At 38.0% G+C, this 144,179-nt stretch overlaps 3 protein-coding genes across 11 annotated transcripts; all 3 read right to left on the bottom strand.

The window, feature by feature from the left end:
- Window positions 1-43,682: 43,682 nt before the first annotated feature.
- Casp12 (caspase 12) lies at window positions 43,683-71,275 on the bottom strand. 2 transcript variants are annotated; one of them, NM_009808.4, is made up of 11 exons: window positions 71,192-71,241; window positions 69,984-70,235; window positions 67,759-67,818; window positions 66,240-66,317; window positions 64,426-64,520; window positions 63,872-64,045; window positions 62,849-63,083; window positions 62,034-62,183; window positions 58,362-58,471; window positions 57,874-57,992; window positions 43,683-44,964 (listed from the first exon to the last, which is right to left on the bottom strand). In NM_009808.4, exons 1-10 carry the CDS (start codon window positions 71,196-71,198, stop codon window positions 57,894-57,896), a joined length of 1,260 nt encoding a protein of 419 aa, NP_033938.3. In that variant the 5' UTR covers window positions 71,199-71,241; the 3' UTR covers window positions 43,683-44,964; window positions 57,874-57,893. The 2 variants fall into 2 exon arrangements, with proteins under 2 accessions (NP_033938.3, XP_006509903.1); XM_006509840.2 differs by having other exon boundaries at window positions 44,066-44,964; window positions 70,194-70,235; window positions 71,192-71,275.
- Window positions 71,276-79,925: 8,650 nt separating this feature from the next.
- On the bottom strand, window positions 79,926-107,868 carry Casp4 (caspase 4, apoptosis-related cysteine peptidase). Of its 8 annotated transcripts, none has more exons than NM_007609.3 (9): window positions 107,803-107,868; window positions 95,205-95,459; window positions 93,800-93,897; window positions 92,919-93,092; window positions 91,759-91,993; window positions 89,398-89,541; window positions 88,175-88,284; window positions 80,618-80,721; window positions 79,926-80,182 (listed from the first exon to the last, which is right to left on the bottom strand). In NM_007609.3, exons 1-8 carry the CDS (start codon window positions 107,807-107,809, stop codon window positions 80,623-80,625), a joined length of 1,122 nt encoding a protein of 373 aa, NP_031635.2. In that variant the 5' UTR covers window positions 107,810-107,868; the 3' UTR covers window positions 79,926-80,182; window positions 80,618-80,622. The 8 variants fall into 8 exon arrangements, with proteins under 8 accessions (NP_031635.2, XP_006509902.1, NP_001366249.1 ...); NM_001379320.1 differs by having other exon boundaries at window positions 79,979-80,182; window positions 91,762-91,993; window positions 107,803-107,857; NM_001379323.1 differs by having other exon boundaries at window positions 79,979-80,182; window positions 95,192-95,291; window positions 107,803-107,857.
- Window positions 107,869-109,435: 1,567 nt separating this feature from the next.
- Casp1 (caspase 1) lies at window positions 109,436-118,200 on the bottom strand. Its single transcript, NM_009807.2, has 10 exons — window positions 117,994-118,200; window positions 117,171-117,437; window positions 116,852-116,914; window positions 114,188-114,300; window positions 113,546-113,719; window positions 112,943-113,177; window positions 112,390-112,530; window positions 110,491-110,600; window positions 109,944-110,047; window positions 109,436-109,534 (listed from the first exon to the last, which is right to left on the bottom strand). The coding sequence occupies exons 1-9, from the start codon at window positions 117,998-118,000 to the stop codon at window positions 109,949-109,951; spliced, it is 1,209 nt and encodes a 402-aa protein (NP_033937.2). The 5' UTR covers window positions 118,001-118,200; the 3' UTR covers window positions 109,436-109,534; window positions 109,944-109,948.
- Window positions 118,201-144,179: the final 25,979 nt, after the last annotated feature.

The raw sequence follows: 144,179 nt of genomic DNA, 5'->3' as shown, positions 1-144,179 counted from the left end.
GCTAAGCTTAAGGCTAGTGTTGCCTTTTATCAATACTCCTTAAGCAATGGCAGATAGAAGTTGCTTTTAATCACAGAAAAAATTACTTCCTTGTCATGTGGGTATCAAATATCAATAAATCCTGATGATAGATACATCCCTGATTTCATTAAAATTCATGGATACTGCTTAAGCAATTATGTTTAGAAAGATTAGCCTAGAAGCAATTAAAATCTTCTCTTTTATCTTCATTTGTAGGTAAGTCTGAGGAACCATGTCAGGTGAGGTGGTAGAGGAATTTTCTTGTCATCCACATCTCTCTGCTTTTCTAGCAAACAGTTCCAGGTGGCTATTAATTATTCGGAATCCATTAGTTTAATTTTGTTAACTCAGGATAATCATGGAAAGGCACTCACAAAGTTGAATGGGTTATTATGCTTATCAACTTCAACATCTATGTTGGCCTTTGAAAAGTTTTGTCATCATTTGAAACCTTGCTTAATGATCCTTTCCTTTTCACTTTGTGAATGAGAGCCGGAAATGGATCCCTATACAAATGGTTCTCAACCTTGCTAATGCTGTGACCCTTTACTACAACTCCAAAAGTTGTGGTGACTTCCAATCATAAAATAGTTTTTCTTCATACTTCCTAACTGTACTTTTATTACTGTTATGAACTGTTTATCTGCGATTTTTGATTTTCTAAAGTGACCATTGAACAATGGTCTTTTTACACGCCCTCAAAGGGATCACAGGCCATAGCTTGAGATCTGCTGATCTACACTTTTTCCATTGCTTCGTGCACTTGCCCCCATTTACCCCCATGTAAAGAGCCTTGTTGTGTCAGTTCAACATGGTACATGATGTTATGTTAAATTCAGTCCAGACATCTCATGAAAATCAAAACAAGAGATATAGTTTTGGCAAATGAAATCACTTCGATATGAAGTTATTTGACTCAAAGAACTATATAATTAGCATAGATAAGACTCATTTTTACCTCAGATTCTTATCTAATAATTTATTAGCTGGCCTTAAATGATGCTCAATCTTACACTGAAATTATCCAGTCAGTATCTTTTTTTACACAGATTATGTCCAAAATAACTGTAAAATATTGAAATTTAGGTTCACATTTGATGTGAAATGACAAAGAAAAATAATAGCCAGACACATAATATATTTTAGCTCCAAATAGATGACAACAATTCAGTTCAACATAGTTAGAATAACTGAGCACACCAGAAGCCTCTAGTCTACATGAGTCAGGATTTACCCAGAAGAAATGTGGTGGCCTAGATAGTGCAAATGCCATCCTTGGCCTGAGGAAAACAGGCAGCATACTGTTAAGTTTTATCAAAGAAGACAACAGGATTGCCTGCTTTTTAGCACTTTCCTAAAATCTGCTCATGCTCTTCTAGGATGCTCTGACTCCTCGAAGGGACATACATTCTGATAGCTGTAGAAAGATTGACATATTTTGGATTTGCAAACATAGAAAATGGAAAAACAGAAGAGATAGTTTTAAATAATGACTTACATTTTTACCCCATCAAAACTGTAGGCAACAAAATCACTAATAGTGACAATAGCCAGCGCGTGTTTTATATTAGTATATAAACGTTACTAGAAATGGCCTATAGTTTGCTATAAAATGTGATAATTGTATGTCTAAAAATTTACTCACAGTTGAAATGATGAAGTAGAGCACACATATACTCATAAGTGTTAGTCACAGGATCCTAAATGAAATTTGCCTTTTATTTCCTTTGTATATGTTAAAGGGTTTATTTTATTATATTAATTCTTTGCATACACATTAAAAACACGAACTTGTGGTTTTATCTGCTAACACTTGAAACAACTGGATTAATAGCAATTAAGAAGACAGTTGGCCTTCTGGTTTCTGTCTGTGCTAGGAGATGATCCTGTGCCACAGCACACCATACTCAAATACCTTAAAGAATTACAGGAAAACACAACCAAACAGGTGAAGGAACTGAACAAAATTGTCCAGGATCTAATAATGGAAGTAGAAGCAATAAAGAAATCACAGAGGGAGACAACACTAGAAATAGAAAACCTAGGAAAGAGACCAGGAATCATAGATGCAAACATCACCAACAGAATACAAGAGATGGAAGAGAGAATCTTAGGTGCAGAAGATACCATAGAAAACATGGACACAACAGTCAAAGAAAATGCAAAATGTAAAAAGCTCCTAAGCCAAAATATTCAGAAAATATGGAACTCACTGAGAAGAACAAACCTAAGGATAGTAGGTATAGCAGAGAGTGAAGATTCCCAATTAAAAGGACTAATAATATCTTCAACAAAATTATAGAAGAAAACTAACCTACCCTAAAGAAAGAGATGCCCATGAACATACAAGAAGCCTAGAGAACTCCAAGTAGATTGTACCTGAAAAGAAATTATTCCTGTCCCATGATATTCAAAATAACAAATGCACAAAACAAAGAGAATATTAAAGGCAGTAAGGGAAAAACGTCAAGTGACATATGAAGGTAGACCTATCAGAATTACACAAGACTTCTCACAAAAGACTATGAAAGTTAGAAGATCCTGGGCAAATGGCATACAGACCCTAAGAGAACACCAACCCAAAATGCCAACCGAGACTACTGTATCTAGCAAAACTCTCAATTACCATAAATGGAGACACCAAGATATTCCATGACAAAAACACAATATCTTTCCACAAATCCAGCTCTACAAAGGATAATAGATAGAAAATGCTAACACAAGGAGGGTAACTACACCCTAAAGAATTTTCTTTCAATAAACCCTAAAGAAGATAAACACATAAACAAAAAAATAACATAAAAAATAACAGGGAGAAACAATAACTATAACTATTCATTAATACCACTTAACATCAATGGACTCAATTCCCCAATAAAAAGACATAGACTAACATACTGGACATGTAAACAGGACCCAGCATTTTGCTGCATACAGGGAATACACCTCAGTGTCTAAGACAAACACTACCTCAGAGTAAAGGGCTGGAAAACAATTTTGTAAGCAAATGTTCCCAAATAAACAATTGGGAGTAGCCATTCTAATATTGGATAAAATAGACTTTCAACCAAAAGTCATCAAAAAAGATTAGGAAAGACACTCCATACTCATCAAAGAAAAAAATCTACTGTGAGGAACTCAATTCTGAACATCTCTGCTCCAAATGCAAGGGCACCCACATTCATAAAATAAATTTTACTAAAGCTAAAAGCACACATTGTACCTCATACGATTGTTGTAGGGTACTTCACTGCCCACTCTCGTGAATGGACAGATCAGAGAAACACAAAGTAAACAGAGAAACACTGAAACTAACAGAAGTTTGGGACCAAATGGATTTAACAGTTATCTATAGAACATTTCATCCAAAATCAAAAGAATATACCTTCTTCTCAGTATGTCATGCTACCTTCTCCAAAATTAACCATATAATTGTGCTACGCACACTCCGGTAAAGTCTGCTTGACAGGCTGAGAAGCCTGGGAGCACTCAGGAGGCATAGAGTTTCAAAAGGAACTCACCTCCTGGAGCTTTGGCGTTCTCATTAACGGTTTACTCATACCCTATCCCAGTGTTAGTCTGGTGTATGGATCCACGTGCTCTCTTTTAGTATTATTTTATTTTAAGTGTTTTTAAGATTGAATTCTGACATAGCTAAGCCTTCACCAGTATTCCAACGTCCTAGAAAAATGCTTGAAGCCAAGGAGGTTGGTAGAGACAGTGAAACTAATTAAGCATTACAAAAGATGCAGCCAGCAGCTCAGGGCTGGTCTGCAGAGTGTTTACTAGGGACAGCAGCCAGCCTCATGAAAACAAAGGAGTACACAATTAGCCTAATAGGTGGGTTTACCATGAAAGAGCTAGGGAATACCACTGAGATAGAAATCTTCAGTACAGGCTACATTGCATATTAGAAGCAAGTTGATGAATTCTTCTGACAAATGGAGATTCTCCAGTTAAAAGTTACACTCATATAAGAATTTATCAAGGCCTAGGAAATAGGGAGGTGGTGGTATTGCATTATTCATGAGAAGGTCTGCTAGAGGAGAACCCCCTGGTGATAGTATTCACAAGGCTCAAAGGCGTAGCCAAAATTCTGACTAGAGTGTGAAATCCTTAGCTGTCATTAGCTAACCCTAGTTAGGACTGCTTTATCATTACTGTAAACAATTACCTGGTTCCTGTTAGTCCCTTTGAAGTCATTCCTTTGTTTTGTGTCAGGTAACTTCAATGTACTTTGCGTGCTGTGACTTCCCACCCCTTTTATTTTCTGTACTATATAAGACTGGTGTTCACTTTGTGATGGTACATTCAGATTCTACACAATCTCCTCTGTGCATCTGTCTGTCATTTCTGCCAACTCCTTGCCCATCTGCACCCAGAGACCCATCCACACAGACAAAGGGGCCTGGAGGGTCAGCGGCATAATTGGTAACAAAACAGACCTTAACAGATATAAACAGATTGAAATAATCCCATGCCTCCTATCAGATCACTATGGATTAAGGTTGTTCTTTAATAGCAACACAAACAATAGAAACCTCATACACACATGGAAGCTGAACAACACCCTACTTAATGATAACTTGGTTAAGGAAGAAATAAAAGAAGAAATTACAGTCTTTAGAATTTAATGAAAATGAAGGTAGAACCTACTCAAACTTATAGGACACAATGGAAGCAGTGCTAAGAGGAATACTCATAGCTCTGAGTGCCCCCAAAATAAAACTGGAGGGAGCATACACTAGCAGTTTAACAGCACACCTGAAAGCACTAGAACAAAAAGAAGAAAATATACGCAAAATGAGTAGATGACAGGATATAGTCAAACTCAGGACTGAAATCAACCAAGTAGAATCAAAAAACTATACAAGGAATCATCAAAATCAGAAGCTAGTTCTTTGAGAAAATCAACAAGAAAGATAAATGCTTAGCTAGACTAACCAGAGAGCAGAGACAGTATTCAAATTAACAAAATCAAAAATGAAAAGGGATATATAACAACAGAAACTGAGGAAATTCAAAATGAAAAGGGATATATAACAACAGAAACTGAGGAAATTCAAAAAATCATCAGATCCTACTAAAAAAGCCTATATTCTGTTATGCCCCAATTCTGTGGGGAAAACCAGGAGTGCTCAAAAACTTTGAAGTGTGCTGAAATTTGCATAAGAGTTCTTTAATTTGAGTCTTGACTGGGATCGAAAACCTCCCCACACCTTAGGTCTGGAGTGTGGCCCCAAACCCAGGTGTTTTAGCACTTATATACAGAGTAGTGAGAAATTCCTTGAATGCTTAGGGTTAAGGGGAGGGAAGGTGGGTGAGCTAAGTCATAACTCAGACAGGACACCATTTAGTAGGGTGGTAGGCTGAGAGGGGGATTAAAGATGTCTTTTGTGGAGCTATCAGGAACTAGTTTTATGGCCTGTCATTACTGTCTGTGACCTCTGATTACCTCTTTTCTATGATTTAAGCACAGGACCCTAATCTCCTTTCTTCAAGGATAGGCACCAGCTGTACCTGACTATCTGGGAGTGTGCTAACCTTGGCACCACTAAAGCTGAGGAGATTTGTCATTTGTCTTACTGAGGCTGGCACCTGTAGTTCCTTGGTTCCTCTTGGAGTGGCCAGGGAGGTGGAAAGAAGCACCATGTTTGCTGCAAGGAGGAAGGGGAATGAAGGGGTTGGGAAAATCAGAGCTTCTGAGGGAAAATACAGAGGCAAGCAGGGGAAGCAAGCCTCACCTCACTTGCTGTGAGAGAGAGCTAAGGGGAAAGGGGGACTTCTGCAGGAGAGTACAGATACAAGCCACCTGTGCACCTCATTTCAACAAAACTGTAAAATTTGTAAGAAATCAACAATTTTCTAGACAGATACCAAATACCTAAGTTATATCAGAATCAGATAAACCATCTAAAGAGTCCTGTAACCCCTAAAGAAAAAGAAGCAGTCATTGAAAGTCTCCCAATGAAAAAAAGCCCAGGACAAGACAGATTTAGTTCAGAATTCTATCAGACTTTAAAGAAGACCTAATAACAATACTCTTCAAACTATTCCACAAAATATAAACAGAAGGAACACTATCTAATTCATCTATGAAGCCACAGTTACACTGCATATTCTTCCTTGAAGATGGAATGGTTTCTGTCTAATCAGGAACTTGTCAAAATTTCCTTTCATAGAGGGTTTCATAAGAGATTTTTTTCTATTTCTATCATTTTTAATATGTCAAATAGATTTTTAAAACTGGTTGAATGTATATTACTTTTAGCTCCAGAAGATATCATGTATATTTAAGAAACATTTAACTATTATAAATTATTTTGATGACAAAAAAGGAAGGCATATGGAACAAAAGCATTCTAAGTGATCATTTAGAATTTGTTTAACTTTGGACTAGTTTTATAACAAAAAGATTTGTACTTAGACTGCATTTTTATTAATCAGGTATGTGGAATAACATCTTAATTTTATCATATACATTATCAAGGTGCACTTGTTTGCTTGGATTGTCAAGTAAACTCCCAGACATCTATCATTGTTTTGATTATCTACATATGGACTAGCAAAATGGAGCTAATCCATTACCTCACTTTTTTCTTTTTCTTTTTTTTAAAATTATTCTTTAATATCCTTATTCCATTCCTCCTCCCCACCCATCTCCAAGAGGATGTCCCACCCCGACCCCACCTCACCAGACCTCTCCACTCCCTGGAGCCTCTAGTCTCTTGTGGGTTAGGTGCATCTTCAGACCAGGCAGGCATCGTTTTATATGGGTTAGTTGCCTCAAATGAGATAGGCTATGCTGCCTGCTTGGAGGCTCAGAGTCTGAGAGATCTCAGGGGTTCAGGTTACTTTAGACTGCTGGTCTTCCTATGGGGTCCTGTCCTCCTCAGCTTCTTCCATCTTTTCCCTAAGTCAACCACAGGAGTCCCCAGCTTCTGTCCACTGGTTGTGTGTAAGTATTGTATCTGACTCTTTCAGCTGCTTGTTGGGCCTCTTGGAGGACAGCCATGCTAGGCTCCTATCAGTAAGTACACCATAGTATCATTAATAATGTCAGGCTTTAGAGCCTCCCCTTGACTTGGATCCCAATTTGAACTAGTCACTGAACTTCCTTTCCTTCAGGGTTTTTTTTGTTTGTTTGTTTTGTTTGTTTGTTTGTTTGTTTGTTTTTGAGAAGAACTACCAATATCTTTTCTTCTTCTTCTTCTTCTTCTTCTTCTTCTTCTTCTTCTTCTTCTTCTTCTTCTTCTTCTTCTTCTTCTTCTTCTTCTTCTTCTTCTTCTTCTTCTTCTTCTTCTTCTCCTTCTTCTTCTTCTTGTCAGTTTCACAAATAAACTGAAGGTAATAATCAGTAGTATAATATGTTAATCTCTTGAAATTATTCCTTCTGTGTGACTGAAGAGTGTTACACTTTGTCTAAGACCTTCCTAATATCCCCCTGCCTTTTGATGACTCTTCTTCTATTCTTTAAATTGAGTTTGACATCTTTAGATTCTTATATAAGGAAACTTATAATATATTTGTTTTACTAAACTGCCTTATATTTGTGTTTCCTAGTTCAAAAAAATACTTTTTACATCTGTAAAAGTGATAAATTTGTACTGTCAAAGGATAACAAGAGACTGTGAGAAATGTATACAAGCGTTACCTGCAAATTGACAAAGACTGAACACACTTCCACATGTTCCCCCATATAAACTCATTTGAAAATAATGGAAGCTCAACCTAACCACAAAACATCATTAAGTAAAGAGCATTCCTTGAGGAGGATTGAGAATTGAACCAGGGACCTAAACATATTTTGCAGACATCTACAGTATTGACAATCTACCACTCAGGTCTTTTAATTTTCTGTTTTCACTTCATAGTCAACTTTTACAGCTAACACTTAATGATTTTAATTCCTTACTGAATAAAAGAAAATTCTTTTGGTAAAAACATATCACAGCACAGGTATTTTGAACCCACTTGTATATTTCTTTAATTTGTATGTCACTTATATCTGTGTAATATTTTATAATCTATAGTTTCTCTGTGTATTTTATTTTTTTCCTTAAAATCTGTTCAGTTCTCTGTGTAAGAATTCAGTTAATAAACAGAAACTAAATGTTAATATCTCAAAAAATTAAGTTTGGTTCAAGTCATCTCTTCAAAAGATGCATGAAATATCAGGAAAACTAAAGGTGAATAAGAAATGGCATGCTCCAAGCTGGGCGTGGTCGTGGAACTAGCCTTTCTTTAATCCCAGCACTCGGGAGGCAGAGGCAGGCAGATTTCTGAGTTCCAGGCCAGCCTGGTCTTCAAAGTGAGTTCCAGGACAGCCAGAGGTATACAGAGAAACCCTGTAAAAAAAAAAAAAAAAGAAAAAGAAAGAAAGACAAAAGAAATGGCATGCTTGCTTCTCTTTTTGACATACAATTTACTGGCAGAGAAAGGCATACACAGAAGTGCAAAGGAATATCACCGAAAGGTCCTTTAGGACTGTCCTGAACACAGTAGAAGAGCAGCTTTCCTTTGTGTAACCTCCTCCAGCCTAAAGCAGGCTGGTTCAGACCTTAAGCCACTGAGGCAGGGCCACCTGAAGGGCAGCTCTTCCTACTCAGCTGGTTTCCTTTAATGTGACACTGCCTACCACCTGCAGAGAGGCTGAACCATCCTCTGAGATTTTCCTGAGTTAACTGCAATCTGTGAATTTGGCGACTTACTGCTAAAAGGCTGTGCTGACAACTTGACATCAAGACATCAACAAACTTGGTGTGGCAGGGGATGGGTTTGCCCCCTTTATAAGCGCAGATTTTTATTAAACATTTGAGCTTTGATCAGGAATTTTGACTTAGCTCCATTTTTCTCTCCACTGCCTAGTTTCTGTCTTGTCATGTCAGCCCCAGTTTGCCTCCCAGGAGTAACCCCGGTCCATGTGAGCTGCGGGAAGGCTGGCTTCCAACACCTTTGATTGATAGCAGGATATACATGCAGATCAATATGGGATAATAATGAGGAGGAATAATGGGAGGAAAAGGCAAGGCACAGTTTTAAATAGATTTAGTGGAAATGAGGTAATATTTTCTTCAGAGACTTTTGTCTAGGATGCGTGCTTATTTAAAAAGAAATAAAACTGATTCCAAGCTATTGCTAAATTTTAGTGTCTAAGTTCATGAGTTTATGAATGGTTTTCAAAGTAAACATTTCCCACAAATACAATGAAGATAAGGTACAGGGATTTTACAAAACTATATAAAGTGTGTTCTTTAATCTTAAAAATTCAAACTATCTAGGTTTTCCCAGAAAAAAAAAATCAAGCCGGGCATGGTGGTGCACACCTTTAATCCCAGCACTCGGGAGGCAGAGGCAGGCAGATTTCTGAGTTCGAGGCCAGCCTGGTCTACAAAGTGAGTTCCAGGACAGCCAGAGGTATACAGAGAAACCTTTTTTAAAAAAAAATCATACTATCATTAAAGAAAGAAAGATAGCATAGATCTTTGAAATTCTGTATATATTTTTTGACATTTTGTACATATATGAAATGCAGCGTGGTCATAGTCAGCATTCTCTCTCATATTTAACTGACCCCTTGTGCTTCCCAGTAGACGTCATACTTTTCTGTCTTTTGTTTGTAAAGGTCATGTACATGTAGCCATAGCTAGTGCATATTCATGATTGCAACAACAACAACAACAACAAATCAAAATAAAAGACAAGTTTTTCCTGATCTCTTTATTATTCTGATATTAAATTTTATATACCTTAATGTGCATATGGACAATTAAACTACAAGTAAGATTTCTCTCAAAGTTTAGTACAGTTCTATGAATAAATGGAAGTGATATAATACTAGTCCAGTTATTCCTGCATGCACATTTGTGAAAACACTAACCAAGAAATGATTAATGATTTAAAATATGAAATAGTGGATTGACACTGAATTTGAGATAGTCATATTATATGGCTGAGTTTTATATAAGTAGGAATGGCTAACTCAAGATAAGGGGAAAATTCTAATGGAAATCACAATATTCTTTACAGTTCACAGCTCCATTTAAATTATTTCATAAATAATATCTCCATATTACTAGAACATTTCAATGGCAGTGATGGATATTGCTCATTTCTCTTCCTAGTTCTGGCTGCTGTCATAAACTTCAACCATAAACAACTTAGAGGAAAAAAGGATTTGATTGGCAGATACTTCTCCGTCACAGCCCATCACTGAGGGAAGTCAAGATAAGAACTCATGACAGGAACCTGAAGCGCAAACCCTGGAGGAGTTTTTCTAGCCCATCCTCAGGCTTTTCCTTTTCTTCCCAGGATTATCTTCCTAGGGATGGAATTCCTCACAGCAGATCTCCCTAAAGCAGTTACCCTTCCAGATATCCCTTCACACACATGCACACAGGCCTTTCAGACCTTGGCCATCTCATTATAGAGCCTATGTTCTCAGATGAGTCTAGGCTGTGTTGATAGTTAACAATGGCTAGAAAAGTCTTTCTAATTTGTTTTGTATTTAAACAAGTGATAGGTAGATACTCATCAGTATCATTTCTTCTCATGTGTTTCTCCAAAAATTTATTCATAAGCTAACGGCAAACATTACATTTCATACCCAGCTTACCATTTTATAATAGTGAAAATAGAATTGGGTTTATAAAGTAAAACTGAAAATCTCGTGCAAAGTGCATATCTCTTCATAAAACAAGTACTGGGATTTAGTTTTTAAGTGTGTATTTTAAATTCATACTTAAACAGGAATTACATTTTGTTTGTTTGCTTCCATATTTGTATTGGAACAAAACTAAGTACTAAAGGTAACCTTCACATAACTCTCAAGAGAACAAATGTGTTATTGTTAGATAACCATCACATGATTCCTGTTAACTAGAGTGTGAGAACAATTTGAGACTGAAGATTCCCCCACGCCTGTATTTCAAGCAGTTGTGCAACCTTCGATATCAACAGTTTAAATATAATCATATACAGTTGATTCATCGGTTAAATTTGTGGTGTAAAAGAGAAAGGAATACAAAATATTTAAGGATTTAAACACATCAGAAATGTTTGAAATTCTTTAATTAGTAATAATTATGTAATCAGCATTTACCTGATACAATTGTCTTTTTAAAGAAACTATGGTGTGTAGTTCACACATGAATAGAATAACAGCACCATTTGGAAAAGAAACAACAATAAAAACATCTGAATAGTGTGCTAAACTCATTGCTGTATTCAAATGGTCCCTTCTTTTTACCTTTAAAACTGTGTGCCCTACTATTTTATTCCTGCTCCACGAGATAAGACTTGTGCTTTGTGCTGCAGAAGTCAAGGCCATATGCATTCATCTATTTTGATTGTTGGAATTTATACTTTATGACTCGTATTAGTGAGACATGCACATTAAATTAACCATGACTATGAAAAATAATGAATTATACCATTTTAAGGAAAGTAAAAAATATTTCCAATTTCTCATTTTAAAGGATTCAAGGAAGAGTAAGTTAAAAACATTTCTTAGGTATGAATATCTTTGTCTTATTATTGTCTGTTAATTCAATACTTCAACAAATCTATCAGTGTCCTCTGCCTAATTCACTAAAATTATTTTTGAACCTTATATTCAGTTAACCTGAGATTTTCTACTTTATATCATTTAGAGCTATTAATGACCTGAGGATTAATAAATAAGATAAGAACAAAGGGTCCATGTTTGATCACTATGGCTTCCAGTTAAAATCAGTATTAATTAGTGAGCCAGTTAAAATCAGTATTAATTAGTGAGCCAAAGCAATGAGGGTGGCAGCTTGTGAATGTACTGTTATTTAATAAATTCTGGTATTGTAGAAAGACATGAAAATGTTCATTTATATTTTGGATAGAGCTTACTCATAACATCAAGGATTAGGAGAAGGAGAACCTACTTTATATGGTTTCTCCATAGGTAAGGGATTTGCTTTTAGGATACAAATATCATGAATCCCACTATTAGGTAATGGTTGTAAAAATTGTGATTATATTAAAATCTATTGAATTTTAGCTATAACATAGGTAAAAAGAGACCTTTATTCTGTGTTTAACAAAATTCACAAGCACATGCACAAACATGGCTCTAGGTCATGAATGGAAGATAGGGCTGCTCAAATGCCACTATCTTTTTCTCTATTCCATTGCCAGTAGTGACACAGGGACTAATAGGAAAGTCTAAGTTCCTGTCAATTTGCAAAAGTCCTTCCTCATAACTTGTCCTTACTCTTCTCATTACTTATTTTCTCAGTCAAATTCTGTGACTTTTAAAATCTTTGCTCAAATAGAGTTTGATTAATCCAAAGTTATTGATTAGGTTCTATTGGAATGTGTTTCAGAAAATCAGAAACTTTAGAAATTACAATGTTATTCCTGCATAGACTTAGCTTCTTAAATTCCCCTCTCACTTTCTGGCACAAGATTGGGCTATAACAACTTACCTTTGTGTTAGTTCAGTCTATTGATTGCATTATAATGTTATTTGCTTATTTCATCTCAACAGTTTAATTTTTTATGTTGATCTCCACCTTCTGACAAGATCTAAATACAAACACAAACAGAAAAATAGCTTGATAAGGGTGCAATTTCAATTATAACCACTTAGGAAATTAGGAAGGGCAATCCAGAGACTGCCCCACCTATGGATCCATTCCATCTACAGACAGCAAACCCAGACACTATTGCTGATGCCAAGAAGTAGTTGCTGATAGGAGCCTGGTATAGCTGTCCTCTAAGAGCCTCTGCCAGAGTATGACCAATACAGATGCTGTTGCTCACAGCTAACCATCCACCTGAGCACAGGGACTCCAAGGGAAGGACTGAAGGAGCTGAAGGGGATTGCAACCACATAGGAAGAATAACAATTTCAATGAACAGGATGCCCCCAGAGCTCCCAGGGACTAAAGCACCAGCTAAAGGGTATATGTGGAGGGACCTATGGCTCCAGATGCATATGTAGCCAAAGATTGCCTTATGTGGGATTAATGAAATGGGGGTCCTTGGTCCTGTGGAGACTTGACTACCCGGCATAGGGGGATGCTAAGGTGTAGAGGTGGGAGTGAGTAGGTGGGTGAGGAAGCACTATCAGAGACAGGGGAGAGTGGGATGGGATAAAGTATTTGTGGAGGGGAGACCTGGAAGGGAGATAACATTTTAAATGTTAATAAATAAATGACTAATAAAAAAGTATAAGAAATTTATTTTTTAAAATGTCCTTGGACATTGAAAAATAAAGTTCAAAAGGTTTTTCCAGATTGAAAAAAAAAATCAAATTAATATCTCAGACTAAGAAAAAAAATTAATCATTATAATTTAGGTATCATTATGTCAAAAGAATAAATGGTTACCTGTCTATGTGTCTGTGCCTATGGTTGTGCATGTGCACTTTTGTGAGGATGCCATGGAGGCCAGAAGAAAGTGTCAGTCAGTCCCCTGGGGCTGGAGTAGCAAGTGGTTGTGAACCACCAAGCATGGGTACTGGGGTTGAAAGCAGGCCCTCTACCAGAGGATTACACTTGTACTATGAAGCCATCTCTGCGGTCTGCCCATTTCCGTTTCTTCGTATAAATGGAGATCAGTGGATCTTTCTCCGTATTTACATTTTTCTTATATCTAAAATAAACCCTTGCATTTTATAGTAGCTTCTTAATATTTTTCTTTAATAGTATTTAATATTTAATAATATTTAATATTATCAAACACTTAAATGCCACAAATTAAGCAACTTCATTCTCTGTGAAGGATTCATTATATTATTTTTCTTTATCAAAAATTTATTATCATTTATTTTCCAAACTTTATTTTTACATTTACTTTTTACTGGCAGCAGGGAGTGAGGCATGGATTTAGTCTTCCAAATCTCCATATTTATTGAATCTTCTAGTCAGAATTGTTTAAAATGTAAGCTAAGGAGCCAGAGAGATCTGGGCAAAGGAACAGACACTTTTGACAAGAACTATGATTCAGTTGTTTTTGATGGTCTGATTTAACCTATAACAGGAAGCTCTCCTCCACTAACCAGAAGGAAGAACACAAAACTGGGGCATCCTGTCCTTTCTCCTATCCTTCTGTTCATCCCTAACCATGGGAAGCAAGGAAATCCATTTAATTTAGAAGTGTGTAACATATTGCAGTTAATTGTCTTGGATTTTCCATCAACTCCTTTCAGAGTTGCATAGTCATAAGAATATGTTTATTGTCTCATCTCTAGTGAAATAATTCTCCTGCTATAGATTTACTGGTTGTAGCTAAAAGGACATACCATTCGGTGCAGATGACTTACTTTCAGCAAAGGGTATTTAGAAATACAACTTGGAAACATTTCATCACTACTAAAGCAAACAGAAAAAAATATCATAGTTATTAAGCATAAATTTTAATAGTAGTGAAAATGCCCAATGAAAATTCACCATTTAAATATAGCTACACCCTGATAGTAGATAAACAGGAACTAAAACCCCTAAATGTATTAAATTGTTTTGAGAATTCTGTGTGTGTGTGTGTGTGTGTGTGTAAGCATGTAACATGTGTGGATGCTCAAGCAGACCAAAAGAAGACATAATATCCCAGGGTCTTGAAATCATACTCTGGTCCTCCAGGAGAGAAGAACATGCCTATAACTTCTAAGCCACCACTCTAGTACCATAGGACTATATTTTTAGTTTTGAGTTTGACCAGAAATTAATTCTAGCTAAATGATAAAAAAATATTTCTGCTTTGTTTCTTCAATTCCTTCTTTCTTATCTACTCCCCACTCTCTGCACTTGCCTCCTTCCCCTTTGTCTTACTGCAGGTGGGCTATAGAATGATATAATGAGTATTTTGTTAATTCCTAATCAGCTTTAAAAATAAATGAGGAACTGACTAAGCCTGAATTCAGTTCTAATAGAAATGGAAATTTAAATATTTCTGTGTCTTTCGTGAGGTTTAATACTTCTCATGTTCATAATAATGTATTTTCATTTATTTAAAGGTAAGTGTGACTACTATTATGTCATTGATTAAGTCAAGAATGGGGGAAACCATTTACCCCAGATCAGTTTTTGACCCGTCCATCAGGTCCAGTTATTCGAGGTTCTTGAGGGGACCTTCTCCTAAGAACCAAATGGGGGGAGGGAGAGACGGACACCAAGTGCGAGAAACGACACATAAACAATCTGATTAGCATCAAGGTGTCACTGTATTAGCAAGGATCAAGGCTTAAATGCGCAAGCAAAAGGGGAAGTACTTCTCAGCAGGAGGGATGGGGCAGCAGAAATTTTTCTTTTGGTGACTACATGGGGAAGCAGGAACTTGGTGGTATCAGGGTACATCTTGTGGTCAGGACATCCTTCGCTGACTTAGGGCTGGAACAATCTGTGGTTGTTCTTGGAGTGGTGAGTCAGTGGCCCACTTTTGACCCCCTTTTCTTCTTGGGGGGGAGAGGCCCAATTCAGAGATCAAGACAATAGAGTTGTCTTAACAGCTCCCAAAATCTCCCCCGTTTTAATATTTTTATAAAGGCATATTGTATGATAAATTTGTAGCCACGTTTTTAACGGCCACCTAAACGTCTGTTTGCTCACCAGGTAATTCTTTAAAACCACGAAGGACACAAGGACAAGTCATCTATGAGGCTTGAATTAACGGTTCCAGTCTGTTGGGAATAACCTGAGCTAGGCAAGGGATTTAGGAATGAAACAAACTCCATGGGTAGAGGTAGAGGTCTGATCCCCAGTGTGCAATGTTAGGGGCCATGTACAGGATTGACTCTCAGGCCCACAGATTTTTACCCAGAGTAACCCTGACCTGCTCCCATGCCGTTTTTCCTGGGGGAAGGACCCTAGGGCACTCAACCTTCATGCAATTAGACATGCCTCTCAGAGACTGTCTAACAGCTTCCAGACTAATCTCTGTGCAGTGCTTACAACTCTCACAGGCGATGGCTTCAAGTTCCAATTTTTCAATGTGTCTAGCCTGGGATGACTGTTTAGTTTCCAACATGGCAAGTATGTATATTACCATGGTGGAAGCACAGGCTACGGCAATCTATAAATGATTCGTGGCATGAGACAGATGGCCGAATTTAGGGGGAGTGGAATGATCTTACTTAAGCATTTTATGGAAATTGAGTCTCTCTCCCCAAGACGAAGGTGATGAAGTGGCATCCATGTCTGACTCTTCTCCAGTAACCTGCTTGTTATTGCCAACGTCCAGCCAATGGTAATGAACTGAAACAGATGCGCTTGAAAGAGACGAATCAATTTGAGATTTAACAAACCGGGTCAATTTCTGAAATGCCCAAGGACCGAAGGAAATCAATAATAGTAGTCCCAATAGGGGCCCCAAAAGGGAGGGCAACAAGGTCGAAAGCCAAGGGGAGGTTGAAAACCAATTTTGATACCATGACTCTTGTTGTTCTCTCTCTCTTTTTCTTTTTCTAAACTGGCAGTAACCTTGGCAATGCTATCTTTAACTAATCCAGTTTTATCAACATATACGCAGCATTCTTCCTTAAGTGCAGCAAATAAGCCTCCTTGTTGAGAAAGAGCAAATCTAATCCCCTTCTATTTTGAAGGGTGACTTCTGAAAGGGAGACCAAGGAATCAGTAAGATCACCTAGGCCCCTTTTTATATTCTCTATATCTTGGCTAATAGCCTCATTGAGCAGATGGTAATTGCGCACATTCTGTTGAGATGACACAAGGGCTGCAATTCTGGTCCTGGTCTCCTCCTGGTTCCAGTCCCAGCAGCACCCAGGCCAAGAAGGACCACACGGGTCACCGCCGAGATAGGCTCCCTTTTATGGAGGGATGGCAAGGAGGCACCTCAATCCCCAAAACTTCAGTAAGTCATCTGACTCATGAATACTAAAATTTGGAAAAAGTTGAACCAAGACACAATAATCTCTATTATTTATAAAATCTTGTATAATAATGTACCATGTAAGGCCCGTGGAACATGCCAAAAAAGGATCATTTGGGGCAAGAAGATGAGAAAACCCATTTTTATTTACTCTAAACATGTTATTGCAAATCACTAGCAAGGGCTGCAGCAGAAGCATATTTGGGCCCAACATACAACTTCCTACCCCAGAGAGTTCTGTCAAGGTAAACTGAACTGACTCAAAGGGAAGCTGCCTAGCATCTGAAAGCAGGGTAAAATTTCCAAATAAGGCTATGCCCTCATAAAAGGGCAGGGAAGCAGAAAAGCACATCCAACAATCTTCAAATTCTGAAACATTATCTCTTTGTGTCTTATCCAACAAGGCTAAAGCAGAAGCATTCAATATAGACCACAGTAAATCAGTAGAAGAGGGGGGCCCCCACAGGGAGAGTGGGCTGAAATAGGGTCATAGCACGCCCTGGAGCAGGATCAGTGGGGCGGGTACCTGGGAGTTGAGGATTGCTTGGGGATATAGGGTGGTGTAATTGGGGATTAGGTCCTATGGATGCTTTATGATTGTTAGGGATGGTTTTAAGAAGCTGAACCTTAAAGGTCAGGCCATTATCATAGTTATCTTGATACAATCTTAGGCCCCAGTCGAGAGGGCAAGAACTTTTTCCAAGCCTCTAAGTTCCTCCCCTTAGCAGTAAATTTTAGGATCAGTGGATTACACCATCCCTAGTGGGCTGTAAGGGCCAGGCTGCAGGCCAATCTGTTGAGGAAATTACTGTCGAATCTGCCCCGTATCCAGGAGCCCTTGAAACTGTTTGCCCTCTAGAAACAAAGTCAGCATGGGCCATGAATCTGTGATTTTCTGTGCCCAGTAGACTTCTGAGGATTCCGGGGAGGATGGTCCTTGCTCCTCTTTCATATAATGGAAATGGCCGAATAGTGGGAGTGGTAAGGCTTGGTCTATGCGCTCTCCAGCCCTAAGGGTAAGTGGTCCCTGTGTGGCGGTGACTAAGATTTTTATCTCCCCATGGCAGTCGGTTTCAACCACTGTAGGAGTCACCTTTAGGCCTTGTAAAGGTCTGGACACTCAGCCGATGATGAGAAAAAATGTCTTTTGGGGAGGGGGCCCAAATTCACCTGTTTCGATGACCACTGTTCCCTCCTCAGGAGTTATAATCCTGGTGGTGGAAGAACACAGGTCCAAACCTGCGATCCTTGCCGTGGCCCTGAACAATCTCCCGTGGGGGCTATGGGGTTGTTTGCAGTTGTCATCAGGGGAGACGGACCCCGCAGTGGAGGCCCTCTGGCCGTTTCCCTGGACCGCAGGGAGTGGGTGGCCATTGATGTCAGTCTTAGATCGGCAATCTCGTGCCCAATAGGGGTCTCTCTTGCACTTAGGGCAAAGACCAGGGGGAATTTTTGTTGGGTAGTAGACATGGTTGATACTAGGGTGCTCTGTCTTTGTGTAGGGCATCCTCTAGCAAAATGTCCAGGTTGGTTGCATCTATAGCAAGTTTTTTCTCCTGTATTTAGTTGTAAGTCAGCCCCAATAGCCACGTTGATAGACTTAGAAGCTTGTCGGGAAAACACATCTACCTCATTACAAAGCTTGATCATACCATTTATATCTAAACTCTTGGTTTTACCACTCAGGGCAGCCCTACATGCCGAATTGGCGTTTTCAAGAGCAAGTTGTCCAACTAACAGACCCTCACTTTCCTCAGGTCCCAAAATTCTCTCAGCTGCTTCCTGCAATCTGGCAACAAACTGCGCATAGGACTCTTGGGGCCCTTGTATAATCTTGGTTAGGGGCGTAGTCAGTGCCCCTGCAGCAGGGACAGCTCGCCAAGCTCCCAGGGCCGCCTGTGCCATCTGGGCAAGGACACCAGGGGAGAGTCCTAATTGTTTTATGTCTGCAGCAAAATTGCCTTTACCGAAGATTTTATCAGCAGTCCAGGAGGCTGTTTTACTAGTCGGATTCTTTCTATTATTTGCAGTCAAATTTTCTCCTCTGTCCACAAACTCTGACTTCCAAGTTAAATATTGGCCTCTAGTGAGGACAGACTGAACAACTTTATTCCATTCATTGGGTATCAAGTAGCCTTCTCCTGCTAAAACTTCTAATATAGATACTGTGAACGGGGCATTAACCCCATAATTTTTGACTGCTGAGTGAAGATCTTTTACATGTCTCAGTTTTAGCTTTTTGTAGACTGGTTGGCTGTTGGTGTCCAACCCTTCATTGGGGGACATGCCACCCTCATCGGAATTAGAGTTTGCTTGATCCTCCTCCTCATCATTCTCTGGTTCCCCCTGATCTTTATCGGAGGAGCCATTGGGGGGTCCTCATGACCTGGAGCAGCCTGAAGGGCTTGAGCTCGAGTGAGGACAGGAAAAGCCAATTTTTTATTCCCTTGTTTCTGAGAGGGACCTTTGCGGCCAGTTTGAGGATTTTTCGAGATGGGACCTTGAAGGTTCCCCATGATGGCTCTTTGTAGACTCTGGGTCTCTAGACTGAGGTCTTGTAGCTCTTTTTGAAGCCCTAGAACATCTTTAAGATTGGTAATCTGTGTCTGAAGCTCTCTCTTAGTTTGAAGTAATCGCTGAACTGACGAGGGTGCCAGCGATACAGGATGAGGATTAGGCTAAGGATTAGGGGAAAAAGGGGGCAAATAAGGAGGAGGGTGGAAATTGAAGGTCTCGATGGTAAGATAGGCACCGGGCCCGGGACCATAGTGGTCTTGTTCATATTTAAAGGCTTCCTCATCCAATTCTGCCTCCGAGGCAGGATCAAGGGGTTTATCTGACAACTCCTTATACAAAATGGAGTAAATTCCTTTTGGTCTAACAGCGGGTCGAGCAGTAGCCCCTTTTCTAGAATCTAATGTAATTTGGGGAGGAAGAAGGGAAGGCAGGGAGTCCTTAGGGACCGGGGTATCGATAATCGATGATGGCCGAGACTGACAATTTGCCAGCGGCTTAGTTTCGCTTTTGCAAGATGGCAATCGGGAGTTTTCTAAAAAATCTTCAGTAAGGGCTAGGAGGCGAGCGCCTTCTCTGCCCTCTTCTGCTTGTTTAAGGAGATCGCTGACGATTCCCCAATAGCTAAAAAATGACTCAGGGACATATTCTCCTTGTTTTATTAAAGCATTGATATCTTTGCCTACTTTATTCCAAGCTAAAGGGTGTATTTCAGGACCATTCAATACCAGCCATGGACATCTCTCCTTCACAAAACAAAAAAAAAATTATTAAATCCTTTTTCTTAACTCTTATCCCTCTCTCCTTAAGAGACCCTTTCATCTCTTGAATAAAAATTGTCTCTTTGGACAGAACATTCCCACGGTTAATGGGACAACAACTGAATGCCCAGGCTTACCTCTCGTCCATGACACTCGAGCGAAGTGGTGGGGAACTGTCTCACTGTCTGCGTGGTACTTCTCGATCCATTGTCCAGAGGGTGGTCGCACCTCGTGCCCTACGTCTGGCGCCACTTGACCTGTCCAGCAAGTCTAGTTATTCGAGGGTCTCAAGGGGACCTTCTCCTAAGAACCAAATTGGGGGAGGGAGAGATAAACAGTCTGATTAGCATCAAGGTGTCACTGTATTAGCAAGGCTCAAGGCTTAAATGCACAAGCAAAGTAGGAAGCACTTCTCAGCAGGAGGGACGGGGCAGTGGAAATTTTTCTTTTGGCGACTACATGGGGAAGCAGGAACTTGGTGGTATCAGGGTACATCTTGTGGTCAGTACATCTGGCGCTGACTTAGGGCTGGAACATTCTGTGGTTTTTCTTGGAGCAGTGAGTCGGTGGCCCACTTTTGACCCCCTTTTCCTCTCGGGGTGGGGGGAGGCCCAATTCAGAGATCAAGACAATAGAGTTGTCTTAATAGCTCCCAACAAGTTTTCATTCCTAGCAGTGCAGTCCTGAGTCAAAGAATCACTACAGGTCAAATTCAAATGATGTTTTAAGCTTTGATTTTCACTCTTAAAAATTGATTTTAGTGGTGCAATGTCAAGAAAATATTCTGGTGTTCAAATAGACTTAAAGAGAAGTAAACAAGGCTTCAGATCACTGTTCTTTTTGTTCTTCTGGATGTCCTGACCAATGTTTTACCAGCCCTGAAAGCCCACATATCTGAAGCCCACATATCTAATGTTTTCTTGTTAGGATAAAACAGGTTGAGTTGAGTAATACAAAGATATTCAAATTCTTACCTGTAAATTTTTAATATTTTACATAACACATTTTTCAATTTGTAATTTTTTCCATTTCATAAATAGTTTCTCTGTACCACTTCTGTTGTGTGAGGTTTGAGAAGTTCTGTGACTGAAGGGAAAAAGAGTCATGATCTGTAATTAAACTCAAGGTGTTGTTAGGTGAGAGCAGACAGGAAATCATGCAGATAAATCTACATTATAAATCATGACATCTGCTTTGAAAAAGAAAAAAAATTCTGTTGTCATTTTTTTTTCTAGACAATAAAAGGCCATCCAGTTTAAACTGAGGGCAGGTAAATATTCTATAATGACAGTGGGGCTAAGAAGAAGGAAGCAGTTTTCTTATCCCCCAGGGGCAATGAAGAAGAGAGTATTTCAAACATAAATGTTTCCAACATATATGTAAGAAGGCTCTGGAGTTAGAAATGTCTGGCTAAGGATTATTCAGAGAATACAATGTACAAACTGAATTGTACATATTAGAAGGTCCTATTATGGAATTCATATTTAGTTTCAGGTCATTCAGCCAACTGTTAGATAAACTAATTACAGATAAGTACAAATATGGACACGAAAGAAGAGATTAAGCTATTCAATAATTTTAGTGTGCTATGTTTATTGCTGTTCTATAAAGACATCACCTAACACCTAGTGAGGAAATGTCAGGGAAATTGGCATCATGGATTCTTTTTCTCAGGTGACACTCTATATTTCATTCCTCAGAGAGCAAAAAAAGTCTATGGAATAGTAAGTAGTATATGTGTTTATCTCTTCTCTGTTTTTCGTGTACCAAGCTCCTTAAAGCCTTAAAAGTTCTGAGTGATGAGTGCTAGGGAGACTATTCCCACTCTGCTTACCTTTGCCCTGTTTTCTGTTTGCCCTGTTATCCTGCACAAAACCCTAATACAATCTAATTACTCTTTGAAGAGCTTATGGAGTTAGTCATAATTTGCAAGTGTTAGGTGAGTGACACAATCTAAGTCCATACATATGGTAGAAGTTCCAGTGTTCAATAACCTTCCAAACATTGCCTTGCCTAGCTACCTCTCTTGATGTTCATTTGTAGTTATTATTAATGCCCTTGTGTTATTTTGTCTTCCATTAGGTCTGTAAGACATTTAGCAATTTAACTGAGCAGAAGGAGGTAGAAAGGAAGAAAAAAACTTGGAAGTCATAGGAAGTGGGAAAACATACGGATAAACCTTCTTGCCAGCTGAAAATCAAGGATTCTAGCATAATTAGCAAAATGTGCCATAAAAATTGCAAATATTTCCACTAAGGATATTGAAATAATATAAAACTGGTTTAATACCCGAATGTCTCACATCTTACAAAGGATCTCACTGCTTTCTCTGGTATTTTCTGAGATTCTCACAAAGATACTGTTAACTTTGTCAGCAATGTAGACACATTAATTTCCTGCACCAAGCATCCCCAAACTCTTGGTGTGACAGTAGTAAAGAGTTGAAGAGTCAATTTGTGAGAAGCCCTCAACCATTGTCTTTCTGAATACCAGTATTTCTCCTAACCCTCCAACATAAAATCTGTATTAAAAGGTCTTCTAATAAACACAAACTCTGTTTCATAGTATATCATTCTAAAATTCATTCCTACAATGAAGTAAAGAATCCATATTTATGCACTGAGGAGCACACAGGACTCCCTCAGAAGCAGCAGAGCAGCTGGGAGAGGGTCCTACAGGCTTATATCTATACCCAGGAAGTGGGACTGTTACACAAGAGGAGGGCTTGCTTCCAGGGAGTGCTCTGACCCCAAGACTCAGGGAAGATTGCCATTTTCTCTACTATAACTCATTAAGTTGGGTCCAATAGGAATGCACAGGCCACAAAAGTGACAGAACAGCTGGGACAGGACCTACATCTACAGCCAGGAGGTAGGGTTCTTTCCAAGCCCTCTGTGCACTGGCCTTACCATGAGAGAGCTGGTCTCCAAGGATTACTGAAACAGGCTTACAGACTCACAGGAGCAAAAAGCTCTAGCCAGAGACAGCAAAAACATCTAAAACCGGAGATTACCAGATGGTGAAAGGCAAATGCAAGAATCTTAGCAACAGAAACCAAGACAGCTTGGCATCATCAGAACCCAGTACTTCTACCACAGCAAGTCTTGGATACCCCAACACACCAGAAAAGCAAGATTCAGATTTAAAATGTTATCTCATGATACTGGTAGAGGATTTTAAAAGGGACATTAATAACTACCTTAAAGAAAAAAAAAAAAAAAGGAGAAAACAGCTAAACAGGTAAAAGTCCTTAAAGAGGAAACACACGAATCCCTTAAAGAAAACAGAACATAGGTAAACCTGTAGAAGTGATTAAAGAGGAAACACAAAAATCTCTTATAGAATTACAGGAAACCACAAACAAAAGGGTGAAGGAATTGAACAAAACCATCCAGGATCTAAAAATGGAAGTGGAAACAATAAAGAAATTACAAAGGAAGACAAAGCTGGAGATACCAATCCTAGGAGAGAAATCAGGATCCATAGATGTGAGCATTAGCACCAGAATACAAGAGATGGAAGAGAGAATCTCAGGTGCAGAATATTCCATAAAGAACATGGACACAACAATCAACGAAAATGCAAAATGCAAGAAAAAAATGCTAACACAAAATATCCAGGAAATCCAGGACACAATGAGAAGACCAAACCTAAGTATAATAGGCATAAATGTGAATGAAGATTTTCAAATTAAAGGGACAGTAAATATCTTCGACAAAACTATATTAGAAAACTTCCCTAACCTAAAGAAAGAGATGCCCATAAAAATACAAGAAGTCTATAGAACTCCAAAAAAATTGGACCAGAAAGAAATTCCTCCCAACACTAGAAGAACCTGGACAGATGTCTTACAGATCCTAAGAGAACACAAATGCCAGGCCAGGCTACTATACCCAGGAAAACTCTCAATTACCATAGATGGAGAAACCAAAGTATTCCATGACAAAACCAAATTTATACAATACCTATCCACGAGTCCAGCCCTTCAAAGGATAATAAAGGGAAAACTCCAACACAATGAGAGAAACTATGCCCTAGAAAAAGCAAGAAAGTAATACTTCAACAAAACTAAAAGAAGATAGCCACAAAACAAATCCCAACTATAATAACAAAAATTGTAGGAAGCAAGAATTACTTTTCCTTAATATCTCTCAATATCAATGAACTCAATTCTCCAATAAAAAGACATATACTAACAGATTGTCAATGTAAACAGAACCTAACATTATGCTGCATACAGGAAACCCACCTCAAGGACAAAGACAGACACCACCTCAGAGTAAAAGGCTGGAAAACATTTTTTCCAAGCGAATTGTCCCAAGAAACAAGCTGAATTAGCCATTCAAATATCCAATAAAATCGACTTTCAATCTAAACTATTGAATAAAGACAAGTAAGGGAAACTTTTTATACATCGAAGGTAAAATCTACAAAGATGAACTCTCAATTTTTAACATCTATCCTTCAAATACATGGGCATCCACATTCATTAAAGAAACTTTGCAAAAACTCAAAGCACACATTACACCTCATACAATAATAAAGGGAGACTTCAACACCCCACTCTCATCAATGGAGAGATCCTGGAAACAGAAACTAAACAGAGACACATTGAAACTAACAGAAGTTATGAAAGAAATGTACCTACAGAATATTTATCTACAGATAAACATTTATCTTAACAGATATCTACAGAACATTTTATCCTAAAACAAAAGGATATACCTTCTCAGCACTTCATGGTACCTTCTTCAAAATTGACCATAAAATTGATCACCAACCAGGCCTCAAGAAATAGAAAAATATTGAAATTATCCCATGCATCCTATCAGATTACCACAGACTAAGGCTGATCTTCAATAACAACATAAATAATAGAAAGCTAACATTCACCTGGAAACTGAACAACACTCTACTCAATGATTTCTTGGTCAAGGATGAAATAAAGAAAGAAATTGAAGACTTTTTAGAGTTTAATGAAAATGAAGTCACAACATACCCAAACTTATGGGACACAATGAAAATTCTGGCAAACGGAATCTAACAACATATCAAAACGATCATCCTTCATGATCAAGTAGGCTTCATCCCAGGGATGTAGGGATTGCTCAATAAATGGAAATCCATCAACATAATTCACTACATAAACTAACTCAAAGAAAAAATCTACATGATGATCTCATTACATGTTCAGAAAGCATTTGACAAAAAACAGTACCCATTCATGATAAAAGTATTGGAAAGTTCAGGAAGATCAAGGCCCATGCCTAAACAAAGTAAAAGCGGTATACAGCAAACCAGTAACCAACATTAAACTAAATGGAAAGAAATTTGAAGCAATTCTACTAAAACCAGGGACTAGAAAAGGCTGCCTACTCTCTCACTTAGTATTCAATATAGTATTTGAAATCCTAGCCAGAGCAATTAGACAACAAAAGAATATTAAGAGGATACAAATTGGAAAGGAAGAAGTCAAAATATCACTATTTGCAGATGATATGATAGTATATATAGGTGACCCCAAAATTCCACAAGAGAACTCCTAAACCTGGTAAAATAACTTCAGTGGATATAAAATTAACTCAAAAAAAAAATCAGTGGCCTTTCTCTATATAAAGAATAAACAAGCTGAGAAAGAAATTAGGGAAACAACACCCATCACAATAAACAAAAATAATATAAAATACCTTGTTGTGACTCTAATTAAGGAAGTGAAAGATCTGTATAATAAGAACTTCAAGTCTCTGAAGAAAGAAATTGAAGAATATCTCAGAAGATGAAAAGATTTCCCATACTCATGGATTGGCAGTGTTAATATAGTAAAAACGACTAATTTGCTGAAAGCAATCTACAGATTCAATGCAGTTTCCATCAAAATTCCAACTCAATTCTTTACAGAGTTAGAAAGGGCAATTTACAAATTCATCTGGAATAACAAAAACTAGGATAGCAAAAACTATTCTCAACAAACCTCTGGTGGAATCACTATCCCTGACCTCAAGCTATGCTACAGAGCAATTGTGATAAAAAAAAATGCATGGTACTTGTATGGTGATACATAGATAGATCAATGGAATAAAATTGAACACCCAGAAATGAAACTATATACTTATGGTCACTTGATCTCTGAAAAAGGAGCCAAAACCATCCAGTGGAAAAACAAAGACAACATTTTCAACAAATGCTGTCTGTCTCAACTGCAGGTTAGTATGTAGAAGAATACAAATTGATCCATTCTATTTTTTTTTTTAGCAATGATAGTCTCAATATTTATTTATACATTCATAGGAGGGAGGAGGGAGACTGTCTATTTGAAACTTCCTAAATACCCAGAGCAGAAGGAATGTGGTTGGTGGCAGTACCATGAGACATTACTTTGTCTTTAGCAATTCAGGTATTATCCCATAATGAAAAGTAGAATTTATTAGATACTTCTCCTGCTCCTAAAATTCCTATCTTAAGAAAAGCAAAAACAACATCATCACTAACAAGAAGGAATCACTCCATTCTTCTTTTATAGAACTTGCTCCCTTTTCTGAATATGGACAACTTTCCAGGACTGTCTCCCCTTTTAGACATAAGTCTAAAGCATTCTGGGAGTCTGACTTTCATCCAACCAGGAGGAAAGGGAGACAGAAATGTGTTACAGGGTCCCAGAACTCCTTTCTCCTGCAGTCAACTGTGGTTCTATTATGAAATGGAACTAGGTAACACAGGTCCACACGTGTCCATTTAGTTTCAATTTAGTAGTATGTTCTTGGCTTTTCTCCATTACTCCAACCCTGTGCTGGGGAATGGGGTGGGGCTATTGTTGAGCATCACAAAACCCTCATTTTAACCAGTCTTTACAGGCACGATGCCTTAAGGGAATGACCTGAATTGGATTGAAATTGGCTCTATCTCCACTGCTTGTTAGATAATTATAGGTACCTGGATCTAGATAATTATAGGTACCTGAATCAATCGAAAGCATGGACTTAGACTGTGCCGAGCAGCTGGTTAGATCCTGCTTGCTCAAGAATTCCCTGCTTTTGCTCTTTTTAAAAATTCATTACAGAAGAAACATTCTACTGTGTTAACATATGAAGAAAGTGACACTGATTCGGAATGTAAATATATGCAGAGCGTTAGAAGCAGACAGCACTTTGTACGCAAAAGTACTTAAAAACGTATATATTATCTCTGAAATTTAGTTGACAGCATAAAGTAATAACCACTCTACCTTAATTTTTACAGAGTTCATTGGAAAAGTATGTTTGCTCAAGGTATATATTTATTTATTTTTCCCTTTTTTTGTTGGATATTTTCTTCATTTACATTTCAAATACGATCCCAAAAGTCCCCTATTACACCATCCCCCCCCCCCCACCTGCTAGCCTACCTACTCACTCCTACTTCTTGGCAATGGCTTTCACCTGTACTGGAACATATAATGTTTGCTAGACCAAGGGTCCTCTCTTCCCAATGATGGCCAACTAGGCCATCTTCTGCTACATATGCAGCTAGAGATACGAGCTCTGGGGATACTGGTTAGTTCATATTGTTGTTACACCTATAGGATTGCAGACCCCTTCAGCTCTTGGGTACTTTCTCTAGCATATTGATCCATTCTTATCTCGTTGTACAAAGCTCAAGTCTAAGTCACAGACCTCCACATAAAAGAAGAGACACTGAAAGTTATAGAAGAGAAAGTGGGGAAGAACCTCAAACATGTGGGCACAGGGTGAAAATTCCTGAACAGAACACAAATGGCTTATACTGTAAGATCAAGAATTAACAAATGGGACCACATAAAATTGCAATGCACACTGTCAATAAGACAAAAAGGCAACCAACAGATTGGGAAAAGATCTTTACCAATCCTAAATCTGATTGAGGGCTAATATCTAATATCTACAAAGACCTCAAGAAGTTAAACTACAGAAAATCAAATAGCACTAAAAAAAAAAATAATGAGGTACAGGGCTAAACAAAGAACTCTTGGTGGGATTGAAAGCTAGTATAACCATTCTGGAAATCAGTTTCGTGGTTTCTCAGAAAATCGGACATAATGCTACCTGAGGACCCAGAAATACCACTCCTGGGCATATACCCAGAAGATGCTCCAACATGTAATAAGGACACATGCTCCACTATGTTCATAGAAGCTTATTTATAATAGCCAGAACTTAGAAAGGACAAAGATGTTTCTCAACTGAGGAATGGATACAAAAAACATGGTACATTTATAAAATGGAGTATTATGCAGCTATTAAAAACAATAAATTTATGAAATTCTTAGACAAAGAATGGATCTGTAGGATATCATGCTGAGTGAGATAATCCAATCACAAAAGAACACACATGCTATGAGCTCACTGATAAGTGGATATTAGCCCAGAATCTTGGAATACCCAAGATACAATTTGCAAAACACATGAAACTCAAGATGAAGAAAGACTAAAGTATGGACACTTTGATCCATCTTAGAAGGGGGAACAAAATATCCACAGAAGGAGTTACAGAGACAAAGTGTGAAGCACAGACTGAAGGAATGACCATCCAGAAACTGTCCCACCTGGGGATCCATCAAATAAACAACCACCAAAACCAGACACTATTGTGGATGCCAACAATAACTAGCTGACGGGAGCCTGATATAGCTGTCTCCTTAGAGTCTCTGCCAGTGTCTGACAAATACAGAAAATGGATATTCACAGCCATCAATTGGACAGAGTACAGGATCCCCAATGAAGGACCTACAGAAAGTACCAAAGGAAGTTAAGGGATTTGCAGCCCCATAGGTGGACCAACAATATGAACTATCCAGAACCCCCAGAGCTCCTTGGGACTAAACCACCAACCAATGAAAACAAATGGTGGGACTCATGGTTCTAGCTGCATATGTAGCAGAGGATGGCCTAGTTGGTTATCAATGGGAGGAGAGGCACTTGGTCCTGTGAAGGTTCTATGCCCCAGTATAGGGGAATGCCAGGGCTAAGACTGAATGGGTGCGTTGGTGAGCAGGGGGAGGGGGAGGGATTAGAGGGTTTTCAGAGGGGAAACTAGGAAAGGGGATAACATTTGAAATGTAAATAAGGAAAACATCTAATAAAAAATAAATGAATATATAAAAAACAGTAAAGCACTCACGTCCAAGCATATACAATCAGTACATAATGTACTTGGTGGGTTAAAATTAACATCTACAAAAATTTGGATGAGTAGGGAAGGGGGGATGAATCTGGGAAGATGGGAAAAAATGGGGCATTTGATCAAAATACATTGTAAGAAAATCGCAAAAAAAAAAAACTAATAAAAATGAGACTTTTGCAGTGGAAAAAAAATGAATCCACATTTATCTGTGCTGAGGTCACTGAATGATTAAAGGTGGTACTAGGCTACAGTGTAGAGCTGTGATTGACATAAAGGCAGTGGCAATGATATAGGTATGAGCCCTTAATCTGCAAGGACTAACAAAGAATTGAATTGTCTGCTGAGTTATTTGTGTGTAATGATGTAGGCATATATTGTGATCAGTAAATATTATTCAGTAAATGAGTAAAAAGTACATTGGTTTCTAGCTTCTGGATATTATAGAGAAGACTACTATGAACAGATATACTCTTATAAAATGTTGGGGCATCAGTTGAGAATATGGCCAGGAGAGGTATAGCTGGGTTCCCAGGTACTACTATGTCCAATTTTCTGTGAAACCATCAGACTGATTTACAGAGTGGTTGTACCAGCTTGTAATGCCACCAATATTGGAGTAGTGTTCCTCTTTCTCCACATGCTTGCCAGCATCTGCTGCCACCTGAGCTTTTGATCTTAGCCTTTCTGACTGGTGTGAGGTGGAATCTCAGGGTTGTTTTGACTTGCATTTGCCTGAGGACTAAGATTGTTGAACATTTCTTTAGGTGCTTCTTGGACCTTTAAGATTCCACCTTTGAGAATTCTTTCTTTTGCTCTGTAACCCTTTTATTATTATTATTATCATCACCATGGCCTTTGTTTTCTTTTCTTTTTCTTTTTTTATTAGATATTTTCTTCATTTACATTTCAAATGTTATCCCCAAAGGCCCCTATACACTTCGCCCACCCTACTCCCTAACACACTCACTCCCACTTCCTGGCTCTGCCATTCCCCTGTACTGGGGCATATGATCTTCGTAAGACCAATGGCCTCTCCTCCCATTGATGGTCAACTAGGCCATCCTCTGCAACATATACAACTAGAGTCACAGCTCTGGGGGTTCTGGTTAGTTCATATTGTTGTTTCTCCTGTAGGGTTGCTGACCCCTTTAGTTCTTTGGGTACTTTTTATAGCTCCTTCATTAGGGGCCCTGTGTTTCATCTAGTAGATGACTGTGAGCATCCACTTCTGTATTTGCCAGGCACTGGCATAGCCTCACAAGAGAGAGCTATATCAGGGCCCTGTCAGCAATATCTTTCCGGCATATGCAAAAACTGTCTGAGTTTGGTGGTTTTATATGGGATGGATACCCAGGTGAGGAAGTCTCTGGGTGATCATTCTTTCCATCTCATCTCCAAACTTTGTATCTGTAACTCTTTCCATGGGTATCTTGTTTCCCATTCTAAGAAAGAGCAAAGTATCCACACTTAGGTCTTCCTTCTTCTTGAGTTTCATGTGTTTTGCCTATTGTATTTTGGGCATTCTAAGTTTCTAGGCTAATATCCAATTATCAGTGAAGGCATATCATGTGTGTTCTTTTGAGATTGGGTTACCTCACTCAGGATGATATCCTCCAAATGCATCTATTCGCCTAAGAATTTCATGAATTCATTGTTTGTTTATTGCTGAGTAGTACTCCATGGTGTAAATGTACCAAATTTTCTGTATCCATTTCTCTATTGAGGGACATCTGGGTTCTTTCCAGCTTCTGGCTACTATAAATAAGGCTGCTATGAACATAGTAGAGCACATGTTTATTATAGGTTGGAACATTTTCTGGGTATATGCCCAGGAGAAGAATTGCTGTATCTTCTGATAGTACTATGTCCAATTTTCTGAGGAACCACCATAATGATTTCCAGAGTGGTTGTACCAGTTTACAATCCCACCAACAATGGAGGAGTGTCCCTCTTTCTCCACATGCTTACCAGCATATGCTGTCACCTGAGTGTTTGACCTTAGCCATTCTGACTGGTGTGAGGTGATACCTCAGTGTTGTTTGGATTTGAATTTCCCTGAGGATTAAGGATGTTGAAGAGTTTTTCAGATGCTTCTCAGCAATTCCGTATTCCTCACTTGAAAATTCTTTGTTTAGGTATGTACCTCATTTTTTAATAGGGTTATTTGATTTTCTGGAGTACATCTTCTTAAGTTTTTTACATATATATGTAAAAGAAACTTGTATATTAGTCCCCTATCTGATGTAGGACTGGCAAAGATACTTTCCCAATCTGTTGGTGGCCTTTTTGTCTTATTGACAGTATCTTTTGCCTTACAGAAGATTTGCAATTTTTTGAGGTCCCATTTGTGGATTCTCAATCTTTCAGTATAAGCCATTGCTCTTTTGTTCAGGATTTTTTCCCCTGTGCCCATAACTTAGAGGCTTTCTCCCAATTTCTCCTCTATAAGTTTCAGTGTCTGTGGTTTGATGTGGAGTTCCTTTATCCACTTAGACTTGAGCTTAGTACAAAGAGGTAATTATGGATCAATTAGAAGTATTCTACATGATAACCACCAGTTGTGCCAGCACCATTTTTTTTTGAAAATGGAAAATGCTGTCCTTTTCCCACTGGATAGTTTTAGCTCTCTTGTCCAAGATCAAGTGACCATAGGTGTTTGGGTTCATTTCTGGGTCTTCAATTCTATTCCAATGGTCAAGCTGTCTATTGCTATACCAGTACCATACACCATACAGTTTTTTTTTTTTTTTTTTTTTATCAAAATTGCTCTGTAGTACAGCTTGAGGTCAGGCATGGTAACTCCAACAGAGGTTCTTTTATTATTGAGAATAGCTTTTGCTATCCTAGATTTTTTGTTTTTCCAGATGAATTTGAAGATTGCACTTTATAATTCAGTGAAGAATTGAGTTCGAATTTTGATGTGGATTGTATTGAATCTGTAGATTGCTTTTGGCAAGATAGCCATTTTTACAATGTTGATCCTGCCAATCCATGAGCATGGGAGATCTTTCCATCTTCTGAGATCTTCTTTGCTTTCTTTCTTCAGAGACTTGAAGTGCTTATCATACAGATCTTCCACTTCCTTAGTTAGACTCACAACAAGGTATTTTATATTATTTGTGACTATTGTGAAGGGTGTTGTTTCCCTAATTTCTTTCTCAGCCTGTTTATCCTTTGTGTAGAATATGGCCACTGGTTGCTGAGTTAATTTTATATACAGCTTCTGCACTGAAGCTGTTTATCAGGTTTAGGAGTTCTCTGGTGGATTTTTTAAGATTGCTTATATATAATATCATATCATCTGCAAATAGTGATATTTTGACTTCTTCCTTTCAATTTGTATCCCCTTGACCTCCTTTTTTTTGTCTAATTGCTCTGGCTAGGACTTTGGGTACTATATTGAGTAGGTAAGGAGAAAGTGGGCAGCCTTGTCTAGTCTCTGATTTTAGTGGTATTGCATTCAGTTTTTCTTCATTTAGTTTGATGTTGGCTACTTGTTTGTTGTGTATTGCTTTTATTATGTTTAGGTATGGGCCTTGAATTCCCGATCTCTCCAAGACTTTTATCATGAATGGGTTTTGGATTTTGTCAAATGCTTTCTCAGCTTCTAATGAGATGATCATGTGGTTTTTGTTTATATAGTGGATTATGTTGATGCATTTCCATATATTAAACCATCCCTACATCCCTGGAATTAAGTCTACTTGATCATGATGGAAGATTGTTTTGATGTGTTCTTGGATTCGGGTAGCCAGAATTATATTGAGTATTTTTGCATCGATATTCTTAAGGGAAATTGGTCTGACATTTTCTTTTTGTGTTGGCTTTTTTTGCGGTTTATGTATCAGAGTAATTGTGGCTTCATAGAATGAATTGGGCAGAGTACCTTCTGTTTCTACTTTGTGGAATACTTTCAGGAGAATTGGAATCATGTTTTCCTTGAGGGTCTGAGAGAACTCTGCACTAAACTCATCTGGTCCTGTTTTTTTTTTTGTTTTTGTTTTTTGTTTTTTGTTTTTTTTTTTCTTTTTTTGGTTGGGAGACCATTAGTGACTGCTTCTATTTCTTTAGGTCATTAATCTGATATTGATTTAACTTTGTTACCTGGTATCTGTCTAGGAAGCTGTCCATTTCATCCAGGTTTTCCAGTTTTATTTTTTTTTTGTTTGGTTTTTTTTTTGTTTGTTTGTTTTTTTTTTTGTTGTTTTTTTTGTTGTTTTTTAGTATAGCTTTTTGTAGTAGGATCTGGTAATGTTTTGGATATCCTCAAGTTCTGTTCTTATGTCACCCTTTTCATTTCTGATTTTGTTGATTAGGATACTGTCCATGTACCCGCTACTTAGTCTGGCTAAAGGTTTATCTATCTTATTGATGTTCTCAAAGAACCAGCTCCTGATTTGGTTGTTTCTTTGAATAGTTCTTTTTGTTTCCACTTGGTTGATTTCAGCCCTGAGTTTGAGTATTTCCTGCCATCTACTCCTCTTGGGTGAATGTGCTTCCTTTTGTTCTAGAGCTTTTAGGCGTGCTGTCAGGCTGCTAGTGTATGTTCTCTCTAGTTTCTTTTTGGAGGCACACAGAGCTATGAGATTTCCTCTTAGGAATGCTGTCATTGTGTCCCATAAATTTGGTTATGTTGTGGCTTCCTTTTCATTAAACTCTAAAAAGTCTTTAATTTCGTTCTTTATTTCTTCCTTGCCCAAGGAATCATTGAGTAGAGTGTTGTTCAGCTTCCATGTGAATGTTGGCTTTCTGTTACTTATGTTGTTATTGAAGATCAATCTTAGTCCGTGGTGATCTGATAGGATGCATGGGATGATTTCAATATTTTTGTATCTGTTGAAGCCTGTTTTGTTTCCAATTATTTGGTCAGTTTTGGAGAAGGTACCATGAGGTGCTGAGAAGGTATATCCTTTGGTTTTATGATAAAATATTCTGTAGGTATCTGTTAAATGCATTTCTTTCATAACTTCTGTTTAGTTTCTGTTTCCAGGATATGTCAATAGATGAGAGTGGGATGTTGAAGTCTCCCACTATTATCATTTGAGGTGCAATGTGTCCTTTGAGCTTTACTATAGTTTCTTTAATGAATGTGGCTGCCTTTGCATTTGGAGCATAGATATTTAGATAGTTTATCATGGAAGATTTTACCTTTGATGAGTATGAAGTGTCCCTAGTTTTCTTTTTTGATAACTTTTGGTTGGTAGTCATTTTTATTCGATATTAGAATGGCGACTCCACCTTGTTTCTTCAGACCATTTGCTTGGAAAATTGTTTTCCAGCCTTTTACTCTGAGGTAGTGTCTGTTGTTTTTCCTGAGGTGGATTTCCTGTAAGTAGTAAAAAGTTGGATCCTGTTTATATAGTCAGTCTGTTAGTCTATATCTTTTTATTTGGGAATTGAGTCCATTAATATTAAGAGATATTAAGGAAAAGTCATTTTTGCTTCCTTTTATTTTTGTTTGTAGAGTTGTGATTCTGTTCTTGCAGCTGTATTGTTTTAGGTTTGTTGAAGGATTACTTTCTTGTTTTTTCTAGGGTATAATTTCCATCCTTGTGTTGGTCTTTTCCCTTTATTGTCTTTTGAAGGGCTGTATTCATAGAAAGATATTGTGTGAATTTGGTTTTGTCATAGAATACTTTGGTTTCTCCATGTATGGTAATTGAGAGTTTTGCTGGGTATAGTAGCCTGGGCTGGCATTTGTGTTCTCTTAGGGTCTGTATAATATTTGTCAAGGATCTTCTGGCTTTCATACTGTCTAGTGAGAAGTTTTGTGTACTTCTAATAGGCCTGTCTTTATGTGTTATTTGACCTTTTTCCCTTACTGCTTTTAATATTCTATCTTTATTTAGTACATTTGTTGTTCTGATTTTTATGTGTTGGGAGGAATTTCTTTTCTAGTCTAGTCTATTTGGAGTTCTGTAGGCTTCTTGTATGTTCATGCACAACTCTTTCTTTAGGGGGAAGTTTCCTTCTAGAATATTATTGAAGATATTTACTGGCTATATAAGTTGAAAAATCCTCATTCTCATATATACCTAATATCCTTAGGTTTCGTCTTCTCATTGGGACCTGGATTTCTTGGATGCTTTGAGTTAGGATCTTTTTGAAATTTTCATTTTCTTCAATGTTATGTCCATGTTCTCTTTGGAATCTTCTGCAACTGAGATTCTCTCTTCTATCTCTTGTAGTCTGTTGTTGATGGGCTTGCATCTATGGTTCCTGATTTCTCTCCCAGGATTTCTATCTTAAGAGTTGTCTCCCTTTGGGTTTTCTTCATTGTTTCTACTTCTATTTTTAGATCTTGGGTGGTTTTGTTCAATTCCATCACTGCTTTGGTTGTGTTTTCCTGTAATTTTTAAAGGGATATTTGTGTTTCCTCTTTAAGGACTTCTACCTGTTTAGCAGTGTTCTCTTGAATTTCTTTAAATGAGTATTAACGTTCTTCTTAAAATCCTCTACCACCATTATGAGATATGATTTTAAATCTGTATAGTGCTTTTCTGGTGTGATGGGGTATTCAGGACTCGTTGTGGTGGGTGTACGAGGTTCTGATGATGCTGAGTGGTCTTGGTGTCTGTTAGTAAGATTCTTTAGTTTGCCTTTTGCTATGTGGTAATCTCTGGGGTTAGATGTCCTAGTTGTCTCTGGCTTGCACTTGTTCCTTCTGTGATTCTTTAGCCTCTGTCAACACTCCTGGGAGTTCAAGTATCTCCTGAGTCCCAGTGGTCAGGTCACTTTGTGTAGGCAAGCTCTCCTCTTGCAGGGAAGTTGCACAGAAGTCTGAAGCTCAGATCCACCTCCTGAGTCCTGGATCAGAGCCCACACTGGAGACTGACTCTCCTCTGGCTGAGAAGGTTTCCAGTGGTCTGGGTCTCAGCTCTGTCTCCTGGCTGAGGATGAAAGCCCGAAGCGACCCTGTCCAAGATGCTCTGTTGCTTCTGCTGCCCATTTGCTCTCCTGTGTAGACTGGTACAGTGATCCCAAGATTCTGGGTGTGCTAGGGCCTGCCTTTGTCCTTTGTCCCTGTTCCTGTTAGCACAAGACCTCTGGGTTTTTTGGAACAGGTGTTGTGTTCCACTCACCAGTGATCTCAAGATCCTGGGTGTGCTAGAGTGCCTGCAGCATGGAGAGTCATCTGGTGACCTTGGGACCCTCCGAGGAGTTCACACCCAAGATGCTGCAGGGCTGGGGCAGGCTGGAATTAATCCCAGCCATTGGTTGCTGGGTTTCCTTTGTCTCTGTTCCTTCTGGCATAAGATCCTCTGGGACTTTTTGCAACAGATGTTGCATTCCACTCACCACTGATCTCAATATCCTGGGTGAGCTAGGGTGCCTGCAGAGTGGAGAATCCTCTGTAGACCTTGATACCCTCAGCGGAGTTGGTGCCCAAGATGGCGCAGGACTGCTGTAACCCATTTTTAACAGGATTATTTGGTTGTTTGTAGTCTAACTTCTTGAGTTCTTTGTATATATTGAATATTAGCCCTCTTCCAGATGTAGGGTTGGTAAAGATCTTTTACAAAATTGTTGGTTGCTGTTTTGTCCTATTGACAGTGTCCTTTGCCTTAAAGAAGCTTTGCAATTTTATGAGGTTCCAATTGTCAATTCTTGATCTTAGAGCATAAGTCAATGGTATTCTGTTTAGGAACATTTCCCGTTTCCATGTGTTCAAAGCTCTTCTCTACTTTCTCTTCTATTAGTTTCAGTGTCTCCTGTTTTATGTGGAGATCCATGATCTACTTGGACTTGAGCTTTGAACAAGGAGATAAGAATGGATTGATGTGTATTCTTCTAGATGCTGACCTCCGGTTGAACCAGCATCATTTGTTGAAAATGCTGTCTTTTTTCCACTGGATGGTTTTAGCTCTATTTTCAAAGGTCAAGTGACCATATATATGTGGTTTCATTTCTGTGTCTTTGATTCTATGCCATTTATTTACTTGCCTAACTCTGTACCAATACCACACCCTGTTTTTTTGTTTTTGTTTTTGGTTGTCGTTGTTTTTTTTTTTTTTTTTTTTTTTTTTTTATCACTATTGCTCTGTAGTACAGCTTGAGGTCAGGGATGGTGATTCATGCAGAAGTTGTATTTTTTTATTTTATTTTTAAAATGTATTTATTTATTATTAGATATTTTCTTTATATACATTTCAAATGTTCTCCCGAAAGTTCCATTTACCCTCCTTCCGGCCCTGCTCCTCTACCCACCCACTCCTGCTTCTTGGCCCTGGCATTCCCCTGTACCAGGACATATAAAGTTTGCAATACCAAAGGGCCTCTCTTCTCAGTAATCGCTGACTATGCCATCTTCTGCTACATATGCAGCTAGAGATATGAGCTCTGGGAGTACTGGTTAGTTTATATTGTTGTTCCATCTATAGGGTTGCAGACCCCTTCAGCTCATTGGGTGCTTTCTCTAGCTTCTCCATTGGGGGCCCTGAGTTCCATCTTAGAGATGACTGTGAGCATCCACTTCTGTATTTGCCAGGCACTGGCATAGCCTCATATGAGACAGCTGTAACAGGGTCCCTTCAGCAAAATCTTTCTGGCATATGCAATAGTGTCTGGGATTGGTGGCTGATTATACGATGGATCCCCATGTGGGGTAGTCTCTGGATAGTCCATCCTTTCGTCTTAGCTCCAAACTTTGTCTCTGTAACTCCTTTCATGGGTATTTTGTTCTCTGTTCCAATTGGTAATAAGAACACATGCTCCTCTATGTTCATAGCAGCCTTATTTATAATAGACAGAAGCTGGAAAGAACCCAGATGTCCCTCAACAGAAGAATGGATAATGTTGTACATTTATACGATGGAGTACTACTCAGCTATTAAAACGATAGATTTATGAAATTCTTGGACAAATGGATGTATCTGGAGGATACAATCCTTAGTGAGGTTACCCAATCACAAAAGAATTCATTAGATGTGCACTCACTGATAAGTGGGTATTAGCCCAGAAACATAGAACACCCAAGATACAATTTGCAAAACACAAGAAAATCAAGGAGAAGGAAGTTGTTGTATTTTTGAGAATAGCTTTTGCTATCTTTCATTTTTTGTTATACCAAATGAATTTGCAAATTGCTCTTTGTAGCTCTATGAAGAATTGAGTTGGAATTTTGATGGGCAGTGCAATGAATCTATAGATTGCTTTTGGCAAGAAGACCATTTTTACTATATTAAGCAGTCAATCCATGAACATGGGAAATCTTTCCAGTTTCTTATATCTTTGATTTCTTTCTTCAGAAACTTGAAATTCTTGTAATGAACATCTTTCACTTGCTTGGTTAAAGTCACACCAAGTTATTTTATATTATTTGTGACTATTGTGAAGGGTGTCCTTTCCCTAATTTCTTTCTCAGTTTGTTTTTCCTTTGAGTATAGGAGTCTATTGATTGGTCTGAGTTAATTTATATCCAGCAAGTTTGCTGAAGTTGTTTATCAGGTTTAGGAGTTCTCTCATGGAATTTTTGGTTCACATAAGTATACTAGCATATCATCTGCAAATTGTGATATTTTGACTTCCTCCTTTCCATTTTGTATCCTTTTGACCTCCTTTTATTGTCTAATTTCTCTGGCTAGAATTTCGAGTACTGTCTTGAATAGGTAGTGAGAGAATGGGCAGCCTTATCTAGTCCCTGAGATTAGTGAAATTTCTTCAATTTTCTCTCCATTTAGTTTGATGTTGGCTACTGGTTTGCTGTATAGTGCTTTTACTTTAAGTTTGGACCTTGAATTCTTGATCTTTCCAAGATTTTTACTGTGAAGGGATGTTTTTAATTTTGTCAAAGGCTTTCTCAGCATCTAATGAGATGATTATGTGGTTTTATTCCCCTTTGAGTTTGTTTATATGGTGGATCATGTTGACAGATTTTCATATATAGAACCTTCCCTGAATCCATGGGATGAAGCCTATGTGATCATGATGGATGATCATTTTGATGTGTTCTTGAATTTGGTTTGCAAGGATTTTATTTTGCATTAATATTCATAAGGAAAAATTGGTCTGAAGTTCTCTTTCTTTGTTGGGTCTTTGTATGGTTTAGTTATGAGTGTAATTGTGGCTTCATAGAATGAAATGGGTAGTTTTTCTTCTGTTTATATTTTGTGAAATAGTTTGAAGAGTATTTGTATTAGGACTTCTTTGGCGGTCTGATAGAATTCTGCACTAAACCTATCTGTTCCTTGGCTTTCTTTCTTTCTTTCTTTCTTTCTTTCTTTCTTTCTTTCTTTCTTTCTTTCTTTCTTTCTTTCTTTCTTTCTTCTTTCTTTCTTTCTTTCTTCTTTCTTTCTTTCTTTCTTTCTTTCTTTCTTTCTTTCTCTCTCTCTCTTTCTCTCTCTCCCTTTCTTTCTTTCTTTCTTTCTTTCTTTCTTTCTTTCTTTCTTTCTTTCTTTCTCTCTCTCTCTCTTTCTCTCTCTCCCTTCCTTCCTTCCTTTCTTTCTTTCTTTCTTTCTTTCTTTCTTTCTTTCTTTCTTTCTTTCTTTCTTTAATTTATTTGGCTGGAAGACTTTTAACAACTGCTTCTGTTTGTTTGGGGGTTATGGGACCATTTAGGTGGTGTAGACACACCAAATTTAACTTTGGAATCTGATTTCTGTCTAGAAAATTGTCCTTTTCATCCAGACTTTCCAATTTGGTTGAGTATAGACTTTTGTAGTAGGATCTGATGATTGTTTAAATTTCCTGTTTCTGCTGTTATCACTTCTTACCTATTCATTTCTGTTTTTCTTAATTTGGGTACTGTTTCTGTGCCTGCTGTTTAGTCTAGCTAAGGATTTATCTATCTTGTTGATTTTCTCAAAGAACTCTTGTGGATTCTTTGTATAGTTCTTTTTGTTTCTTCTTGTTTGATTTCAGCCCCAGGTTTGATTATGTCTTGCCACTTAATATTCTTGGGTGTATTTGCTTCCTTTTGTTCTTTTTCCATGTCTTAAAACATGAATTTTCACCAGGTCTTCACAATCTATAGGTCTAACAGCCATCTGACTCTTATTTCATCGTTATTATTGGGAAGGATCATGCTATAGAAGCTCCATTAGGGTTGGGCATTTCATAGTCTCTCTCTCTCTTTTCCACATTGACCATTTGTGGGCATATGAAACTTTCTATCTACTGCAAAAAAAAACTTACTGCTTTGACGGGGATTGACCATTACCCTTGCTGTAAGTATAAAGATCAGTAGTTAGGAGGACCTTAATACTATGTCCTTTGAATGGAATAACAGTAGTAGGTTCTCCTCCATAGACTATAACCAACCCAGCCATGGATGCCTCTGATTTTTAGGTGTCAAACTAATTAATAATGGAATGTTGTTATCTTAGAATTATCATGCCAGACTAAATAATATTGATTTCGAGTTCAAGATTTAGCACTTTTGAGAGTAAAGAGCTATAAAGTTACTAACAAGATATGGACAGAGACAGAAGAGAGCGGGATATGGTATCCTTTTGTCTTATATGATCTGTAGATGTTTGTTCTGTGCCTGTTTTAGTTATATATCCAATGTTATTTTATCCTCAAGATCTATGAGTTGTAAAGCCCAACCTCTATCAGCAACATTTGTACCATTTTTTTCTTTCAAAAACTTGGGGTCCTACAGTTTTCTCATCTATTTTGTTTTTGTATCTTCCACAAATCTCTCATTGACTTATTGCTACTCAAAGTTCCTCTCTGCTCCAGGCTTGGATACCTCTGGTAAAAGATTATTTGGTTAGAAGCCTTTTCATAATCCTGAAAGTCTAAAGGTGAATTTTCCCCAAATAATTTAAATGCAAACTCACTAGTTGCAATTATATTGAACTTTATTAAAGGAATACATAGTAAAGTCTCATTAAGGAAAGAAAATTTGTTCTATTAATTTGAATTGGGCTTGACTTGAGAAACAACAGCCTTGGTATCATCATATTGAGTTTAGCTATTTTTTCAAGTTCTTTTTTAATACTAAAGGCTACTAGAGTTAATTGAGGATAAGTTATGTGGGCTGTTGCTGCTGTGTTATAAAAGTACTACTTGGCAAATTAACTCAGAGATGAAGAAATAGAAATATGTTCATAGTACACTTAAATGGCCAAATCCTACATCTTATTAAATTGAATAAAATGAATGAAGAGAAGCAGAGAGAATTAAGTGAGGTAATGTAGTATTCTTGAGAGGTATAATGTTTAGGAAGAACCACCAATCCTAAGAGTCTGCTACACTGACAAATGCTGCTTCCTTTTCAATATATCAGCCTTCATGTGCATTGCTTCAGTATGAAGACCATGGTAAATGGCTAAAGAAGGTCATAGAGAACATCCAGAGTCCAGCACACATGTATGTTGTGTCAGAAATATGCAGTGGTATTGTACTGTGCTTAGTGGCTAGTTCAACCATCCAACCTTGCCATTAGTTTCAATTCTTAGGCTGAGCATATGCTTTATAAGAGATGAATCATGTTTGATGCCAACAAGCCAGTTTATATCAGTCAAGAGTTGGTATCATGTCCCCCACTCCCACTCCCTACATCTCTTCAATCTCTCTGTGCTCCCTTATCCCCCCTCTCTTTCTTTCTTTCTCTCTCTCTCTCTATACATATATACATATATATATATATGTGTGTGTGTGTGTATGCACGTGTGTGTTTTCATTATTTGTGTTTTTCAGGAAAATATCTTTTCCCTTCACACTTTCTATTTATTCAGCTTTCACAATCTAACTGGTTTACACACATTACTTATTACTTCATATAGCCAAATTATACAATACATTTATTTATATATAATTTGAATATTTTCTAGAAAACTGTTATCTTGTTTTAGGTAACAGAACTGTGTATTTTCAACAGTAAAACAAATGTCCACTAAAAAATGCTACCAATTGTAATGTCATTAGTGTCATAATCAATATATTGATACTTTCTAGTCTCTACTTTTTCCTGACAGAAAGGAAACTTGAGAGAAAATTATCAACCATCCACATGAGGCAATGGTGTGCTTCCTGGGCTGGCATAGAGGATGAAGAGAGTTAAATGAGGCTAAAGAGGTTATCGGGATCATTAATTTCTTTTCTGTAGTATTTGAAGGCCTACAGACAGGAAAAACAACTTGTTGGTCTCTACTTTCATAAAGGTGTCTCTATGACAGTGAGAAAAATGGAAAAAGGGTAAGCTGGGGAGTGGCAGCATTTATCTCAAATTAAAGATAGGCTTTTGAATACTAGAGATAGCCCATCAGAAATTAATTGAGTATTGAAGTCACTTTTAGAAAACAAGTTAATCAGTAATAGAGATTTTATAATATATCAATATATAGATGTTTTTAAAGACAAAGAGATTAAGATTTCATATAAAAAGAGACTGTAAAAGATTAGAGATCTCAATAAATAGTCTAAGCATCCATATATATATAATCTACTATATACAAGGAATTTACATAGTCCTGAATTAGTTTTTGTCATATATGACATTTTTCATGAGGTTTCAAAGACAGAAGTAGAGCAGTGTCTATGCTATTCTTAGATATAGAGGGTTGGTAAAGGACATAAGCTACTTTACAGAGTAGTTTGACTTGGAAAGCCATGAGACACACAGCTCTTTAGTGTACAACAGGTTTTCTTTTCCAGCTTTTCGTTTCTTTTTATTTTTTATTGGGTATTTTGTTTATTTACATTTCAAATGTTACCCCCTTTCCTGTCGCCTCCCCTAAACCCTCTGCCCCATCCCACCTTTCCCCTACTTCTATAAGGGTGTTCCCCCACCTATCCACCCACTCCCGCCTCCCCCTCCTCAAATTCCACTACACTGGGGTATCCATCAAGCTTTCATAGGACCAAGGCCCTTTCCTCTCATTGATGCCTGCCAAGGTCATCCTCTGCTACATATGCTTCTGGGGCCATGGGTCCTTCCATGTGTACTTCTTGGTTGGTGGCTTATTCCCTGGGAGCTCTGGGGCATCTGGTTGGTTGATATTGCTATCTTTCTATGGGGTTGCAAACCCATTCAACTCCTTCAGTCCTTTCTCTAATTCCTCCATTGAGGACCTTGTGCTCCAATGGTTGGCTGTGAGCATCTGCTTCTTCTATTTTTTTTTTCCTTCTCCAGGCAGCAAGCACTTCTTGGCATCCACAATAGTGTCTGGGTTTGGGGACTGTATGAAGAATGGATCCCCAAGTTGGACAGTTGTTGTTTTGGGTTTTTTGTTTGTTTGTTTTGTTTCTGTTTTTTTTTTTTTTAATCTTCAAGTGAAGAAACTCTTAATTCAATAAGTTAAGTGCACTTACAAAATCACAATATAAAATGTACCATATAATGTTTTCTACATCAATACCCTTCTGTAATGAAGACTTAGCAAGAATATTCTCTTTGTCAAGCACTGCCCTAAGTAGTGGGAATAGCACAACAGAGAACAGGATGATCCCTCGTGGGGCTTTTATTCTTGTGAGGAGGTATGGACATATAAATGGCAAAAACAAGCTATGTTTAAGTCCATCAGGACAAATGCAAAGAAGCAAGGATGTGGGGAACCACCAGACCTTAATTTAAAAGTGCTCATGAGATTTTTTTTTGGATAGGTACATATTTAACATAGACTGAAAAGATAGTAGGACCAGAGAGAAAGGGTAGAAATGAACTGTTAATGGACACTTTCAGAAAGAGATCATAGATCTGGTATGAGTTAAGGAAGAACACTCAGAAGGGGTGGCTCTCACAATTTCAAGGCATGCTTGTACAGAACTTGTAACCCCAGGAAAAATGAGCTAACACTTACTATGCAGTAAAGAAAGATTCTGAAACATTTTATAGAACAAAGAATAAACAAAGATTTTAATTTGAGCTCAGTTAAGTAAAAATAATGATATAACATCCTCAAGATGACAAAAATAGTGGTAGGTGGGCTTCATCACATACTTGTAGAAGAATTCAATTTTGCATAGAATTTCATAGAATATTTTGTCTCAAAATTGTCTTTAATGCTTTAAACTTTTAATTTTTGTTTCTAGGATTTATTTCAATAACACTAATAGACAGAATCTTAAATGTGTATGTGTGAGTATATCTTATTACAAAAGCATTTAAGAGAAAAATTATAAACATAGCATAAATTTGTCAATTATATCCTAAGAAATTGATTGAAAGGAATGGTAGGTAGCCACTAGGCATGAAAACCATGTATGCCAGAGACAAACAGTGGACATAAACCTCTTTATCTTATTCCTAAAAGATGATTAGTTTTACCTACATATGCAACAGTTTCATTTCTCAGCTACATTGTAGATAAGATCTTCCTTGTGAGTAAATTCTTACTACTAATTTATAGGTGAAAGTGGTTCATCAAAAGGTGTATCATCTTTGTTCTTTAGTGTCTTTTTCCTTTATTCATTTTACAAAGAAGAAGTTCCAGGATATGTTCAGACATGTTCTTTAGTGTCTTTTTCCTTTATTCATTTTACAAAAATGTGCAAATATAAATTTAATAAAATAAAGTAAAAGATGAGCAGATTTGGAAGGAAGGAACGAATCTATACTTTTCATGCAAAATTTTACGTATCAGGTTTCCCCTAAAAATAACCTATGGAAATTATCTAGCCTTATGATATTGTATAAAATATCTAACTGAAAAGTTTTACACATTTAAAAATCCTGGGATCTTGGAATTTTCTTTTCTTCTCAGCTACAGCAATACTTGACTGGGAACTGTGTGGAAAAAAAAACAAATCTTACTTAAAAATAATTTTAAAATAAGAAATCCTAGGGATATTCTTCTGAAAAATTTTGAGAAGTTTATAAAAACTAGAGATATAAAACTCCTGGTAAAAAAGGGAAAGTAACAATTAATTAGTAGAGCACATTCCTAAACATAATTATATCCCATGGAAATCTCATGCCAAATTTAAAAAAACCTGTAACATTGAAATAAAAATTACCCAGAGCCAGGCATAGTGGCGCATGTCTTTAATCCCAACACTCAGGAAGCAGAGGCAGGCGGATTTCTGAGTTCGAGGCCAGTCTGGTCTACAGAGTGAGTTCCAAGTTAGCCAAGGCTATACAAAGAAATCCTGTCTCGAAAAACCAAAAAAAAAAAAAACAAAACAAAACAAAACAAAAAACAAAACAAAAAATTTACCCAGAAAGGCATATAAAATCAGAACAAATGAGGAAAATATGGACAACACATGATACCCAAATCTCAGTCCTTTATAACGTGGCATGGCATTCACCACGGAGAAGCAAATCAAGGTAAACAATGGTAATGGCTTATATAGTAAACCATTGTCCAAATGCTAGGCAATAGAGGAGAGACATGCTATGTACACATCAACCTGTAGAGGCTGGTGTTAGTGTAAACATTTGACATTTGGGAACTGGTGTCAGAGGAAGCAAGACATTAATTAATAGTGTTACAATGAATTTTCCAATGTTTCACTACTGTTGCATGTATGTAAGTATAAGAACAATCATTTGTTTTATATTGGTGATTCTCCTGCTTTAGTATTATGCATATAGTTTATTTACATAATTTGGGGCTTTATTATACTTAGAAATGTTTGTATTTATATACACTGATCTGATTTTAGAAATATATTCTGAGAAAATTAACTTCATGTTAACACATGTAAAGGCATGAAAATATCACTATTAAAAGTTATATAGAGCCCTTCCAGTCTGAGCCAGTGCCCAGAGCATTCCTTGGGTGCTAGCTCCACACTCAGTCCTACAACACCCAGAGGAAGCATGATGCTCAGGTGCTCTAACATGCCCAGAATTATAGGTGCTCGAATAGGTCCAGGATCATAGGATCTCAGGAGCTTGGTAACACCAGGATTTCAGGATCTCAGAAGCAGCTTGCCTCCCAGGAGCTCTGACATACCCAGAATCTCAGGATCCCAGGATCCCAGAATCACATAATCAAAGAGACAGCTGGACTCTGAGGAATTCTGACACAACCATGATCACAGGAGGGACAGGCTACAGGCAAGAAAGCAAGGCCAGGTAGCACTAGAGATAGCCAGATGGTGAGAGGCCAGGGTAAGAACATAAGCAACAGAAACCAAGGTGACTTGGCATCATCAGAACCCAGTTCTCCCACTATAGCAAGTCCTGGATACACCATCACACCAGAAAAGCAAGATTTGTATCTAAAATCACTTCTCATGATGATGATTGAGGACTTTAAGAAGGACATAATAACTCCCCTAAAAAAACTTCAGGAGAACACAGGTAAAAAGTTAGAAGCCCTTAAAAAGGAAATACCAAATCACTTAAAGAATTACAGAAGAACACAATCAAACAGGTGAAGCAATTGAACAAAATTATCCAGGATCTAAAAATGGAAATAGAAACAATAAAGAAATCACAAAGGGAGACAACCCTGGAGATAGAAAACCTAGGAATCAGGAGTCACAGATACAAGATTCTCCAGTAGGATACAAGAGATAGAAGAAAGAATCTCAGGTGCAGAAGATAACATAGAAAACATTGACACAACAGTCAAAGAAAATTCAAAAAGCAAAAAGCTCCAAACACAAAACATCTAGGAAATCCAGAACATAAACCTAACCTAAGTATAAGAGGTTTAGAACATCTGGAACAAAAAAAAAAAAGCAAATAAACCCAAGAGGAGTAGACAGCAGAAAATAATAAAACTCAGGGCTGAAATAAAACAAACAAGTAGAAACAAAAAGAACTATACAAAGAATTTACAAAACCAGTAACTGGTTCTTTGAGAAAATCAACTGGATAGATAAACCCTTAGCCAGAATAATTGGAGGGCACAATGGGAGTATCCAAAATAACAAAATCAAAAATGAAAAGGGTGAGATAACAACAGAAACCAAGGAAATTAAAACAACAAACAAACAAAAAATATCAGATCCTACTACAAAAGCCTAAACTCAACCAAATTGGAAAATCTGGGTGAAAAGGACGATTTTCTGGATAGATATAAGGTCTCAAAGTAAAATCTGATCAGGTAAAGCATCTAAACACTCCCATAAACCCTAAAGAAATAAAAGCAGTCATTAAAAGTCTCTCAACCAAAAATATTTCCAGGATCAAATGGATTTAGTGCAAAATTCTATCATACCTTCAAAGAAGACCTAATACCAATACTCTTTAAACTATTTCACAAAATAGAAATAGAAGGAACACTACCCAATTCATTCTAAGAAGCCACAGTTACATTTATACCTAAACCATACAAAGACCCAACAAAGAAGGAGAACTTCAGACCAATTAACCTTATGAACATCAATACAAAAACATTCAATAAAATTCTTGCAAACTGAATCCAAGAACACATCAAAATGATCATACACCATGATCAAGTAGGCTTCATCTCAGGGATGCAGGTATGGTTCAATATGTGGAAATCCATCAACATAATCCACTACAGAAACAAACTCAAGGAAAAAAAGCCTACATGATCATTTTATTACATGCTGAAAAAGCATTTGACAAAACTCAACATCCCTTCATGTTAAAAATTTTGGAAAGATCAGGAATTCGAGGCCCATACCTAAACATAGTAACAACAATATACAGCAAAACAGCAACCAGCATCAAACTAAATGGAGAGAAACTTGAAGCAATCCCACTAAAATCAGGGACTAGACAAGGCAGCTCATTTTCTCCCCATCTATTCATTATAGTACTTGAAATTCTAGCTAGAGCAACTAGAAAACAAATGGAGATAAAAGGGATAGAAATTGGAAAGGAAGAATACCAAAATATCACTATCTGCAGATGATATGGTAGTATATATAAGTGACCCCCAAAATTCCACCAAAGAACTTCTAAACCTGATGAACTACTTCAGCAATCTGGGTGGATATAAAATTAACTCAAGCTGGGCAGAGGTGGTGCATGCCTTTAATCCCAGCACTTGAGAGGCAGAGGCAGGTGCATTTCTGAGTTCAAGGCCAGCCTGGTCTATAGAGTGAGTTCCAGGACAGCCAGAGCTACACAGAGAAATCCTATCTTGAAATAAATAAATAAATAAATAAATAAATAAATAAATAAATAAATAAAATTAACTCAAACAATGCAGTAGCCTTCCTATACACAAAAGATAAAAAGGCTGAGAAAGAAATAGGGAAATGACACCATTCACAATAGTCACAAATAATATAGAATAACTTGTTGTGACACTAACCAAGCAAGTGAAAGATCTGTATGATAAGAACTTTAAGTCTTTGAAGAAAGAAATCAAAGGAGATCTCAGAAGATGGAAAGATCTCTCATGCTCATGGATTGGCAGGATTAATATGGTCTTCTTGCCAAAAGCAATCTATAGATTCAATACACTGTCGATCATAATTTCAACTCAAATCTTCATAGAGTTACAAAGAGCAATTTGCAAATTCATTTGGTATAACAAAAAAAAAATAACAAACAAACAAACAAAAAAACCCCAGGATAGCAAAAACTATTCTCAAAAATAAAACAAGTTCTGGAGGAATCACTTCCCTTATCTCAATCTGAATTACAGAGCAATAGTTATAATACTTATAAAAACTGTATGGTACTAGTACAGTGACAGGCAAGAAGATTCATGGAATAGCACAGAAATGAACTCACACCCTGTGGTTAGTTGGTCACAAAGGAGCTAAAACCATTCAGTGGAAAAAAGACAGAATTTTTAACAAGTGGTGCTGGTTCAACTAGATGTCAGCATGTAGAAGAATGCAAATTGATCAGTTATTATCTCCTTGTGCAAAGCTCAAGTCCAAGTGGATCAAGGGCATTCACATAATAACATGAACATGAAACTAATAGAAGGGAAATTGGGGAAGAGCCTTGAACACATGGGCACAGGAGAAATTTCCTGAACAAAACATCAATGACTTATGCTCTAAGGTCAAAAAATCAACAAACAGGTCCTCATAAAATTACAAAGCTTCTGAAAGGCAAAGGACACTGTCAATAGGACAAATGGGTAGCCAAGAGTTGGCAAAAGAACTTTTCTAACCCTACATCTGATAGAGGGCTAATACATACAAAGAACTCAAGAAGTTAGATTCCAGAGAATCAAATAACCCTATTAAAAGTAGGGTACAGAGCTAAACAAAAAGTTTTTGCAGGGCGGTGGTGGCACATGCCTTTAATCCCAGCACTTGGGAGACAGAGGCAGGTGGATTTCTGAGTTTGAGGCCAGCTTAGTCTACAAAGTGAATTCCAGAATAGCCAGGGCTATACAGAGAAACCCTGTCTCGAAAAAAAACCAAAACCAAAACAACAACAACAAATTCAACTGAGTATTATTAAATAGCTGAGAAGCAGCTAAAGAAATGTTCAACATCCTTAGTCATCAGAGAAATGCAAATCAAACAACCGTGAGATTCCACCTCACACCAGTCAAACTAGTTAGGATTAAAAACTCAGGTGACAGTAGATACTGGTGAGGATATGGAGAATGATGAACATTGCAATCTGTTCATACCACTGTGGAAATCTGTCTGGTGGTTTCTCAGAAAATTTGACATAGCACTGCCTGAAGGCCCAGCTATATCACTCTGGGGCATATGTCCAAAAGATTCTCCATCAAAACAAGTAACATGCTCCATTATGTTTATAGCAGGCTTATTTATACAACCTAGAGGCTGGAAAGGACCCAGATGTCCTTCACTAGAGGAATGGATACAGAAAATGTGGTATATTTACACAATGTTGTACTTTACAGCTATTAAGACCAATGAATACATATAACTATTAGGCAAATGGATGGAACTAGAAAATATCATCCTGAGAGTGGCAACTCAATCACAAAAGAACATAGATGGTATACACTCATCAATAAGTTTGTAGTAGCTCAAAAGCTCTGAATACCCAAGATACAATTCACAGACTACATGAAGCTCAAGAAGAAGGAAGACCAAAGTATGGATGCTTCAGTACTTCTTAGAAAGTGGAACAAAGCCAGTGACTGCTGACAGAAGCCTGATATAGCTGTCTCCTGAAAGACTCTGCCAGAGCCTGAATAATACAGAGGCTGGTGCTTGCAGCCAACCATTGGAGTGAGCACAGGGTCCCCAATGGAGAAAGGACTGAAGGAGCTAAAAGGGATTTGCAACTGCATAGGAAGAACAATATCAACCAACACCTGCCCTCCCACACCCCTAGTTCCCAGAGAGGAAGACACCAACCAAAGAGTACACATGGAGTGACCCATGGTTCAGCCACATGTGTAGCAGAGGATAGCCATGTCAGGCATCAATGGGAGGAGAAGCCCTTTTTCTTGTGAAGGCTTGATGGATGTCTGAGTTTAGGAAAGTTTGATGGTGGGAGGGTGGGGGTGGGTGGGTGGTTGGGGGAACATCCTCATAGAAGCAGAAAAAGGGGGGGGATGGTATCAGGGATTACTGGGGGGAAAAACCAGGAAATGGGATAACATTTGAAATGTAAATAAAGAAAATATCCTTAAAAATGGTTGTATATGAATTAATAATCAACAACTTTAAAGATAAAGTTAGAGTCTATAGTAGGCTGTGCGTTCTTCACAGACATCATGAGAATCAAAGCTGTAACCATTAACAAAGGCTCTAAGAAAACTATAACAGGCAGAATTCATTCCAAGTGAACATCTTTACAAACAGAGTTTTTAAAAAATGTTGTCAGTGATTATCTATTATTTTTAAAAATATGACTTTTATATTTGCTTTGTAATGAGCATGATTTAATATTATAAAATGAGAAACTCAGTTTCTCAGGATTCATTTGTTCATCGGTCCAGTTACAATTGTAGTTTTGATCCTGATATTTGTGGAAACTAAATAGATAAAAAGTTTGGTTTAAAACTTCGCTGTGGAAACATAGGTCTCTTACAAGTACTCTTTTGTTATAATTCTTTCACTTTCAAAAGGTAGCAAGTGAACGGGTCTTCACAGTACTGAATTTAAGATAAAACTAGAATGGTCTCTGCAGTTAGAAATATATCTATAAAAAGGATGTGGTCTGCATGAACCCCCAGGTGAAGGTGGTTAGCAGACCAGGGTCCTCAGCACAGTTTGGGCAATGTCTTCTCATTCTACATGTGGCTCAGACAATGCTTATCACAAGCACAAAGTATATGGTTCAGCAAAATGCATTCTTCATAAGAGATAAATTCTGTGCATGGTATTTCCAATTAGAAAATTAGAGAGGGAGTCGAGCCCCAGGGTACCTGCCAGCGGACTCGCCCGACACCCACAAGGGCCCACACAGGATTCCCCACGGGATCCTAAGACCTCTGGTGAGTGGAACACAACGCCTGCCCCAATCCAATCGCGCGGAACCTGAGACTGCGGGGAAATAGGGAAGCAGGCTACCCGGGCCTGACCTGGGGCACAAGCCCCTTCCGCTCCACTCGAGCCCTAGGGTACCTTGCCAGCAGACTCGCCCAACACCCGCACTGGCCCACACAGGATTCCCCACGGGATCCTAAGAGCTCTGGTGAGTGGAACACAACTTCTGCCAGGAGTCTGGTTCGAACACCAGATATCTGGGTACCCTCCCTGCAAGAAGAGAGCTTGCCTGCAGAGAATACTCTGCCCACTGAAACTAAGGAGAGAGCTACCCTCCCAGGTCTGCTTATAGAGGCTAACAGAGTCACCTGAAGAGCAAGCTCTTAACAGTGACAACTATAACAGCTAGCTTCAGAGATGGCGAAAGGCTAACGTAAGAATCCTACTAACAGAAATCAAGACCACTCACCATCGTCAGAACGCAGCACTCCCACCCCACCTAGTCCTGGGCACCCCAACACAACCAAAAATCTAGACCCAGATTTAAAAACATTTCTCATGATGATGATAGAGGACATCAAGAAAGACTTTCACAAGTCACTTAAAGAATTACAGGAGAGCACTGCTAAAGAGTTACAGGACCTTAAAGAAAAGCAGGAAAACACAACCAAACAGGTGGAAGTCCTTAAAGAAAAACAGGAAAACACATCCAAACAGGTGATGGAAATGAACAAAATCATATTAGAACTAAAAGGTGAAGTAGACACAATAAAGAAAACCCAAAGCGAGGCAACGCTGGAGATAGAAACCCTAGGAAAGAGATCTGGAACCATAGATGAGAGCATCAGCAACAGAATACAAGAAATGGAAGAGAGAATCTCAGGTGCAGAAGATTCCATAGAGAACATCGACACAACAGTCAAAGAAAATACAAAATACAAAAGGATCCTAACTCAAAACATCCAGGAAATCCAGGACACAATGAGAAGACCAAACCTACGGATAATAGGAATTGATGAGAATGAAGATTTTCAACTTAAAGGGCCAGCTAATATCTTCAACAAAATAATAGAAGAAAACTTCCCAAACATAAAGAAAGAAATGCCCATGATCATACAAGAAGCCTACAGAACTCCAAATAGACTGGACCAGAAAAGAAATTCCTCCCGACACATAATAATCAGAACAACAAATGCAGTAAATAAAGATAGAATATTAAAAGCAGTAAGGGAGAAAGGTCAAGTAACATATAAAGGAAGGCCTATCAGAATTACACCAGACTTTTCACCAGAGACTATGAAAGCCAGAAGAGCCTGGACAGATGTTATACAGACACTAAGAGAACACAAATGCCAGCCCAGGCTACTATACCCGGCCAAACTCTCAATTACCATAGATGGAGAAACCAAAGTACTCCACGACAAAACCAAATACACACAATATCTTTCCACGAATCCAGCCCTTCAAAGGATAATAACAGAAAAGAACAATACAAGGACGGAAATCACGCCCTAGAACAAGCAAGAAAGTAATCCCTCAACAAACCAAAAAGAAGACAGCCACAAGAACATAATGCCAACCCTAACAACAAAAATAAAAAGAAGCAACAATTACTTTTCCTTAATATCTCTTAATATCAATGGACTCAATTCCCCAATAAAAAGACATAGACTAACAGACTGGCTTCACAAACAGGACCCAACATTCTGCTGCTTACAGGAAACCCATCTCAGGGAAAAAGACAGATACTACCTCAGAGTGAAAGGCTAGAAAACAATTTTCCAAGCAAATGGTCTGAAGAAACAAGCTGGAGTAGCCATTCTAATATCGGATAAAATCGACTTCCAACCCAAAGTTATCAAAAAAGACAAGGAGGGACACTTCATATTCATCAAAGGTAAAATCCTCCAAGAGGAACTCTCAATTCTGAATATCTACGCTCCAAATGCAAGGGCAGCCACATTCATTAAAGACACTTTAGTAAAGCTCAAAGCACACATTGCACCTCACACAATAATAGTGGGAGACTTCAACACACCACTTTCATCAATGGACAGATCGTGGAAACAGAAACTAAACAGGGACACAGTGAAACTAACAGAAGTTATGAAACAAATGGACCTGACAGATATCTACAGAACATTTTATCCTAAAACAAAAGGATATACCTTCTTCTCAGCACCTCACGGGACCTTCTCCAAAATTGACCATATAATTGGTCACAAAACAGGCCTCAACAGATACAAAAATATTGAAATTGTCCCATGTATCCTATCAGACCCATGGCCTAAGACTGATCTTCAATAACAACATAAATAATGGAAAGCCAACATTCACGTGGAAACTGAACAACACTCTTCTCAATGATACCTTGGTCAAGAAAGGAATAAAGAAAGAAATTAAAGACTTTTTAGAGTTTAATGAAAATGAAGCCACAACGTACCCAAACCTATGGGACACAATGAAAGCATTTCTAAGAGGGAAACTCATAGCTCTGAGTGCCTCCAAGAAGGAACGGGAGAGAGCACATACTAGCAGCTTGACAACACATCTAAAAGCTCTAGAAAAAAAGGAAGCAAACTCACCCAAGAGGAGTAGACGGCAGGAATTAATCAAACTCAGGGGTGAAATCAACCAAGTGGAAACAAGAAGAACTATTCAAAGAATTAACCAAAGGAGGAGTTGGTTCTTTGAGAAAATCAACAAAATAGATAAACCCTTAGCTAGACTCACTAGAGGGCACAGGGACAAAATCCTAATTAACAAAATCAGAAATGAAAAGGGAGACATAACAACAGATCCTGAAGAAATCCAAAACACCATCAGATCCTTCTACAAAAGGCTATACTCAACAAAACTGGAAAACCTGGACGAAATGGACAAATTTCTGGACAGATACCAGGTACCAAAGTTGAATCAGGATCAAGTTGACCATCTAAACAGTCCCATATCCCCTAAAGAAATAGAAGCAGTTATTAATAGTCTCCCAGCCAAAAAAAGCCCAGGACCAGACGGGTTTAGTGCAGAGTTCTATCAGACCTTCAAAGAAGATCTAATTCCAGTTCTGCACAAACTATTTCACAAAATAGAAGTAGAAGGTACTCTACCCAACTCATTTTATGAAGCCACTATTACTCTGATACCTAAACCACAGAAAGATCCAACAAAGATAGAGAACTTCAGACCAATTTCTCTTATGAATATCGATGCAAAAATCCTCAATAAAATTCTCCCTAACCGAATCCAAGAACACATTAAAGCAATCATCCATCCTGACCAAGTAGGTTTTATTCCAGGGATGCAGGGATGGTTTAATATACGAAAATCCATCAATGTAGTCCATTATATAAACAAACTCAAAGACAAAAACCACATGATCATCTCGTTAGATGCAGAAAAAGCATTTGACAAGATCCAACACCCATTCATGATCAAAGTCTTGGAAAGATCAGGAATTCAAGGCCCATATCTAAACATGATAAAAGCAATCTACAGCAAACCAGTAGCCAACATCAAAGTAAATGGAGAGAAGCTGGAAGCAATCCCACTAAAATCAGGGACTAGACAAGGCTGCCCACTTTCTCCCTACCTTTTCAACATAGTACTTGAAGTATTAGCCAGAGCAATTCGACAACAAAAGGAGATCAAGGGGATACAAATTGGAAAGGAGGAAGTCAAAATATCACTTTTTGCAGATGATATGATAGTATATATAAGTGACCCTAAAAATTCCACCAGAGAACTCCTAAACCTGATAAACAGCTTCGGTGAAGTAGCTGGATATAAAATTAACTCAAACAAGTCAATGGCCTTTCTCTACACAAAGAATAAACAGGCTGAGAAAGAAATTAGGGAAACAACACCCTTCTCAATAGTCACAAATAATATAAAATATCTTGGCGTGACTCTAACTAAGGAAGTGAAAGATCTGTATGATAAAAACTTCAAGTCTCTGAAGAAAGAAATTAAAGAAGATCTCAGAATATGGAAAGATCTCCCATGCTCATGGATTGGCAGGATCAACATTGTAAAAATGGCTATCTTGCCAAAAGCAATCTACAGATTCAATGCAATCCCCATCAAAATTCCAACTCAATTCTTCAAAGAATTAGAAGGAGAAATTTGCAAATTCATCTGGAATAACAAAAACCCTAGGATAGCAAAAACTCTTCTCAAGGATAAAAGAACCTCTGGTGGAATCACCATGCCTGACCTAAAGCTTTACTACAGAGCAATTGTGATAAAAACTGCATGGTACTGGTATAGAGACAGACAAGTAGACCAATGGAACAGAATTGAAGACCCAGAAATGAACCCACACACCTATGGTCACTTCATCTTCGACAAGGGAGCTAAAACCATCCAGTGGAAGAAAGACAGCATTTTCAACAATTGGTGCTGGCACAACTGGTTGTTATCATGTAGAAGAATGCGAATCGATCCATACTTATCTCCTTGTACTAAGGTCAAATCTAAGTGGATCAAGGAACTTCACATAAAACCAGAGACACTGAAACTTATAGAGGAGAAAGTGGGGAAAAGCCTTGAAGATATGGGCACAGGGGAAAAATTCCTTAACAGAACAGCAATGGCTTGTGCTGTAAGATCGAGAATTGACAAATGGGACCTAATGAAACTCCAAAGTCTCTGCAAGGCAAAAGACACCTTCAATAAGACAAAAAGACCACGAACAGATTGGGAAAGCATCTTTACCTATCCTAAATCAGATAGGGGACTAATATCCAACATATATAAAGAACTCAAGAAGGTGGACTTCAGAAAATCAAATAACCCCATTAAAAAATGGGGCTCAGAACTGAACAAAGAATTCTCACCTGAGGAATACTGAATGGCAGAGAAGCACCTGAAAAAATGTTCAACATCCTTAATCATCAGGGAAATGCAAATCAAAACAACCCTGAGATTCCACCTCACACCAGTCAGAATGGCTAAGATCAAAAATTCAGGTGACAGCAGATGCTGGCGTGGATGTGGAGAAAGAGGAACACTCCTCCATTGTTGGTGGGATTGCAAGCTTGTACAACCACTCTGGAAATCAGTCTGGCAGTTCCTCAGAAAATTGGTCATAGTACTACCGGAGGATCCAGCAATACTTCTCCTGGGCATATATCCAGAAGATGCCCCAACTGGTAAGAAGGACACATGCTCCACTATGTTCATAGCAGCCTTATTTATAATAGCTCGAAGCTGGAAAGAACCTAGATGCCCCTCAACAGAGGAATGGATACAGAAAATGTGGTACATCTACACAATGGAGTACTACTCAGCTATTAAAAAGAATGAATTTATGAAATTCCTAGCCAAATGGATGGACCTGGAGGGCATCATCCTGAGTGAGGCAACACATTCACAAAGGAACTCACACAATATGTACTCACTGATAAGTGGATATTAGCCCAAAACCTAGGATACCCAAGATATAAGATACAATTTCCTAAACACATGAAACTCAAGAAAAATGAAGATTGAAGTGTGGACACTATGCCCCTCCTTAGAAGTGGGAACAAAACACCCATGGAAGGAGTTAAAGAGACAAAGTTTGGAGCTGAGATGAAAGGATGGACCATGTAGAGACTGCCATATCCAGGGATCCACCCCATAATCAGCATCCAAACGCTGACACCATTGCATACACTAGCAAGATTTTATCGAAAGGACCCAGATGTAGCTGTCTCTTGTGAGACTATGCCGGGGCCTAGCAAACACAGAAGTGGTTGCTCACAGTCAGCTAATGGATGGATCACAGGGCTCCCAATGGAGGAGCTAGAGAAAGTACCTAAGGAGCTAAAGGGATCTGCAACCCTATAGGTGGAACAACATTATGAACTAACCAGTACCCCGGAGCTCTTGACTCTAGATGCATATGTATCAAAAGATGGCCTAGTTGGCCATCACTGGAGAGAGAGGCCCATTGGACACACAAACTTTATATGCCCCAGTACAGAGGAACGCCAGGGCCAAAAAGGGGAAGTGGGTGGGTAGGGGAGTGGGGGTGGGTGGGTATGGGGGACTTTTGGTATAGCATTGGAAATGTAAATGAGCTAAATACCTAATAAAAAATGGAAAAAAAAAGAAAATTAGAGAGGGTTGTACTTTCATCAAAATCAAATATTTCCCTTCACTGATTAAGTTCCAGAAAGAAGACTAATTCTCAGTGGGTTTTTACTTGGCTACTACATGACTAATAATTTCTTATGAAATTAGTATACCACAATGAAAGCAAATAAAAGCAAGATTTTCCTCAGCTTCTTTACTGAATATCCTCAGTAACAGGAATCTGGCATGGCGCCATCATTCTGTAGCCTATTCAGATTTTATGCACATACTGTAAATGTTCCCACATCCACTCCCTACATACATTTACCTGCATGAGAGTTGCCTGTGCTAATTCCCGGGAAAAAGGTAGAAATAGCGTGTCATGGATACTCTCTCAATAGTGGGCATCTGGGTCAGTTCACCTGGGACCTCAAATGAGTGTTGAACCTGCAATGGCAAGTAAAGTCCTTAGAGATCTTCTAAGAAGGGAACTTCTTTTGCTGTTCTACATGACAACAACAACAACAACAACAAAAGTTTTGTATATTAGGAATGTAGCTGTTGTGTAGGGTAACAGTGTAACAGGAAAACTTGGATATAATGCAGGCAGAATAACTTAGGAACTTATGAAAAGTGACTTCGCAGGAGTCTGAAAATCAGAGGGATTTAGAAATAAATGTATTGCTTATATGTGGTATTCTAAAAATTTGTTCTTTAAATGAATCATCTGTTAAGTATAATCAGAATAAAACTGTTTATGCCTCTTAGCATAATGACAGTTTTAGTGGACATAGAAGAACAAAACCAAACCCTTACCTTTCGAAAAATTTCCTCCAAATGATAACACCAACAGTACTTTTTGAAGCAGTCAATGAGTTTGGAAATGAAGAGGGAACCAGTCTTGCCTACCTTCCAAGAAATATTATCTGCAAATAAAGGCATGGGAATGATGAAAAATGAAGACTCTGGGCATGACAGTTTAGGAACTAAGTATGATTGGGTGCTTCACAGAAGAAAGGAGGCCAAAGGAGAGTAAAGCAAAGACCTCCATAAAACACACATGGAGAACCTGTGAGGATCTTCTGTCATAAAACCACAGGGGATTTTGAATAGGGGAGCCCAATGTTACAGCCTACAGCAAGCAAGTCCTGTGGAAGATTACAGAGCCCTTCTAGGAATGACTTCATGGTAAGGAAAAACTTCCTTCCATTACCAGTCCTTGCTGCTCGGCTATAATTTTTCTGCACACTTTTTCTCCCTTTTTAAGAAGACCATTTCTCTGTTTTTTGAACTAAGTTTCTCTTCTTAAAACACAGAGAAACAGTTCTCTAACTGTCACTTAACTGGCATCGAGCTGCCAACATTTCTTCTACTGCATTTAAAGCTTTCCTTCCTTGGCAGCTCCTTTTCACAAGACTGCTAGTACCTGGCTTTTCCTCCTAGATCTTATATGAATTCCACAAAACAGGACTGCCCCCTGTCTCCTGCCCCCTGCCACCCAACATTTCCAAATCCCTAAACCAATTACATTTATCAAGCCTCACCTACATGTGGCCCATCATTCACATTAGAACTTGTTGGTAGCTCTGATAGCCTTACTGATAACTCTGAAATTCATTCATTTAGCTTTCAATTTTAAGAGATTTTTTCCAACCTCATTCCAAGAAATTTTCTAACTCTATTCTCAATTTTCTGTTGTTTCTATCTGTCCTTAGCATCGAGAAATATTGTTTTGGCAATTGTAAATCCCCAAACTCAACCGTTAAGGCAGATATCTCCTGGAAATCAACAATTGCTCAACTCTTTGTCCATCATTTCGCTTTCAGCTATGCCAGTGCCATCACAACTCTCTGGCAGAATCTCCCCATTCTTCACTTTAAAACAGTCACTTAAAAAAATTTATAGACATTTTAATTTATAACAGAGAATATTTGTAGTACTTCCTTCCATATAGGTTTCTGCTAAATAGAATTTTAACATGGCATGAAACAATATAGTGTAGTCTTTGGAAAATAAAACATCCTACTTGAATAGTTTTACTGTAGTAATCTTTTTAGATAATGAATCACCTCCATACTTCCTATCTCTTCCCAGTCAAATCAACAAAAACAATGAGTCATATTAACTTCATGTACTAGTTACTGGAGCCAATGACTTGCCTCACTCAGTTATGCAATAGCAGTCTGACCAGCTTTGCTGCATCTACTCTTACTATACTGTGTTTCATTAATTTTATTTAACAGTCAAATTTTCATCACTTCATTGTTTAAATTTCTCCAAAGTTACTACCATGAAAGTTCATGTAAGAACTTGCCTTATCTGGCTTCTCTCATGATTCAGTGCTTAAGGGACTTTGTCTTTTCTTACAAGCTCTTCTATTTCCCTGGTCTTCCATGCACTATGATTGTACAATGAGGAATATGGCCTTTTTCCTTGAAGTGGGTAACCTTTATATGCTGTGAGCCCCATATTTCTTTATAATACTTAATGAAAATGACTATTACTATTTCTGTTATAGCATGCTGTGTTTTCCCCCCAGTTAATGTCTGCCTCGTAACCATGAGAATTGGCCCAGAAAAGTCAGGGTCCATATCTGTTTTTATTGTGTAGTATGTGTTTCATTAGCCCAATTATAGCACAACACTTTACATGAGCAATAGGAATGAAATAATTTTGCATAGTATACTTTATTTCCACCAGTAAAAACATCTTTAGTGTTCTTAGCAGATTACATATGAATTTTAGTTCCTTTTTTCAGTAAAAATATAGAATTTAAATAAAATCTCATTAAAATTGCAACACCTAAAAACAAATAAAAGTGTGCATTATCTAGGTATGGGTGGGCACTCTTTAGTTCAGTTTTCCCTCTCTGGTCTATACTTGAAGAGCCCTCCAATCTCTCTTCGCTCACATACGGCCATTCAGTAGCAGCAGATACAGCGCCATGACTTATTAGAAAGGTTGCATGTCAAAGCTCACCACAGACAAACAGAATCAAAACTCTTGGATATCATAATCTCCAAATGATTTATACACATTTGACCTTATTCTCACAGTATGTGAATGGAAGGAACCATGATTTGTATAAACTTGTCACAAGTTCTCCTGTTCTCTAAAGTCTTTGTAGAGGCCTGTTATAGATGGTTGTTTAAAAGGATGTTTGCCTAAATTGACATTCAGCCACTGGGAATGTTTTTTTTTCCCCTTCTTTTATTGGGTATTTATTTCATTTACATTTCTAATGCTATCCCAAAAGTCCCCCACACGCTCCCCCACTCACTCTCACACCAACCCACTCCCACTTCTTGGCCCTGTCATTCCCCTGTACTGAGGCATATAAAGTTTGCACAACTAATGGGCCTCTCTTTCCACTGATGGCTGACTAGGCCATTTTCTGATTCATATGCAGCTAGAGACATGAGCTCCAGGGGGGTGCTGGTTAGTTCATATTATTGTTCCACCTATAGGATTGCAGATCCCTTTAGCTCCTTGGGTACTTTCTCTAGCTCCTCCATTGGGGGCCCTGTAGTCCGTCCAATAGCTGACTGTGAGCATCCACTTCTGTGTTTGCTAGGCCCCGGCCTAGTCTCACAAGAGACAGCTCTATCTGGGTCCTTTCAGCAAAATCTTGCTAGTGTATGCAATGGTGTCAGCGTTTGGATGCTGATTATGGGGTGGATCCCTGGATGTGGCAGTCTCTACATGGTCCATCCTTTCATCACAGCTCCAAACTTTGTCTCTGTAACTCCTTCCATGGGTGTTTTGTTCCCAATTCTAAGAAGGGGCAAAATATCCACACTTTGGTCTTCGTTCTTCTTGAGTTTCATGTGTTTAGCAAATTGTATCTTATATCTTGGGTATCCTAAGTTTCTGGGTTAATATCCACTTATCAGTGAGTACATATTGTGTGAGGTCCTTTGTGATTGGGTTACCTCACTCAGGATGATGCCCTCCAGGTCCATCCATTTGCCTAGGAATTCCATAAATTCATTCATTTCGTTTTGTTTCTGGGCTATATGTCACCTTTACTGTAGTTTCTCTAGGGAGATCATTAACCATTTGTTGACTACATTAATATGAAGGCAGACATTTCATTGTTAACTAATTTCTAAAAATTAGATGAAAATAATAGGCTAAGAGTTTCCACAGTACATGCCTAGGCCTAGGATTTTTCACCGGTAGAGTTTTGTGAAATTATAAGTTATGCATCAAAATGTCACTAACATGTTTAAAAAGCAAACCAAAATGAAATAGCATTCATTTTTTTTATAATGAAAATATCTGAATTTTGGATTTCCTAAAACTACCTGTTTACATTAATCATTTCTAAGAAAATCTAATTATGAAAACCCAAATACTTTAAATATTTCTATCCCTGAAAATGTCCCAATAATTAGACATAGATTGTTTACTGAAAATATATTATCTCAAGCTAACATGTTGTATAAAAACTACTAAAATGAAATCAGGACATCTGAAGTCACTTACGTGGGGTAGAAGATTTGAAAGCAATGAAATCTGTCTCCACATGGGCCTTTGTTATACTATTATTCCATTTACAGCTCAACACACGTTCCTCATCTGTATCAGCAGTGGCTATCCCTTTGTTTGTGGATACCCAAATAGTTCCATTATATCCTAAGAGAGATGACACTTCTTAAACAAATGTAACATACACACATTCTTCCATAAAATATAACAAATGCCATTATGTACCTTATTTGGTACATTGAATTATGATTTTATTGAAAATGCAAATACCTATGTGGAAATGTTGCATGGGTGTAAAACAAATACATATACGTGTACAAGGTATCCTTGTGCACACTCAGAGGCTAAAGGAAAAATAATTTTGCTCTATCTTATTCTTTTGACAGAATTTCTCAGTGAGTTTGGAGCTTGCCTGCTAGCAAAGCATCAGTATTCTGCCTGTCTCTACCATCTATGGTCCTGAAGTTATCTGAAGACATGCTATGCCTGCCTTTACACATAGGTTCTTGGGGTATGTTATTGTACAGTGAACACTATTACTCACTAAGCCATCTCCCTGGCCTCAAAAATATATTATAGAAAGTCCCAATGAAAAAGAACAATACAACACCCATCATATTGATAAATGACTGGGACATTTCTTATTATCCCAGGATATTCATTGTTTCTTTAAAATGTAAGGCATAAGGTAGTTTCTTTTGGCCTGGACACACCAGTAGTACTAAAATGTCACCCCACCCCATCTACTGGAGCATGCCAGACTCATAGAGGAAAGTTTAGAACCACATGCTAGAACCCTGACTCTGACTCACTGCCTCTGCAGGCCTGCATGATGAGAATCTTGGGTTTGTTTCTCAGACTCCGACAGTTAGAGTTGTTGAAAATTTTGAAGATAGTGTCATCATGAAGAACATCTGGCTTTTTGTTTCGGTGCTTCACCCCACAGATTCCTTCCAGGATGCCATGGGACATAAACACCAGGAATGTGCTGTCTGAGGACTGGTGCTCTGGACGGCCAGCAAACTGCATTAACTCTGTCTCCATTTCCTAAAAAGACTCTAGAGTCAAACCCAATGAATTCTCCAAATAAAGTTTGTATCTGAATAACAAAGGGAGTTCACAAAAACTAAATAACTTCTATCAGTCAAGCAATTTGGGCAAAGAAGTAAGATAAGTAATATTTTTACATCAGATCTGAAAATGTTATGAACATTAGTTTTTTTTGTTTTTTGTTTGTTTGTTTTTTTTAAACATAGTTTTCATTCCTATGGTTTTAAGGAAAATCTTGGATTTCTACAGACTATAAGAGATGGAATATAATAGAAACTAACTTTTATACAATTAGGTTTTGGAAAATTCACATTGAAAGAAGTGGTACACAGAGAAGTTTATGTTAAAAAAAATTAGAAATGTGAAATTTTTTCACATCAAACAATATCAAGTTTTGCATAGTTTAATCAAATCTGCCCAGGTTGCTTTGAACAGAACTGAGATCACAACCTTTGTATAACTTTCAATAATTAGGCATTTTGTTCTGATATTGTTAAATCTTATGTGTTTATTCTCTGGATTGTGGAAATTTCAAGGCTCAGAGTTTATGTGTCTCTTAGAATACCAGTTAATGGAGACACGCAGACTAACACTTAAGAAATACTCCTGTTTTGTTAAAATAATGTTACAAGGCATTCTGTGAATAATTTCTATGAAACTACACTTTGGAGAAGGTCAAAACTCAGGAATTCTGCTCTGAAGCAAATATAATTTCTTCTTGTTGCTACCCAAAGAGAGTTTGACAAAAGGACAAAGAAGGTTGCCCCAATCTCTGGGGACATTACCTGAGCTGTAAGGTTTTCCTTTAACACCACAGAGTATCCAAGATTTTCAAGTAGTTCTTGCATGTTCAAAATGTCAGTATCAGCATTATCTCTATCAAAAAGGTAGTCAAACTTTTTGTTGCAGATGATGAGAGCCAGACGTGTTCGTCCCTCCTTCTCCATCACTGGATATATCTGCAGTTAACAGACACAGGAGATTTAAGAAAGGGACCTCCCCGTACTTCCAAAATCAATATAGTGCAGATGAAAATAGTAATAGTGAGCAACAGAATGTTGCTGATGGAGCTGTGCTCTGCTGATGAAATGATAGAATGTGAGACTGAAAACATATATTGGGGCCTGAATAGATATTAATTTTTGACTAGTGACATGACTTGGATTTTGTGGTGGGGTGGATTTGAGGACATAATTTGAGATAAAATTTAAAAATGGGAAAAATTTAGGATGAGCACCACTTGATTAGATGAAGTTCATTTTCCTTTGTCAGATCTGAAGGAATCTGTATGTGTAGCCTGAAAAGGCTAAGACAGCCCCTTGCTTCCACAGCTCATCACCTCTTTTGCCCTTTCTGTCTTTATCTTACAAAACTGATCACGTGGACAAAGCTTCAGTGTATCTTGGACTTCTGAGCTCTGGAGTCCATGAGGAGCTGAAAGAGAAAACAGAACTGACACTGTCCCATAAGTCATACATCCACATGTCACATCCCCGAGTTCATCATTTTAGAGTGCTCATTGGTGCTCCTCAGAAAACTAATGAAAGGTAAAAACGAATTCATATATAAACAACTGAAGCAAAAATCTTGATTTTTTTCGCTTTTTTGTTTTCTGTTTATTACTGACATTTTTGTGCTTTTCTAGTGTTTGCAACATTATCTAGTCTTTCAAGTTCAACACATTAGAATCACATAAATGTAGGGATCTAAACTTTGTAAGGAACTTAAGCTTCATTTAGTAGACTTCAACAAGTAATTGATATTTTAATTTTTTACCCTTGGATAGCCTTTCAGGCCATTCCAGTGAAGGAAACCCCACATCAGTTTAATGTTTGACTCCACCCACAAATCTGTTATCTTTTTTTTCTATTTTAAGATATGCAATTCTTGGAACACAGTCCAGTGTTTGGTGTTGGATAACTCTCATAAATGACTGGGCTGATGAGTGGATCTGTATTTGACCAAATTTTTAGGAAATGGCAACTATCAATGAAGGTATTTTTGAGAAAAACACCCCCACCCCAACACACATATGCATGTCCACATGCACACACACACACATACACCTATGCACACATTCATAAACACACACATACAAACACACATATACACATGCACATGCATGCACACATGTATGCACACAATCACACAAATGCACACACATGCATGCACAGAAATGAGCAAATATTCATATACATGTTTACTATATTAGACTCATTTTTCACTGAGAAGAAGTTTGAGGCATCATATCTCTGACTCTGAACTTAACAGCTTTTCTTATTTCAAATTTAATTTCCTATTCCCTGTCAAGTTATAACCTTAAATATGGACTTTAAATATGGCAAGGTCATTCCTGTTTCAGGTGTACCCTGGCCTCTAGTTTTGCTCAACAGTTTTGCACAAATTTCCTTTTCACCTTGGAGGTATTTTTTAAAATATCTCCTTGTTGTGATTGGCTAAACATTTGAGCATATATCTTTCCTTTGCTTCTTAATCCTCAATCCATCCTTACATATGCAATTGCTTTCTCTAGTCTAACTTACTTTCTTTTATCTGTTAAATGAATTCACATTACTTCTTACATGTTTATTGTATATCATCACTCACTAAGTAATAGACTCAATTTTAGTGAGGGAGTCTTGATCTACCATTCTTACTGCTATATAAACCAAATATTGAGAACAGAAATTCAACATTCCATTTAATGTATGGTACAGACATACAAACATTTAAAAAAAAACCCATAGGTTTTATTCCTTAGTTTGTCAGAACTTCTGAAAATATAACATTCCTAAAACACTATCACTATTGTTTCTAGACAAACGTAATTCCTTAATAAGCCTCAGTAGTCCATATGTGACTCATACCATGTTAGGTATTTTTTATATAATTACATATGAAATTTAAACAGTATACACACAAGCTTAACTACATCTTGCTTGTGCTACTAATTTCCAAAACCATAACTATTTTATAAATTTAAAGATATTATTAACATCATTTAAAAACCTGGGTTATTACAGCACATGTCAGCGATAGTAGTGGCCTCCTGTATGGCCTTCTTGGCTGTGGCCTTGTCCCATAACCCCAGAAAGCTTTGAAAATGTACTTTCTCTCAAATGACATTAGCATAAGCTCTGGAATAAACATTACCTGTCAGCATTAGATGTGATTCATGGGCCAATCCAGCATTTACCTCCATTTCATCATCCTCTACTTTTCTCTTGGATTCTGAAGAGAAGTTGAGAATCAGGATTTGAAGGACTTTCTAGTGGTGGAGGGTAAAAACACTCCAGAGTTTCTGAGACTCCATGAAGTAATTTCAGGGAACTTGTGACCCCATTCCTCAGTGATAAGCAAGACCCATGAAACAGGGATTTTTTGTGCAATTATCCATCAGAGCTAAAGATGATGCTTGCTTTAATAAAGCTTGTCCCTCATCTTTGCTCTTTAATTTCATTTTCAGAGTCCAGAGTAGACAAAGGAAAGGAGAATCAGTATTCTGTTTCAAAAATATTTTCTTCAGTCAGCTATTGGATGGATCACAGGGCCCCCAATGGAGGAGCTAGAGAAAGTACCCAAGGAGCTAAAGGGATCTGCAACCCTATAGGTGGAACAACATTATGAACTAACCAGTACCCCGGAGCTCTTGACTCTAGCTGCATATGTATCAAAAGATGGCCTAGTCGGCCATCAATGGAAAGAGAGGCCCATTGGACTTGCAAACTTTATATGCCCCAGTACAGGGGAACGTCAGGGCCAAAAAGGGGGAGTGGGTGGGTAGGGGAGTTGGGGGGAGGGTATGGGGGACTTTTGGGATAGCATTGGAAATGTAATTGAGGAAAATATATAATAAAAATATTTAAAAAAGAAAGTTCCATATGCTGACATACAGAATTGTGAGCATGCCAATCTACTACTATTTAGACGGAAACAGGAAAAGTATGCTTTGAAAGCTAAAGGTTCTGTTTACAGTTAAGAGAGTTAACAAAAAAGTTCATGTTTTTCCTGTTTCTTAGGTGTGATGTAAGTTGAAAAAACGTCTTTTTCAATCTACACTAAACTTGTTACCCCATTCACATGATTTAGGGCCTTACCTACCTTTGTTCCTTCCCTTGAACTGTATTCTTTCTACAAGTGTATAACGGCCACTCTCTTACCCCTGGGAGCACCTTATCTCTCCTATACAAAGAATCTCAGGAGCCTGGCAGGGGCTGCTCTGTCAAATATCTACCTAGGGTGAGGTAGCTGGTTGGCAAGTCTCAGGTGCACCCCAAAGGACAGCTTAACTGAACAATTGTGGATTTGTTGTTTTCCCCTTACAATTTTCATGTTTAATACTATCTGTTTTAAACTCCTGCTTGTTTCCCCATTCCTCATCCCTCTAGTGTTATGCCCTCCTTTTATTTTTTTATATTGTGTTATTACTTGTGATCCCTGAATCCAAACTCTGTTGTCCATTTGCTCAGGGCTAAGTGGACATCCCCTGGATATGAGCAATCACTGGCTATGTCTCCAGTGTCAAATGACTCTACTTCACTCAGAAGCTATATACTGCTGTCCCTTCTGAGAATGAGAATGTAGACTACTAAAGTTCCCTGAGTCTTTCCTAGGACATAAAAATAGAGATCAAATGGATACTGTGGCAGTCTGTTGCATAATGCATAATTACCTGATGGAGAAGAAGGTGTACATATCTTCTGAGGTCCATCATCCTCATCATTAGAAAATTCTGAAACAATATTAACAGCAGATTTTTGGGGGCAATATAACAAAATTTCTAGAACATTTATACGTGAAACCCTCTCAAGCACTAAGTAAATACCCATGTTGCTCTTTGAAACATAGACGTTCCATCTGGTTGCCAAGCTTCAGTTTTGTTTATAAGCATGCTAGCCTTTTTCAAATAAAAACTGAAGGCACACATTCTACAAAACAAGAACTTTTCTGTGATTCTTATATAAATAAAGATGTAGACAAAGGCTGTACCCAGAGTTTCCTTGTAACTGCATTTATTTATCTGAGAACAAAGATATACTTGACTGTATTAAAGTTGTTCTTTATACAACAAAAATAAAGCAGACAAAAAATGCCAAGAATTTAAGATACACATTTCTTTATTACTTGCTGGGGTAGAATGATGGGACTGCAGACCAAGGACCACTTGCTACCTTGTGCTAAATATTTAATGCAGTACATAAACACCCACTGTTCTTCGGTGATTGATGCTGTGTTATCAAAATAGAAAACCTGAGACATGAATGAGACAACTACATACAAAAAATGTACAATACTTGCTGTTTTTAGAACTAAATTAATAATCCATTAAACTTCATATTCAGGGATTTTTGTTTGTTTATTTTGTTTTGTTTTATTTTTTTCCAGAAGGAATTAAAGCAACGAGATTTTCATCTCAGGAATTGAGCTACATCTAAGAGAACAGAGTGGCCTTCTCCACTCCCTCCTTCAACATTCTATATCTGAAAATGAGTCTAAAATCTCCGTGGTATGACTAGAAGCTTAGATCACAATAAAAGAAGGAGGGGGTCAGGATCAGGTGTGGGAGGAGACAGGTGAGAAGTACAGAGGATCAGGAAATTGAATGTAGATGTGTAGCAGTGGAGGTTGGGCAAGTGGGGGTAGGCACTAGAAAGTTCCAGATTCCAGGGAGACAAGAGGTTCCCAAGACCCAGTGGGGATAACATTAGCTGAAATACCCAACACAGGGGAGATAGAACCCATAGAGACCATATTCAATAGATAGACACAGCCCCCAGTTGAGAGATGTGGCCACCTACCCTTCTCAAAAATTCTAACCCAGAATTGCTTCTGTTTAAAGAAAATATAGGGATTAAGAGTGGGGCAGAGACTGAAGGAAAAGCCATCCAGAGACTGTCCCACTTAGGGATCCATCTGATCTGCAGGCAGTAAACCCAGACACTATTGCTGATGCCAAGAAGCACTTGCTGTCAGGAGACTAGTATAGTGGTCCCACGAGGAGCTCTGCCAGAGCCTGACCAATACAGATAAGGATGCTCTCAGCCAACCATCAGACTGAGCACAAGGACCCCGAAGGAAGAGATAGGGAAGTACTGAAGGAGCTGAAGGGGATTGCAGCCCCGTAGGAAGAATAACAATATCAACTAACTAAACCTCCCAGCGCTCCCAGGGACTAAACCATCAACTGAAGATTACACATGGATGAACCCCATGGCTCTAGCTGCATATGTACCAGAGGAGTGCCTTATTTGGCATCAATGGGAGGGGAGGCCCTTGGTCTTGTGGAGGCTTGATGCCCCAGCATAGGGGGATGCTAGGGTAGTGAGATATGTGTGGGTGAAAAGGTGGGGAAGCACCCTTATAGAGGCAGGGGGATGAGGATAGGATGGGAGGCTTGCAGAGGGGAGACTAGGAAGGGGACAACATTTGAAATGTAAACAAATAAATAACCATTAAACAATGAAATAAAAAATAAAATAAAGAAAAACAAAACAAAAAATCCTGCTTTTTCTTAATCAAGATGACTTGATATTTGATGAGTACCTGCCATCTGTCATGTGTGATTTCTTACATGATCAATATGTTTCATGAATAAAGTAGCCAATGAGGCTTGCCTTCTTATGCCTGTGGTTTAGGACAGAGAAACACAATAATGTATTGAATATGTAAATTTCATGGGGTAATCAGTGGTGCAATTGTTAAGGGAAAAATAAAATATTCAGGAGTAGAAAAGTAGTTTGGGTGAATCTGGGTGTTTTTCATCTGCTAAACAAATAGACAAGTAACAGTCTAAGGGATATGGGGAGGTCAGATTTCCTTAAGAACAGAAGTAAACACAGAAGTTTTGTAGGAAGTAGAAAAAAAGGAGCTGATGGCATTTTGGCCAGAACTACTCACGTAAACTCAGCTGTTCCTGGGAATTGGCAATGTGGCCAGCAAATATTTTTCCTGCCATGTCTGTTTTCTCTAAGAAGTTCTCAACCAGATTCTCAGCCTTGTTCAGGATGAAACTCGCACTTTCCCCTATTTTGAGTAACTCATCTCCATTTAAAACATTCTTCTCCACCAGGTCATCAAAAACCCCATCCAGCATGTCCTTGGCCAAACCTTTGATCTTGTAGATTGGATCTCTTTCATGTGTCCTCCTGGCTGTAAAAATAATATCATTTAGACATGGAAAGGTATTTAAATATGTTTCTGCACTACCAGCTTTCAAATTCAAATACAGACAAGAATCGCCCACATAGATAAATAAACAGGACTGCCTGTAAGGCTTTCTTGGGAATTATACTCACTGCCTAAGGATGGGACCCATGGCCTTTCCTTTTTATAAATGGCTGTCCTTCATTTTTGAGATTATAATATAATTAATCAGGTGACAGTTGAGTGACAATTTGTCTATGAACCCACAGAAGCATTTATATTGCCCAACACATATCAAGTTTGTACAGGAGGAAACATAAGTGGGGAGAAGAGAAACAACTTCATCAGGCGATTCAGCCATAGATACCTGATGTCTGACATTTCTGCAGATCACTCATGACCCTTCCACTTTTGCTCATTTTTGTAAATATCTTAAAAGGATATTTTATTCCATACACAGCATAGTATAACGTGAACACATTACAGCTATATTGTCCCACATTTTGTTTATACTGCCAGTGGTCCTAGAGAGCTCTGTGTAGAAATAGAGAAATCAAACTAGCTGCCTGGCTTGCTGCTGAAAAGTAGTTCAGATACAGAGCAGAAAGATAGAGAAAATGCAAGGTTTTGTTCAGTAGTAAAGTTTCTCATCCTCAGAACAAAACACCCAGAGAGCTGGAGAAAACCTCTAGTCAGTGAGTCAAAGGCAATACTTAAAACACAGGAAAATACTAAAAGGAGGGGTCTAGAGAGATTCATTTTCCTTTCTTTCCCACAGCTGTAAATGCTGAGGATAAATGCCTTTGAGAGTATCTGCACGCACTCTGCTTCAACATGTGCTACCATAGCCTCCCTCCCCTCAACTTACAAACAGCTCTGCTTTGATGAAGCATTGTTATCTCTTCTCTCAGAAATCCATATGTAACTCCCTCAACACAAGCATAAACAAAGAAAGGACTCACCCGCCATGGCTGTGCAGGACTCCTGGACATAAAAAGCATCAAAACCGAAAGCAATCTGAGAAACAGTGTGCCTTTCCTTCCCAGAAACATACCAATGGTGCTGTGTCACTGAAAACACCCGCTTGCCAAATTCTCCTGCTCTTTTCCCAGAAAGTCAACCAGGGCTCTGCTATTATAAGCAGAGTTTCTCTTGACTTTACAAAGTTTATTGGCTGAAAATGTATATTCATGCACAATTCATTCTCAATCTAGTCTATCATTAGCACAATTTCAAAATGCACTCTGAGTTGTTTTTCTTAGCATCTCTATGGTCCTTTACATACAAGACACCATGAGACCATGAGACCGTGACACTTGATCAACCCAGAATGTGTCAATTCGCAGAGCTTCAGCTAAAGGAGATGCTGACTAAGATGCCAAACCTTGATGCTGGTACCACCAATTCAAAACCCAGGTACGTCATCTTGTTTCTATTTCTGAGTCAGCAGGTTTATTTGTTAATTTTAGATATTATTAATCTGGAGACACCAGTGTACACTGTGGTATGTTAAATGCACAGGACAGTCATTTTCTCTAACTTTTGGAAATTTATGGATAAATAATGGCTGTAAAAGTTAAATAAGGGAAATGTTTATAAAGTGGGAAAGAATGTTTATAAAATGGGAAAGAATGCTGTTTTATAGCTGGGCAGTGGTGGCACACAACTTTAATCCCAGCACTTGGGAGGCAGAGACAGGTGGATCTCTGAGTTTGAGGCCAGCCTGGTCTACAGAGTGAGTTCCATGACAGCCAGGGCTACACAGAGAAACCCTGTCTCGAAAAACCAAAAATAAAAAATAAAAATAAAAAAATGCCGTTTTATACTTTAGTTTCATGGTTCAGGATGCTGCATAGTAGAGGCTTTCTTTCTGAATTGTTCATATTCCTCATACAATACTTAATACAATTCTAATGCTGTTGACTTCGTCCATTTGTCTTCTTGTAGTAGCCTTCTTTGCCTTACTGCCCACAGGAGTTAATTGGAGTGAATAACACCTCACCTTCAAAGAACTTGGTACACTTTCAGGCCTGTCTTCACTAAGCCGGAAAGACTTTTCCAGCTTGGAAATCTGAAAGTCCATGTAGAAAATTTGTTGACAGCAAGAGAAAGAGAGTGTCCTCACTTCTTGGCAGAAGAGGAAGCAGAATGTAGTCACTCAGTTGTAATTCTCCTTTTCTGTTTTTTTACCTCTTCAGGACCTCAGTACAAGCGGAAGCACATGTAGGCCCGCTTTCTGCTTCCCACCCCCCTGTAGTATGTCGTCTCCAGAATCTTCCTCAGAATCATTCTTGCCTTAAGGACAACACAGGACTCCCTTAGTACCATCAAAATGCTACCACAGTGCCACTGTCAGACAATTGTATTAGAAATCAGTCAACTTGCTCCTTGAAAACACTATAGTGAAAATATATAGGCTGATAAGTTGAGAACTATCAAGTGTGGTAGGCTATAACTTTGAAATGTTTGTCATATTAGCACATTAAACAATTCAGTGAATGAACACAGTGTAGAAAAGTTTAGACTGAAAATTGGACCCACAAACTTGTCTCACTCCTGTACTCTATATAGAACTTCACTACATTATTTGTACTTTTTGAATGGTGGTAATAATTTCTTAAATTATTTTGCTTGACAGTTCGACACAGAAAGAAATGTAGCTATTTTCACCCCCTGTTTACTACACTTATCCTCTTCCTCTCTTGCTGGAGCACTGCTCAACAAGTCCCTATTTCTTCTATGAGGGTCCCATTATGATTTGTTAGTTTCTTTCCTGATCATAGGTGGAAAGTTGTTTAATGCAGCCGAGAAGCTGAGCAGTGGTCATACCACTGAAGAAATTACCAACAACTCTTCAAACAACTCTCAGCTGCCAATAGTACTCCAGGGAGGGACTCTCCTCTATGAGTGATGAAATGCTGATGGGACTAATAATGGGGCTGCCATGTAAGATACCCAGAACCAGAATGAGTTCTTCATCATCCTGTAAGATAGCCAGAGCTACAGGGAGTTCATCATCCTGTATAACAGCCAGAGCCACAGTGAATTCCTGAGAGAAACTTAGAGCCACAGTGACTTCCTGAGATATAGTCAGAGCCACACTGAGTTCCTATAAGATAGAACCACAGTGAGTTCCTGTGAGATAGACAGAGCCACAGTGAGTTCATATATCATATATGATATCCACAGCCACAGTGAGTTGCTGTGAGATAGGCAGAGCCACAGTGAGTTCGTATGTGATATCCAGAGCCACAGTGAGTTGCTGTGAGATAGGCAGAGCCACAGTGAGTTGCTGAGATAGACACAGCCACAGTGAGTTCACATAAGATATCCAGAGCCACAGTGAGTTGCTGAGATAGACACAGCCACAGTGAGTTGCTGTGAGATAGCAGAGCCACAGTGAGTTGCTATGAGGTAGCCAGAGCTGCACTGAATTCATGAGGGCAGAAGCTTTTTAGTGACCAGAAGATATCATTTTGCTGCACATCTGTATTTCTTCCAAGTACTTCAGGATGTTTAATTTATGTGTTTCCTCTCATTGACTATTTCATAGCAAAGCAAACTATAGCTAGTCTCATCTCCTTCTTGTTGCTGATACTATGGCTTTTAATGACTTTATTTTCACCAAGTATCATGAATTATTTTTTAAGAAGTTTCAGTGCCCCTGGCTGGGCCTCATGAGTGCTGAGGTTATAGGCTGTGCCATCTCACTGACCTAAAAACACACTTAAACCTCATTTTTATGTTACAGTATTAACAATGGCTTCACTTTCTTCTGTGTACGTTAATTGGGATCCATTCTTCATTTTCCTAGTAATCATACTTCATTTGGATATTGATGTTTTTATTGTAACAAAATGTAACTAATACAAATTTACCATCTTGAACACCTTTAGGACTACAGTGCAGTTCATAAATGTTTATGAGAGTACCTTGCTCCTAACAGCATTGACTCCTAGATTTGGTATTTTTTATTTGCTTGTTTTTTTTTTTATTTTCAAAACTAAAGTACTATACTAATTAAACATTTATCATCTGCTAATGTCTGAGCATGTCAATATTCATGTGCTGGAATCAATTTTTACATAATGCTGGGTTTTATAAAGACAAATGATTACAAAATAAAGTCCATAGTTACACATTCTGTTACTGGGCTGCCACCTTTAGGAGGTGCTGCTTTTGGTCTTTGGTTTAATAAAAAACAGGTATGCCTTGTTTTTTTTTTTTTTTTATCAAAGATGCTTGATCCATTGTGTGTTCAGATACTTCCCTTCCAGTGTTTCTTTCATGTTGTGATATTGATAAGTTATCTGCCAAGATGATGCTTCATCCCTATTTCTACCAGAACCACTAAGCAAGGGAATCGCTTTATTCTTTAAAGACCACTCTCAAGTTTCCATCCACATAATGCAAGTTAAAAGAAAAACAAACAAACAAACAAACAAACAAACAATAAAACTAAACAGTATCCCTTTCTTCCTTTTGTAGTGTCTGCCATTGCTGTTTTTCTCTCTGTCTCTCTATGAATCTGAATATTCTAGGTATACAGAGCAATTACATGCTCTCTCTTTCTCATTGCATGGTGTCATATCAACAGTAGCCACCCACATTGCATTATGCAGAATACTCTTGGTTATAAATATAATCACATTCTTGTGGGCAGATTCAATAGAATGTCATTTCATTCTCCTTCTCCATTTGCTTTTGGTTTGTTGCCATATTTTAAGAATTGTGAATATTAACGTCAGGAATAAAAATACTAAAATATTTCTCTGATGTGTTTTTTTTATTATGTATATTCTCCATCACATTTCAAATGCTATTCCAAAAGTCGCTCATACCCTCCCCCCACCACTCCCCTACCCACCCACTCCCACATCTTGGCCATGGCATTCTCCTGTACTGAGGCATATAAAGTTTGCAAGACCAAGGGGCCTCTCTTCCCAATGATGGCCAACTAGGCCATCTTCTGCTACATATGCAGCCAGAGACAGGAGCTCCAGGGGTATTGGTTAGTTCATATTGTTGTTCCACCTATAGGGTTGCATATCCGTTTATCACCTTGAGTACTTTCTCTAGCTCCTCCATTGGGGTCTCTGTGTTCCATCCAATAGCTGACTGTGAGCATCCACTTCTGTGTTTGCCATGCATAGTCTCACAAGAGACAGCTATATCAGGGTCCTTTCAGCAAAATCTTGCTGGTATATGCAATGGTGTCAGGATTTGGAGGCTGATTATGGGATGGATCCCCGGGTGTGGCAGTCTCTAGATGGTCCAGCCTTTCATCTCAGCTCCAAATGTTGTCTGTGTAACTCCTTCCATGGGTGTTTTGCTCCCAATTCTAAGAAGGGGCAAAGTGCCCACACGTTGGTCTTCATTCTTCTTGAGTTTCATGTGTTTTGCAAATTGTATCTTTTATCTTGGGTATTCTAACTTTCTGGGCTAATATCCAATTATCAATGAGTACATATCATGTGAGTTCTTTTGTGATTGGGTTATCTCACTCAGGAGGTTCATCCATTTGCCTAGGAATTTCATAAATTCATTCTTCTTAATAGCTGAGTAGTACTCCATTGTGTAAATGAACCACATTTTCTGTATCCATTCCTCTGTTGAGGGACATCTGGGTTCTTTCCAGCTTCTGGCTATTATAAATAAGGCTGCTATAAACATAATGGAGCATGTGTCCTTCTTACCGGTTGGAACATCTTCTGGATATATGCCCAGGAGAGGTATTGTGGGATCCTCTGGTAATACTATGGACAATATTCTGAGGAGCCGCCAGACTGGTTTCCAGAGTGGTTGTACAAGCCTGCAATCCCACCAACAATGGAGTGTTCCTGTTTCTCCACATCCTCGCCAACATCTGCTGTCACCTGAATTTTTGATCTTAGCCATTCTGACTGGTGTGAGATAGAATCTCAGGGTTGTTTTGATTTGCATTTCCCTGATGATTAAGGATGCTGAACATTTTTTTCAGGTGCTTCTCAGTCATTCGGTATTCCTCAGGTGAGAATTCTTTGTTTAGCTCTGAGTCCCATTTTTTAATGGGGTTATTTGATTTTCTGGAGTCCACCTTCTTGAGTTCTTTATATATATTGGATATTAGTTCCCTATCTGATTTAGGATTGGTAAAGATCCTTTCCCAATCTGTTGGTGGCTTTTTTGTCTTATTGACAGTGTCTTTTGCCTTGCAGAAGCTTTGCAATTTTATGTGGTCCCATTTGTAGATACTCGATCTTACAGCCCAAGCCATTTCTGTTCTATACAGGAATTTTTCCTTTGTGCCCATATCTTCGAGGTTTTCCCCCATTTTCTCCTCTATAAGTTTCAGTGTCTCTGATTTTATATGGAGTTCCTTGATCCACTTAAATTTGATGTTAGTACAAGAAGAAGAATGGATCAATTCGCATTCTTCTAAGTTGTAACCTACAGTTGTGCCAGCACCATTTGTTGAAAATGCTGGTCCCCCCCCACCCCCCACTGGATGGTTTTAGCTCCCTTGTCAAAGTTCAAGTGACCTTAGGTGTGTGGGTTCATTTCTGGGTCTTCAATTCTATTCCATTGGTCCCCTTGTCTGTCGCTATAGCTATACCAGTACCATGCAGTTTTTATGACAATTGTTCTGTAGTACAGCTTTAGGTCAGTCATGGCGATTCCACCAGAGGTTCTTTAATCATTGAGAAGAGTTTTTGATATCCTAGGGTTTTTGATATTCCAGATGAATACGCAGATTCCCCTTTCTAATTCGTTGAAGAATTGAGTTGAAATTTTGATGGGGATTGCATTGAATCTGTAGATTGCTTTTGGCAAGATAGTCTTTTTTATTATATTGATCCTGCCAATCCATGAGCATGGGAGATCTTTCATCTTCTAAGATCTTCTTTGATTTCTTTCTTTAAAGACTTGAAGTTCTTATCATACAGATCTTTCACTTCCTTAGTTAGACTCACAACAAGGAATTTTATATTATTTGTGACTATTGTGAAGGGTGTTTTTCCCTAATTTCTTTCTCAGTCTGTTTATCCTTTGTGTAGAGAAAGGCCATTGACTTGTTTGAATTAATTTTATATCCAGCTACTTCACTGAAACTGTTTATCAGGTTTAGGATTCCTCTGGTGGAATTTTTGGGGTCACTTATATATACTATCATATCATCTGTAAATAGTAATATTTTGGCTTCTTCCTTTCCAATTTGTATCCTCTTGATCTCCTTTTGTTGTCGAATTGCTCTGGATAGGACTTCAAATACTATATTGAATAGGTAAGGAGAAAGTGGGCAGCCTTGTCTAGGCCCTAATTTTAGTGGGATTGCTTCCAGCTTCTCACCATTTACTTTGAGGTTGGCTGCTGGTTTGCTGTAGATTGCTTTTATCATATTTATTAATGGGCCTTGAATACCTGATATTTCCAAGATTCTTGATATTTATCAAGAATCGGTGTTAGATTTTGTCAAATGCTTTCTCAGCATCTAACGAGATGGTCATGTGGTTTTTGTCTTTGAGTTTGTTTATATAGTGGATTACGTTGATGGATTTCCATGTATTAAACCATCCAGGCATCCCTGGATTGTAACGTACTTGGTCAGGATGGATGATTGTTTTGATGTGCTCTTGAATTCAGTTAGTGAGAAATTTATTGAGTAATTTTGCATTGGTATTCATAAGGGAAATTGATCTGAAGTTCTCTATCTTTATTGGGTTTTTCTGTGGTTTAGGTATCAGAGTAATTGTGGCTTCATAGAATGAATTGGGTAGAGTACCTTTTGTTTCTATTTTGTGGAATAGTTTGAGAAAAACTGGAATTAGATCTTCTTTGAAGGTCTGATAGAACTCTGCACTAAACCCATTAGTTCCTGGGCTTTGTTTGGTTGGGAGACTATTAATGACTGCTTCTATTTCTTTAGGGGATATAGGACTGTTTATGTCATTAATCTGATCCTGATTTAACTTTGGTACCTGATATCTGTCTAGAAATTTGGCCATTTCATCCAGGTTTTCCAGTTTTGTTGAGTATAGCCTTTTGTAGAAGGATCTGATGGTGTTTTGGATTTCTTCAGGATCTGTTGTTATGTCTCCCTTTTCATTTGTGATTTTGTTAATTAGGATACTGTCCCTGTGCCCTCTAGTGAGTCTGGTAAGAGTTTATCTATCTTATTGATTTTCTCAAAGAACCAGCTCCCATTTTGGTTGATTCTTTGAATAGTTCTCCTTGTGTCCACTTGGTTGATTTTGCCCCTCAGTTTGATTCCTGCTGTCTACTCCTCTTGGGTGAATTTTCTTCTTTTTGTTCTAGAGCTTTTGGGTGTGTTGTCAAGCTACTAGTGTGTGCTCTCTCTAGGTTCTTTTTGGAGGCACTCAGAGCTATGAATTTTCCTTTTAGAAATGCTTTCATTGTGTCCCACAAGTTTGCGTATTTTTTGGCTTCATTTTCATTAAACTCTAAAAAGTCTTTAATTTCTTTCTTTATTATGTCCTTGACCAAGGTATCATTGAGGAGAGTGTTGTTCAGTTTCCACGTGAATGTTGGGTTTCTATTATTTATGTTGTTATTGAAGATTAGCCTTAGTCCATGGTGATCTGATAAGATGCATGGGACAATTTCAATATTTTTGTATCTGTTGATACAATTATATGTTCAATTTTGGAGAAGGTACCATGAGGTGTTGAGAAGAAGGTATATTCTTTTGTTTTAAGATAAAATGTTCTATAGATATCTGTTAAATCCACTTGTTTCATAACTTCTGTTTGATGTGTTGTTTTTAATTATTTTGTTTAAATACACAGATTGGTCCCTGAAATGGATAAATACTATATTGTATGTCATGCTTCCTATATAGCAATTCACCACAGCCAATAGTGCAGTAGGATTCTGATTACAACTCTTCCTTGCTAATACATGTTATTAAAATTTTTATAACATTTATTTGTGCATGTGTGTGTGTCCATATGCCAATCCTATATAGAGCCAAAAGACAATTTGTGGAATGTGTCACTTTTCTTCTTTTATCATGGAACCCAAGGATCAGACTGATGTCTTCAGCCTTGTCAGCAAGTGTATTGACTCATTGAGTCATATCAACATCCTTTCTGATAAATTTTAAATCTCTTAATGTGTGCAAGGCATATAATGTCATCATTTATATACTATCTTATGTACTTCCACCCTTGTTTTGAAAATGATACAACAAATGCAACTGTAGAAAGAATGGGTTTGCTGTGTTTCAGAGTTTTGTTGCTACAATCCATCATGATGGACATTAAGTTTCCAGGAACTTATGGCTTTGTGCTCATAACCTAAAAGAAGAGAGTGATGGGTTCTGATGTACAACTTTTTATCCAGGCCTTAGATTTTGGATATGATCCTTCCCACTATTAGGCTAGGCCTTCCTGTATCATGTGACCTAATCAACATAATGCTTCACTGGCTTGGTCAGAGGCTTCTCACTAAGATACTTTAGATTCTGTAAAGTTGGGTATTAAAAGCTGACCATTACAATTACAGTTTTGTTTCATCTCACTGCTAAATTCAGAGCTAAATTCCCTGTTGTTGCTGTTTCTTTTTTTTTTCTTTCTAGTAATGTGGATATCATATGAGCCCTAAAGTTTAAAACTACAGCTTGATACTCCATATCACTTCAATTTACTACCACTTTAATTTAAATAACATTCTCCATTAAAGAACCCAACTTAAAACAATTATTTGCTTTCTTTTTATTTATGTACACAAATAAATAAAACAAATTTCTCTTTTGGTAAATTTTTTTTTTGTTTTATTTTTGCTTGTTTGCTTGTCTATGGAACAGAATCCCACTGTGTTGCTTAGGCTGGTCTTGAATTCATAAGTATTCTTTCCTTAATTTCACTAGTTCTGGAATTTCAGGAATAGAATGTGATCCTTGGCCAAGATCACTTCTTCAAGCTGAAGAAATGAGATTCAGTTGCTTGTTGCTTCTGCAGAGTAGACAAAGAATACGTAGATTATAAATATATTTATTCCACAGAGAATTCATTCCCTCACTCATTCCTTATTGCCAACCATGTTCTTGCTAATCCCCCATTGACATCCACTTGGGTCTTTATGGTTTATAGAGGAGATAAAAAGATACACCTCAAGACAGAAATGATATAAACAGTAATAAATATATGGGCATAATCTAACTTACTTCAGTAACTGTCAAATCTTCTACCATTTATTGTTGCTTTTTGGGTATTTACCTTGTTTTTTCTATAACCTTTATCATTTGTTTGATTGTTTGAGGTGATAAAATGGAATCTAAATGTTTGGACATATAAAAAAAATGTGCCAGTAGTCAATAAACTAGGCCAATTAAGAGACCAACTTGAATACATCCAAGCATTCAGGTCTCTAAAAGGAAATATACTTACTGTTCTCAGTTGCCAGGAAAGAGGTAGAAATATCTCGTCAAGGTTGCCCGATCAATGGTGGGCATCTGGGAATGAATACTTGCCTTTTCAAATGATTGTTGCACCTAAAATCAAAATAATGATGTGTACTATATAAGTTTCAATATTCACAGAAAGCATGCTTCATTGCAGCACAGAAAACTATAAGGATGAAAAGAATTTAGGAGTTGTTGGGATGAGGCTAATATCGAAAGGACCCAGATGTAGCTGTCTCTTGTGAGACTATGCCGGGGCCTAGCAAACACAGAAGTGGATGCCCACAGTCAGCTAATGGATGGATCACAGGGCTCCCAATGGAGGAGCTAGAGAAAGTACCCAAGGAGCTAAAGGGATCTGCAACCCTATAGGTGGAACAACATTATGAACTAACCAGTACCCCGGAGCTCTTGACTCTAGCTGCATATGTATCAAAAGATGGCCTAGTCGGCCATCACTGGAAAGAGAGGCCCATTGGACACACAAACTTTATATGCCCCAGAACAGGGGAACGCCAGGGCCAAAAAGGGGGAGTGGGCGGGTAGGGGAGTGGGGGTGGGTGGGTATGGGGGACTTTTGGTATAGCATTGGAAATGTAAATGAGCTAAATACCTAATAAAAAATGGAAAAAAAAAAAAAAAGAAAGTCTAACTCAACATTACTACCTTACCCCATGTGCTCAAGTCACAGGGAGCACAAAGACCACTGAGGAGTCAATTCTGATGCAAACACACAAGGGTCTTGTCTTAGGGTTTTAGTGCTATGAACAGGCACCATGACCAAGACATGTCTTATAAATGACAACATTTAATTGGGGATGGCTTACAGGTTTAGAGGCTTAGTCTATTATCCTCAAGGCAGAAGCATGGCAACATCCAGGCAGGCATGATGTAGGAGGAGATGAAAGTTCTATATCTTGATACAAATGAAGCCAGGAACAGAATGAGCATTCTCTGGCAGCTAGGAGGAGAGTCTCCAAGCCCATCCCCAGAGTGACACACTTCCTGCAACTTGGCCACATCTTCTAATAGTGCCACTCCCTGAGCTGAGCATATGCAAACCATCAGATTCCACTGCCTGGACCCCCCATAGACTTGTTCAAACATGAGTTTATGGGGGCCATACCTAGACATAGCATAATGCAAAATACATTTAGTCTATCTTCAAAAGTCCCCATAGTCTATAGCAGTCTCAACAGTGTTAAAAGTCAAAAATTCAAGGTCTCTTCTGAGATTCAATCAATGACTTTACTACAATCCCCAAAGCAAAACAGGAAACCAGCTAGGCAAACTCCAAATTCTGAATCTTTATGTCTGATGTCAATATGGTCTTCAGATCTCCAACTCCCCCCCCACCCCCCCCCACACACCTTTTTTTTTTTTAAATCTTTGTTGATTGCAATAAACATCTTTCACCAGGGCAGTTACCACTCCCTATTTATAAGCTTTTCTTAGCAGACGGACCATGACTCCGGTATCTAGATCATCTTGGGGATTCCAAGGCAATTTCAGTGTTGCATCTTCTTGTTTTAATTCCTGGGATCCACATGTGATCTTCTGAGATCCTCCAAAGGGTTAGTTTCACTTCTCCAACTCTCCCCTCTATAGCACTGGAAGCTCAGCTTGATCCACTCCACTTATACTATTCTTGGTGATCATCCCATGGTACTGGCATCTCCAATATGCTGAGATCTTCCACTGCAACTAGGTTTCACCAATTGCCTCTTACAGGTTCACTTGTTGGTGCCAAACCTCAGCTTCTTTGTATGATCCCTTCAGTCCTGGGCTTTCAACTGCAACTGAGGCTGCACCTTCATGAATGGCCTTCCATGGCCTCTTACAGTGTCAAGCTTCAGCTATTCTTCATGATGCCTTTGGTCCTTCAAAACTAGTACCATCTGGGTGACTCTTACACATTACAAAGTACAGCTTCAGCAGGATATACAACCTTGGCTATCTCCAGAAGACAGCTTCTTTGTGCTCTCAGAAAACACTTCCCAGAAGATTTCAACTCAGTGATGTTGGTATCTTCTTAATCACTACAAATTTCTTAGCTCCAGCTAACCAGCATCAACTGTCCCAGTAGTCCCTTCTATTCTGGACTCTAAAGCCAGAGCCATGTAGACAAAGCTGCTGAGTTCTGCTGCTTGCCGAGGCTGGAACATGGCAGCTCTTATTCTATTACATTGTCTTTTCCTGTTTTCCAACTCTTTCACTGCCTAAATTTGGCAATCCTGGATCTTGCTTTGTAGATTGATCTTTAGTTTAGAGATCTGTATGATTGTCTCCTGGAATTAAAGGTGTGTATCACCATGCCTGGATCTAAATTCAGCTGGGTAAGTTCTTGCCTCAAAGTCCCACTCCCTTAATCTGCTATCTTCTAGAACACAGCAATCTGTTCCATTGCGCTTCCTGGTGCTGTTTAATACTCAAACCACATATTTAAAATTTTTCCTTTCTAAGTTTGCTACACTTCCTCAAAATGCTCTTAAGGAGACTTCACCAGTGAACAAAGTCTCTGCTGTGCCTCTCTGAGACTTCCTTTGCCAATGCAATTAATCTGAGCCTCTTCACCCTAGCCCCAGACAGACTACAGACAAGGGCAAAAAGTAGCCACATTCTTCACCAAAATATCATGAAAGAAGTCTCTAAGCCACATATTGAAATTTCTCACTGAAACTTCTTGGGCCAGGCCTGAACAATTCAAATTACTCTCATTAGCAAAATAACTACCATATTCCTACCAGGATAGCCCAGCTAAGTATTGCACTGTTTTCCCAATCCAAAGTTCCAAAATCCAATCTTCCAAACAAAAGCCTGGTCAGCCCTATCACAGCAGTGTCCCACTCCCTGATATCAACTTCTGTCTTAGTTAGGGTTTTACTGCTGTGAACAGACACCATGACCAAGGCAAATCTTATAAATGAAAATATTTAATTGGGGATGGCTTACAAGTTTAGAGGTTCAGTCCATTATCCTCAAGGCAGGAGATGGCAACATTCAGGCAGGTATGATGCAGGAGGAGCTGAGATTTCTATATCTTTATTCAGAGGAAGCCAGGAATAGACTGAGCATCCTCTGGCAGCTGGGAGAAGAGTCTCCAAGCCCACCCCCCAGAGTAACACACTTCCTGCAACTTGGCCACATCTTCTAATAGTGGCACTCCCTGAGTTGAGCATATGTAAACCAAAACAGGTCTCTTATTAAGAGATCTGGAGCAGAGGTTTTCAGACTCTCACTATCGCAGTGGGTCAGAGTGAGAGCCCTGAGTCTAGAGGTTTAAAGTTTTATTATGGTTACAGCAAGATTAGGGTATTTCCATGTAGGTCAGCAAGTTAATATTTTAAAAACTGCATTTCTGGCATAGTCTGCAGGAAGTGAACACCAGGGCAGAACCATTTGACAAACAGGATAATCAGGTTATTGACTCTCTGCAGCATGTCTTAGGTTATCTCTGTGTACCTTGATCCCCTATTGTATCCTGACTGTTGTTAAAGGAATGGGAATTGTCATAGGATGTTTGCTCAGGTGGACTTTGTGATTTTCTTTCTGGACTTGGAGTTTAACCCCAGTCTTGCACAAAATGGAGTTTCTTTGAAAACAGAGTTGGTTGAGCTTTATAAAATTACTCTATATAGAAGTGAGCATCATATCTAAGCTGAGATCCTCCAATCTTCATTCCCTTTCCCTTCTATTCACGAGAACTCAATTTGGAAGATGGCCTACTTTTAAGCCCCTGGCAAAATGAGCTTTCACTGAAGTAAATTAAAATCTCAGCTACTTCTTTTTCTTAATTTAATTTAATTTTTTACTTACTCACTTTATATCCTGCTCATTCCTCCCTTTATACCCTTCCACAATTTTTCCTTCATTCTCCCTTGCCTTCTCCTCTGAGAAGGTGGGGACCCTCATGGATATTCCTTCACTCTGGTACTTCAAGTCTCTGAGAGGCTAGATGCTTCCTCTACCACTGAGCCCAGGCAAGGCAGCCCAGGTAAAAGAAGATATCCCACATACAGGTCACAGCTTTGGGATAGCCCCTATTTCAGTTGTTCAGGACCCACATGAAGACCAAGCTGTACATCTGCTACATATGTGAGAGAGGCCTAGGTCCAGCCTAAGTATGTTTTATTTTTTTCCCTTGCACTAACCAATCACATCCTACTCACCATAGAAGGCTAACACAATACTTAAATTCTCCCAACTAAAATACGCAAGAGCCAGATGATTTTACCACAAAATTCGATTAGACTTCCAAAGAAGAGTTAATGTGGATACTTCTCGAATTATTCCACAAAAACAGAAGGAACATTGCCCTATCCATTTTACAGTGCCATAGTTACTTAGGATTGATCAAGGGTCTCCAATGGAGGGGTTAGAGAAAGGACTAAGGAGCTGAAGGGGTTTACAACCCTAAATGAATAACAACAATATCAACCAGAACCCCCAGAGCTCCCAAGGACTAAACCATCAACCTAGGAGTACACATGGAGAGATCCATGGCTCCAGCCACATATGTAGAAGAGAATGGCCTTGTCTGACATCTGGTAGATGAGATCCTTGGTCCTGTGAAGGCTGGATGTCCCAGTGTAGGAAAATGCAAGGGCAAGGAGCCAGGGTGGATGGGTAGGTGGGTAGGGGAACATCCTCATAGAAGCAGGGGTAGGGGGATGAATTAAGGGGATTTAAGGAGGGAAACCAGGAAAGGGGATACAATTGGAAATATAAATCAATAAAATATCCAATTAAAAAAATCAAGCAACATAAAGGCTGAACTAAAAAGGAGAATTACAGACTAGTTGCCCTATTGAACATAGGTCCAAAAATTCTCAACAAAAGTTTTACAAACAAAATCCCATAACATATCAAAACAATCATCCATCATGATCAAGTAGGCTTCATTTCAAGATGAATTGATAGTTCATTATATGTAAAATGATAAATGCAATCTACTACATAAACAAACTGAAAGATATAACCACAAGATTCTCCCTACATGATCATCTCATTAGGCACAAAAAAGACTTTGACAAAATCCAACACCACTTTATGATAAAAGTGTTAGAGAGATTAGGGATACAAGGAACACACATTAACACAATAAAGGCAGTTTACACCAAGCCCCTAGGAAACTCAACTTAAGTGGAAAAAAATAAAATACAATTCAACTAAAACCAGGAACAAGACAAGGTTGTCCACTCTCTCCTTGTCTATTGAATATAGTATTTCAAGTATTATCTAAAGCAATAACACAACTGAAAGAGACCAAAGAAATGCAAGCTGGAAAGGAATAAATCAAAATACCTTTATTTGCAAATGCTATGATCAGTGGCTTATTCCTATAGTTGATAAACCAGTGGCTTATTCCTATAGTTGATAAACACTTTTGGTAAAGCATCTAGATACAAAATTTCCTTATAAAAATTAGGAGCCCTCCTTGGTACAATGACAAATAGACTAAGAAAGAAATCAGAGAAACAAAACCTTTCACAATAGCCCCGAAACTATATCTTGGGCTAACTCTAAACTTTAAAAACATTAAAAGAATTTGAAGAAGTTATCAGAATGTAGAAAAATCTCCCATGTTCATGTGTAGGTAGGATTAATGTAGTTAAAATGGTCATCCAACAAAAGTAATCTACTTATTTAATGCATTTACAATAAAAATTCCAAAATATTGACCTTGAAAGGATAAATGGCACAAAGCTTGTTAACACACACACACACACACACACACACACACACACACACACACACCACAGGATAGTTAAAACAATCCTGAATAATAAAAGACCTTCCAGAGCTTAATTTGTATTTCAGAGGTATACTGATAAAAAAATGCATGGAATTGGTAGAAAAACTGACATGATTATCATTGGAATCTAATTAGAGGCCAAGATAGGATTTTACATACTTATAGACACCTGATATTTTACAAAGAAGCTAGAAATGCACATTGGATGAAAGATAGGATCTTCAACAAATGTTTGTCTAACTGGATGACTATGTGTAGAATAATCCAAATAGATCCATACTCATCACCCTGCACAAAACTCATCTCCAAAGAAATCAAAGACCTCAACATAATACTGTAGGTTACCCTGAACCTAAGAGAAGAGAAAGTAAAGGGCCAGCCTTGAACTGACGGGCCCAGGACTTTCTGAGCTGGACACCATTAGTGCAAGCAGTAAAGTTAACAGTTAAGAAATGGGAACTCATGAAAGTGGGAAGCTTCTCCATGGCAATGAACACTGTCATTGGGAGAAACCAGTAGCCTACAGAATGAAAAATGATTTTTATAAAGTCTTTTTTCTATATATCTAATCAAGGAGGGTTAGTATATAAAATATCCACATAATGTCCTGCCTATAACATATGCTAGTACATCATGACATACAGTTTGAGGACTAACCAACCAATAAGTAATTTGATTCAAGTCTTACTCCATGTAATGGGACCAATATCTGAAATTGAGACTAGATATGCCAGAGAAAGAGAGTAAAAATCAGTGCTACATTTTTCAAACCCCCAAACCAAACCAAACAACAGTTAACCCCACAAACAAACAAGCAAATCAATCAACAGCACAACAATAACAAAACAAAAAACAAACAAGACCCAAAAAGGCCCACCACCACCACTATCACCACCACCACCACCATCACCAAAATTCTACTACATTCTATTTATTTACTATTTTATTTGTTTTATCGTTTTTTGGAAGCCTGTTTGTTTTCTAATGAGTGATAGAAAAGAAATGGTACCAACTTGGAAGTGGGGGGAGGAAGCGGGAGAAGTAGAGCAAGGAGAAATCACAATCAGAGACCATTATCATGGAAATAATCTACTTTCAACTAAAAAATTAACTTCCTAAGTTTCTCACAAATACGTAATGCAGTTTATAATTTTGGATATATATCCACTTATCAGTGAGTACATGCCATGTGTGTTCTTTTGTGATTGGGTTAACTCATTCATGATGATATCCTCCAGATCCATCCATTTTCCTAAGAGTTTCATGAATCCATTGTTTTTAATAGCTGAGTAGTACTCCACTGTGTAAATGTACCACATTTTCTGTATCCACTCCTCTGTTGAGTAACATCTGGGTTCTATCCAGCTTCTGGCTACTATAAAGAAGGCTGCCCTGAATATAATGTAGCATGTGTCCTTATTACATGTTGGAGCATCTTCTGGGTATATGCCCAGGAGTGGTATTATTGGATCCTCTGGTAGTACTATGTCCAATTCTTTTCTTTTGTTCATGTTATTAATCTTCTTTCTTTCCAAAACTAATACTTCTTATGAGAGCGACCAGGATTTAGTCTGATAATTCATAAAATGCAAGATTATAATTTATATTTTCTAATATGTTTAAAGGTCCACTGTGATATATTGACATCTTTTTCTGAACTGTATTTTAAACATGTGAATGAAAAAATACCATTTTATTTTTCATGTCTAACTATATTGAAATGTGAAATGTGAAAGGTGAGTATAGTAAAGTCTTTGTGAAAATATAAATGAGCTGCAAAGCATTCACCTTCAGGAATATATCAAAGAGATGACAAGAGCAAGCATGTTTCCGGAAGCAGGAAATGAGTCTAGTGATGAAGTAAGAGCCTCCTGTTTTGTCTCGGTAGGACAAGTGATCTGTGAAGAGAGAAAGTGTCATATATTGCTTTATGGAGTTTTTTTTTTTTTTTTTTTTTTTTTTTTTTTTTTTTAGCAGAGCCTGGCAACATGCAGTGAAGGGAATTATAGATATGCCTCGTTTTGTACAGTAACCCACTTCCTACTGATAGATAACATTTATTATGTCTATAGATTATGTCATTGTGTTTTGTTGATTGGTTCTTTGCTTTTTTACTATATAATTAACAAAATACTATACAGAACCAATATTTGAGGTACAGAAGATGAATAAGTCATAGGGTCTGTTGTATTTACATGTATTACATTTGCATCACCAATAATAATACTGATCTGTAAAGTGTGATCAGTAGGTTAGATGTATAATGTTTTCATACAAAATATGCTCAGCAAGGAAAATACGTAAGACTGATATACTTTGAGAAGAAAGAGGTAAGTAGATGTCATACACTGTCCTGATGGTGTCTTACATATATTTTCAAATTCATTAAGTGTAGACATTAAACCTGTGCTGTTTGAGTTTATCAAGTTTGCCTTCACAAAATAGTTTTTTAAAACAAGCCATGAAAAATATACAAATTCAAAAAGTAGACATAAAGCACTTTAGGAAACACATACAGAGATCAAAAGCTCAGCAATATACCCCACCTTGAGACCTGTGAATGTGTTTTCTACAACTTCTTTAACAGGATACCCCATTCCTAGTGGACCATGTCATAAAATTGGTATATCTAGAATTTGGCAGGATGTTGGCCAAAATGACCTTGGGGCTGAATATTTGGGAAGAGGCTGATAATTCTTTGATCTATAACTTTTTATGTAAGAATGCTAAAATAATTTGATTAAAAGAAATGAATCAAATTAATCATGTATGTTAAAAGCTGTGAAGAGGATCCCCTGGATCCGTGGACTGGAATATATATATCTTTCACTATACAAATCCTTAACTATAGGAAAAGGCCAGTCTTGAAAGTTGTGTCTAGGAGTAGATGTACTCAAAACAAATATATGATTTAATTAATGTAAATTGTTACCCTCAAAATTTGTGTTAGACCATTGCTATATAAAGATGTCTTTTGACCTGCAAAGCTATATGGTTTAGAAAATACATACGTGGGGTTGTAGAGTAGAAGGCAATGAAGTCCTTCTCCACGTGGCTCAGCTTGACAGCATCAGCTTCCATATTCCTAGGTAGATCTACACCTCTGCACAACTGGGGTTTTGAAGACTCTCTGATCCACATTTCTCCAGAGTTCCCTGGGGGAAAAAAAGTGCAATCTAGCACTGATCACACTGAGTAAGATTTCCAGTTTCCTACCTCAGCCATTTTAAGAGCTCAGATCAGTTTCACATATATATACATACAAGCACTGTAAGTAGGAGCATATGCACGCGCGCGCATGCGCGCGCGCGCACACACACACACACACACACACACACACACACACACATACACACACACAGAGAGTGACAGAGACAGAGACAGAGCAGAGAGAATTTCTTTCCCTCTAGGATCATTGAGAAATGTTACATGATGAGAAAAAATAAAGGCAGAGTCATAAAGTTGTAAGGACGTGTTTACTAAAAGCAGCAGAGGAGTTTTATATCTGCATCATTTTATACCATTTGGTTATATAAAAGTTATTTCTACTTTAGTTACTTATAGGCCCATGGCTATATGAATTCAAAGTCATATAGGCCTATCTGCATCCTACAATTTGGATGTGAAAGCACACAACTATAATCTCAGCTCCCAAGAGACTAAGGTAGGAGATTACTGTAAGTTCCTGACAAGTTGGAAATATACAGTGAAACTCAGTAAAATAAAATATACAATAGACATATGTATACACCCATATGTATTGTTTTACTATTCATCATATCCAAATTATGACATCAGCATAGGTACCGATTAATAATTGAATGTATAAGAACAATGAGGTTAATATGGACAAGAAAGCATTATGCAATGAAAAGAGATCCAAATTTTATTATTTGAATGTAAATGGGTTAAACTTGGGGTCATCATGTTAAGCAAAATAAGCCAGATTGGGAAGACAATTTTAGATGATTTTACTTAAATCTAGTCTTAGATTAGTTTTCATCTTTTCATAGATTAAAAACTAAAGAGACACACAAAGGTGAAAGTGAAAATGTTTCAATAAAAGATATGGAGGAGCAAGAGAGGAATAGAGAAAGCAAAGGTTGGTAGGGTATAGACTGATCAAGTCAAGTATAAGTGTATAGAATATCATAATGAAGCACTTATTTTATATTACCTGTACAGGATAAAGTAAAAGACAGAATTACATCTGAGCACATTCAAGTATTGGATTTTTATATACTGGTTTATTCGTGCAGTGACTGCAGCAGGAATGTAACATAGTGTACTTTCACACATGGACACATTTCCCTTGACCATGCTGCTCTCATTTGCCTTGACTCCCTCTATCTCTTTTCACTCTCCCTTCTTGCTATATTCCCCAGCTCCACGACCTCAATTCCTTACTTACAAACACTCTTATATCTTCAGATCACATTTTTATACTTTTATTTAGTTTCCATGTATAAGAAACTGAAAAATAACATTGGACAGTCATCATTCTGTGATTGATTCATCTTGCTTAACATGAAGATATACAGTTCCATTTTTATTTTCCTTCAAATTTCAGGAAATTATTTTTTTTATGGTTTTATAGTACTTAATTATGCATAAAGACATTTTCTTTATCCAGGCATGTGTTGATGGTTTCATAGGCTAATTGTATAATTGGCTATGTCCTTAAAAAAACATGAGTGTGAGGGATATTTTGAATGGTAATCTTGGTGAGTAGTAAATGTATTATACAAACATTTTATATACTAGCCAAAAACTTAACAAATACATTGTGATATTTGGCCATTGGGCTGTGGGGTCTTCCACTGGAATCTACCATTCCTTTTCTCCCCAAAGCTGGAATTGTAAATGTATATTCTGTATATGTTTATTACAATATTCTGTAGATATTATTGATTCCCACTTGATTTACTATAACCCTGGTGTTTCATTGCTGACCTTATTTCTGTATGGTCCTATTTTCTGTTCATTAGTAAGAGTAGGGTACTGAACTCAGATACAACAATTGTATTGTCTCACTTTCAAACATAAATTTCAAAATGATAATACAAAAACCACAAGTATAGTAGAAAATAAAACCATTTTGCTCTAATATTTGTATACTTGTCTCAATTGACTTGGGGATTCTGGAAAAGTTCTTAATCACTTCTACTGGTAAAAGTTACATGAAAATCTTTCAACTAACCAGGCAAATTTTTGTAATGGCACATTTCCTATTAGATCCATTAATTTCTGAAAACTAAATAGAAATTAAGCCTAAAGTTAATTCTTCTAGACACAAAGCCCATGTGGCATTACCCTGCCAGCACCTGCATAGCCAGCAGCGTGGGAGTTCGTGGTTCCACCAAAGAACTTACCACCTCTGCAGGCCTGCACAATGATGACTTTGGGTTTGTCTCGTAGACCTGGACAGTGGCAATTGTTGAATATCTGATAGATGGTATCATACTGTAGCACATCTGGAGTTTTTTCACTGTGCATTGTTCCACAAATGCCATGCAGTGTGCCATGAGACATTAGCACCAGGAATGTGCTGTCTGATGTCTGGTGTTCTGAGAGTGCAGCAAAGTCTTTCATCTCTGACTCCATGCCCTGGAAAAATCGATGACTTCGTTAGTGGGATGACAGTTAGGATAAATCTTAACCTCCTCATTTCGGTAAAATCAACATTGGAAATTTACAAAAAAAATCTGATACTTTCCCTTTCTTCTTGCACCATGCAGTCTAGATGTAGCTTATGCACCACCTCTCAACTTGAAAGTCTCTCTGCTCACACCTTTTCAGAGCCCCTTGCTCTCAGTACATGCATTTCAGTATCTTCATTAACTTCACTAAGGTTTTCTGATGGTCTTATCTTTTATTGCACTCTACTTTCCAACTCCCATCCCTTTCCTTTAGCACCTATCAGTTTGAATGAATGTTCATTCAATTTTAGTTATGTAGATAAACACATACTCCATTCTTTGAAGTTTTTCTTATAGCTGATTGTCATTCTCTGTGCTACATTGTATAGCAAAATGTGGATTGCCTGCCTCCTATTCAGTGCTTGCTACATCATCATGTTCGGCCACTGAGTCTCAATTGCTCCTCTTTGGAATTAAAAATACTGCATAAACCCACACTGCCAGGCGCTTTTTTATGGTACATGAAATATTTGTAACTTTAAAAGGCACGGATTTCATTTACCTAATTTGACTATTTTGATCTTTCTTTCTTTCTTTCTTTCTTTCTTTCTTTCTTTCTTTCTTTCTTTCCTTCTTTCCTTCTTTCCTTCTTTCCTTCTTTCCTTCTTTCTTTCTTTCTTTCTTTCTTTCTTTCTTTCTTTCTTTCTTTCTTTCTTTCTTTCTTTCTTCTTCTTCTCTCTCTCTCTCTCTCTCTCTCTCTCTCTCTCTCTTTCTCTCTCTCTCTCTCTCTCACACACACACCCCTTCACTTGAGTTTCTCCTTAACATTATAATGCTCATCTGTGATTAAAACTCTTCGTGTTCCCAGTATAGGATGTTGCAGTGGCTCTTACCTCTGCTGTAAGCTCCTCTTTCACCACCACATCGTAGCCTAAGTCTTCAAGAAGGCCTTTCATACCAATGATGTCAAAGTTAGCCCCATACCTCAGTGAGAGATGTTTGAACTCTGTATTGCATATGATAAGAGCCTTTCGTGTACGGCCATTGGCCTCCTTTATTGGGTAAATCTGTTTAAATTAGACATACAATGAATTTGGCTTACTTGAGTTGTTTGAAAGCCTAATTGATTATCATAAGTATTGCTTCCTTAAGGTCTTATATAGCTTCATTCTCCCTCAAACTATAACTGAAAGATACTGTCTGTGTCCTTCTCAAGGGCTAAAGACAGAACAAGAATATAACTGGGATAGTTAACACATGTCTTAAAAAAAATCCAGGCTAATTACTACTCTCTTCCTTAGTACCTAGTCAAAGTTCCCTAGAATGTAAGGGATAGCTTAACTATAAAATCCAAAGATATCAGCTCATGTCAAGAAAATTATTAAAAAATTGCATCTACTACTATTATTGTGATACCAGTTTTGATATATCAATATTATATTCTATATACTGTAACAATAAACCTTCTTCAGTATTTGTGTTTTTTAAACCAGTATACAGATAACTATTAGTCAACTGTGTAGTTTTATAGATATTTTGATACCATGACTGCAGAAAAAATTTTCATAACTCATGAACAGGAGAGAAAAAATAAATAAAATAATTAACACCATGATTTTTTTCACTGCATTAAAAGAAAAATTGATCTTGCTTATAATCAAGATCATAATCTATAGCAGTTATATCACCATCTCTTGGGCTCAGAGATCTAAGAAATTGTCTTTAGTATGAACAATTGGTTTGGTGTCTCTATTTCAACAACAAAGGAGAGTACTTCTTGTGTCTTTTCTCTGCAAAGCCTTGTGAACTCTTCAGGGGAACAAAGCTTGAGAGTGTTCAATGATTCTTCTGGTTCCTCCATTTCCAGATTAGCTGTAAAATACATCATATGATGTAAATGTTTCAGTCTGATGTAGATCCCTCATTTGTTGGCTGGGCAGAATGGTCTTTAAGAAAACTAAGTGAAGATAGCACTTTGGTATATAACAATTACTATTGGTAATCAATAGCACAGGATATTGTACAACTAAGATGGCAGAAGGAGATGGTTGAGGTGAAAAGCAGAACAGCCCAACAATGAGACCCTGAGTTCTGGTAATTCTTGGGAGAACACCATTGTAATTTGGAATCAAACCTGACTTCCACTCTCGACAACTTTAAATTTCTGATGATTTTACTCTTGTTCATTTATTTCAATCCTCATTCTTGTTCATTTCAACTTTACCTTTACCAAATAATTTACTTACCAGAGTGTTATTTACTAAAAATTACTTTAATTGATATTCCAGTTTAGCTTCTCTAATATCATATAAAATAAAAGGAAAAACAAGGGCATAATTTTAGTAATACTCTTACTCTTCAGTGCAATGCATCACAGATTTTTGCCATTTTGGCATGCGTTACTATGCTCAAGTGGCTCCTAGCTACAGTCTTGGAGGGGAAGAAATTTGAAAACATAGGAATGTAGATAAATTTTTAATTTTTGATTCGTATAAACTGATAAGAAACCCTATTAATTGATATAACATGTAAGGAATTCCTGAAATTACTAAAAGTATTTTGAACACCTTCCTCCAATTCTGATCCTTATTGGATATAATATTTTTTTAGTTTAGTTTTATGCTTGAGATTCTTTCAGTTTGTGTGAATGCATCTAATTGGCTTAATGGAAGAAGACTGTTTAGTTTTACAGGTGTTCATTTCATTAAAAAAATGGAACATGTGCTCAGAAATATTAACTATGGAGGCAGTGTTCAGTGAGTATGTAGTCCAGAAAATTACCTTGGATGAGAGCCAGCATTTGGGAAGTTGTGTTCATGGCTTGACTATGTTTCTAACTTTGGAAAAACATGAGAGACAGTATTAGAAGGCACCCATTTTCCATAAGCTAAAACTGATGAGAGCCACAAAATTTATAAACTTTAGGATTAGTGTTCCATTTTATAATTGTCAGATGACTAGCTATTTCTCAAAATAGCTTGAACAAAGGACTTAGCTTTTTTACCACGTTGGATTCTGAGACCTACCTATGAAAGTCAACACACTTTCTAAAGTATTATCTATTTTGGAGAAAAGTGATAGTGACACAAAGATTAGCAGACCAAAGCAAGTGTTGGGCCTGAAAATCGAACAGATCATGAGCACCCTGAGCTGTTGTTCACAGTACATTCTGCTCTTACCTTCACCATGGTGGCTGCCTGGGTCCACACTGAAGAATGTCTGGAGAAGCATTTCACCTACTTTGCTGTGTTTCTTTTTCATGGCATCTACAAAAACCCAACGCTTGTCACTGCGTTCAGCATTGTTAAATTTTTGTTTATCTTCCTCCTTTAATTTCAGTACATTGCTTTGTACTAATTTTTCTAGGTACTCCGTAAGGACTTCTTTGCCCAGCTGTTCCAACACCTTAAGTGGTTTGTCAGGGTGTTTGTTTTCTGTCAGAGACAAAAGACTTGTTCAACTACAACAGGTAGAGCTTGGAATCAACTTAGTCTTTGTGAGCTAACAACTTTTCTAAAAAACAAGCTCTCTTTTCCCATTTACCAGGAAGCTACATGCCTATTTCATTGTACCTGGAGAAATGGGTTAACCTTGCAAGTTTGCAGCAGTCTATGCTTATTAGGGCATCACTATGCAGGCTTTTCAGTAGCTGCTTCTCTTTATTGTATAGCATTGGTCATTCATTGGTTTGATTTTTACCAATGTCTTGGTCAATTCTGAAGAGAATGTGTGTTTTTGGGGGAAGGCAAAGCTCTTGTCAAGACAGGAAATTGTTCTCACTAGTCTGTAGAGTCACTCCTTTGTATTTAGTTCAGTTAAAGCAGTATGCTTTTTATTCTAATTATATTAAACTTATATTGTACTCAGCTGTTTGTGCTTAATACATTAATTGATTTATTTTTAAACATTAATTATAAACAAATGCATCAAAATTTCTAATTATTTCATTTTGTTCATAAACAGAAATTAGAAATCAATATATTATAAATATTAATATTCTGGTATAGCAAAATTAAGAGTTATATATTACTCCTTAGCATGGATACATTTTTATAGGGTAGTAAAACAGAGATATCAAAGTACCATTTTTAATTTTAATTTTTAAAATAAGATTTGAGCATGAAGTATATATAAAGACAGAATATTTAAGTAATTCTCACTTAAGATTGCCATATTAATTACTTAGTGAAAATGTCAAAATAACTTTCACATGAAAATGGCATAGTAAAAGAATATTTAACTACATAGTAAACAAGGGCTTTGGCCCAGATCACAATGCTTATTTTCTTTATTGTTTTGTATTTTCTTTTCAGCATTTTCTGGGCATTTATTCTGCAAAAAGACACATAGGAATTATAATACATAAAAAAGTACCTAATATCAGTTAACTCAATAGGTATAACACTACTCTACACTTATGACTAAACGTGGAAGTACCCACCCACCCCCCAAAAAATAAACAATAAAAGACAACAAAACCACTGTGAGGTAAAATGTGTAGGTTGAGATTTTTGTTCATATTGATATACCGGACCTTCACAGTAAGCCTGTACAGTAATAATATTACTTATTTTATGATCTTCACAAATAAATATAATATTAGTTCATTAACAAGTTACTATAAAGTATATAAATTAAGATAATACATACTCTAGGGGAGTGGGACTTTTGGGATAGCATTGGAAATGTAAATAAGGAAAATACCTAATAAAAAATATTTTAAAAAAAGATAATACATACTCAACCATTTCATAGGCTCTATAACAATAAAAATTTGCTGATTTGCCATTGCACCAATTAATTTAGATGAATGTTTTTCCAAAAATGTCACACAAAAAAATCTTTGTGAAAAGAATATTAGTAAGACACCCTATACACAGAGAACTTAGCTATTAATTGATCAAATCATAAAAATACTATAAATTAAACAGAACATGTTAGCTCACATGTTAGAGACACTCTTTTATAACAGCATATGGTGTTCCATGTCTTTTGGTAAAGAGATACTTGGAAAGATACTAGTAATATGTTTCAGGACATAGAAAAGAGGAAAAACTGTGTTTAAAGTGTCTCTATTATATAGAAGAGATGAAGAGATGTTGGTCTTGGATGATAGTCTATAAATGTCATCTCACACTTTGATAATGTAAATAAAACTCAGGTTAGTGTTGAAGCATCTATTTGGCCTGAGCTTTGGTTCTCTGTTATAGTAATTTTTATATTCAAAAGAAGAAGAACAGTGCTGAATGGGTGATCAATAGTAGGGACTAAAGAGATTAAAATTATAAAAAAAATACATATATGTCTGTGGCGTGTAATTCGCCATGTTTAACATCATATTCGATGGTCACAAATAACCTAAATTTTACTATGACCAGAAAAAAAGTTACCCTCTATACTTTTGTTCCATAAAATATTGAGAATTCTAGAAATCAGAAAAAAATGGAAGCAGCTGATTCTAGAGAAACAGATTGGGTCTTATAAACAGGAACTTCAAGCATTTTACAAAAGCTATAGAAACTAATAGGTGTAATGATTTTCGCATCAGAATTCTCAAACTTGGAAAACTGAGACAGAAGGATGGCTACAGATATGAGGCAGACTTGGATATATAGGGAGAACCTGTTTCAACATTCTTACCACATAATAATAATAATAATAAATAACGAACTACTTATTCTACTAGTAGATTATATGACTTAAAAATTAGCTTTCTCCCTAGTGGGAAGAGAGGCCCCTTGGTCTAGCAAACTTTATATACCCCAGTAGAGTGGAACACCAGGGCCAAGAAGTGGGAGTGAGTGGGTAGGGGAACAAGGTGGGGGGAGAGTATAGGGGACTTTAGGGATAGCATTTGAAATGTAAATGAAGAAAATATCTAATAAAAATATCTTAAAAAAGGGAAGAAGGCCCTTTCAATTCATTTTTACAAAGCTTGCATCTTTCTTATGAGTTTGTGTATGTATACGTGTATTCTATGATATATAAATAAAATTAATAAAACTAACCCCCCACACAAAAAATAGCTTTCTCCAATGGACTCTCATTGGATATACAAACCACACTTAAGGTTCATCACATGCCCAGCTGTCAGTGTCCAATACAAAATAAATTCAAGTGTATATATTTTGACATTTTGTTCCATATTGCTTTTTTTAATATTACTTATATTTTGATTATATTATAGCTTTTAATTTTATTTTTATATTAGATTTACTTGTGTGCATATGTTTTTTTGCGCTTCTTTCTAGTTTTTTATTTTCTAGTTAGATTTATTTCGCTTGACATTTTGGGGGGAGGTTTTTTTTTTTTTTTTTTTTTGGTTTTTTTTTTTTTTGGTTTAGAAAGAGATAGAGAGGTTCACTCCAGTCTGCACCGGTCCTAGACCGCCTTGTGTGCAAACTCTGTGGACAGGCCCACAGTTACCAGAGGACTCTCCACACCCAGGTTCTTAGGATCATTGGTGAGTGAAATGCAACATCTGTTCCAAAAAAAATAGCGAGGGGCCTGTGCAAGCAGGAACAGGGACACAGGAAACCCATTAAAGAAGCTGTTTGGGTTCCCTCTAGTCAGCGCCAGCTCCAGACCACCTTGGGTGCAAAGTCAGCAGATGGTCCCACAGTCCCCAGAGAACTCTCCATGCTGCAGGAGACCTAGAACTTCCAGGATCCTAGGATCACTGGTGAGTGGAACTCAACATTGGTCCCAAAACAATCACGAGGGGCATGTGACAGCAGAAGCAAGGGCACAGGTGCCCCCTGACTGACCAGCGTATAGAGTTCCTTTTAGTTGGTGCTGGTCTACCTAGGTTTTGAACACAGCAGACAACCCCATTGTACCCAGAGGAGTTAACACTTCCAGGCACTGTAATATGACAAGGGTCTTAGGATTCCAGGATCCCAGGAGCTTGGTCACACCAGGAACTCAGGGTCTCAGAGGAAGCTTGACTGCTAAGAACTCTGACACACCCAGAATCTCAGGTTCACAGGATCCCAGAATCACAGGATCCCAGAGAAAGCTGGACTCTGAGGTGTTTGGAATCAACCTGGATTATAGGAAGGACAGGCTCCAATCAGATATATTGAGGGCAGCAAGCATTTGAGATAATCAGATGGTAGGAGGCAAGCATCAGAACAGAAGCAACAGAAACCAAGGTTACTTTGTATCATCAGAACCAAACTCTCCCACCATAGCAATTCCTGGATATACCATCACACCAGAAAAGCAAGATATGGATCTAAAGTCACTTCTCATGATGGCGATGGATGACTATAAGAAGGAAATAAATAACTCCCTTAAAGAAATACAGGAGAACACATCCAATCAGGTGAAAGAATTTAACAAAACCATCCAGGATCTAAAAATGGAAGTAAAACAATAAAGAAATCACAAAGGGAGACCACTCTCGAAAACCTAGGAAAGAAGTCAGGAGACATTGATGCAAGCATAACCAACAGAATACAAGAGATAGAAGAGTGAATTTCAGGTACAGAAGATACCATAAAAAGCATTGACACTACAATCACCGAAAATGCTAAATGCAAAAAGATCCTAACCCCAAACATCTAGAAAACCCAAGACACAACGAAAAGACCAAGCATAAGGATAATAGGCATAGACAAGAAGGAAGATTTTCAACTTAAAGGGACAGTAAATATCTTCAACAAAATTACAGAAGAAAACTTCCTTCAGAAGTTATGAAACAAATGAATTGAACAGGTATCTACACAACATTTTATCCTAAAACAAAAGGATATACCTTCTACTCAGGACCTCATGGTACCTTCTCCAAAATTTACCATACAATCAGTCGCCAAACAGGCATCAGCAGATATAAAAATATCGAAATAATCCCATGCACCCTATCAGATCACTGAGAACTATAACAACATTGGTAATAGAAAACCCACATACACATTAAAGCTGAACAACACTACTCAAGGATAGCTCAGTCAAGGAAGAAATAAAGTAATAAATTAAAGACTTTTTAGAGTTTAATGAAAAAGAAGACAAAACATATCCAAACTTAGGGGACAAAATGAAAGCAGTCCTAAGAGGAAAACTCATAGCCCTGAGTGCCTCCAAAGAGAAACTAGAGAGAGCATACACTAGCAGCTTGACAGAACACCTAAAATCTCTAGAACAAAAGAAAGTAATTTCACCAAAGAGGAGTAGATGGCAGGAAATAATCAAACTTAGGACTGAAATCAACCAAGTGGAAACCAAAAGAACTATACAAAAATCAACCAAACCAGGAGCTGGTTTTTGAGAAAATCAACAAGATAGATAAATCCTTAGCCAGACTAACTAGAGGGCACAGGAACAGTATCCAAATTAACAAAATCAGAAATGAAAAGGGAGAGAGAAAACAGAATCTGAGGAAAAAAAAAATCAAATCGTACTGGAAAAAACTATACTGTACAAAACTGGAAAACCTGAATGAAATGGACAATTGTCTAGTCAGATAACAGGTACCAAAGTTAAATCAGGATCAAGTTAACGATCTAAACAGTCCCATATCCCCTAAAGAAATAGAAGCAGTCATTAATAGTCTCCCAAACATAAAAAGTCCAGGACCAGATGGGTTTAGTGCAGAGTTCTATCAGACCTTCAAAGAAGACCTAATTCCAATACTCCTCAAGCTATTCCACAAAATAGAAACAGAAGATACTCTACCCAATTCATTCTATGAAGCCACAATTACTCTGATACATAAACAACACAAAGATCCAAAAAAGAAAGAGAACTTCAGACCAATTTCCCTTATGAATATCGATGCAAAAATACTCAATAAAATTCTCACTAACCGAATCCAAGAACACATCAAAACAATCATCCATCATGACCAAGTAGGCTTCATCCCAGGGATGCAGGAATGGTTTAATATACGGAAATCCATCAACGTAATCACTATGTAAACAAACTCAAAGGCAAAAGTCACATGATCATCTCATTAGATGCTGAGAAGGCATTTGACAAAATCCAACACCCCTTCATGATAAAAGTTTTGCAAAGATCAAGAATTCAAGGCCCATAACTAAACATAATAAAAGCAATCTACAGCAAACCAGTAACCAACATCAAATTAAATGGAGAGAAACTCGAAGTAATCCCACTAAAATCAGGGACTAGACAAGGATGCCCACTTTCTTCCTACCTATCCAATATAGTACTTGAAGTTCTAACCAGAGCAATTCGACAACAAAAGGACATCAAGGGGATACAAATTGGAAAGGAAGAAGTCAAAATATCACTATTTGCAGGTGATATGATAGTAGATATAAGTGACCCCCAAAAATTCCAACAGAGAACTCCTAAACCTGATAAACAGCTTCAGTGAAGTAGCTGGATATAAAATTACCTCAAATGAACCAATGGCCTTTCTCTACACAAAGGATAAACGGTCTGAGAAAGAAATTAGGGAAACAAGAACCTTCATAATAGTCACAAATAATATAAAATACCTTGGTGTGACTCTAACCAAGGATGTGAAAGATCTGTATGATAAGAACTTCAAGTCTCTGAAGAAAGAAATTGAAGAAGATCTCAGAAGATGGAAAGATCTCCCATGCTCATGGATCAGCAGGATTAATATAGTAAAAATGGCTATCCCGCTGAAAGTCATCTATAGATTAAATGCAATCCCCATCAAAATTCCAACTAAATTCTTCACCGAATTAAAAAGGGCAATCTTTAAATTCATCTGGAATAACAAAAAAACCTAGAATAGCAAAACTTTTCTCAACAATGAAACAACCTCTGGTGGAATCACCATGCCTGACTTCAAGGTGTGCTATAGAGCAACTGTGATAAAAACTGCATGTTACTGGCACAATGACAGACAGGTAGATCTATGGAACAGAATTGAAGACCCAGAAGTGAACCCACACACCTATGGTCACTTGAGCTTTGACAAAGGAGCTAAAACCATCCAGTGGAAAGAAGACAACATCTTCAACGAGTGGTGCTGGCTTAACTGGGGTAAAATGTGAATTGATCCATTCTTATCTCCCTGTACAAAGCTCAGGTCTAAGTGGATCAAGGAACTCCACATAAAACCAGAGACACTGAAACTTATAGAGGAGGAAGCATGGAAGAGCCTCGAAGATATGGGCACAGGGGAAAGATTCCTGAACAGAACAGCAATGGCTTGTGCTGTAAGATCAAGAATTGACAAATGGGACCTCATAAAATTGCAAAGCTTCTGATAATAAGAATAGAAGGCAACCAACAGATTGAGAAAAAAAATCTTTACCCATCCTAAATCATACCTGGGGCTAATATCCAATATATATAAAGAACTCAAGATGTTCGAATCCAGAAAACTGAACAACTCTATTAAAAAATGGGGTACAGAGCTAAACAAAGAATTCTCAACTGAGGAATACCAATGGGCTAAGAAGCACCTAAAAAATTATTCAACATCCTTAGGCATCAGAGAAATGCAAATCAAAACAACCCTGAGACCCCCCCTCACACCTGTCAAAATGGCTAAGATCAAAAAATCAGGTGAAAGGATATGCTGGGGAGGTTTTGGAGAAAGAGGAAAAGTCCTACAAGCTGGTACAACCATCTTGAAATCAGAATGGCAGTTCCTCAGAAAATTGGACATAGTATTACCAGAAGATCTAGCAATTCCTCTCCTGGGCATATACCCAGAAGATGTTCCAACTGGTAATAAGGAAACATGCTCCACTACGTTCATAGCAGCCCTATTTATAATAGCCAGAAGCTGGGAAGAACCCAGATGTCCCTCAACAGAGGAATGGATACAGAAAATGTGGTACATTTACTCAATGGAGTACTACTCAGATATTAAATACAATGAATTTATAAAATTCTTATACAAATTAATGGAACTGGAGGATATCATCTCTAGTGAGGCAACCCAATCACAAAAGAACACACATCATATACACTCACTGATACGTGTATATTAGCCCAGAAGCTCAGAATCCTTCTTAGAAGGGGGAACAACATACCCATGGAAGAAGTCACAGAGACAAAGTTTGGAGCAGAGACTGAGTGAACGACCATCCAGGGACTGCCCCACTTGGGGATCCACTCCATAAACAACCACCAAACCCAGACACTATGCAGATACCAACAACAGCCTGCTGACAGGAGCCTCATGTAGCTGTCTCCTGAGGGGCTCTGCCAGTGCCTGGTAAATACAGCAGTGGATGCTCACAATCATCCATTGGACAGAGCGCAAGGTCTCCAATGAGTGAGCTAGAAAATGTCTAGGAGCTGAAGGGGTCTGAAGCCCCATTGGAGGAACATCAAAATAACTAACCCGTACCCCTAGAGCTCCTTGGAACTAAACCACCAATCAAAGAAAACACATGGTGGAACTTGTGGCTCTAGCTGTATATGTACCTGAGGATAGCCTAGCTGATTATCAATGGTAGGAGAGGACCTTGGTCCTAGGAAGATTCTATGCCCCAGTATAGGGGATTGCCAGGACAGGGAATGGGAGTGGGTGGGTTGAGGAGCAGGGGTGGGGGATGAGGGGTCAGGGGATTTTCAGAGGGAAACTAGGAAAGAGGGTAACATTTGAAATGTAAATAAAGAAAAAATCTAATAAAATAGAAAGAGGTAGAGAGATAGTTCGAGAAAGAGAGAAAAGAGAGACAGAGAGAGAGAGACAAAAAGTGAGAGAAGATGAGCATGGAGTTGAGTAGGTGGTTAAGTAGAGATTGAAGCAATGGAAACATTGATTAGAAAATATTGTATGAAATCTTTTCAATAAAATTACAAAAATATTCAACATAGAAATGCTACCTGTTCTATGGTATTAAGTGTCTGAAAAGTAACTAAAAAATAAATTCCACTAAAAGTACCTACAAAAAAATTGCACAAGAATGAATTTGGCCAAGAAAGTGAAAGATGTATACCATTAAAACTAATCCATATTAGAAAAGAAATGAAATATTATGTATAAATAGAATGATACCCTGTGTTTGTTGAACAGAAGTATTTAAAACAAACTATAATTTCAATGAAATCTCTATCAACATTCAAGCTTCATTTTAATAAAAGTTGTAAGAAAACTTAAAATTCACTCCATACCACATTGTAAAACTTGAAATAAATATATGTATAACAGAAATTATTATAAAAAAGAGGCTATGAGTTTGAGAGAAAACAAGAAGATTTAGATCATGAGGAAGGGTAAGGAAGCAAAGATGGATATACTAGATTGTAGGGAGAAAAAGAAATTGAAAAATGACAAAATTTTGTTATAATCACAAATCAACCTTTAAACATGAAGGCAAAACAGATTATGTAACTACAAGGCTAAAATAATCAAAGTGGAGTGAGGCCGACAGAGAAGCAAACATGAAATCCCACATGATAGAGTGGAATTACTTTTCAATCAAAACACTGTAAACCTGCCATCTTTAAAGATTGCCTCTTTAATAAATACTATTATGGATATATTTGTAGAAAATGAAATTAGTTCTATATCTCAGATCAAACAAAAAGTACCTCAATAATTAAAGTTTAGACCAGTAATTATTTAACACCAGAAAAACACAGAGAGAATTTCCATTTACATTACTCTGTGTAATGATTTTTACCCTAATGACCTTAAAGCAGGTAAGAATATTTAATATAAATCAATGTAAACAACAAATAAATGAGCAAATTCAAAGCAACAGTTGTCCATGGCCCTGGTGCTGCCTGTATTTTGATGTTACTTCTGCTTTCCCAGAAGGGGTTTTATGGAATAGGAATGAATCATTTACTCATGTGACTTCTTGTAAATGTTTCCCCAATGAAAAAAGGGAATTCCTGGGTGGATGGAGGAAAAGAGGAAGCAGGAGAGAGATCAGGGATAGGAGAGGACAAGATATAACTGCTAAAGTCTCCCGGTTTCTATGGCAGATCTGCCAGGGTTCACCACCAGAGGACTTAGATTTAACATGGCTTACAAGATTAGGATTCTAACTGTACCCAGTGATTGAATTACCATTGTTTCTGAACTAAATTTGTATGCTGTTTTCCTTCATGGTTCAACGAGTGTGGGTTTGCCAGATGTGCACCATAAAAGGCCGTGGAGATTTTGAAGCATGGGGCTGGCATGATAATGACCTGCAAGTGGAAACTTAGAGAGGTGGGTGGAGACATTTTGGAGCTATGAATCAGAGTCTCCATGAGATAAGAACAGGTCGGCCACTGCCCACCAGTTCATGGCCAGCCCACCTGGGCAGAGAGTAGCTGGGTATAGTATGGGAGGATGCCATTCTTTTTGAATATTCCTCACAACAAGCAACCCAGCTGGAACCAAAGGAAACAATGAAAGAACACACAGCTTGTAGAATTGAAGAACAGATTTGCAATCTGAGAAGCTAATACCTTGATTATGTAAGAGAGGCAACCTATTAATAGCCTTAATAGCAAGAAAACCGAGTAAGAACATAGAGACAGGAACTGAACAGACAAATTCACAGAAAAACACAGGTAGCCAATATATATGTACAAAGAAACACAAAAACAGTAATTTGAATAATCAGGAAATGAATATTAAAGCCACAGTAAGATATCATCTGATGTCTAAGAGAATGAGCATAATTATAATGCCATAAGTTTATATAGTCAATATGAAAATCAATATGGTGGTTTCTCAGAAAATTGGGAATTGATCTACCTAATATCTAGCTGTATGACTCTTGAGGATAAACCTATAGAACTTTCCATCTTATCATAGGGACACTTGCTCAACTATGCTCATAGCAGCTTTATACATAACAGTCAGAAACTGGAAACAACCTTGATGTCCCTGAACTAAAGAATGGATACAGAAAATATTGTGTATATACACAATGAAGCATTTCTCAGCAGTTAAAAAATGGTAACATCATGAAATTTGCATAAAAATGGATGGAACTGGAAATTATCATCCTGAATGAGGCTACTCAGACCCAGAAAGACAAACATGGTATGTATTCACTTATAAGTGGATATTGCATGTCTAGTAAAAGATAATTAAGCTACAACCCACAAACCCAGAGAGAATAAGTAACAAGGAGGACCCTAGAGAGGATGCATTGATCTCCTTGGGAAGGGGATATAGATTTTGCAAGTGGACTAGGGGAGGGTGGCAATGGGTATATGGCAATGGGCAATGGGATTAGGTATAGGGCTAGAATAACGGAGGGTGGGGGTACAGGAAGAAATTATTGGATTTAAAGGGTATTTAGGCAGGGGTGATGTGGAAATCTAGTGTAGTGGAAATTTCCTGGAATCTATGAGTTAAGACTACCCTAGTGAGGACTCCTAGTGATGAAGTATATAGAACATAAACAAGGTAGGTTTGGCATACTAAACAAGAAATATTGCACATTGAAGATATCAAATTGAGGTGTGATTATCTTTCCCCTGAGTCAGCAATTTTTATTAAACATCTCATTTTAAATTCTAATTTTTTAGTTTTGGGAATATCATTTTGAACATCAATCTCTGTACACTAAAGTATATAGGGCAGAGGTAAAAATAGTTATTCAAACAAACAAAGTACAAGACACTATAATCATTTAAATGACTGATGTATGTTCAAGAAAACATCATGTTTTAAAACTTTCATCCATTAAAAGACAGTGTCCCAGAGAAGATAGTGTGTAGAGCTAGTATCTGTTCTGGCAAGGTTGAAAGTTTCTTGAAAGTATCTGGTATAGACAGCAAGGTGGAGGGGCTGGGTGTTAGAAACAGGTTACTTTGGTCAAATGTGGGCAACAGCAGCAGAAAAGGCAATGATCAGACGCTTGTCGTTTTTAAAAGACTTTTGCAGAGAGATAAGGTAAAGTCGGTGTCTTGCATGTGAGAACAAGTTTACTCTGCCCAAAGGACATTGGACCTAAGCTGACAAATACAACTTTTTTGTTCATCCTCACGTACACATTTTAAGAATAAAGCTAAAAATATTATAAGATGCATTTGAACACTTGCTACCAAAATACCAAGTGATTTCTCAGTCCTGTGCCTTTTCAGCTTCTGAGTGTAAGAAGGGTATATGATTTGAAAGGAATGTTAAGGATAGAACAGAAGGCTAAGACCTGGAAAGGAAGACATGAGTCAAAACATTGTGACAGGAGTCCATGAATGAGTTACAACAGTGGTGATTTTAGCAGACGCAGAGATCTAGCAAGAAAAATGGAATCATTTAAAATGGAAGAAGAGAGTAACTCTATGCTTGGGAAATAGGTGGTGACTTCAAATATGTGCCAATCAGCATCTCAGAAAAATGTAACAGTCCTAGAGCTCATTACAGACTTCTAGAGTCCTAGAGCTCATTACAGACTTCTAGAGTCCTAGAGCTCATTACAGACTTCTAGAGTTCTAGAGCTCATTACAGACTTCTAGAGTCCTAGAGCTCATTACAGACTTCTAGAGTCCTAGAGCTCATTACAGACTTCTAGAGTCCTAGAGCTCATACAGACTTCTAGAGTTCTAGAGCTCATTACAGACTTCTAGAGTCCTAGAGCTCATACAGACTTCTAGAGTTGTTTTAATGTGTTATTCTGGCTTTACCCTCCTCTTTGATTTCCAAAAAGGAAACTGAGAGATGAAGTTCTTTGTGGCTCAAAGCTACATATATCTCAGCATGTCCACACTCCCAATAAACAGTCCTTTCCGGCAGTACAGTAATCAGGCTTTTATGCCACTGCTCTGCTCTGTCACCACTATTTTTTTTTTTTAATTCTCTGCTTTCGCAAAGTCTAAATTCTAGGACTCAAGTCAAAGCCCCTATTCAGGAAGAGCCCCCAGACTCACCAGCCATGAGAAAAAGCCTCAGTTCTTTCGCACCGTGAAGACAGCTTGACAGAGTAAAATGAAAGTTACTGGGCATTTCCTTAGCATAGGGAGGCGGGGACTTCCAGGAGATGTTGAAAGAGCTGCTCAGAAAGTATCAACTGCTGTGGGGAAATCCCCTGTAACTCATAAAACTGGCCTCCCTTTTCCTGAATTTTATCACTTCGTCATGGGAACAAACAAACACAACTAAAGCGGCTGCAAAAATAGAAAAAAAAAAAATTGAAGTTGTTTACCTTTGCATTTTCTCTATTCTTCAGGGCTCCAGTAAGACACAGTGCTGCTTATATTCTAGTCTGGCTTCTCAGTAACTCAACCTCTGCTTTCTAAAACATCAGTTCTAAGTCAATGAAATTTAACATATTCATTTCTACTGGAAAATTAAGCAATTGTTTCCTAATTCAAGGTACTACAGCCTTTCTATACATATTTCTACAGACTTCGTTTTTATTAGACATAGTTCAGAGCAATCCTTTTGTCCACCCTGGGTGCATTTCATTAATTGTGCAAGACAAATTTTTACTGAGAGTGATGATTACTACTACCTGTTCGTAGCCTCTTGAACAAATAGGGGCACTTGCACGGTGCAATATAATGAATGCATGATCACATGATCTGAGGAGAGAGGTATGTCAGGGGAATGGTTAGAGAAAGGGGAAAAGACAAATGCTGTGGTGTGTTCAACTTTGAGTCTTTGGGGAACGTTGGATTAAATAGGAAGGATTAGAAAGGCTCTTGTGAAAGTGTCCTTCTTCAGCTCCTCCTACAGTTAACAAATACTGCTGAGAGAATGGATAAAGTAATGCCACTATCGCCCATCTCCTCAGTGTCATACTTATCTGGTAATTGTTCCCTGGTTGTTGGTGGCACTGACTGTTTTATAGTCTCAATCAGAATGTGAAATTTTAAGGTTCATGGGCTAAGTCAATATTCTTTGATCCATGAATTTTTTAATCCATGAAGGATAATAGCACATAAAAATTGCTTTGTTCTGGTCCAGGCTTCCAGAGTAATAAGTAAACACTCCATTTTGAGATTCCATTTATTATTTTGGCTATAATGGTCCCAGTTATATTTTATATGTTTCTTCTTCTGAGCACTAAATTCTTGGAATTCAGAAACCTGTGGTGTCTATATGACTGTAGGAAAAGACAAGCAAATGATATTATAAAAGAAATAATGGCACTCAGCCAGTTCTGCATTTAAGAACCAAGTCTAAGAACTCTGCTGATGCTCTGGCTACTGAGGGATTCTGGGAGAGAGACAGTCTTTGGTGTATACCAGGCTCCAGTGGACACTCCATGGTTACACTGTGAATTCTGGTTAAACTCAGTGGGTCTCAAAAACAAACAAACAAAAAAAGATATAGGTGTTTGAATAGGAATTGTACAGAGGAGAATAATTGTAGGAATAGAAGAGTACTACAGAGTGTGTGAGGTTATAGTAATCAGAATGCATTTTACACATGTGTAAAATTTTTACAAATAAATACAATAATAAAGACATGAGTTACTCTTCTTGTGTTCTGTCTGAAAGTCAAGTCAAATAAAGGAAAATAAGGTCGCAACAGAAACAACAAACAGGATAGCCTTTCTGTTTTGTTTTATTTTAATATTTATTGCATCATCTAAGGAAGTATTGGCTTCTTATTGGCACGATTCTCAGCATAGGTACATAAGAATGAACTGGATTCCTATGAGAAAGAGAAATTACAAAAACATAAGCATTCTTCTGAGATCAGTGCACAACACTGTAATGCTGGTATATACACTCACAACAGAGAAGAGCCCAAGGCATGTGTAAGTGTTTATCTTACTAAGATAAAATATAGACATATAGAGCCTCTTAAAATTTTGTCTCATAGCAGCCAACCTGAGATAGGACCAACCACAAAATCTGAGAATATTAAGAAAACAAGCAGTCCCTTCAGTCTGTTCCTGATTTCTCTATATAATATACCAAATGTAGAAACTTGGATCAGGATCAGTTGTTTACTATACTTCAGTGGTCTTCATCCAACCTCCCCCTACTGCACACACACACACACACACACACACACACGTATACACACACAAGTGTACAAAGGCATTGGTATGACATACTTCGTTTAATGTCCCGGGAAGAGGTAGAAACGTTTTGTCAGGGTCACCCTATCAGCAGTGGGCATCTGTAGCCTAAATTCTGGTTGTTCAAATGAAAATCGAACCTAGAAGTAAAAGGAAGGTTTATAGCCATAATTTTCAGAGAGTAGGATCTCGAATCAAGATGGACAAAGACTGCATTGACTAGCATGACAATAAACAATGAAACAATAACTCATGGCACTTATAAAAACAAAAGTTATGAGAATATTTGCCAGATTATTAAACTTTCTTTCTGTAGCTGACAAATATGATGGGCCCAGGGATATTAGAATCTGCTCCATATTCTACCAAGGTAAAGATATATATTAATATATATGATTATTTCTTAAGGTTTCTGATTATAAAACATTGACACCATGTATGGATTGTTGACTAACCAATAAATAAATAAATAAATAAATAAATATTCTTTTTATAAAAATGACAATATGAACTTTACCATTAGAAGCAGTTTGAAGAGCTAAAGACCAATAAAATAGAATTGATAAAGCATATAGAACCCCACCTTTCTGAAAATGTCCTCCAAGTCACAAGACCAGGCATATTCTTTCATGTGTTTGATGAGTGACTCAATGAAAAGTGAGCCCCTGACAGGATGTCTCCAAGACACATTATCTGAGAATAAATTACATTCCAAATATTAGGATAGACCTAACCCTTGATACAGATCTAGCCTTTCCACTCTAGGTGGACAGATTATAGAGCTTATACTCTATTCTATATTCTGCCTGCTATTTTTTCAGTGTATACAAAATTCAATGAGTATATTTTCCCTCTTACTAAAGATGGTTGTTGTAAAAATACAGATATTAAGACAGTGTATCTTCTGATTTCAAGAAGGTAAAAATCTAATAGAAAATTAGGCTGACTACAGAAGATAATGTTATTAAGTTTGGGAGAATAAAAATCTGAGTGTGTGACTCTAGGGTTCAATATAATGACTGTGATAGAAGTTCATTGTACATTTTTAAATGCAATGTTCTTAACTATAAGATGAAGATAATTATGTCTACTAAAAGAGATACTTGAAGAAGAGATGGCACACCACAGATATCGGAGTAAGATAAAGAAAATAAATGGAAAAAGTAGAGGCAGGTGTTTCTGAAAGCACTTTGCACATTGAAAGTACAGGTTATTTTTTTAAAAGTCCTAATATGGTTGGAGTTTATACAGGCTTGGTAGTGGAAGAGTAGAGTCTGATTCACTTATAATGAATAGTGAAGAAGGCAAAAGAAAGGGTGACAGAATTCAGATGGTGGACTGCAAGAGTTCAGAAGACTCTAGAATTGGAGATCTAGAGATCTATATATGGTACAAGACAAAAGGAAATGATTTAAAGGAACAGTTAAGTCTAATAATAAAGCTGGCTGCATTCTTAAGCTAGAAACCTGTGGGTGCTTTGGAGTGGTATTTTTAAGTTAAATTTCAATTTCTTTCTTTTGTAAAATGTTTATGACTTGTTCTCTAATATCCTTACACTCATTAACAAACCCTTCTCCCTTATATGTCTCTTTACTGTATGCATGTCTGTTGTATTTTTAGTGATTCACTGAGTATAATTAAGAATGTCAGAGTGACCACGAGGATAAACTATGTAACAATAGTCTTATGGGCTTACTAATTGGTATATTTCTTCATATGATTATCCATGTGCCAGAATTTATCAGTAGCCAATAGTTCAGTAAGGCTCTATGGTCTGAGAATATATCAAGAGCCATTGTGATTTTTATCATTGGAGAAAAAAATGTAGTGAGATATACATCAAGGCATGGTTTACCCAATATAGGTGTAGGCTATATCTGAAACGTGTAACCATATTCAGTAATATAATTTGTAAGCTATTTAATTAGATGCAAGGCCTTAAGGATATATTTGAGTAAAAGAATGTAGGCCTCAAAAAATGGAAAGTTCAGGAAACAAAAGAAGACTGAAGGAGTTGAAGGGGTTTCAAGCCCCATAGGAGGAACAACAATATGAACCAACCAGTACCTCCAGAGCTCCCAGAGACTAAACCACCAACCAAAGTACACATGGTGGGACTCATGGCTCCAGTTGCTTATATAGCAGAGGATGGCCTAGTAGGTCATCAGTGGGAGGAGAGGCCCTTGGTACTGTGAAAGCTCTATGCTCCAGTGAAGGGAAATGCCAGGGCCAATAAGCAGGAGTGGGTGGGTTGGTAAGCAGGGGAAGGAGGGAGAGGATAGGGGGCTTTGGGAGGGGAAACCAGAAAAAGGGATAATATTTGAAATGTAAATAAAGAAAATATCTAATAAAAATAATAACTTCTAAATAAACAAAATAAATATAAATTAAAAAGAGTCTTATGTAATGCATAATGCAATGTATAGAGTCCTTCTTTCTAACAATAACAGAGAGAAAAGTGACCTGTATAAAAACTGTTTACCTGGTGTTGAAGAGCAGAAAGCAATAAAATCTTTCTCTATATGGGCCTTCTTAATGCCATCATCTTCAAAAATTGCATCCGTTAAGAAATCCTCTTCAGAGTCTCTTACTGAATCTTTTAACAACACCACTCCTTGTTTCTCTTGAAATTCAAAGATGATTTCATATTACTAACAATTTCCAAGGGAATTATTGCTGTCTTGAAATTCTCTTAAACTCTATTTCTAAACATATTAGTCTGTCTTTTATTTATAATATGAAAATACACATGTGTATAAAATATTTGTTATAAGCCATGTCTCAAAAATTTTTTTCCCTTAATAATTTTTCCAATAGTACCAAAAGATCAATGTATTGACTATTAATAGTGATATTCTTTAGTGGAAAATGAAGCAAATATTTACCAGTTTGAAATAAAATCCACAGGATATATGAGTGGTAAAATAGATGTTTGATATTCAGGAATCAACCCCAAACACTGAAGAGTACTCTCTATCTATAAATGATAAAGTCTCAATGGGAATGCCCTGTTATTTTAAACCATCAGCACTTACCTCCACGGCATGCCTGAATAATGATCACCTTGGGCTTGTCTTTCAAGCTTGGGCACTTCAAAGTGTTCATCATCTGAAAGATTGTGTCAACCTTTAAAATATCTGAAACTTCATTAGAGTATGTGGTCCCACATATTCCCTCCTGGATACCATGAGACATGAATACAAGGAAAGTACTGTCAGAAGTCTTGTGCTCTGGGCAGGCAGCAAATTCTTTCACCTCTTTCACCATCTCCTATAAGAGACAAGACCAGTGATTTTACACTTTGACTTCTCTAAGGACAGTAAAAGGAGTCCTTGAATAAATACACAAAAGTCAGTGACATGGAAATGAAAATTTCTAATTTTTAATTTTATATAAAGCAAGTTTTTATATAAAACTTTATAATCTCATCCTGAGATTATTGAGTTGATAGAAATATTTTGCAATTGGATGTTACATGGCTAAACCATGTTTGAATTTGACAGCCATGTCTAATATTATCGGTTAGTCACCACAGAATATCACCAGTACAGAACTAGCAAGGCTTCTGTAACATCTCTTCTAGCATTTTCTAAGGGGAAGAAAGACATGGACACTTTCTATATCTTGAGAAGTTTTACCAGAGCTGTGAGATTTTCTTTCACTTTCACGGTATACCCCAGATCCTCCAGCAGCAACTTCATTTCTCTGAGGTCAACTTGAGCTCCAACCCTCGGAGAAAGATGTTGAAACTCTGTGTTGCAGATAATGAGGGCAAGACGTGTACGAGTGGTTGTATTCATTATTGGATAAATCTGTATGAAAAGATTGAATGAACAGCCTTGCTTAATTCATTATCTACTTTATGTATGACATATGACAGTTTCTAATTGCTTTTCTTAGTCCTTTCAAGAAACCAACCTTGTTAAATTTAGATCAACACTAGGAAGGAAATTGTATCTTAATTCATGAGAACTAATGGAGTCTAGAAAACACCTGGTAGGCTCTCAGCATCTCTCCTTAATTTTGAAAGTGAAATTTTAAAAAATGAAGAGGTTGTAGCTAGGATATTTAAATTGTCAAACTGTTTTTTGTTTGTTTGTGTGTGTGGGGGGGGGTGTTTCATAGACTGTAGAAGTAACAGTAGATCCACATCTGACTTAGGTTCTAATCTCTAAATTTGGGACATTGCAACGAACTTGGCTATGACACAGAACCACCACCCTTCAGGATGGCCTCAGGGTTCTTCAGCTTGTTCCATCCTAGATTCTGGAGCACAGCACCTCTGAAGGATTTTCTTTCCATAACTTCTGGGCTTTTTCTAAAGGGCAAAACTTGAGGGTCCCAGTCAGTCCTGGAAATGTGCCATCTTCTTTGTTCTGTTCTTCCTTTGTTTCTGTAAGAAGAAAAATGCATATGGGTGCATTCAACTCTAGTGGTCTCAAATCTAATCTCTTACAGCCTTAGCTACATGTGAAGTTGGGTGAGGGCAACCATGGGCTCAATACCACATTGTAGAACAAGATACTGATCATAGTTAATGGAACATATTCCAAGTCAGAGAGATCCCTAATGATGTGATGGAGGATCTGCCTTGGGATTAATATTTTGACAAATAATTTAGATAAAAACAAAGCAAGGAGTATTAAAATGTTTAATATTTATTTTAGAAATTATTTGAGACTAGGATAAAATTTTAAGTGGTGGGGGTGGGTAGAAAATATTTCTTATGTGATCACAGTAATAATTCAAAAATATGTTTACCTAATTTGTAAAAAATTATACACAATATTAGACATCAAGTACTTTTTAGAAATGATCCTCTGACCCAGTATCACTCCCCATTGTGTTTCCACATTAATCAAAGAAGGAACAATACTGAATACATGAAGTAGAAGGAAAGAAAGCTAGAATAGAATGGTAAGTGTTAAAGTTAATAAACAAGTTTTGTGAATGTATATCACTCATATTGACTGCATCTATCTATAAAAAAGTGATTTTACAATAGTTTATGACAATAGTTCCTGAGGCTTTTATTGGATTGCAAGTTCATATCATCGAACAATGTGATATACTTCTAAATAAGTTGATATAAACTTGGTATATTTAAAACAGAAATAATTTACAAAGGTACCTGGAGAACAGAAATTAAGCAATCAAAATGGGCAGGTTTTAACTAATTATAAAAGGCATTTAGATAAATTGTTGAACAAAGTCACAAAAACGGGTTGATTGTAGAAAAGAGTACACACTAAGAATTAGTATACTGGAAAATGTGGAAATATTTATTAATTGATTAAATGTGTCTGGCTTCTGCACAAATATGTCTAAACCAACAACAAACTAAGCAAACTTTATTTACATTAGAGATTTTTTTAAATGACACAATAAAATATTCAGTTAAATGGGAATATCACATCAGATGAAATATCCGAGAAAACACATGGGTTGATCACAACTAATACTAATAGAGCCAGTAGTATAATTGGTTTTCTTTTAAACACTTGACTTTCTCACCTGGTGAGAAAGAATTGTCTTCTCAATGAAATTACTTCAGAACTATGGTGGAAAACTGCTGTTATAACATGCCGCTTTAGTTATTTCTTAAGAAATAAATTAATAAGGGGTGTGGTGTGTGCTGACTGCCTCAGCTTCCATAATGTAGAGGAGCCATTTCAGAGAAGACCACTTCGATAGGTGTTTTGTCATTTGGGACATAAATATTTTCTTTGGGAATTCTGTGTTGTGTGAAATGAAGCCTATTTTTGCCTTTTTAATAGTAAAGTTGATTGTATACTCTCAGAATCTGTACTCAGTATCTGTAGGATGCCCCCACCCTGCACCACCAATCTGTCATTGTTATCATCATTCCAGAACATAGCCTGTCTGAGTGATCAGCTGTAGCCAATAGAAGCCACACATGTGTTTGGTGTGTGACACATCTAAGCTGAGCTTACAAAGTCTTCCACAAATAATCTTCTCACATTCTTTGCAATGTCTCTTACAGGTTTACTGTGAACATAGTTCTGTTAGTACTGTTGGCTGTAGGTGTGGAAGATGTCTGGCATGGAACAGAGCTCCTTGCTCATTAAGAATGACTATTTTATAATCATATGAATAAAAAAACAGTCTTCTACTATGTAAGAACAAATATGAATATTGACTTTCTTATAGCATTCAATGTTATCTTAATAAGAGTTTGCATTATTGTTACTATGCCTGAAATGCTGGTAGGTAGCTTTAACTCAGGGATAGTTTTAAATAAATATTTGTTTAATATTTATTTATGCAACTTAAGTTCAGTAAGAAGTCTAACTTGTCATACTTATTATTCTTGAACACCCTATAGTATAATATCTGGAATATAATTGGCATATGATAACCATTTTTCTTCTAGTGAACAAGAAAATTATTGCAGGCACAGATAACTATAGAGATTCATGGTTGGCAGCTACTATGTGCTTTGATAATTGGTGTATGATAAGGTGATAGAAAACTTGAGAGAGGAAAACCTAGACACAGACTGAAAGTAGTTAGAAGCAGGAAGAAGTAGTCAGACTGCATTTTTGAGTTTCAGATTTGAACAACTGTCAGTGATGACAGCATTGACTAAGAAAACTGCTAAGAAGTAGAATGGGGAAGAATGACAAGTTTATCTTTGGGGGTTGTTCAGCTAAAATGTCCAGAAAAAATGGGAATAAGTGCACTAGACACTTGAATTAGGTTTCATACCTAACTAGGGAGATAAGACTTGGACACAGACTCAGAAAGTTTTGTATAAATACACAAGAACTGCCTTGCTCAAACAAGATATACAGAGAATAAGAGGAAAATATGAGTTATTCATAGCACCCCCCAAACTTGCTTCAGTCTTGGTATTATATGAAGATAATAATGCAAAAGAGATGAGGATCCAGCGAGTATTATTCCTCTATCAGTATGGGTACCTGAGGATGAAGGATGTCCTCCTTTAGAATCTTCTGTAGCAACAAATGTTTCAGCTGATGGAGCTGAAGAGAGACAAAAGAAATGAATTCACCATAGCAAGGTCATCCTTGGTGAGACTGAGGCCAATGTGTGCTACAGGAGACAAGGCAGAAGGAATAGGAATAGTCATGAGACACACAGCAGAGCCACAGACACAAAAATGGGAGTCTGGAGCTGAAGGTGAGTGGTTGTCTTTAAACTACATAAGAAATATATCAATTAGACATTGGTTATCCAAATATATAGACTCTCAACTTGGTCTAAGATTCAGGCTCTTACCTGATTGAAGCTCCAGAATTCCTGCCAGGTAGCAGTCTTCATTACAAATGTAAGTGATAAAGATTTGGCTTGCCTGGGGCCCTTTTTTAGAGACATGATCACATAGGTCCCGTGCCTTGTCCATAGCAGTAATGTTTGCAAGTTTTATTTTATCCATTTCTTCCTGATTCAGCACTCTCTTCTCTAAAAGTTCATCCAACAATCCATTTATTGTCCCTATACTCACTGAGTTGATAAATTGCTTCCTCTTTGCCCTCAGGATCTTGTCTGTTTAAGACACAAAGAATTCTCAAATCAAGAAAACAGTTGCGTGTTCCTTTCATGTAAAGAAAGCATACTGTCTTTCAGAGTGAATCAGCAAAATGTCCCTTTCACATACAGCGTTTCCCTGCTCTCTCTCTCTCTCTCTCTCTCTTATTTTTTCCTATCTCTGCTCCACATTTGTCCTTCAACATTACACAAAAGCATACAGTATGAGGCACATATCTTTCTGTTAGAACTCAAGAAGCATAAACCATTTTCTTTTGCTGCCACCATCTCTGTCACTCATTCAGTTCCCTCTGTCTAACTAGGGACTCTTACTAGCTAAGATTGCAAAAAACGATGGCAACAATGGCAGGATACAAGTAAAGGTCCTTTCTGACCCTGGCCAGAGATTAAGACGTCAAGAATCTTCTGTGCAGATTTCTAAATAGTCTTCACTTTGCCCAGATTCAGCTCACCTAAATAACTCCAGAAACTAATGATGGCTTTCAGAAAAGCGAGTCCCTTTCCAAATGACTTATTGTCCAAACGAGTTCTTTTAATAATAGAGAAAACTCACCAGCCATGGCGTTTCTTTTCTACACCGCAGAGCTACTGAAACTGAAAGCATATTGTTAGTTCCTTTCCAACAGGGCGTGAATACAGATTGAGAAATAACCACAATTGCTGTGTGCGCATGTTTCTTTCCCTAATTAAAGTTAGGTTTAAATGCTCAAGTCTGAAAAGGATTCAACCGCGGAAATGATTCTTCTTCAACACTTGGAAGAGCTCAGGAAAGGAAGGGAGTGAGTCTTAGTCATCAAGAAAGAAAGGAGCTGTGACAACAAGTCCAGGAAGAGAAGGTAGAGAATCTGTGGGATTCACAGGAGAGGAACAAGTAGGCAGGGAAGGCTGCCACACGTGTTTCTGCTGCAGGGCTGGGCCTGAGACTCTGGGATCAGAGCTGGGAGAACAAAGAGAGAAGAGAAGAACTGTAGTCAATATACTGTTTTCTGGCTTGTAAGTCTGTGGGCTAGCAGGAGTGCCTGTTGTAGTTGGGGGCTGGAATTAGGTAATGAGTAGTGGAAAAAAGCATATGAGGCAGGGCAGTAGAGATAGGCTGAAGTTACTGCTCCTGTTCCGTTGCAGAGTTAGACAGACAGCAGGATTGGACTCGGAGGACCAGAAGCAGAGGTGTGCATCTACTGTCAAACTACTTGCTTCCCTGGCAGGGGATGCCCTTGAATAATTAGCCTGCTGGGCATAAGTATCGTCGATAAGGATACATCAAGATGCTTATGTCCAAAAAAAAAAAAAAAAAAAAAAAAAAAAAAAAAAAAAAGCCAACAACCAGCCAACCAAACAAACAACAAACACCCATAGCTCTACCTTAAAGGTAATAAATAGATTAGTTTTGTTGGGTTTTTTTTTTGTTTTTTGTTTTTTTTGTTTTTTTTTTTTTTGCTGGAGTCTATACCCAAGAACACTGATTTAGGTTACCCCAAATTCCAAGATCCAACTTGAAAAACTTTTCATCAGGTATTTCTAGTTTTGGAGAACAAAGAAAGGTATAAGTCAAGGCAAGTTTAAAATGCATCAACAAGCTTAAAAAGCAGATACATTGATGTGGGGGAAAGGTTTCCTATAATCATAAAATGACAGTATTAGCTTTCTGATTGGTTAAATTGCATGTTCTTCTATGTTAATAGCTTCTAAGAGGTTTTAATTTATGACCACAAGGTGTTACTTCAGATACAGAGTGGACCAAGGAATGGTTGTTTTAGAAGGCTAATACTAATCTAAGATGTAGTAGTTACCGTCTGCACCTACAAAATTCCAAACTTTCTACAGTACAGCAATTCCAATTGTCTGTCCATCTCAGAAGACACAAAACCTTCTTCCAGGAGAATTCTGTTCACATCCAGACATAGCTTCTTTTCTGGAATTTTCCTTCACCATTGTGATTAGATACCTGGCTCTTGGCTTCTTTATTTTGTTTCCTGTAACATACATAATCAAGAAATATAAGCTTAATTTAAATTCTTAACAGAAGAAAGAAATGGTTTTCAACAACTGGCTTTGTTTTTTGTTATGAGTTATATATATCTGCAACAATTGAAGTGAAGCTTCAAGAGAGACACCTAGGCTTCTCATTTACAATAGCAACTCTAATCTAGAAAGGAAGACAGGAAATTAGAAAATACAACTCCACTGAGCAGTTATTAGGGGAAACCCATGGCAATGCAGCTAGGCAATGCAGAGTCAGGTGGTAAATGGAAGGTTGGGACAGTGGGGTATACACTTTAGGAAAGAAAGAATTTACAGCACCTTGAATTATGAGTTGGGGTGTTGTCCTGGATAGTTTTATATCAACTTGGCACAAGCAAAAGAAAAAAAAAAGCCTTTTCACTTTGAGATAGTCTTGTAAATGTTTACTGTGAAATAAGGAAATCAAGTAACCTTGCTTCCCCACAATCTTAGGGTGCAAAGGTCCAAACGAAGCCCTATATAAACCCTGACAGTGCTTAGATTAGATACAGAAGCCTTTTACTCTGTTTTTAGGTGTGCTTAATAAAAATGTTTCCTTTATACAGAAACCACAGACAATAATGAAAATCAATATAAATTAAAAAAATAGAAAGTTAAGATCTGATAAGAAGAATAGGTATTTTGGACAGTAATTGATATGCTACTAGTATGAGGGATATTGGATAAGATGTTGAGTTTTGACACATAGTAGAGGCTCTCCCACAGCTAGTATGAGAGGAGTGAGAACTCAAGATTTCAGTGTCTGTGCAGGTGGCTGTGGAGAAGGGGCATCTGACAAAAATATGAGATACTGGGGTGAGATCAAAGAGAGTATGCTAATGAGAGAAGTCCGATTCTGATGCATACAGTACACTAGAGGCTTACAATGAGAATTCCTTCATTCCACAAGGACACTTGATGTGCAGATACTCTTGTTAATCTGACTGGTTTTGAAATTCCATAGGAGACCTTCTTGTGTCTTTGAAGTTGTTTAAGAAGTAGAGTAGTTGAGAAAGGAAGATAAGCCTTTTGAGGGAGAAGGTGAAGCCATGATGTTCATGGAAACCCAAACGAAATAAAAAGGGTTGTAACAAGTTGAGTTACTGGGATTAAACAATTGCTGCTTTCTGACATTAGATGTAATATGACCTGGGTCTCATGATCCAATGTTCTGGCCTCCCTTCCAAGGTGATTTTCTGCCACCTTAACTGTGAGTGAAAGTAACTTTTGTGTTTCTTCATTTGTTCTTTTAAGGTATTTGTCATAACACTGATAAAAGTAATAAATGTGGCAGGTAAGCTGGCAACAGAGACATACTATTTGGGAGCATGTTTAAAATCTATTAAGTGAAGCTATTTGAAAGGAAAGAATTCATTTCAAAAGAAGGTTCTAGTTGCAAATGGAGCTCTGACATATTTATGAAAGAGAACTTTCTTGATTAAGGAAGTTTTGAATTAAGAAACTAAGGCAATCGTTTTAAACTGTTCTCTCTCTAAAAAGTTTTAGATTTCCTTTACATTACACATATCTTGACTAGGGTTAACTAAGAGTTTCTGAACTTCAGAGAATGAATTAGGTTGGGTGGAGGAGGTCAGTTGCTCCAGCTTTGATCCTGTTCTGTCAGGCACTGTCACAACCATTAGTGATGTCCAGGGCACATGGCTAGAGCCTCGAGCACCTCACTTGCTTTCATAGCTTTGCTGAACATGAGGCCCCTCCAAAACCTCTTTAATCCTCTTTGAGCATATTTATAATGAACATGTGATTTACATGTTCATTTGAATAATTGTAAGTTTTGTAGTGTTCATGATGTTAGGGAGAATCATTTGCCATCTTTGCAACAGGGGTAGTAATGCAAATTTTTTCGGTTTTCTTTTACTCAATCTCATGATTCTGTGTCCCTACAGATTTTAAGAGCAATAAATGTAGTATATTTGGAAGCAAAATTCACTATTTTTTATTCTGCTGCTATTGAGCAATGGTTTGGGCCTTTATAAGGTCTTATAGTTCTTTGAAGGACTGCATGTGAACTGTAGTGTTAATGCCATTTATGGACCCATGGGAGAACTATGAGTCCCACCTTGAACCCTCTGTGCTACTTACCATCTCTGAGTCTGTGGATAATAACATGATTATCCTCTATTTAACAGCTAGTGCTCACATATTAGTGAGTACATATTTGTCTTCTAGGTCTGGGTTACGGTTCGTAGTATAATTTTTCTAGCCCTATCCATATGCCTATTGGATTTCATAATGTTATTGTTTTTAACAGCAGAGTACTCCTTTTGTAAATTTACATTTTTCTTTTTAATATTAATTAATTAATTAATTAATGGGATATGTCCCATACCTCCTCTCGAACCCTCTGTCTCCACGTGTATGTCTCCACCACCCACCACATCTGACCTCTAAATTCCCAGGGGCCTTCAGTCTCTTCAGTGTTAGGTGCATCATCTCTGAATGAACACAGACCCAGCAATCCTCTACTGTATGTGTGTTGGGGCCTCATATAAGCTGGTGTATGCTGCCTCTTTGGTGGTCCAGTGTTTGAGAGATCTCAGGGTTCCAGATTAATTGAGACTGCTTGTCTTCCTACAGGGTCACCCTTCTCCTCAGCTTCTTTCAGCCTTCCCTGATTCAACAACAGGGCTCAGCTGCTTCGTCCATTGGTTGCGTGCAACTATTTGCATCTGACTCTTTCAGGTGCTTCTTGGGTCTTCTAGAGTGTGGTCATGCTAGGTCCCTTTTTAGGAGCACTCCATAGCCTCAGTAATAGTGTCAGGCCTTGATACCTCCACTTGAGCTATATCTTACTTTGGGCCTGTCGCTGGACCTTCTTTTCCTCAGGCACCTCTCCATTTCCAACCCTGTGGCTCTTTCAGACAGGAACAATTATGGATGAGAGTCTTTGGTTGATTTATGTTTCTGGCTATTATGAATAAAGCTTCTAGGATCCTACCTAAACAGGTGTCCTTGGAGTAGGGTGGAATGTCTTTTTGGTATATGCCTAAGATTGCTATAGTAGGTCTTAAGGTACATTGACTCCCAGCATTCTGAGGAACTACCACATTGATTTTCATATTAACTGTAAAAATTTGCTTTCTCATGAACACAAACTCATGGAGGAGGGTTCCCCTCTCTCCAAATCCTCACCACCTTGAGATATAACTTGCATTATTGACCTTAGTCATTATGACAAGTGTATGAAGGAGTCGTCAAGTAGTTTTGATTTATATTTTCCTGATGGCTAAGGACATTCCTTTGAGTATTTCTCAGGTATTTGAAATTACTCTTTCCAAAATTCTCTTTTTGGATCTGTACCTTATTTTACTTGGATTATTTAGGTTTTTGTTTTTTTACTGGTTTTTGAGTTCTTCATATACTTTGAATATTATCCCTGTGTTGGAAGTGTAGCTTATAAAATCTTTTCTCATTCTCTAGGTTGCTATTTTGTCCTATTAATGGTATCCTTTGCCTTACAGAAGATGCCAGTTTCACGAGGTGCCATTTATTTGTTTTTGCTTCTAATAGCTCTGCTATCCATATTCTGTATAAGAAGTTGTCTCCTGTACCAATGTGATAAAGATTATTCCTCACTTTCTCTTATATTAGGTTCAGTGGTAAATATATATATATATATATATGTATATATATATATATATATATATATATCAGAAGATGGAAAGATTGCCCATGTAGTGTATCTGTAGAATTAACATAGTAAAAATGGCCATCTTACCAAAAGCAATTTACAGATTAAACTCAGTATCCACCAATATTCCAATAAATTCTTCTCAGACAATACTCACCTTCTTATAGAAAGACAAAAAAAAAAAAAAAAAACCAACCAACCAAACAAACAAACAAAAAAACAAACCCAGGAGAGTTAAGACAATACTTCAGAGATATCACCATGCCTGATTTCAAACTATCTTTCAGAATAATAGTAAGAAAAACTACATGGTATTGGCATACAAACAGCCAAATTAGTCAATGTAATCTATTTAAAGACCTAGATGTAGATCAACACACCTATGGATATTTGATTTAATAAAGAAACAAAAAAATATACAATGGAAAAAAGAAAGTAATATACTAGTACACCTGGATGCAGCCTGCAGAAGACTGCAAATAGATCCATATATATCACCATGTAGAAAACTCAAGTCTTTTTGAAAAACCTTAACAGTGGCCTTTTCAAATTTTTTTCTCTCCATCTCCTCACGGTTGAGCAATTTGTTTTCCAAAAGTTTGTGGAGCAACTCCCCACTCATCACTAAGCCTACTGAAATGATGAGCTGCTTATTCTCTGCCCTTAGGATGTTAGCTGTTTATAACAGAAGTTTTCAGGTCAGGAATGCATTCCCTCATATCATGAACAGTGCATGGCCTCTGTCAGATAGAATTAGCAAAATTTCTGTTTCATACCCTTTGCTTTTCTCATATATATATATATGTATATATATATATATATATATATATATATATATATATATAAACACATACACACACAGAGAGTAAGGGATGGAGTCTTAATCAGGATCTGAGAAGAGACTTTTCTGTTCCATGTATATTCAGAATAAAAAAATAAAAGATATGATAATTAGTTTTCTTTGAAGGCAATAGTCTCTATCACTCATCCTTTCCCTCTTTTAGACTACGAGTATTTAAGAATTAAGATTATGAAATGTAAAAGAATGCCAGGAAAGCACATTTCACTTTCGCCCCTGCCTTTGCTTTCTGTCAGCTTCAGGAGTATTTGTCTAGATTCAGCTCACCTAAACATCTACAGAACACAATCATAGCTTCCAGAAAACCCAAAACCTTTCCAAACTATTCGCTAAATCAGTTCCTTTAACAATAGCTCCTTTAATAAGCATGGAGTTCTCTTCTATTGTCCAATGTAACTGAAACTGAAAACATGACATAGGCTTTTATATGTTGAGGTTTATATGCAGATGGAGAAATAAGTATTATTCCTGTGTATGAATGCTTTCAAACCCCAATTAAACTCACTCATTTGGATTAAGTCAACCACAGAGATCATTGTTTCTTAGCACTTAAAATAGTTCAGGGTAGGAGAATATTAGGTATGATAGGAGAAAACAGGAATTTAAAAAATGATTTTTTTGTGTGTATGACCCATGTGCTGATAAACTTTTACAGTCCTGAAAACTTAGAATCACCTGGTAAAATCTTAATGGAAAATAATATCAATTAAATTACATGGAACATGTCTGTGGGTGGATGTTCTTGATTTTTAATCAATGACGGAAATCTTATTTCAGTGTGAATAGATTATTCCTGAGGCAGAGGTTCCTAAATGGCAAAAGAGTAAAGAAAACTAGCTATGGAGAGCATGCTATCATGTATGCATAGCTACTGGTCTCTGTTCTTTGTTGTGGATATCATGTGACCATCTCTCATATGCTTTTGATGCTGTGACTCTATGCTGGATTTTAACTCGGAATTGTAAACTGAAATGAGGCCTTTCTTTTCAACATTGCTTTTTGTCATTGACATGGAAATGAAACTAATAGAATTTACAAAGCAAAATAGGGATAAATAATAATATGTGATCAAGTTTATCACTCTAACAAATGGACAATGCAGTAGAGAAAATATATCTCTCAACTGAGAGAATCCTAAACAGAAGAACCAAATTTTACTATATTGGGAAGTCTAAGGCAGAGTTCCTAAGAGTAGAACTCACAAGGCCAAGATGTAAATTTCCACAAGGACCCTGCAAAGAAGGGAAGCAAGTAAGAGCATCTATTGTCTCTGCATCTGAGTCCACTAGGGAAGAATAAGTGACAATATCCATGGCATTCTCAGTAGTACCACAAGACAATTGATGCATTTGTTGCTGAAGCAGCTTGCAGCTTTCACAGGCTCTAATATCTAAGATCTAGGATTTTTTCTCAATAATCCATAACATGGCATGTCATTATGCAAATGCTTACTCTTCTGTCCTGTGAAACATTCATAGTGCCTTCACAAGCTCCTGGTACTAAATGATCTAGACGCTTAATCTATGCTATTATGCCAACACTGTCTAGTGCCTACATTGTTATTACTACAGAAAGAAATTGAGCAACACTACCCAGGAGTCCTGGGATATAGCCAGGTAGTGCTTTCCACCATTGCTGTATCTAAGAAACAGTCAGGTGACACCATTTATCTGCCCTGTTGAGTCACCAAAGCATCTAGGCTACCCTCCAAATCATCTGGACTGTCTGTTTAGCTGTTTGGTCTTCTGCAGCCCCAAGAAGACATTAGTCCTATCCTTGGAAATTGCTGTGCTCCTCTTGAGTACAGTAATGTTAGTGGCATCTGTGAGAATCTCATTAAGTAACGAGATGACGAATCCTTGATACTAGACCTGACACAGAGAAAGTGCTGAACTAATTTATGGGTGAAAGAGGAAACTAGCTATTGAACAGTAGGCACCCAGTAATTGTGGTTATTACCTTTATGGAATCCTTCAAGTATCTATAAGATAGCAAAACATGAGAGAATTATCTTTACAGGATGTAGCACTTGGTACTTGCATTCATTTCCAAGGTTGAGGGAGGACTCATCACCAGAAAGACTGAATTGATCATCATGGGGGGAAAGAATACAACATAAGTCTCATACATAATGAAGAGTGTGAAGAAAATTATACATTAAGTCTGAAAGAAATCAACATTCATGTTGAACACCTTTGGTTTTCTGGCCTTTAGTGCCTTATCATAGATAAAGACCTGAAAACTAGATTTCTTCTGAGATGTCTGGAAGAATCATCAAAAAATTGAAAATTAGTTTGCTCTGCACATGTGGCAATAAAAGTGTGGCAGAAGGATAGGATTAAGCAGAAAAAAAATTAACGATGAATTTTAGTTGAACAATATCAAATGCCCCTAATTGCTCATCTTATTGAAAGGCATATTCTACGTATTTCACAATAACAGGCTAGAAATTCTCTGTTGACTAGTGACTTTTCTTTTCTTAATGTCTCTCAAATGGCCCACTTTCCTGAAATTTATATATACCACACTGACTTTGACTTATAGAATCCACCTTCTTCTGCCTCCTGACTGGTGGAATCAAGACTTGCACTATCCATGTGACAGTAACCCTAAGATGTTTATTTTAGCTGATTGAATGTCATCATTTATGTCTGAGTATAACACAACTTTCTAATTTTTCTCTGTTATATGGTTTATTTGCATATGAAGATCAGTGAGATCTAACCGTTAAATGCATAGCCAACTACTTCCTTGGAGTTGAAGTATAAAATGCCCAAGCAAACACAAGTATTCTTTTGATCAGTGATATCATCTGGAGCCTATGAGGAAGTGTTTCCATGTACCCCTTTATCCATGCACATTTATTTACAAAGCACATTGCCTATATGGATCATTGTTCATTTACGAGACTTAGACAAGGATGTACACTGTCCCATTCATCTTCCTGTCCCCCATACAAAGAAAATAATATAAGAGAAAAAGCAATCACTACCACCACCACTGCCACCAGCATTATCAACAACAACCAAATGATGTTGTCCTAGAAGCTGTAGTGTGTCATAGTGTTACACTCTATATTTTTCACTTGCAAATGTTCATTGCAATGAATCATTAGTCTGTTTCAAGGCCTCTGGCTGCTGCTACACTATTAATACTGGATCTTCACGAGAATGCCTCCTGGTTATCCTCTTGTTGCCTCGTGTCATGGAGATCCCACAGCTTTGACTCTATAGGACCAGCCCTTTCACGTTCTCCAGCAGATCATACATGAGATAGATATTGGGGTGGGCCAAATCAAATATCTGGATCTGGTCAAATATCTGACTTGGTCAGCCCTCCAGCTCTTCTTTGTCATCATCATCAAGGTGACCTCTCTCACAAGGCCCTAGCAAGCTCACCTGATGCCGCAGCTGGCAAGGGACAGGGTCAGCTCTCTTGCTCACATGTCCTTGGGTCAATTCTACTGTGGTGAGGTAAAGGGACAAATCTCCCAGTGTGGTTTCTAGTAAGAGATAGGACCAGCTAATCATAGTGGTCCAGATCAGGGACATCGCCATGCCCTTTTGTGTCATGTGGCCCTAGGACATAAACACAGACCCCAGCTACTCTAGGGCAATGGAACTAGATATGGTCCCTGGCAGCAGCGTATGCCTGGATATTCCCAGGACCACAGGTGGCAGCACAGCACTAAGATCAGTATGTCCATACTGAGTAAACACGGCTGTCAGATATCCACATTGTCTCTGGTGGTAGCTCAGACCATGGACATCTGACTGGCCTTTGGTAGCGACTCAGTCCATAGATATCAATATAGACCCTAGCTGCAGCAGGACCACAGACTCAGGCATGGCCCTTGACAGCACACCAGGCCAGGACCTCACCATGGCCTCCTAACATCTGCTGTTTCTTCACAGCTGAAAAGTCTTCATTTCCTATCTCCATGGTATATAACTCACTCATCTTTTCTTTCTCTTCCGTCTCCCCACCACGTGCTCCATCTTTCCCACTTCTTTATCACACTTATATCCGTCTCAGTGGCCTACCACAGAAGGTACTTTAGTGTCATTCTTTTGGCTTCCCTGGGCTGGCATGGGTGCTTGAGTGTTTTCTTTCAGGCCTCCCAAGCCAGTGGACCAGGGGAGGGTGTCTTTTCTGGCCTCACAGTGTTGGGAATTAAAAAGGGGGCCCTGGGGAAGAGGGGGAAGGGGAAGACCCACACCCCACCAGAGTTCCACCTATTCTCTGGTCAGCCAGGCGTGGAAGAGCTGCTATCCACCTTCTACTCATCCGTGGGTGTGCATCTAAGCCTCTGACCCACTCTTCAGGGTGTGGCAAGGGGCAACCCTACCTGGGAGCCTAGGAGCTACTTTCCTAAAGTCCCGGGGAGCCCTGGTGCTACTTTGCTGAAGCAACCAGGGGTTATAGGAGAGAAGGATGGGGGAAGAGTTTCCCAACATTGATGAGAGTGAGCACAGCCTTGATGAGCAGAGACTGTCTATGGTTTTCAAGCTTTGTTATAGAAAGGCAGGGAGAGAGAGAGAGAGAGAGAGAGAGAGAGAGAGAGAGAGAGAGAGAGAGAGAGAGAGAGAGAAGGCTAGAGAAAAAGTGAGTAAGAAAGAGAGTAAGAGGGAGAGAGGAGAGGAGAAGACAAAGAGAGAGGAGAGAGGGGTTGGGAGTGAGGGGTAAGAGGTAAGAGAGTGAGAAGAGAGACAAGTAAGAGAGCAAGCAGGGGCCGAACAGCCCTTTTTAAAGTATGCTGTCTTATGCTATTGTTGCTAGGAACCTGGGGAGGAGTTTAGCCTGAAGGTCAGAAGCTTGGACCATTGCCTCCACCTCCAGAAAAAAAACAAAAACAAAACAAACAAAACAAAACAAACAAACAAAAAAACAGGGCATCAAGTGGAGGGATGGGGTTGCCATCTCACATTCAAACACTCTGACCTAGAATTGTTCCTGTCTGAAAGAACTGAAGGAACAAAAATGGAGATGGGCTTGAGGAAAAGGAGGTCCAGTGAAAAGCCCAAATCGAGATCTAGCTCAGGGGGAAGCCGCCAGGACTGACACTAATACTAATCCTATGGTTTGCTTAAAAACAGGGACCTATCATGACTGGTCTCTGAAAGGCAAAAAACCAGCTGAAAGAGTCAGATGCAGATATCTGCACCCAACCAATGGACAAAAGCTGGTGACCCCTGTGGTTGAACTAAGGAAAAGCTGGAAGAAGCTGAGGAGGAGGCTGACCCCACAGGAAGACCAGCAGTCTTAGCCAACCTGGACCCCTGGGACCTCTCAGAAACTGAGCCACCAACTAGGCAGCATATACCAGCTCATATGAAGCATATACAACAGAAGACTCCCGGGACGCAGTCAGAGAAGATGTACCTAACCCTCCAGAGACTTGGGGCCCCAGGGAGTCGGGAGATCTGGTGGGATAAGGATGGAGAAAGGACATCCTCTTGGAGATGGGGATGGGGTGCTGGGGGGAAGGTGTGGGATGTAGACTGGGGGAGGGATAAAATCTTGACTGTAACAAAAAATTAAAGAATAAAAATAAAAATAAGACACTGTTTTCCAAAATCACTGTGTCATTTTAAAATTATCATATACAGTCTTGGAATTAGTGTACTCAATATTAGTGTGCTCAAGATCTCTTTTTAAGTGTTCTAAGTAGTTGCCATTATTATTATTTTCAGTTTTATCTTCCATTTTCTCATGACATAAACTTGAGGATATTTTCTGCTGGGAGTCTCCAGCCCTGGAAAGGGTAAAGACAGGGCACAGATTAGGACTCTGGTGTGATTTTAAAGTCTGAAGGCCTCCAGACATTATAGCTCTCTAACTATACTGAAATGCTGGCAATAACTTATAAAATGTCCTATAAACTTTCTTGCTCTTTCTGAGGGTAAAATGCTCCTAGTTTAGGTGACTAACACCTGTAGCTTAACAGCTGGGGATGAAGTAATGTGACCTTTGTCCTATCTCAGCAGGAATTGCATGGCTGCAACTTTCAACCTGCCAGTCAGAAGTCACAGGAAGAAAAATAGACACTCTGAAAAGTGACTATTGTGCTTATTATTAAGTTGTAAAAGTTTCCTATGACAGCTATCTAAGAAAGGGGTTGGGGGAGCAGAAAGATCCTAAGCAGGGCAAGGGAAAAATTGTTTCTGCATCTCTTTGTCCTCAGTACTTATATATCTTTCAGAATACATAATCACATGTTTAAAAGTTCATCACAAGTTCACACATAAAATCAAATCATAAAAAAATAAAAATAAAAAATCAAATCATAAATTGAAACAGAAGTTTACAACAGAGAATATTTACATGCATATTTACTATTAGGAGTAACTGTCTGGCTAAACATTCATCATCTGTCACAGCTTCACATATTTACTGCATGCTAAAAAACATAACTAAGTTATTAGTGAAGTTTTGTATAGATAAACCCAGTCAGTATTTTATCTTCTTTCCTAGCACCTATAATAAATCATTAGTTCCCTTTTTATGACCTTTGATTAATTGTTTTACGACCTCTTAGAATACGCTCTGAGTAGTAGAAAGTCTGGATAGTGTCTAGAAGCAATTAACTGGTGACACATGGGAAAATGACAGAGTTCTCATTGCAGTTTTGATTAACAGAAAATGATCTATTAGCAGTCTCACTATAAATGAGCTCAATAATCCCTGAAATACTTTTATGAATTCTTACAAGATCATCGTTAAGAATTAAGTCATCTACTTGTTTATATAGCATCACTACAAGACAGCACATCATTGTAGTCATAGATCTGAAGAAACCTATTCAAGAGGGTAGGCTAATTCCTACTGATTGTTATATATGTTTATTAACAACAAGAAAAGCATATTAATAGCAGGAATCTTTCCTAAAATGATATACCCTTATGCCTTGCCTATCAGAGCTTCATCATAGATATAATATAAAGCAAAGTCATCTCAGGAAGATCGCCTGCTGGTCCTGACATTTTTCATGTACTAATTTGCAGTATTTTTATGTGTTTATGTTTTCTCATTTTTCTTACTTGAATTTTGATAATTCATTTGTTTTCACATATTTCAAAGAAATACCTCTACATATTGAAAACCTCAATACATTATAAAACAGTTCTTTATATTCAGTTAATAATAACCATATTTTTTTCATAACCTACGTGTGTCTTAATGGTAAATTCTACATTTTTACTATTTCAGATTTTTTTGTCCCTCTGCTCTAGAGCACCATCCACACATATTTCTGTCTTCTTGCATACGACCTCACCCCACTGAAATTTGATTAATTATCATTGTATATTTTTATCCCTGTCTTTAATCTTGTATAGTTTCCCCAAGTTGACTATTTTTCTTCTGTTATATCTACACTGGTACAAGTCCTTTCAAGTGTTTTTTTTTTTTTTTTTAAACCTCACACAAAAACTTTCCAGTGTTTCATATTCCTAAAACCAATTAAGATCTTATTAGTTCTTTTTTTTTTATTTTTACATGTATTTATTCACTCTTTGTGGTGTGTGTGTGTGTGTGTGTATACATGCGTGCCACAGTGTTTGCATGTGGCTAAGAAGACAAAATGTGACCTTGCCATGTCTGTTTCAGAGACTGATTGCATGTCTTGTGAATTACTGCAAGTGCCATAACCTGCTGAGGCATCCTGCCTGCTCAACTGAAATCTACCCCGACCCTATTACAGTATTTGAAAATTACAATAAGTGTTTGTTATACTTTTATGCTAAATGTAAAACCTATAGGTCAGCTTTGGTTGATCACACAGCTTACTATTAATAATGACACTTATTTTCTTTATTCAATGTTTATCTGATAACATTCATTAGAGGAATTTCAAAGATTTTGAATATTTTTATATAAATGCATAAAATATAACTACACATAATATACATATGTAAATGTGCATGTTGCAACATCCACTCCAGTAGTGGTTTCCATGACAGGCTTAGAAACCTGGAAGCAGTCCTGAGGCAAAGAGTTTCACAGAAACTTAGTCTCCTGGAACCATGGTATCCTGTATAAGGAATGCTTTAAACTTGTCCTTGAGAATGGATCCATGTGCTTTCTTTCAGTATTGTTTTATTGTAGGTGCCTCCAAGCAATGACTTGCCAAATACCTAAGCAAAATCGAACTTTGCTTCCTGGTCTTCACCAATGCCCTAGATATTCCCTGAGCTAACCCTGGGTCTTAATCGCGTTCTCACGCCCGGCCAGGAAAGACGCAACAGACCAGAATCTTCTGCGGCAAAACTTTATTGCTTACATCTTTGGGAGCCAGGAGGGCAAGCGCCCAGCGCCCAGCCCCAAAAACGAAAGCCCCTTCTATCTTACATCTTTAGGAGCCAGAGCTCCGGCGCCGCCAAAGCGCAGAGCGCGCTCTATTGTTTACATCTTTAGGCAGCGAGAGAGCGCAGGGCGCGCAGAGCCAGAGAGATGCCAGCGAGAGAGAATGGCGGAAAACCCGTCCCCTTTTTTAGGAGCGTTATATTTCGCCTAGGACGCATCACTCCCTGATTGGCTGCAGCCCATGGCCGAGCTGACGTTCACGGGAAAGGTAGAGTACAAGTAGTCATAAAATACCCTTGGCACATGCGCAGATTATTTGTTTACCACTTAGAACACAGGATGTCAGCGCCATCTTGTGACGGCGAATGTGGGGGCGGCTCCCAACATCTCCCCCTTTCCTTTTAATAAGAGCAAATAGGCCACCCAACTAATGAGAGTGGAGATAGAGGTCAAATCCCCAGTGTGTAGGTAAAGGAGCCATGTACAGGATTAGCTCTTAGGCTCACAGGCTTTTACCCAGAGCAACCCTGACCTGCTCCCGTGTCGTTTTTCCTGGGGGAAGGGAACTAGGACACTGAACCTTCATGAAAGATGACATGTCTCCCTAGAATAGGCTCATATATGCCGCAGAGCCTTTCTATTGCAGTGCTTAGCCGTGCAACTCTCTCGGGCTGCTGAAGCACACTCACTCTATCCCGTGCAATGAGACTAGCCTCGTGAGATGTAAGAGCTGAGTGGTCAGCGACCTATTGCCTAAGCATAGATATATCAGGGGAAGCTCCATGTTCTAGTCCTGCAAGCGCCTGGGCAATAACCACCTTGTCTCTCCTAGTTTGGGCCTTAAGCTTACAGACCAATCAAAGAAGCAACACTAATCCACAGCAAAGTGTATCTCCAAATAATATCAATCCCACCCATTCTTTAAAGAAAGAAAATGCTGAGGAGATCCAATTGGGTAATCCTTTGGTCAGGGACAGGTCCAAGCGCGTGGAGTTGACCTGAAGTCTCAATTCCCGAAGGATCTGTTCAAATTCAGCCATCTAATTCTGTAACATATACTGAAAAAGACTTTTTGACAAATTAGCTGCCCTAGTAAATTTAACATACTGAATGGAAGTAACACACAATCCCGGAAACTTTTGTTCACATCCCAGCTGAGTTATTTGTCATAATACATCTAGTTGTATCTGGACAAGATCTATGCGTTGATTAACCAGCATGAGACCTCCCTGTATCTTGACATTAGCTGAGGCCTGTTCATCTATGACTGTAGTCACTGAGGCTGACAAAGTGTTAATGGTGTCAGTTGTCTGGACCTGTCCAGACAGAGCCAAGGCTGTCTGAATTAAGGCTAAACCCAGTTCCTAGTTAGTGGTAAAAAAGCAGGAGAATACTTGAGCATTATACATCACCGTCATTGGGAGTGGAAATGTCGACATTATCCCCCAACGCTGCTCTCTCTTTATTATTGACGCCCTGGACATCACCAAGATGAGGGACATCAGTATTCCCTTGGTCAGTCTGGATTTTTCGGGTGAGTCTTTCTGGTATCCAAAATGGGTTGTCTTCATTCTGTGGGAAAACACAGACCGCTCCCCTGGATCTTATCAAAATAGGATCCGGGCCATACCATTTATTATCAAGGACATTTTTCCATTTAACCATCTCATTGGGCCTATCTGGCTCTGTACAATGACGTTCAGCCGCAGTATGGCCATGAGCATCAATATTTAAAAAATTGAGTGTAAAGAGTGCCAAAGACACAGACACTCTTGGTGCTCGGGGTAAAATCTCTTCAATTCCCCTCTTCTGTTTTATAAGATAGGTTTTGAGGGTGCGATGCGCACGCTCAACAATACCCTGTCCTTGAGGGTTGTATGGAAGTCCAGTCAGGTGGGTCACGTCCATCTGACGGCAGAACTGCTGGAATTTTTGAGATGTGTAAGCTGGTCCATTATCAGTCTTAAGGAGTTTGGGTTTCCCCCAAGCACTCCATGCCTCAAGACAATGTTGAATCACATGTGAGGCTTTTTTCTCCGGTTAACGGAGAGGCAAACATGATGCCAGAACATGTGTCAATGGACACATGGAGATATTGAAGTTTTCCAAAGGAAGAAACATGTGTAACATCCATTTGCCAGACCTGTAGAGGTCGAATACCGCGTGGGTTAATTCCCACATGAGGAACTGGCAAGAACTCACAGCAGCTTTGACATTGAGTAACAATGTCACGGGCTTCTTTTCTTGTCAAGGAGAAACGACTGCGTAATGTTTCAGCCGTCACATGAAAATTGTTATGAAAATTTCTTGCAGCCTCTACCGGGGATGATAGGGCAGCAGCCACCACTTTAGTGGCCTTATCTGCCAAATCATTTCCCAGAGCCATGGGGCCAGGTAGGCCTGAATGGGCTCTAACATGAGTAATATAAACAGGAAATCTTCTAGATAACAAAACTAATTGTATTTGCTGAAAAATATTGGCAACTCTACTGGAAGGCTTAATCACTCCAGCCACTTCTAAAAGATTTACTGCATTAACCACATAACAGGAATCTGACACAATATTAAGGGGTTCTAAAAAGGTTTTTAAAACTTCTAAAACCACTAAACATTCTACCACTTGAGGTGAATTTTCATTATATTGTTTGGATACCACTTTACCATTAGCCACATAGGCACCTATGCCAGTTTTTGATCCATCAGTATATACCACAATCCCATTTTTAAGTGGGTTTCTTCTAAACATGTAAATATTGATTTCTCTTAAAGGAGGAAATATGCGTGACATCCATTTGTCAGACCTGTAATGGCCTGACGCCACGAGGGTTTACCCCTACGTGAGTAGACAAAATTTGACAACAATCTAAAGGCATTATTAAGTAATCAGAATCATTTCTAGTAGAACCAATCCCTCTGGCAGCTCTAGGAATATCAGAGGAAGAAAAAACAGCCATGTAGGCTTGGCAAAATTATTAGTTGAGCTATTCTGTCTCTTTGTGATATAGAAAAGACAACTTGAGGACAAGAACAGAGAACCTGAAGTTCTCCTTTATAATCCTGATCTACAACTCCAGAGTGGACAATAAGACCTTGTAGGCTGCAAGAGCCTGCCTCTGTCATTATTGTCCAGTGGCTTCACCTGCTCGGGAGAGCGCCTTCCAGGCCCTAATAGCCTTTTCATCTGATTCAGAACTATTAAGAACTGGCTCCTTGAGCTCACCTAGTGATGAGTAGAGGCTCCTTCTCCTAGAAGCCTCCGCTGATTGATCTTTTTTCTTTTCTTTTTCCTTCTCCTTCCTTCTAATCTCTCCCCAGGTATTCTTACCTGACCTAAACTTTTCCTCAGGTTCAAGACCCGTGGAAAGGCCTGTATGCTTATTTTGTGTACCATATTTTCTCTTTGCTCCTACTCTCTCTCCCCGCTTTACTTCTGATAGATTGTCCTGAATTTCATCTAGAATCCGCCCTGCCTTAACCACTTGATAACATGTGAAAAGGAACAAAAGGGCTTCTAACACTAGAGAAAGTTCAAGGCCAAACATACCTTATAAAGCTATTTTCCACTTTACTTCTGATAGACTGTCTTGAATTTCCTTAGAAAGTTCAAGGCCAGGCTTACCTCGTAAAGCTATACTTACGGGTTACCGCCGTTCCCCAGCTGAAAAGTTCTGAATTCATGTAGTTGAATCCTTCTTAACAGTCTGCTTTACGGGAACCTTTATTACCGCGACCCGCAGTTCTGGTTCTGGAATGAGGGATCTTCCTTGCGCCGGTGAAACTCCCGTCCCGAGTTTCCTCCCGGGTTTTTTCTTCCCGGATTTTTTCTCGTCCCAGAATTTCTCGTCCCGGATTTCAGCACCAATTCTTAATCGCGTTCTCACGCCCGGCCAGGAAAGACGCAACAGACCAGAATCTTCTGCGGCAAAACTTTATTGCTTACATCTTTGGGAGCCAGGAGGGCAAGCGCCCAGCGCCCAGCCCCAAAAACGAAAGCCCCTTCTATCTTACATCTTTAGGAGCTAGAGCTCCGGCGCTGCCAAAGCGCAGAGCGCGCTCTATTGTTTACATCTTTAGGCAGCGAGAGAGCGCAGGGCGCGCAGAGCCAGAGAGATGCCAGCGAGAGAGAATGGCGGAAAACCCGTCCCCTTTTTTAGGAGCGTTATATTTCGCCTAGGACGCATCACTCCCTGATTGGCTGCAGCCCATGGCCGAGCTGACGTTCACGGGAAAGGTAGAGTACAAGTAGTCATAAAATACCCTTGGCACATGCGCAGATTATTTGTTTACCACTTAGAACACAGGATGTCAGCGCCATCTTGTGACAGCGAATGTGGGGGCGGCTCCCAACACCTGGGCTTAGAATTCAGTAAGAATGTTGCCTATTCAGTGACATTCAGAATTGCCTCTACTATTGTAAGAGAGATAGTGAAAGAAATCAGGCATTACTATCTACTACATAGAGTTAGAAATTTCAGGGCAAGCTTAGTAAAGTAAGTTTAGAATTCTTATTATAGTTATGTATGGCAGACTACATTACTTATTAGTAGAAAGTCCCCCCACACTATCACTCAGAATGAAAGCCAAGTTGCTCCCATATACAGGAATTTACAATGATTTAGGAAGTAAATCGGGCTGTGGTTTTATAGTATTGCATTACTCATGAGAAGGTTAGCTAGAACAGAACTCCCTAATTAGAACCATGACTTGGGCGTGAAAGCTCTTGCCCCGGGAGTGTAAAGACCTCACACCTGTCTTCTAAGAATATGGCTGACCTTAGATAGAGCTGACTTTGTCTCAGTTGTTTTATTGCCCAGTTCCTCTCAGTCTTTGTGTTTGCATTCCTCTGTTTTGTGTAAGAGTCATTAAGCATCCAGTAACCTCATTTTACTTTGCCAATGTGTCACCTAACTTCCCCATTTTCTTCCTTATTAAAAGTCTGGTGCTCAATTTGACAAATTATATTCAGGTAACACAGTCCCTTGTGTCCACATTTGTTTGTCATCCGCACCAACACCTTGCTCAACTGTAACCATTGGAACCCCGTTTTCCTGCAGATGGAGGACCCAACTGAGGTCTGTCTGCAGCAGCATGTTATATTTATTCTTACATAGCTCATATGACTTTGATTCTTGCAGTTAAGATTTATAAAAGTATACAGCTGGTTGTTTTCCTTGAGGCTCTTCTTTCCCTAAAATGTTGGCAAGACCTTTCTGAATGCTCTGCAAGGAAACTGGAGTCTTTTTTTTTTTTTTCCGATCTGCTTACTGGTAACAATCACCCTTCCTATCTCTGTACTGACGTAATTGTGTTCTATTCTTTAGTCTATTTCTGTGGTTCTTTACATTAACTGAACATGTTTCCCACATACATGCTGAACATCACTAAGTTAAATCTGTGATGGAATTTTAAGGACCTTTCTGGGCCTTTGTATGCTGCTTGGTTTTGTGTCCTGTCATCTCCAACCACGTTGCTCTGTGTATACCTGTGTCTTCAGTCCTGTGATTCTGAAGGGTATACCTTGGTTCTGTCTCCAAGTTGGGTAACTGGAAAATCTTCTCAAGATAATTTTAGGACTTCTATTTTTCTCAAGGATCAAGGTTCTTTCTTGAATTATTTGGTACCTAGTGTATTGAAAATTATTGCTTTAGTTTTAAAAAAGAGACATGTATGAGAATGAGAGGGATATGAAATCTGAACTAGTAAAATGCACTTAGGATTTACAGGAAAAAAATGGTGAGGAGTATCAGTGGTATGAAGTTATTTTAGAAAGTGGCATAAATGAATTCCTATTTACTTATACAGTCAGGACAAGATCTCTGATTTTTTTTTTTTAATTCTTAAATTTCACCTCAAGATGAGTAGTCTTAAACCTGAAATGTTGGAATCCTCCAGGATTCCAACCCATCATTCTTGTTACTCTTTGAAGCTAATATCTGATATGTACCCTTTATTCTTAGTCATTGAAACCACTATTTATGCAACATAATACCACACAAAAACTTCTGTGTTCCTCCAATCATGTTGTCCTCAACCATATGTGAAATAAAATTTCCCTTATTCCCTTTCACAGAAGCATGGCATTCCCTGTAAAAGTTCAGGTGATGTCATTTTAAACAATCTGTTTTTTACTCTCTACTCCTTCTAGAACATAAGATATAAAATCAAGAACGATGTCTGATCCTTTTCACAGGATTACCATGAGACATCCTATAGACTAAAAAGGTTTCGTGGTAAAGTGTTTTCATGATTTAAATATCTTTTTATATTCCAACTCAATTCTTCAACGAATTAGAAGGAGCAATTTGCAAATTCATCTGGAATAACAAAAAACCTAGGATAGCAAAAAGTCTTCTCAAGGATAAAAGAACCTCTGGTGGAATCACCATGCCTGACCTAAAGCTTTACTACAGAGCAATTGTGATAAAAACTGCATGGTACTGGTATAGTGACAGACAAGTAGACCAATGGAATAGAATTGAAGACCCAGAAATGAACCCACACACCTATGGTCACTTGATCTTCGACAAGGGAGCTAAAACCATCCAGTGGAACAAAGACAGCATTTTCAACAATTGGTGCTGGCACAACTGGTTGTTATCATGTAGAAGAATGTGAATCGATCCATACTTATCTCCTTGTACTAAGGTCAAATCTAAGTGGATCAAGGAACTTCACATAAAACCAGAGACACTGAAACTTATAGAGGAGAAAGTGGGGAAAAGCCTTGAAGATATGGGCACAGGGGAAAAATTCCTGAACAGAAGAGCAATGGCTTGTGCTGTAAGATCGAGAATTGACAAATGGGACCTAATGAAACTCCAAAGTTTCTGCAAGGCAAAAGACACCGTCAATAAGACAAAAAGACCACCAACAGATTGGGAAAGGATCTTTACCTATCCTAAATCAGATAGGGGACTAATATCCAACATATATAAAGAACTCAAGAAGGTGGACTTCAGAAAATCAAATAACCCCATTAAAAAATGGGGCTCAGAACTGAACAAAGAATTCTCACCTGAGGAATACCGAATGGCAGAGAAGCACCTGAAAAAATGTTCAACATCCTTAATCATCAGGGAAATGCAAATCAAAACAACACTGAGATTCCACCTCACACCAGTCAGAATGGCTAAGATCAAAAATTCAGGTGACAGCAGATGCTGGCGAGGATGTGGAGAAAGAGGAACACTCCTCCATTGTTGGTGGGATTGCAGGCTTGTACAACCACTCTGGAAATCCGTCTGGCGGTTCCTCAGAAAATTGGACATAGTACTACCGGAGGATCCAGCAATACCTCTCCTGGGCATATATCCAGAAGATGCCCCAACGGGTAAGAAGGACACATGCTCCACTATGTTCATAGCAGCCTTATTTATAATAGCCAGAAGCTGGAAAGAACCCAGATGCCCCTCAACAGAGGAATGGATACAGAAAATGTGGTACATCTACACAATGGAGTACTACTCAGCTATTAAAAAGAATGAATTTATGAAATTCCTAGCCAAATGGATGGACCTGGAGGGCATCATCCTGAGTGAGGTAACACATTCACAAAGGAACTCACACAATATGTACTCACTGATAAGTGGATATTAGCCCCAAACCTAGGATACCCAAGATATAAGATACAATTTGCTAAACACATGAAACTCAAGAAGAATGAAGACTGAAGTGTGGACACTATGCCCCTCCTTAGAGTTGGGAACAAAACACCCATGGAAGGAGTTACAGAGACAAAGTTTGGAGCTGAGATGAAAGGATGGACCATGTAGAGACTGCCATATCCAGGGATCCACCCCATAATCAGCATCCAAACGCTGACACCATTGCATACACTAGCAAGATTTTATTGAAAGGACCCAGAAGTAGCTGTCTTTTGTGAGACTATGCCGGGGCCTAGCAAACACAGAAGTAGATGCTCACAGTCACCTAATGGATGGATCACAGGGCTCCCAATGGAGGAGCTAGAGAAAGTACCCAAGGAGCTAAAGGGATCTGCAACCCTATAGGTGGAACAACATTATGAACTAACCAGTACCCCGGAGCTCTTGACTCTAGCTGCATATGTATCAAAAGATGGCCTAGTCTGCCATCACTGGAAAGAGAGGCCCATTGGACACACAAACTTTATATGCCCCAGTATAGGGGAACGCCAGGGCCAAAAAGGGGGAGTGGGTGGGTAGGGGATTGGGGGTGGGTGGGTATGGGGGACTTTTGGTATAGCATTGGAAATGTAAATGAGCTAAATACCTAATAAAAAATGGAAAAAAAAAGAAGGCAAATATAAGACATCAGCAAAAATCAGTGAAAACATAAAGAATTAAGGTTTAACTATGCTCTGTGTGTGTGTGTGTGTGTGTGTGTGTGTGTGTGTGTGTGCAGGGGACTATTGGGAGGAAGAAAAGAACCTGAGGAAAGGTTTATCAGTAAGAACAATGTGTGTGTATGTGCACATGCATGCGTGCATGAGCCCACACATGTGGTATATGTATGAATATGAGCAAAGTACAATAACATACATGTATGAAAATATCATAATAAAACATATTATATCCAGAAAAAATAAATAAATATCTTTTTATATGATATGTCACCTTCATAAAAATAAACATTTTATCATAGAAAATATATAATCCCTGAAGGACTATTAATAATTAATGATTTCTGGAGAGGCGATGTCACTTTCCTCATTGGTGTAGCCCTGGATCCTGTCTCATATGTTTGGACTGGAAACTCGAGTTAAACTCAATGGGCCACACACGAAAGGAGGCAAGAAATAAGGAGGGGCTTATTTGGATGAAATGTTTCAGCTCAGAGGAAGGAGAAAGAGAAAAGGATAGGGTTAAAAGTGGCTCAAACCCATGAAGTTATTTTTTTTAATAGCTGAGTAGTACTTCATTGTGTCTGTTAAATCCATTTGGTTCATAACTTCTGTTAGTTTCAGTATGTCTCTGTTTAGTTTCTGTTTCCATTATCTATCTATTTATGAGAGCAGGGCATTAAAGTATCCTAACATTATTGTGTAAGGTGCAATGTTTGCTATGAGCTTTATTAAGGTTTCTTTTATGAATGTGGGTGCCCTTGCATTTGGAGGATAGATGTTCAGAATTGAGAGTTCATTTTGTTAAATTTTTCCTTTGATGAGGATGAAGTGTCCTTCCTTATCTTTTTTGACAACTTTTGGTTAACAGTTGATTTTATCTGATATTAGAATGGCTACTCTAGCTTGTTTCTTGGGGCCATTTGCTTAGAAAATTGTTTTCCAGCCTTTAACAACAATGACTCCATGAAATTCACAGGCAAATGGGTGGATCTAAAAAATATCATCCTGAGTGAGGTAACTCAGTCACAAAAGAACACACATGGCATGTACTCACTGCTAAGTGGCTATTAGGCAAAGTACATGGAATACCCATGATAGCACTCACAGACCACATGAAGCTCAAGAAGGAAGACCAAAGATTAGATTCTTCAATCCTACCTCGATGTGGGAACAATATAATCAAGGGAAGTAGAGGGTAGGAGGGACATGGGTGGAAAAAAGGAGGGAGAGGGGAAAAAGAGGGGGGGAAAGAGGAGTAGAATCAGGTATGGGAGAAGATGGAGATGTACAGCAGGTCAGGAAATTGAACGGAGGTGTGTAGCAATGGGGGATGGGGAACTGGGAGTAGCCACCTGAAAGTCCCAGATGCCAGGAAAGGCAGAGACTCCCAGGACCCAGTGGGGGTGACATTAGTTGAAATACTGCACAAAGGGAAGGGAGTACCTGTCAAGACCATATCCAGAGGTTAGCCATGGCTCCCTGGTTTAGGAATAGGATCATCCACCCATCTCCAAAATTTTAACCCAGAATTGCTCCTTTCTAAAGAAAATACAGGAACAAAAAGTGGAACAGAAACTGACGGAAAGGCCACCCAGAGACTGCCCCACATGAGGATTCATCCCACATGCAGATACCAAACCTAGACATTATAGCTATTGCCAAGAAGTGCTTGCTGACAGGAACCTGATACAGCTGTCTCCTGAGAGGCTTTACCAGATCCTGATCCAATACAGATTTGGATGCTCAAAGCCAACCATTGGACTGAGTACAGGGACCCCAATGGAGAAATTAGGGGAAGGACTGAAGGAGCTGAAGGGGCCTTATCTGGCATCAATGGAAGGGAGGCTTTTGGTCCTGGGAAGGTTTGATTCCCCAGTGTAGAGGAATGCTAGAGTGGTGAGGTTGGAGTAGGAAGGTGGGTGAGGGAGCACCCTCATAAAAGCAGGGTAAGGAGTGATGGGATAGGGGTTTTACAGAGGGGAAACCGGGAAAGGGAATAACATTTGAAATGCAAACAAATAAAATATCCAATTTAAAAAAATAAATAAAAATAGCCAAGAAAGATTTTAAAACTTGCTAAAGTTCAGTATGTACATAATACTAAAAAAATTTAAAAGATCAAAAGTTTAACCCTTTAACTCTTAACCCAATTTGTTTTACTTTTGCAACTCTTTAACCCAATTTGTTAACTCTATTTATTTTTAAATTTAACTCTTTAACCCAATTTGTTTTACTTTTGTACAGACTTTCAATATGTATCAATTTTATTAGTTTATCAATGCTAAGTTTTTTTTAAATAATTAGAAAGTCATGTTATGCAATGAATAACTTTCAATAATGTTTGAAATCAAATACGTTGAATTTTTCAGATGAATAAAGAACTAGAAATGATAAATGATAAAAGCATTACCTGTCTAATATTTCATAGAGGTGATAAGAATTAATTTTGATGTGCTTTATGAGTTTCATGATGAAGAGAACTTTTTCAACCCTCCAGAAATCATTATCTATGAGTAAAAATTGACTTGCAAATTTAATCCTTCTAAAAAGTTATTTATTGCACATAACTTACACGATATTCAATCAAGGATTTTTTTTTAAATAATTGATTTTGTGCCTAACTTTAACCAAAGTTACACCATGGACTTGAAATAGACTATAATGGACGTTTTCTAAGAGTTGTCTCACACAAATGACAGAACAGCATTTTCAGACCTAGGCTTAGAATACAGCGTTTTTATATTGATGCTATAATACATCGCCTACGTCCTAATGACCGTTTGACTGAGTCATTAACATTTTTCAGGGCAAAATAGCTACAATGTGAGGAAGAATTTATCACACTCACATTTATCTGATTCTTATTGGTTGTCTGCTCTCTGAAAGTGAATGTGTTCTTCAGAGAATACCCTGGACAGCAGGAAACTCTCAAATACCTTGTAATACACTAGAACTGCCTTGTCCAAATGTATAAGTTATTCGTGAATGCTTGGTTTTTAGCTCAGGTTATTTTGTTCTTTTTGGAATGTATATGGAAGAGTGATGATTTTTATATGTGTGTGAATACATTTTGTGTATACATATAGATAATTTGAAGGCACTAGGATAGCATCAGATGTTACTCTTATAAAAGTTATCTATATTTATGTGACAAGATCTTTTATTGCCTGGACTGTAGCCTCCCCTAGCCTTGAGCAGGCTGACTCAGACCTGTTCTGCCACTGTGAACAAGACCACCTAGAGTGGAGTCTTCTGGCCTACACAGGTCTATTGTTCTGCCACCTCTGCTGTTTTTTCCAAGATGTTGCTACCTGGGAGAGGCTGAACCTGTTCTTCTGATACTGTACTGACAGAAATAATCCTGGCATGGTGAGGGATGGGCCTTCCCCACTTTATTAGCTCAGACTCTTAAGAAAACTTTGGGCCTTGATCAGTATCTTTGTTTCAGTCTGGTTATTTCTCTCGTCATTTTCTCTCATGCAGTCCCAGCCTCCCCTTCAGGAACCAGGACCTACACTGGACCTAATTTCATAGACTAGACTGGATGAAGATCAAGATACAGGGATCCAACTGTCTGTTTCCCAAGTATTAGGAGTTCAA

This window comes from Mus musculus, chromosome 9, assembly GCF_000001635.26.
Source record: "Mus musculus strain C57BL/6J chromosome 9, GRCm38.p6 C57BL/6J".
NCBI classification, from domain to species: domain Eukaryota; kingdom Metazoa; phylum Chordata; class Mammalia; order Rodentia; family Muridae; genus Mus; species Mus musculus.
This window is presented reverse-complemented; position numbering and strand designations above follow the sequence as displayed.

Excerpts from the sequence above, each read along its gene's own strand:
- Casp12 (NM_009808.4), bottom strand. Across the intron at positions 64,521-66,239 it reads ATCACATCTAATGCTGACAG|CTCCTCATGGACTCCAGAGC; the intron begins GTAATGTTTATT and ends TTTCTCTTTCAG. Across the intron at positions 57,993-58,361 it reads TGGAGGAAATTTTTCGAAAG|GTTCAACACTCATTTGAGGT; the intron begins GTAAGGGTTTGG and ends TTGCCATTGCAG.
- Casp4 (NM_007609.3), bottom strand. Across the intron at positions 91,994-92,918 it reads AAGAGGAGCTTACAGCAGAG|GGCATGGAGTCAGAGATGAA; the intron begins GTAAGAGCCACT and ends CGATTTTTCCAG. Across the intron at positions 89,542-91,758 it reads TGTGCAGGCCTGCAGAGGTG|GGAACTCTGGAGAAATGTGG; the intron begins GTAAGTTCTTTG and ends TTTTTCCCCCAG.
- Casp1 (NM_009807.2), bottom strand. Across the intron at positions 113,720-114,187 it reads GGAAAGAAAATCCTTCAGAG|ATTTATCCAATAATGAATAC; the intron begins GTGCTGTGCTCC and ends CTTTTCATACAG. Across the intron at positions 110,048-110,490 it reads TGGAGGACATTTTCAGAAAG|GTTCGATTTTCATTTGAACA; the intron begins GTGGGGTTCTAT and ends TTTTACTTCTAG.